Raw genomic sequence first — 144,179 nt, 5'->3', positions numbered from 1 at the left:
TCCGTTAGACCGCGGGTCCGTTAGACCGCGGGTCCTATAGACCCCGGGTCCGATAGTCCGCGGGTCCGATAGACCGCGGGTCCGATAGTCCGCAGTGTGTGTAAAATTATGATCAGATATATCAAATGTCATCGAGAGGTCCAAAGGTCAAATGATACGAGGCCATGGGGTTCTATCAGGTGCGGATCCATGGTTGGCGGAGGGGGAACTGCCTCACCCCCCCCCCCCCCACCCCAGCTCAAAAAAAAGAGGGGGAAGAGGGGAAAAGAGAGAGAATAAAAAAAGAGAGAGGAAGATGGGAAAAGAAGAGAATAGAAGAGAGAGTAAGAAGGAGAAAGTAAGAGAAGAAGAGAAGAAAAAGGGGAAAGGAAAGACAAAGGAAAAAAGGGAGAAGAAAAGGGGAAAGAAGAGGAAAAAAAGAGGAGGGAAAAAGAAGAGAAGAAAAGAAAGGAGAAAGGAAAAGGAGGAAAAGGAAGAAAAAAAAAAGGAAGGAAGAGAAGAATTTTTAAATAGAGGAAGATGGGAAGAAAGATAAGAAAAGAGAGAGAGAGAGAGAGAGGAGGAGGGGAAAGAAAGAGAAGAAAGAGGGAGAGGGAGGGAGGAAGGGGAGGGAGAGAAGAAAAAAATTAAAAGAGAAAAAAGGGGGAAAGGAAAGAAAAAGAAAAGAATAACGAAAAGGGGGAAAAGAAGAAGAAAAAAAGAGGAAGGAAGAGAATAATATTTAAAGAGAGAGGAAGATGGGAAGAAAGATAAGAAAAGAGAGAGAGAGAGGAAGAGAGAAGAAAAAAAGAGAGAGTAAGGGAGGAAGAGAGGAAAAACGAGAAAAGAGAGAGGAAAAGAGGGAAAGAAAAGACAGAAAAAGAGAAGAAAAGGGGGAAAGAAAAGATGGGGGAAAAGAGAAGAAAAAGGGGGAAAGAAGAGGGGGAACGAAAGAGAGAAAGAAAGAGAAAGGAAGGAAGGGGAATGAGGATAAGAGAAAGAAAAAAGAAAGAAAGGGAGATGCGAAACGGAAGAGGGAGATGTTGACCTGGGGAGCGTTTCATCAACATTTTTGTCCGACAAATTGTCAGATCTGATATCTTTCCTTAATTTTTATTTTGAGAGTCACTGTTTCTATGGTAACTGTCGGATAAAAGGGGACTTGTCAGATAAAACGTCCGACAAGTCCTTTAATGAAACGCTCCCCTGGACGTCGATTTGATGGCGCCAAAATGACGTTCGAACTATGGGGCGCCGAATTGATGTTCGATCTAGCGGGGCACCGAATTGATGTTCGAACTAGGGGAGCGCTAATTTGAATTTTGACCATAATGCGACAAATACATGTTTCAGAGAGGGGGAGGGAGGGCAAAGTTATATTTCACATGGGGGCGCCAAGTTTATGTTCAACCGAGGGCGCCAAATTGACCTTGAACTTAGAGGGCTTCATGCAAATTAATTTTCGACCGGGGGCGCAACATTGCTCGTATTGCCTGTTTATAGTAAAATATATGTCCTGCCCAAAAAACTTAAATTAATGCGGCTGAATTAAAATATCCCGTTTTTACGATCACAGAAAAAACAATGTTTTCGAGTTTTAAGTCTGTTTAGCGAGATAGATACCCTGTTCAGGGTCACAAAAAAAAGTTATTATCAAATTCAGCTCGCGCTACGCGCTCGCAATAATTGATTAATGAGGTATGCATCCTCTGCTTCAAGAATAGGAATTATACCTTAGTCCTTCCTAAGTCAGTATATACAAAATTGAGCTCGCGCTTCGCGCTGGCATCAATAAATTGTTTAGTCATATACGCATCCCGACCTTACAGTTTTTTTATGCGAACGAGCAGCACAAGCTGAAAATATTTGATATTCTAACCTGACAACTGAAAATGTATTTTTCATTTCATCATTATAAAAGTTTTCAGCTAGCGCTTCGCGGTCGCATTCATTTCTTAATAGATATGCATCGTGTTCATCATAACAACTACTAACATAGGCGGATCGAGGCCGCCCGAGGGCAACCTCCCCCCTATTGACAGAGCAAATAAATTGTGAAAAACGGGGAAAGAAAAAAAAAGGGGGAAAGAAAGGAGAAAAAAGAAGACGAAACATAAAAGGAGGAAGACGAGTGAATAAAATAAGGTCAGGAGAAGACTTGGAAAACAATTTGTTTTTAATATTCAATGTCACTATATTAAAGTTTCGCTCGCGCATCGCGCTCGCATTGCCTGTTCGATGAGATACATATCTTGCTCAATAGGCTGATATGTAGTTTAAAATATCAAGTTTGGATATTAATGTACAAAACATAATTCAGCTCGGACATCGATCTTTCATTATTTTGTTTTATTTACCAATTTATGTTTTTAAGTGCTCTGGAAAATGTCCGTTTTATGGTTTGAATCAACATTTGCAACATTTTGTGCGCTCGCACTATTTGCCAAGTAGGTCTACCTATTGTCTTTTTATATTTCATATAAGATTCTCTAAATATACCTTTTCAGGTGTCTCGATTGTAAAAAAAATAATAAAGGCCTATGAGCTAGCGCTGTGCGCTCGCATTTTGATTGGTGAGTTATGTATACCTATATATTAATTCTATTAAAAAAATCCGGATCGCAATTTGCGCTCGCATTATTTGCTAAAAATATATCAACCAATTAATCCTATTCATGATTACAAAAATACTTAAAATATCCAGTTTTCAGGCCTCATGAACTGTCAACAAATTTCACACACTCATTAGGCCTAACAGATTAATGAATATGAAATAAAATTTGTATGAATTCATAATTGTCCCTTTTTCAGAAATAAATATCAATAAGTTTTAGGAAAAGAAATAGAAGATAGTCATCCTTCATGATGACAAAATGTCCTTAGGCCTAAAATGTCTCGATCCTGGGTCAAATAAATAATAAAATATCAGCTCGCGCTTCGCGCTCGCATTAGTTATATAGTGCTATCGAATTTCCCTATATACACAGTGCTGTAAACAATGCTTAAATTGACCCTTTTAATATCGGAATTTCAAATATTATTTTCAGCTCGGGCTCTGCGCTTGCATTATTGATTTTTATGATGAAAAATGAAATGTATTCAGATTGCCAGGATTCTGTCTAACTCTAAAACACGCGCGCGCATGTTTTTGAGATACAAAGCTTGATCTTATTCAAAACGTGCTAAAATTATCCAGTTTGGAATCAGAATATCAAAAATTTTCTGCTCGCGCTTTGCGCTCGCATTATTATTGCAGGAAGATACCAAAAATTATCCATCCTTTTTCATGATTGACAAACATGAATCGAATGTCCCATTGGGGGATTTGAAATTTAATCTTTTTAGGTTGGAATATAAAAAATGTTCAGCTCGCGCTTCGCGCTTGCATTATTTAATCGTTGAAATATGTATCGTCTTAATGGCTAACTGCAAAACATCCTTAACAGGACCCTATTTGACCAGGCCAGAACGAATATTTAACATTTCTGCTCGCGCTTCGCGCTCGTGGTAATTATCTAGTTACATACGCGTCCTGTTCAGGTTCACAAACATTGCCCAAAATGTTCAATTTTCAGGACAAAATACATGAAATTTCATTTTTAGATTACATAGGGCTTAAGAGATTATTACACATTTATGTTGCTTATAAAGTAAAGCTAGGAAATGACTGTTAGGAAAAGGGCGTTTTGCCCCCCCCCCCCAAAAAAAAAAAAATAAAAAATAAAAGACAGAATCAAAACTGAGAAAAAATAGAGAGAAAAGGAAAGGAATTAGGATAAATTATAATATTATTTTCCAAATATTATGTCAAAATCTACCACAACCTTGTATTTTTGTGATAAAAATTTCAGCATATTTGATTGCTCGCTTCGCTCACTGGCAACTTCTTATTAATTTTATGCGATACACCATATCGAGCCCCCTCGAAATTGTTGGCTCATTACGGCACTGGGACAACCCCTTCAAATAAAGAAAAAAAATCAATTTTGATAATATGATTTGAAAATATGGGTGAAAAAATGGCCCCTCAACCTATTGGCGGAAGCTGGGTCCGCCCCTGACTTAGGCTTTCAGGATATAATACATGAAAAATCTATTTAAAAAAAAAAAAAAAAAAGATCGCGCTTCGCGTTCTCATTATTTATTTAGGCCTTGTGAGATACCTCAATTTGTTTTTAAGAATGAAATCTCAGATTTTCTTTGACGTCTACCCCTCCCCACGAAATCCTGGATCCGCGCCTGAGTTCTATAACAATAACCCAATTAGGGCAATCAACCCCTGACAACTACTTCAAGGAAAATATTATCCTTATATTTTTACCGCCGGGGACTGATACCCCCCCCCCGGAAATTTACCCTCCAGACAATTACCCCGGATAATTACCCCTAGTACGGATCCTTGAAAGTGCCATCAACGTGACGACATGGCGTGGTACTTTATCTTGCCATGTCTTAATCAATCATTGGCGGCGGAAGGCAAAACAATTTAGGGGGGTCCACCTGAAATTTTGGGATGGACACAGATAACAAATTTGACAAGCAAATCAACCAAAATTTATAAGAAGGACCACCAACATTTTTTGACAAGAAAAAAAAGGTTATCAACCAAAATTAGGGGGGGGGCAAAAAGATTTTAGGGGGGTCCACCTCAATGTAGGGGGGGGGAGGGGACGTAGAAAACAAATTGACAAGCAAAAAAAGGTTCTCAACTAAAAATCTAGGGGGGATCGTCCCTCACCTCAAATTTAGGGGGGAAAGGTCCCCCCCCCCCACCGCTTCCGCCGCCTAAGTAATTAATACGCTTATTATTTCGACATAGCGGTATATTCTATCTTGTCAAGTCGATATGTCCACATGGCGAGATATGAAGTGTACAAGTCCCGGCGAGAATCCCGATATATCGCTATGTTGACATGTAACTTATTTAAGTCGACTTGGCAAGGTAAAATATCTCGCCATGTTGACATATAACTTTTTATAAGTGGCAGAATAACGTATCGCGCCATGCGGACATAATAAGCTTATTTAGTCGACATGGCAAGATAAAGTATCTAGCCATGTCGTCTAGTCGATGGCATTTTAGAGGCTCCGTATGGCGTCTATAGAGGGTAAATTTCCGGGGGGGGGGTGGGTAGCAGTCCCTGACGATAAAAATATGGGGATAATATTTTCCTTGAAGTAGATTGTCCTTAGGGTCATCGTTATTGAACCCCATGGACTCGTATCATTGGCCTTTTGACCTCTTAATTGGATCTCACTATATCCTGATCATAATTTTACACACACCGCGCACTATCGGACCCGCGGTCTATCGGACCCGCGGACTATCGGACCCGCGGTCTATTGGACCCGCAGTCTATCGAACCGCGGTCTATCGGACCCGCGGACTATCGGACCCACGGTCTATCGGACCCGCGGTCTATCAGACCCGCGGACTATCGGACCCGCGGTCTATCGGACCCGCGGTCTATCGGGCTTTAACCCGTGTTCTGTGCCTATATATAGACAAACAATGGCTCAGGATGACGACAGACTACCATTGTGGCACTCTCAAGCTTCCGTACATTTTAATACCGAAAAAGTCGAGAAGACGAGATTTGGAATCTCGCCTTCTCACCTTCTCATACCCGAGAAGTCGAGAAGACGACATTTGAAATCTCGCTTTCTCATCTTCTCATACCCGAGAAGTCGAGAATACGAGATTTAGAATCTCGCTTTCTCACCTTCTCATACCCTAGAAGTCGAGAAGACGACATTTGGAATCTCGCCTTCTCACCTTCTCATACCCGAGAAGTCGAGAAGACGACATTTGAAATCTCGCTTTCACATCTTCTCATACCCGAGAAGTCGAGAATACGAGATTTAGAATCTCGCTTTCTCACCTTCTCATACCCTAGAAGTCGAGAAGACGAGATTCGGAATCTCGCTTTCTCATCTTCACATACCCGAGAAGTGGAGAAGACGAGATTTAGAATCTCGCTTTCTCACCTTCTCATACCCTAGAAGTCGAGAAGACGAGATTCGGAATCTCGCTTTCTCATTTTCACATACCCGAGAAGTCGAGAAGACGAGATTTAGAATCTCGCTTTCTCACCTTCTCATACCCTAGAAGTCGAGAAGACGAGATTCGGAATCTCGCTTTCTCACCTTCACATACCCGAGAAGACGGGAAGACGAGATTTGGAATCTCGCTTTCTCACCTTCACATACCCGAGAAGTCGAGAAGACAAGATTCGGAATCTCACTTTCTCACCTTCACATACACGAGAAGACGGGAAGACGAGATTTGGAATCTCGCTTTCTCATCTTCACATACCCGAGAAGTCGAGAAGACGAGATTTGGAATCTCGCTTTCTCATCTTCTCGTATCCGAGAAGTCGAGAAGACGAGATTTGGAATTTCACCGTCTCGCTTTATCGGACCCAAAAAGTCGAGAAGACGAGGAATTATCTCGTCATCTCGGTGGCACTTTTAAGCTTCCGTAAATATTAGCACCAGGAGTGATGAGCACATAGACCCTATGCACATTATTTTTCATCAAATTATCAAAATAATATTATTTACATTCCCCTTCTTTCATTTCCCACAATGTCTGTCACAATGTCTCTCTTTCTTCCTTCCTCAATTCTCTTCTTTTTCCTCCGTTATCTCTGCCCCCCCCCCCCATAGTTACGCAACTACAGCTCTCTCTTGAATCTTCGATAAAAATTATAACTAAGGAGAGAAATTGGTCGATAATTCCATGGAGGTAAAAAAGAAGGAGTGTCAACGAAATGCAAATTAATTCATGTACCTTTCGATTTCTAAAGAAGTACAAAAGAATACACAGGTGCAATGTAGCCTTTGTTGGCGACCTGTGATGCCGCCAGTTTCATGGGAAAACTAGAAAGTGAGTTTTGTTGAAAATAGATAATTGCGAATATTTCCAATTTTATTTGATCACAAAATGTGGATATTAAATTAACACATGAAGAAATATATATCAAAACATTAATATATCCAGAAATTGGGCAAAATATGGTATAACAGTAAGACAGTTCAAAAATGTGAAAATCCTCAAAATTTGACAAGTTTTAAATCAACATTTTACAATTGTCCACACACTTCCACATTAAAATTTAAAGTGGCTTGAAAGGGTAAACGGTAATTCTCGATGTTTTGTCCATTGTCAGTATATTCTGAGCACTTATACTTTAATATCATTTTATGAAACTTATTTCGTCTATTCATCTCACTAATTAACTCGCCGTTCATCCAAGGACAGACTTTAGACCGAACTCGTTTTGTTCTTCCTTGGAGTATGTTTGTTTACTGCTAACATGAATTGAACTGAATTTACTATTAGAGCATCACTGGCATTCGCCAATATTTTGTTCAAAACAAAAATACTAGGTAATGCAAAACAAATATACAATCTGAGGAATATAAGCAGATAAACAAAACATAACAGTATTTCGTCAAAAACTTAAGTCTACTTACATGGCATGAATAATAGAAAATCATGCAGGGAGGGTGTGTAAGTGAGAGAGAGACATATAAATTTATACGTCATACTATATTAGCCAAGCCTCTTCTACATCGGTTGTATCAAAGATAAATTCAAAAGGTACGTATTTTATAATAATATAGTTATATAGGTATATTGACCCAGGGAAGCCATTTCAGTTCTGAAAACTGTTCTCCCAGCGGGCCCTGCTATTATTATTACCCTGGCTTTAGCTGGGCTGCTCAAGCATTCAAGGAATTTCTTCCTACCGGGTACCCATTCACCTCACCTGGGTTGAGTGCAGCACAATGTGGATACATTTCTTGCTGAAGGAAATTACGCCATGGCTGGGATTTTGTAAAGTGAAAATAAAATTGTCACGAGAAAAATGCAATTTTCATGACAGTCTGTTATTGTCTGGAATTGATGTAAAATATTGAAACTTACGCACTTTTCACTAATATGAGTTTTAACAACTCCGAATAATGATTGTCTATTAGGTTTTGATAAATAAATATGAATAAACAGTTTTGTTTCGTTTCCTGGTAAAGGACAGCAATAGGTGGCGCCCTTAAGGTGTGAAAGGAACCAGGGTCCAGTGTCTTGAAAGCTCTTGAGAAAGGACTATCATTCTGGACTGGTTTTTCAGTGAGAGGCACCCCCCCCCCCACTCGGATTGGAAAGGATACGGATGTTTGGCCAGAAAATCAGATGCCATACTCTTAAGAACTGAAGTTCTGCATTTTTTTTTTTTTTGGGGGGGGGGGTGGGTGGAATTTACAATGAAATGTGGTCATCGAGAACTGACGAATAAAATAAAGGGCTTAGTTAGGATATGAAGGAGCGAGGGAGAACGGGTTGGTCAATGAGTGAAAAGGGGTCTTAAGAGCCACGTACCGGTTCTACCATTATACGTGAGCAGCCCACCCCCCCCCCCTCCGAAACATGAGGCCCATGTTCGTGTTACCATGTTGACATGAAATCCATTATAGATATAGATCATTACATGAAATATGTTTAAATTGCTTATTCCTGTTTTTCAAGTGATTCTCTAATATACACAATCACTTGGACTACATTGTGCTTTAAAATAACTATTGTATAAGAACTTCAAAAATTAGGTAGAAAGGAATGACAACAACATGGATCAATCCGATCATCTTAACTTCATTTCTGTAGCTCTCATGTATTTTGTGTCAGGCCAATCCCAAACAATCCCTTGCAAATCATTTTGGAGTCCGTGTACCCCATTCAAGTTGGCTGTATAACAGTTGTTATACCACCACGCCCCATGGTACCGAGAAGCACAATTATTCGTTGATCCACCACTGTCATAAGTTAAGAAGGCTTGTCCGTTGGCTGCATCTAGCCCTTCTCCTGCAGTACCGGTATATGATGAAAACACGATTCTGTAGCTTTATTGAAGATAGTAAATACATACATTAAATTGAATTTAGTCTAAGACTATATAGAACCTTAAAACAGTCATGTAAATTCAAGATTGCGATTGAAGAGAAAATATAATGAAAATATGTCTGACGTAGTAGCTGAAGTATCAGCACTTTCATTTTTACTTCTGATTTTCGTAGGGCCCCTAAGTTAAAAAATGCTCCGTGTGTAAATATTATTTTGTAATCCATAATTTTTTTGTCACGTCATTATATTTTATCTATTTTTTCTTCAAATTTATTCATTAATATCTTTATTCATTTACTTTAAAATGAATTTAAACAAGCATTACATTGAAAATGTAATCAACATCAGAATAAAGGGTTACTCCGGGTTGAAAATTATTATATCTAAGTATATTTGCCTATAGTAAAATTCAGCAATATTGTGAAACAGTTATATGAACGTTGCATGAATATTCAGTAGGTGGGCTGATGATGTCATATCCCCACTTTCCCTTTTTATGTTATTACATGAAATCATATTTATTTCATATTTTCATACATGTGTGTATTATATATTCTTATCACGATAAAATAAGTTGCAGCCATGACTATCTCATGCATTATATCAATTGTCTATCCATTTTAATTTTTGTTCTTAAAGAAAAAATGAATAAACATAATTTCATGCCATAAAATACAAAAGAAGAAGTGGGGATATGACATTATCGGTCTATACTCATTGAATATTCATGAAGACGTGTATAGAACTGTTTCACCGAAATAATGCAAATCCATATAATGTCATATCTTTGTTATTCCTTGTCCATTTTCAATGGCTTTATCGATAGATTTACCCCCAAATTCTAATTTCATGCACAAATTAACATAGTTAAATTGATAATATAGATAGTGAAAGTTGGCTAAGATGCAACCGTCATTTTCCACCATCGCGCAGATATCGCGATTACGAGCGGGGGGGGGGGGGTATAATGACCCGGGAGTGACAAGACTCAAATTACCCGGGGACGATTAGGGTTAATAATTACCGTTGCCGTTGGTTCGGTAGTTAGTAGAAATGTTACAAGACACACAACCTCTCTTTTGATCATCAAAATAACTGGGTTATTAGACATTCTTAACATGTTAAAGAAAGGTATTGTAATGTAGAATTATAAGCAATATAAACAAAAATAAAAATTTGATGAATGATAAACGTTTCATTTTGAGAAAGCTGTCAAAATTACGCATGTGAATACACGAAGTATATTTTTTAAGTTTTCTATTGTCAATGCATGATTAAGAATAAGTAGTATGTGAAAAGTTCTTAAAAGCAAATCAGTTGATTTTAAGTCCTTATCAGTCGGTTACTTTCACATTGCCCATTTCCTTCATTATGGCGCAAGCCATTTCTCGTCACCCTGATAAAACATGTCGTTTTGCGCTCAAGCATGCACAAAATATATCGTGGTGTCATCTGATAGAGAAGATTTTAGATAAATTACAAAATGAAACTGCAGCTTTTCCAAAATGTAACGTTTTCCATACGCTCTCTCTATATATATTTTGGCTGCTATTACTCAAGCATTTATTTTGCTTATATAGTTTGCCACTGCATTTGTTTTTCACTACTTTGTCTTATCCTTAAATTGTATTCATGTCTGAATTTTGTTATCACACTGCTATAAATTTGTCACATTTCAATGTACTTTAATGTCATACTACGATTATGTTTATGTATTGTAAATTTATTTTGACTTTACAATAAATGCAGAAAATTCTGCAAAAAAAAAAATATAGCGAAGGAAAATTGTAAGAACCTTACTTGGTGTTGGTACTCCCAATGCTAAAACTGCCATAATGAGCGTAGAATGGATTGTTATCGTAATCAACCATATCGATTCTGAGTTCGACTCCATCTTTAGCAAGTAAGTAGAGTTGGTCTAATCCCAACCAGTATTCGCCCTCGACGTCACCAAATCCACGAACATACTCGTTATAATTGCGGTAAAAATCCACAGATCCGTCATAACGTTTCTGTATGCATTTTATTATTGTGAAGGATGTGATATATGAAAATAAATCAATGAAAATATTGTCGAATAATGAGCGTGATAAAACAAAAGAGAGGGTTGAGTTTGGGTACATTGGAATATTACAGAAAATTTGTAAGCGGGCGAAGCGAGCAAGCCTACAAAATTCTACTCAGGCCTATTATAAATCATGAAGAGGTCAGATATGGTGGATAGAGCGAAAGTTCCTTATAAAGAAAGAAAAAAGAAAAAGAAAAGAAAAGGGAAAAAATGCGATAAAATAAAACAAAAAAAATTGATAGATTTTGTCATATCCAGAAAATATTATAATATTTCACACCGAGAATCTGGCGGAACGTACCTGGAAGATTGTCCACCCTCCGTTGTCGGTGGTCATATCGCAGTAGACATCGGTCAGTCCCACACCGCTAGGAGAGATGGCATAGACACCACTTGTTTGATGCCCCATTGAATAGAGCATCTTACACGAATTCACACCTGAAGTTCCTTTTGTTGTGGTTTCAGGTAAAGCCTCCGTAGAAGGAATTGTTGTAGGGTGTGACAAAGTTGTCGCTGCATCGTCCGTTGTATGTTCTGATGGAGTAGTTGAAGAGCCTGTCATTGGGGTCATTGCTTGTTCTGACGAAGCTTCAGTTGATCCACTGGAAGAAAGTTCTGGTGAAGTTGTCGAACTTCCTCCACCAGGAGTTTCTTGGGGCGGTGATGCATCCATGGGAGTATCTATACGATATTGACATAAAAAAACAATTACCGATGGTGATTGTGTTGGGACAGAACTTCGTGTAGGAGAAACATGGAAGATCATAGATGAATGGAAGAGAGCAAAAACATTAGCAAAACCGGTCTGGTCTAGAAGAAACATTGATAGCAGTACCATTCTCGATGAGACATTAAAGGAACAATGAAAAACATGATCCATGGTTCAAGAAAAGGAAGAAGACTGCAAAAGAGTTAGGAGGAATGCATGATCCGACATAAAGGACAAACGAGGAAAATCATTATGGAAGTGTTATCAGACCATATAACTTTAACCATGGAGCTTTTACAGATTATTATGGGCACGGAACCGAGAAGGGGGGCTGGGGGCTTGTTTTACCATTGGTCGTAGGTTTTGATGGAGTAGTTGAAGAGCCTGTCATTGGGGTCATTGCTTGTTCTGACGAAGCTTCAGTTGATCCACTGGATGAAATTTCTGGCGAAGTTGTCGAACTTCCTCCATCGAGAGTTTCTAGTGGTGGTGATGCATCCGTAGGAGTCTCTACGATATTGACATAATAATACAAAGACGATATAATAATGCCAATTAAAAAACTATTTACGGATGGTGATTGTGTTGGGACAGAACTTCGTGTAGTAGAAACATGGACACATGATCATGATGATGGAAGAGAGCAAAAACATTAACGAATCCGGTCTGGCCGGCCTATAGAAGATAGTGTAAAGGCACATTGTATAGAAATACTATTCTCGATAAGATATTTACGAAACACTGCAAAAGACGGTCCATGGTTCAAGAAGAGGAAGCAGACTGCATAGGATGCAGTCAATACGAATCGCAAAAGATATAGTAGGAAAGCACGATCCGAAATAAAAGACAAACAAGGGGAAACAGTTAATAATGAAGTCTTTAATTAACCAGACCCTTCCACACTTACAGTTTAACAGGGCTCACTGAACCGGGGGGGGGGGGGGGGGGGGGCTGGGGGCTTTTCCAAAACCGTGTACAAAAACACAAAAATGACCATGATTGCGATTTTGCGCTTGTAATTCAGCCCCCCCCCCCCTTTCAAAAACCGTTCCGCTGCCAATGAATAACATGTATAGACGTTTGCATATTCGGTGCAATAAAGCAATTTGCTCGGTTACAGTATCTCTTTAGCATATTATAAGAACAGGAACATGCGCCAAATGGCTTGAGGGAACCGGTTCTAATTATACCCATCTAAAGGAAGGTGAAATGAGCAACTGTAATCTAAATAGCCTAGCAAATACTTTTATTTCCATCCTTTTCACCACAGGTAATTATTTAAATACTTTACCGCCCCTTACAATGATAATTGTGCGAAATCTTATGATATAAGAAGACAAAGCCCCATATGCGGCGGAAGCGGGGGGGGGGGGACGGGGGGACGTGTCCCCCCTAAATTTGAGGTGGGGGGACGATCCCCCCCTAAATTTTTCGTTGATGACCTTTTTTTTTTGCTTGTCAAAAAATTTTGTCGGTCCCCCCTAAAATTTTGGTTGATATATAACTTTTTTTTGCTTGTCAAAAATTTTTGGTGGTCCCCCTAAATTGTTTGGTTTCCGCCGCCAATGTGCCTATCATGTCCAAAATATCTGTAGAAGATTGTTTTTATGCACTCACCATTTCTTTTCGGCAAAACACAGACAACATGGCGCCAAGATGGGAGTTTTACCAGAACTGGTTCAGGATCGTTTAATTTTGATGCTAATCTTGGAATGAGTTGAATCGATCTCCCTCCAGATAGATTGATGTTCTTACATGATAAAGGGTGTGGGTCGCAAAGCTCTTTGAATTCAGCAACTGTGTTGTGAAAAAAATCGACAAGACGGTAATTTTGATCGTTTATCCGTTTCCCCGAATATTTCTTTTAAATATGTAAAGTATTGAAGTATGAACTTAACTTTGTAGGAAAATTGTGAGGTGGATAAGGATCACACATTATTATCACATTGAGTTTTAACATAGGACCGGACATCCTTAGGACATGCATATGAAAATGATGACTGGGCGGGATTGGGTGTGAGGCAGTCTGCTGTACCCTTCTGGCTGGGTCTGTTGCAGAGAGGGAGAGGAGGGGGAGGGGCGGGTTGGTGCTTGTGTTGATGGTTTTGAGAGTGTTCGTATTTGAGGGTCAGTGTGTGAGAGAGACATTCCCAGGCCTGGCCCATCAACCATCTTTTGTATTGAATTTTCCATGCACCGATAGACGTCATTGCTTTCTCCTGTCCCTGGGAGCCCAACAAGCTTTGAAGATTTTGAAGCAATTCATTCTCGAGGTTCTTGCTTCATAGGTTTATTCATTTTAAATAAACTGTTGTCTATTTACTCTGCTTTTTTATTATTGTTATGATCATTTTTTTTTCCTTTTTTCAAATAATTTCAATCGCGTGTATATGTTTTAATTTTCATTGATCCATTTTATACCCAAACATTGGCGATTTGTTTATATACTGTGTATTATATGTTATGCATTGACTTTCTTTTACAAAATGATGACTATCTTCCTATTCCCCTTGCTAAGCGCGAGATGAAACAAAATTAATGCCTAATGAGGGTGCGAAATCTGATGATATTATGGCCTGAAAACCGGACATTTCAAGCACTTCTGTAATTATAAATAGGATGCATCAGTTAATATATCGTAACCATTAATGCGAGCGCAAATCGCGAGCCAAATTTTTTTATAAACTGTCATGAAAAGGGGATTTAAGTTTTTTTTAATAGTATAATCAATATTGAGACATACATAACTCGCCAATAAAAATGCGAGCGTGCAGCGCTAGCTGATACGTTTTGACAATCAGACCTGAAAAGGGATATTTTGAAAATTTTTGGAATACACGAAAATAATAGGTACCTGAAAAATAAAAATTTTACGAACGCGCAGCGCGAGCAGAAAATGTTAATATTCAGACCATAAAACTGACATTTTTAAAGAGCACTTTATAAAAATTAATTTATAAATCATACGAAATAATAAAAGTTCGATTTCCGAGGTGAAATATGTTTTGTATATTGACTTCCAAACTTGATATTTAAACTCCATATTGAACAAGATAATGCGAGCTCGAAGCGCAAGCAAAAAATTTATGTAGTGGCATGAAAGATTCTTTTTATTTTCCAAGTCTTCCCCTCATCTTATTTTATTCACTCGTCTTCCTCCACTGCTTTTTTCTCCTCTCTTTTCCCTCCTTTTCCCTCCTTTATTCATTTTTCAGCTTTTTTGTCTTTCTTTCCTTTTTCCCCCTTTTTTGCTCCGCCAACCCGTGACGAGCCACAACCCATGCAAAGGACGTATCCCTGCCCCCCTGACGAGCTTGAAAGACCTTTTTTGCCCCCCTGTGGAAAATCCTAGGTACGCCACTGGGGGGGGGGGGGGCCGAGACAGGGACCTGGGAACGATTTTTTCAGTGGGGGTGCTGAAATCTCTCCTCAGAGGTGGGGGGGGGGGCAGACACAATTGAGTTTAACATAATTACACACACACACATACCACACACACACACACACATATATATATATATATATATATATATATATATATAAATATACATATATATGACAGTCACTTCTATGCTTTCTTTTTATAAAAGAACATTAATATATAATTAGATAATTCGAGCGCGAAGCGCGAGCTATTTTTTGTGGAAATTGCATGTATTTTGTCCTGAAAATTGAACATTTTGAGCAATGTTTGTGGTCCAAGATGCGTATGTAACAAATAATAATTGTGAGCGCGAGCAGATATATTTTTATATAGGCTCTGGCCTGATCGAAAGGGACGTGTTATAAGGACTGTTTTGCAGTTACTCATGAAGACGATACATATATCAACAATCAAATAATGCGAGCGCGAAGTGCGAGCTGAAAAATTTGACATTCCGACCTAAATACTTTTTAAGCACGTTTTTTAATTATGAGCAGGATAGGTATATTTACAATTGATGCGAGCGCGAAGCGCGAGCGGAAACAAAATTGAGATTTCAGACAAAAAAAACGAGAGATTCTAAGTTCTTTTCTAATCATGATGAGTATAGGTATAAAACTATACAATTGATGCAAGCGCGAAGCGCGAGCGGAAATAAAAATGAGATTTCAAACCTAAAAACGAGACATCTTATGCACTTTTCTAATCATGAACAGGATAGGTATATAACTATACAATTGATGCGAGCGCAAAGCGCGAGCGGAAACAAAATTGAGGTTTCAGACCTGAAAACGGGACATTCATTCATGTTTTGTAAATCAAGAAAATGATGGGTAATTGGATATATTCTTAAATTAATAATGTGAGCGCGAAGCGCGAGCAGAAAATTTTTGATATTCTGATCTGAAACTCCATACTGAATGTAAAATGGTTTGAACAGATAAAGAAAACTCAGACGAACATAAGAATAAAGATTTGATCAAAATCAGACAAGGAATCAGTTATTGCATTTTAAAGATTAGCATTATTCCCCACTTGTTCTTTTGTATTTTATTATATAAAATTAGGTTTATTCAATATTTTCCTTTCAAGAACCAAAACAGTTGAATTGACAACTGATTTAGTCCATTAGATATTCTTTGCTGCAACTTATTTCATTATAAGGGAGACATATCATTCATTCTGGTATGAAAAAAATGAAACAATTTTGATTCCACAAGGAACAGCTAGGATAATGGGGATGTGACAGCATCAGCGCACCTATTAAATATTCATGACGACATGCATATCACCATTTTCATAAAATATTGCTAAATTTTAGAATTAAATAACTTAACTAATCGTTATCAGATTTTGATAAAATTTATTTATTTTGATAAAATGTATTTGATATAAATATTTTCAGCCCGGAGTACCCCCCCCCCCCCCATCAAGCTGGTGAAGCTGCGTATCTGAATAAAACATGCGTGCGCGTGTTTAGAGTTAGACCTATATAGTATCTGGGCATTCTAAATACATTTTTTAATGATAAAAATCAATAATGCGAGTGCGAAGCGCGAGCAGAAAACATTTGATATTCCGATCTGAAAGAGGGTGAATTTAAACACTATTTCAAGTAATGTGTCAGAAAATTCTGAAGTGGGGGGGGGGGGTTCTACAAAAGGTCGTTCATTTTCATTACATTTCTGTCATTTATCATACCTACCACTAGATTTCCAGGAGGTGCGCTGCCTATATATATGGAAAATAACACACGCAGCACCCCCAAATTTTGGGGTTGCTTCACCCCGAACACCCCCGCTTCCCAGCCCGTAGGGCCATGGGGCAGGGCGAAAAAGACTTTTAATTTTTACTTTTAATTTTTGTATACAATACACGGGCGGTCGGGCGCGCGCTCACTTGATTCGACATAAAACCTGGAAGTTTCAACCACCCCAGTGTGTATCACGTATTGCGCGCGACTACATGTACGTCTGTATCGGAGTGGCTGTCCCGCTGGAGCTTGATTGAGTCGCGTTATATAGGAGGGAGGTTATTGGAATATGTGAAAGACTATATAAATGATTTGCGATTGTCTGATGTGATAATTATGTACATTATAACATATTTAAAAAAATACAGGGGGAACCTAATTTCGTGGGGGTGCTGCCTATGGAAAATAATACACGCAGCACCCCCAGGATAATTTCTGGGGGTGCTTCAGCACCCCCAGCACCCCCGCTTCTCAGGTCCCTGGGCCGAGAGGCCCGGGCCCCCCTTGATCCGCCTATGATATAAGTCACCGGGGGGGGGGGGCACTTTCATTGACGAGTGGATATCATGCGCGACCATGGGGTCTCGAAAAACACCCTAATACCATGGTCACATTTGTTCTACGGCGGCCGTACGGCGAGTCGAAAACAGCCGTTTTAACATTTTTTGTCCAACTACATTTAGGTTGTTTGAATCAAAATTAATAAAACGGCTGTTTTCGACTCGCCGTAAGGCCGCCGTAGAGCAAATGTGACCAAGGTATAAACAAGTATTTGCCATGTTCTGAAAATGCACCCCTTATCAAGTATTTGCGTGTGAAACCCTATACCCTTAACAAGAATTGGAAACAAAACGATCCTCTTGGCAAGTATTCCCTGAATTGAACCCCTAAACAAATACAGCGATATGTTAATTGTTATGTCACGGACGTCGGTCGTCGGTTTTACCTTTACCTACATCGTTGGGTTTAGTACGGCCCCACCTCCCACACCTAGCGCAAACAGAGGCGCCGATCCAGGGGGGGGGGGGGGGGGCGATCGCCCCACCAATGAAAATATTGGGGAGGGGCAAACATATCGTTTTGCCCCCCCCCCCCAATAATTCCGCATGTGCAAAAATAAAATACAAAGATTGTAATGTTACACAGAAATCAGCAAGCGAGATTGACATACACAACTCGTTCTTTATTTAAAATCGTGCTCAAAATGTCCGCTTTTTAGATTGTAATATAAAAAATTTCAGCTCGCGCTTCGCGCTCGCATCATTTCTGTAGCAAAAACCCATACTTTTCATGATAAAATAGGTGAATAGAATGTCCCGTTTTCAGTTCTAAACCTAAAAAAAACTCCCGCTTCGATTTGCAATAATCTTTTGTTGGATATATATCTTGTTCTTTATTAAAAAACGACCATTAAACTGTCATTTTTTTCAGATCGAAATATCAAACTTTTCAGCTCGCGCTTCGCGCTCGTACCTATTGTTCTTTTAGATACCTATCTTAATCATTGGTACCAAAAATGCTTAGAATATCAAGCTTTCAGGTCAGAATATAAAGAAATTTCAGCTCGCTCTCGGCACTCGCATTATCTGTGTAGTGAGATATGTATCCTCCTCATGAGTTACTACAAACAGTCCAAAACAGGTACCTTTTCCTGTTTTCAGGTCAGGATACTAAAAAATTTTGGCTCGCGCTTCGCGCTCGCATTAATTTGCTGGTGAGATATGTGTCTTTTTCTCATGAGTCATATATATATATATATATATATATGCCTATGTGTGTGTGTGTGGGTGAGTTTGTTTTGTGTGATCGAGCGCCTTTTTAACGTTGATTCATGATTTTGCGCCCCCCCCCCCCATCTGAAAAAATGGATCGACGCCCCTGCGCGCAAATCGTACTCTAAACACACGTAGTGTTGACTGTTGGGGCAAAAATTATATCCTTTATAAAACATTTTAGTCTTAATTTTGTTATACCCCCGCAAATTTGACCCGAAACACGTAGCTTTCCTAGCGAAATAGATACCCTATCATAGTTTTAGTGTTTTTTACACCCTTATTATGTTACGTACGTAACGTATCCTATCTTGAAAAAGACATCCTTTTTACGTGTTTTTTTTTTGGTCGCGCATGGTATCCACTCTTCACATAGATTATACCGCGATTTATAAATCGCAAAAATATTATAAGAAGAAAGTGTATGAATAAAATCAGGGTCACTTTATGTTTTTATTGATATTGTTATTCTGATTATTATTTTAGTTATTTTTCTATATTGTTTTTCTTTGTTGTCTACAGTAATTATGTGATCTGTTTTGTTTGTAATCATGTCAATACAAGTAATAACAAAATAGGGTCAAAATATCAAATTCAAACTTACCACCATGAACGAAACTCGCTGGAATGAGGAACAGGAAAATAGGCAGACTCTGTGATGAGCATACGACAGACTAAAAGAAGCAGAAAGAGTTATCAAACAAGAATTCCATGACGATTATGATGGACGTAACTGAATACAAAATCATTTCTCTGTATTTTCCGTAAAATAAATCAAACATTAATAAAAATAAGGACTTGTTTTCAAGACTGTTTATATATATATATATAACACGATTATCACTGCTATGAATGATGGAAAATTTTGCCTTGGTGCATTCCTTGACTTAAGTAAAGCCTTTGACACCATTGATCACAGTATACTCTTAATTAAACTTGAATATTATGGCATTCGTGGGATGGCTTTAAACTGGTTTAAAAGCTATCTAGAAAACCAGTCACAATTTGTAGTTATCAACGGTGTCAGCTCAGAATATAGAAATATTAAATTTGGAGTACCGCAAGGATCGGTTCTTGGTCCGCTGCTTTTCCTAATTTATATTAATGATATTGTTAATTCTTCCAAATTGCTTACATATTCTTTATATGCTGATGACACCTGTTTATTACTTTCTCACAGGGGCCGCGGAACCGGGGGGGCTGGGGAGCTTCAGCCCCCCTGTTGCACCCACAAATGTAATAACGCCCACAAATGTAATAACGCCCACAAATGTAATAACACTTTACCCACAAATGTAATAAATTTGAAGGGATTTTTGGCGATTCCGTTCTAAACTAAAATCCTATAGTAATGCGTTCATATAGCACAAAAGTGCAAAGTCTTTTTTTCCAGACCCGATTAATTCAAAAATTATAATATAATTTAAAGTCTTTTTTCCAGACCCGGTTGTTTCAAAAATTATACTATAAGTCCAAAGTCTTTTTTTTCCAGACACGGTTATTTAAAAAAATATAAAATAAATCCAAATTAGGATACGATAATGATATTCCAGTGAAATGAAAATGAGAATCGAGCTTAGTCTTTTCTCCAGACCCAGTTCATTAAAACTGATGGAATTAATGTCTTTGTTGTTGTTTGAACTTACACAGTGCGTATTGTGAATATATGCGCTAAGAGTAAATTGAGAATCAAGCGTAGTCTTTCTCCACACCCGGTTACTTAAAACTAAAAACTAAATCCTTATAATAATGCGCTCATATCCATTCCATTCCTTGTTTTTATATGGCAATAAGTCACGATTGACTATTTTGGCCACCCACTGTATGTAAAGTAGGGTAACAATTTTATTTAATATTATTATTTTTTTATTACTTTTTTTTATTATTTCTTGTATATTCATTCCTTTTTTTTTCTATGAAAAAAAAAAACATTTAAATACATATGAAACAAAAAACTGAGGAATAAGATATCAGCAAACAATAGGGGGATTACTTCCCGAAAACGATAAGGTTGTTGATCGACGATCTATGAGATATTATATAAAAGAAAGTCATTCTAACAAGAGGGGATATCGTTTTAACAAGTTTTTCGGTACTTTGAATTCTAGAATTTCTTAGTGTACCAAGCACCATTTGTGATATAGCACAAAAGTGCAAAGTCTTTTTTCCAAACCTGGATAATTAAACATTTATGACATAAGTCTAAATTAAGTATTTTTTTCAAGACCCGGTTGTTTCAAAAATTAAAATATAAGTCCAAAGTCTTTTTCCAGACCCGGTTGTTTCAAACATTACAACATAAGTCCAAAGTCTTTTTTCCAGACCCAGTTATTTCAAAAATTATAATATAAGTCCAAACTATTAAAGATACCATAATAATATTCCAGTGGAATAAAAATGAAAATCGAGCATAGTCTTTTCTCCAAACCCTGTTATTCGAAAATTATGAATAACAATACAACAACAACAAAAACAGTATAAAGACCCAATAATCTTATTAATGCTGGATAACATGGACATATAGCATAGTCTTTCAGCCAGACCCAGTTAATTTTTTTTTAAATAACGCTAACAGTAATAATAAGAAAACTCCAAATCTAAGACCAAACAATCCTTCAACCTAAAAACCTGTTTTAAAAAGAGGTTTAGAGGATTGTCTTTATTCTAGACCTAATCATTAAATCAATTTACAAAAAAAAAATCTTCTAACGTAAGACTATAATCATATTCGAATAACACGAGTTTTAAAACGTACTCTTTTCTCCAGACCCGGTTATTAAAAAAATGAATTAAAAAACTTCAACAGTTCAAATCTAAGACCAATCTTCAAAAGTTACACCCTTACTGGGTGTAAAAATATGTATTTTCCCCGCACCCTGTTTTTTTTTTATAATACTAAGACCCCTACAAAACATTGTAATAATGCATGGGTAACGCAAACATCCTTTCTCCAGACTTGGTTATTATTTGAAGAAAAAAAAGATAGTTTTTACAAATATTCTAAAACGAATACCCAATAATCTAATTACTGTGGAATAACATGAAGATCGATTGTAGACTTTCCTCCAGACACAGTTATTTCAAGAATAAAAAAGCAATAAAACCCAACCCCAACAACGAATCTAAGAACCAACAATCCTCCAAATTAAGACCATGTAGAAAAGCACATGTTTAGAGCGTTGTCTTTATTCCAGACCCAGTCATTTAAAAAATAATTCAAACAGTCTTAAGAACACAAGACTTTGTCATATTCTTATTCCTGTGGAATAACACGAGTAGTATGCTTAGTCTTTCGTCTAGACCCGGTTATTAAAAAAATAAAGAAATATTGAAAAAAAAATCTAAGACCAAATTTCAAAATTGAGCCCAGTTAAAATGCTTAGGTTTAGAGTGTTGTCTTTACCCCTAACCCAGTTCTCTGAAAAATACAAATTAAGCGAAACTTTAATCTTAAAACTTAACCCCAGCATCTTCTAAACTATCAAAACCCTGTGATAATGCATACCACGAAAACGACAAATTAATCATAGGCGTAAATGTTCATATCTGAATGATATGCACCTTAAAACCCAAGATAACAATAACAACAACAACAACGTTATTCTACATCAATGATATTGTGGAGTGTTTGTTGATATTGTTTGTTTGTTTTTATTGTTTCTTATAATTTCCTATTTTGAAATAACTGAGTCTGGAGCAAAGACTACACCATAGGTCTTTGTTTTGTTGTTTTAGTTTGGACTTATATTATAATTTTTGAATTAACCGGGTCTGGAAAAAAGACTTTTGTGCTATACGAACACATTACTATAGGGTTTTAGTTTTTAGTTACCGGGTCTGGAGAAAAGACTATGCTTGATTCTCAATTTACTCTTAGCGCATATATTCACAATATGCGCCGTATAAGTGAAAACAACAACAAAGACACTAATTCCACCAGTTTTAATTAACTGGGTCTGGAAAAAGACTAAGCTCGATTCTCATTTTTATTCCACTGGAATATCATTATCATATCTTAGTTTGGACTTATATTATAATTTTTTAAACAACCAGGTCTGGAACAAAGACTTTGAACTTATATTATAATTTTTTAAAGAACCGGGTCTGGAAAAAGACTTTGGACTTATACTATAATTTTTTTAACAACTTGGTCTGGAAAAAAGACTTTGAACTTATATTATAATTATTGAAACAACTGGGTCTGGAAGAAAAGACTTTGGATTATATTATACTTTCTTTATTAACCGGGTCTGGAAAAAAAGACCTTGCACATTTGTTCTATATGAACGTATTACTATAGGATTTCAGTTTAGAACGGATTCGCCAAAATTCCCTTCAAATTTATTACATTTGTGGGTAAAGTCATTATTACATTTGTGGGCGATCAAAATTATTACATTTGTGGGTAAAGTGTTATTACATTTGTGGGCGTTATTACATTTGTGGGTAAAGTGTTATTACATTTGTGGGCGTTATTACATTTGTGGGCGATTATTACATTTGTGGGTGTAACACCCCCCCCCCCCACTTTTTTCCAAACCCGTGTACAAAAACGTAAAAATGACCATATGATTGTGATTTTTAGCATGGTCAGCCCCCCACTTTTGGCTCAGCCCCCCACTTTGAAAACCGTTCCGCGGCCCCTGCCTCATAAGAACTTGCAAAGTCTTATTCGGGAGGTAAATACTGAAATTTGTCATGTTTTGCCTGGTTTTGTTGTAATAAGCTGTTACTGAATACAAGTAAAACGAAATGTGTTTTATTTAGAACAAAGGGAAAGAGGGTCATTGATAATATAGATCCAATAATAGTTGGTGGTCGACAAATTGAATTCAGCTCAAGTGTGCAATTTCTTGGTGTCACAGTTGATGAATACTTGTCATGAAATCATCACCTTAATAATGTATGTTCTAAAGTATCTCGTAATGTTGGTGTGATGTCAAAAGTAAGATATTTCTTACCTAGTCAACGAACATTGTTTTTTTTATATAATGCTCTAATTGTGCCACATTTAATGTATTGCAATATTGCTTGGGGGAATACATTTAGGACTCATGTACGTAAACTACAAGTTCTTCAAAAGAAAGCTATAAGATATGTAACAAATTCAAATTATCTGGCTCCAAGTTTCCCGCTTTTTTTGCAGTTGAATATGTTACCATTTAATGAAATGGTCTTGCTGAATTGTGTTATTTTCATGTATAAATACCAATCCCTGCATTGTTCTTTTTTACAAGAAACTTTTGTGGTTAATTCTAAGATTCATAATTATAACACACGTCAGAGACATCATATTCACCAACCCTTTGCTAGAATTTATGCTACATTGAAATCCTTCTGGTATAAGAAGTAGCAGTACCCTGTCTCGGTTTAAGAAATTATGTCATAAATACCTACTTGATAAATTTAAGATTAGGTGTTAGTTGCACCTGGGGTGACATGTTCGGAGTGTGAATGTCTGCGTGTGTCTGTGTGAGTGTGTGTATGCTTGCGTGTGGGTAATGTTCCTGTTGTGATCTTTAAATACCTTTTTTTCTTCTTCTTCTCATAGTTATTCCATGTTTGAGTAAAATACCATATGCAGGGGCCCCTGATTACAAGCTGTGCTTCTTTGGGGTCCCAAACCTGTCATTTGTTTCAGTTCTTTATAATGTAACCATTTATTTTGTTTGTACTTTGTTCTCCTTTGACTGGTTTGAATAAATTCAATTCAATTCAATATATTTATAAGGTATAGCTTGCTTCCAAAACAACATGACAGAGAGAGAGAGAGGGGGGGGGGAGAGAGGGAAAGAGAGAGAGAGGGGGAAGGAGTCAGGGAGAGGGAGGGGGAGAGAGAGAGGGGGAGAGAGAGATAAGGGGGGGGTGATAAATACAGGAGTGCAACATGTACATATCAGACAACCATTTTAGTTCATTTTTTCATTGACCAAGAAAGGAAATGGAAAATTGGCCTAAAAAGTAACAGTAAACATCATGAAACCGTAATTATGTCCATGATAAAATGACATATATGAAATCTGCGATAATGATAATAATAAAAATAATAAAAAATATGAGCTTACCATGATTACTGATGTTTTTTTCATGCACCGAGTCCTGAGAGCAGCAGAAGGAAATATTCAAATAGTCATTCGTAAAGTGTGAAAGAGGTATAGTTCCTCTCTCGGGATGAAGAATGTGTTCATCTGAATGTGCCGTTGTTACAGTAATGATATCAATATTTTATACCGAGGCCTCCCATCCGCTGCATGGGAGAATAACGCCATCGAGCCAAGGACGTTTGTATGAAGGACATAATTAGCTATCACAAAGAAGTTCATGAATATTATATTTATTCTGCAATTTCTGGCCTTTGCTATTGATGCTTATCAAATTGGTATACATTGTCGTGATGGTTTAAAATATAATTGTGAATTTTATTTAAAGGTTCGCTTAATTATGGCAACTTTTGCTCAAGTTTACCGAGGATTAGAGTCATTATTATGTGCAAACATCTGGCAAACAGATTTAAGCGAAAAAAAATTGCCGTAGAATTTGATGAATGGGATAGGCCCTTTACACAACTCTGACATAGTAATTAGTTTGATTAGTTTCAGTTTACATTTAGAGGTTGTTTAGAGAAAAGACATGCAATTTGCAAAATGGGTCACTTAATAGGCCCAACAAGGATTTGCCTTTTGAGGTAATGTGTCCGTCTCTATGATCATTTTAAAGGTTGATACCTGATAAACCGGGTATTGTTAGGTAGGCCTATTAAAAAATAATGGATGAAATTTGAAATCATACAAAAATTATAATACTAGTAATAATAATAAAATCGACTCTCAGCACTACGTCACTGAGTCATGTCTACGATTTCTTTGCCTTTTATCATGTAGGATATATATGCTTTTATAAAGACTTGCTAGTAATCCCCTCACTGTCACCATTTTACGCCACGATTCAAACGGCGCTCTTAATCGTGGAGTAATCGTATATAGTCCAGGACAGAAGAGGCATAACCTTGTTTTTTCATATATACAATATTTTTTTATTGTTTATTGTCAATTCGAGGGTGCAGATTACGATTCTGAATGATGCCACTCGTGTAACCTTGAGCATTTTCCGCACTGAATTGACAAAATCCAATATGGCCGCCAAAATATGCAAATTATACCCATGAAAATCATAAAATTGCCCGCACATTGGTTATAAAATGTATGTATTTGTGTTGCAGGAGTGAAATACTCTCTGAAAAAACAATTTTCATACAAAATATTTATTTCTTGATATTCAAAATGGCCGCCACAGACCCAATTTTCTATGGGGCCTATCTTGGACTATCAGGGGCCCGTACAGCGCAACAGAGAGGTTAGCGATTAAACGCTAATTTTAAAGAAAAACTCTGATTGGTTCCTCGTCAGTCTAATTAGCAACATGCCCATATGCAACGATGATCTTGATCTAGGCCATTTCATTTGGCGATTAATCGCTAACTTTTGTGTTACGGGGCCCTGATCGTATCAGATCAGTCGTGGCAATCACATTGATCGTAGAAAATGTTTGAATAGTTCAAAAATTTTCTGCGATCTAGCTGTTACGAAAGCCAATCGTGACTTTTGTATCGCACGACAGTGGGAACGAGATTTCCAACTCATTGTCAAACGCACATTATAACAAATAGAATTGGACCAAACCTCGTCTGACGTACGGCATCTCCTTTTCATTTTACAGAAAGTAGAAGCAATTTCACATTACATGTGCAATATAAAAATAATCCATAAAAATTGCAATGTGTTATGAAAAAAATAATGAATTAAATGTAGTATAAATTAGTAATATATAAATAAAGTAGTATAAAAGTATAAATTAGGCAATCTAAAATTAAAAAATAATTGCTATTTTTCCGACGTGAAAATGAAAAAAAGTGGCACGTTGCATTTCTTTAGTAGATTTTATTTTTTTAATAAAAAACAAACAAACAAGCGGCAAACAAGTGCACACCTAGTTACCAATAATGCATTTTCATTTATTTGACAGCAGGATAAAAGAGCATTGTAGATTGCATGCCTTGCTCACGGGCATAGGTGACGCGACCGGGGGATCGAACCCCGGACTTTCCATGTATAGCCAGCGCCTATCGACCACTCGGCTAGCTACGGCACCGCCGTTAAGTTGGATAAAAAAAAGTCATCTGTCTCCATCTACGGCAGCTTTCAGGTAATTAAAGGGTCGATGAAAAGATGGCGACTTTGTCGCTCCCTTCCGCTGTTCCTGAGCAAAATGGGGGAATTAAATCACATAACGGTAAGTTTACAGCATTTTAAAAAAAAAGTTGGGAGCGTTATCTTAGAGTGCCATTTTGAAGTATTTGGTTTTTTATTTTATTTTATTTTCATCAAGTAATTATAATCTCTACCGCCGCTTAGTTCTGTCCAATTTCATCGCGAAATTAAAAATAATTTGCTCGGCATTTATTTATTTGGGTGTCTTGACTGCCCGTACCTAGCCCGTACCCGGTACCTCTGGCGAAGTTCGTGCAGGCTCAACTCCACTTCACTACCGCTACACTACGCTCCACCCACTCACACTATTGCGAGTTAGTATATTCTATACGAACCTCGCACAACCACACTCACACGTATTGCGAGGTTAGTATTACTATTAGTATCCTAACCTCGCACCACGAACCGCGTTTGGCAGTGGATTTCTAACTAGTGCCACTAGGCCTAGTATGGTCAGTTCCCCCATCATGCCCATGTCTGCGCGGTCTCCCAAGTCTGCGCACCCGCGTATCTGCGCGATTCTAGTAAAAGAAGATACGCAACGAGCACGAACTTTACACATGCTTTACATAGACAGGTATTCATAAAAAATCTGACTCAAAATGGTGGAAAAATAATGAATTCAGGGCATTTCATGTGACGGCCTCAAAATGCAGCCTTTGTCATCAAAATCCCCGAATAGTGTGCAAAGTGAATGAGTGCGCAGACATGGGGTACCATTTTTTTTTCAATCTGAAAATGACTGCCCAAAGGTTTTTCAAGAAAACCTTATATTTTCTTTCATTTTTTAATGAGAAATTTGGTACACTTACTCTTAATAATATAAGGAACACTATTAACCAAAAGATTTTGTGAAATAAGAAAAAATTCATGATAAATCTTAACTCAAACTGTTAGGTGCGCAGACTTGGGGCCCACCATCATACTAGTGCCTTACTTAGTGGGTCGCGCGTGCTGGGCCTGGGAATGGGATCTCACTTGGGTCCACAACACACGACTTCTAATTTCTATGGCTTGATTTTTCTGTGCGTGGCGGCATGTAATGAACCCTTGGGTGGCACAACCATACTCCATAGACCTTATCGCAAATAGCGTCTGTCGCGAGAGGGCGTCTGTCATCGCAGAGGATCACGGGATGCGAAAGGGGGCAAACGCGGAATCGGCTTTCGGGAAGCCAGCCCATACAACGCCATATGTTTTGTGTAGGCCTATACTATAGTATAGACTATAGACTAAGTGTCACTCAAAATCCAGGCTTTTTTAAATTAAAGTCTGATTTCTTCGTATTTAAATTATTTTGGATACTTGAATGTGGATTTATAGAACAATTGTATCATGATCGCCCAGTGAAAGTATGAACTCAATACTCACCATATTTTTGAAGTTTTCTGCGGGCTAAACTTGGCCTTGGGAAGATTTTGTGGGAAAAGTGAGACGGTGATTGCAGGTCGATGCCGATCGACTTTAGAAAATAGCACGTCGGCGATCCGAATTAGATAGCATATTTTTCCATTAAAGAATATTCATGAGAATCATAATGTAGACCATATATCTCCATATAAATTCAGCTAGTTTTTTGTTATTTTGGGGGAAATATACCGGTAGTCCTTTTTTGTAACTCGGGCTGTTTAGTTTGATCATACAAGTTCTATATAGGGGATGCATGAGACAAATCCAAAGCCAAAAATAAGCTAGTGTATATATATATATATATATACATACATAATATTAAGGACATATGAAATAATAGGCCTATGACATGCAGAATATCCCTGTATTTAAAACATTTTATGATCCCGTATCTTAGGCCCTATCCCTCCAACCTCTCTGTAATCTTATTTTGTCTGAGACTTAGCAGATGGATATTTAATTCATATAAATGGTATATATTCCATTCTTTTGATAAAAAAATCTTATTTCAACATTTACATCTTCAATTAATTTCATCGCATTCAGTCACTTCTCTTACAGATCACCTTCCTCATTAATTTCTTTTTTTAGCTTATTTTTTTCTCAATATACTTTCATCTATTCTCATTTTTTTCTATTTCATTCATTATTTTGTCTATGCATGCCACTAATAAAACTTCAGAATGTCCGACCTAGTGCTGCAAGTCAGGCGCCATGTTCGGGTTCGGTTCGGTTCGGCAAGGTTCGGCAGAAATTTGCCGAACATTGGTTCGGTTCGGGGTTCGGTAATGATAGACTGATAAAGCTATAGGTGTCCGGACTCATAATAAAAACTTCCGCCTATATGCGGTAATGCACTGCTGCGCGCATAACAATGGTCAGCACAGATTAAACATGCCTCCAGTAATTTTACAATAACTTTTTACAGAGAGTCATAATTGAGAAAATAATTGAAACACAAGCACAGCACTCATTTTCCTGACCTTACTAACACAATTACCCCCCAAATTAGCATGAGTTTCATTTCCATTTCATTTAATGAATTTTACTATAAAAATGCGGTTTGGATCGGTCGCGGCGACGCAGACATTCGTCTACACGCATTTTCAATGGCATCGCGCATCTCAAGAAAATGGTCAAGATTATCTGGGTAAAATCACACTTTCAGGTGATTTTACACCATGATCCAAATAAATTTAGAATATAAAAATGTTTTAATCGAAAAGAGTAAAATTTTCTCAACATATACCGACCAGGGGCGTTTAAATCACAGTGATAAATTCCATGGTACAAAAGAAAGCAATCGTTAGACCCTCCATTCACATCAACTATGAAAAGTACAATAACAGCCCCATGTGTACGTATATGGATTCAGTCACGTAGAATACGAATCTGCAGTTAGTTTTTCGCTAACCCCCTGGGATCAACTTACAAAATGCATTTCAAATTACCCTTCCCGTCATAAAAAAGAGCATCGAAAATAGAGGCGTGACTAATGAATGGACGCGCATAGCAACAAGCACTCCCGCGCTACGTGATCACGTGTGAGAGCCGGCGCGAGATACGAAAAAGGTCGCGGGTGTTGTGCGTGCTGCTATAGTAATTTTGTGTACAAATGAACGTGGGAATTCTCACTCACGAATATGTGTTTATAAACAGTGATTCATCGGTACTTGTATTTCGTGTTGTGATTTTACATACCCTGTGAGAAAAATGAGAAAAATGTGTTCGAGTGGTAAAGGTGGAAATGTCGTTAATGAAGTCGTTAACACTGTAACCAGTGTAGGGGAACAGAGGGGGAGTTACAGATGTCAATGTGTGGGGAATTGAATCAAGACAAAATGGGATGGGAATATTTAACAAATGGTGTTGCTTTCGAGTTGTATAGGTGGTCCCGAAAACAAGGTATGAGTATAAGCATTTTTCGCGGCTTCTTGCCGAATTGTTTGATGTAGGAAATGTTGTTGGTGACAAAGCTTTGAATAAGCGTATAAGAAATCTAGAAAAAAAAAAGAAAAGCAGCGGACCGGCACTGAACAGAAGAATGAAATTCCCGAGATCATAATGTTTTTGTTGTTACAAACACAATGACCGGCACAAAGAAAAATGAGGCCGCGGTGGAGAAAAGGGGCCCCATCCAAAAAAAATAATGAGAATGCATCAAAAAAAAGAAAAATAAAGAAAATACATGTCGATGCCGCCTTGCAAAGAAAAAAAATAAAATGAAATGAAATAAAAGGAAAAGAAAAGAATAAAAGAAAGAAAAGATAAGCAAAGAATAAAAATGAAAGAGGAAGTAACAGAGGTGAAAAAAAGAAGATAATATAGGCTTAGATGTTACTCTATGTGTATGTGTTATCTCTAATCTGTTATAAAAGAGTGCATTAATTAATTACATTAATTACCCCTAAAGCTCGCTAAATGAATAAATAAATAATACACAAAAAAATAAATAATAATAAATAAACGCGTATCGCTGTCAATTAAGGCGTTTCTGTGCGCTGAAAATGTATGAACATGTGTAACGTTAGCAGTACAATGCAGCTACGAAAAAAGGAATTGAAATATGAATAGTTTCTCATAAGAATGAAATGGTATTTGACATGAAACAATATTTAATGTTATCAAAAGAATAAGAAAAGAATATGATTAAAAAACCATCGTTGTGAAATACCAAGGAAGCCCAAGGAAGTACCTGCACAAGACAAAATATTGAAGAGTCGGCCGGCGATGTTCCATTGGTCTGCATCCGCTGATGCCGGAGCAACCGACTCAGCTATGAACAAAAAATTACATTTTATTCAAAAATACAAAATGATGGCCATATTAAATAAAGTTTTGGTTAATGTCAATATTACTTCACTTGTAAAAAAAAGAGCATTTCTAAACAATGCAGATCGCATGCACCGTTGTAAATTCAACCCCCCCCCCCTCGACACCAACTTGCACCCTTACAGTCACGGTCACAAAATAGCTAAAAATCATCACGTCTTCGTGTATCTCACCTGATGTACAATCTAAGTATCTGCATGTTCAAATAAGCTTTTGAGAGGTATGGAACCCCCCCCCCCCCGTGAAAAACCGTCCACTCAAATTGTTACCCTACCAGAGATTATCCAAAGTGACGAGGGGCAAACAAGCCACAAGCTTTTCGTCTCTAATATTCCAAGTAAATCCAATTACCGTTCAGTAAATCCAACAAAAGAGCCGTCTCTAAATATTTTGCTCATTTTGACCGAGATCATTCAACTACGGACCCTACTTCGACTGAGCATACGTTGGAATGTCAGTTACCATGGTGACCGGCGGTCAAGATAGTATGCAGGTGACCATTGTTTACATTTAGTCTGGAATGAGAGTAGAGGTCAGAATGGGGGCATGCATGAATGAGTGACATGATACGAGGATGGCTTCATGTAAAATGAGCGTTTTCCCAGGGCGGTATAGCGGATCTGGGGGGGGGGGGGGGGGGGGGGGGGTGGTGGTGGCCAGCTCAGGGCTAACCTAAATGATAATAATAATAATAATAATAATAACGGAGTATAGGACCGGGGGTGTAGGATCAAACTTCAACACCCCTTTCACTCTTTAGGGGTCTTTAAGACAGTTGCGCGAACAGAAAGGGGGGGGGGAGGTAGGACGCAATTACTCGTCGCAGCTCGTTGTGTCAAACCAACTTGTCACCCCCCTTAGCAAAGAGGTAGATCTGCCACTGCAGGGGTCCAGATCACTGGCGGATCCAGGGGGGGGGTACAGCCGGGGCGTCCCCCTCTTTTGAGAGGTACAATTAAAATTTGAAATGGAAAATTAAATGCCGTTAAAACAGTAATGTCCCTCCCCCTCCCCCCCCTTAAAAGTGAGGACAAACTTTTATTGTCGACGAAATACCCTTCGTTTTCCGTGAAAACTTTTTTTTTCATCGGGGAAAATGTGCCCCCCCCCCTCCCATTGGAAAATGTTGGATCCGTCTCTTGTCCAGATGGCCTGATTTATAGTGAGTCTTTAATATTTGTTTATATCGTGGGAAAAAGTGGATTATTGTAGAGCACGAACCCCGTTACCATATTCGGATAATGAAATGGATCCCAGTTATAGCTCCAGTAGATCTTATACAAATCAAAACCAGGGAGATTGAATTATCATTGAATAAAAAGTTACAACTCGCAATGCACGCCAATCAATTAAATCATGAAGTTAAGTTGGAATCAACACCAACCAATGGAGATTGAAATTTTACAAGATATAAAGAAAAGGGGTCAATTTACCAGGAATTAGCAGAATGGGGGGGGGGGGGAAGACTTTTTTGACTAGCAAAATACAACAATAAAAAATGGTAACCATTCTCGGAAACACTTGGCAACTCAAGAATTTTCTGACAATCATGCACAAAGTGATTGAATGGTTGCGGGCAGGACTGGGGTGGGAATATGCCCCCCCCCCCTCCACCTTGCTCCCCAACCAGCGCCTCATTACAAACATTTAATAGTTTTTAAGAATCAACTGGAATCATACGAAAAAGGGAGATTCAGGCATTAACTTAAAATGGCAAACCATTAAAATACTTACGATCGGACATATTCTCACTCTTTGACGCCCCCCCCCCCCATCTCGCCTTTAGGGGAATACATTAGAGTGAATCAAGTTGATCTGTAATTGATACACTCGATAAAATGCATTGTACATCACATGCAAATCACATACACGTGCCACATTCTCTCAGCCCAGACACCACGCTCAGACATAAACATCAACAATGGAAATTTCCATGACTGGTCAAGAGCCACGTGTTGCATGTTATTCAGACTCACATGTACATTGACTCCACGAAAATGCACACACTCGTGATGCACACAAAATCCAGACACATTTCATTATAATTTTTCTGTCTGTCTCTCTCATCTTCTCTCAAATCCCGTGGGCTCTGCACGTAAGTATTGTCTCCTTCGCTCTCTCTCTCTCCCTTTCTCTCCAAGGAGCGTTGCTCCTGACTCTCTCATATCTCCGACGTGACATGCATTTGACCTAAACGCACCCGTACGGGTGCGTTAAGCGAACTTTTGATGTATATTCATGAGCTGTGGCGCGTGATAAACATGGCGCGCTGACGTCATAAGCAACATTCGCGGAGACTCCTCCTCCGGAGATTCCTGAAAAAGACATGATCGCGTACCGTGGATGACCACATTTTGAGAGGCTTTTGGGCTCTAATCGGCGGAAAAAATGTAAATTTTCGTTCGCTTATAATTTTGCTGTGAAATGGATTTACCACATCAAATTTAGCAGTTGGTAAGAGTGAAATTTTCTCTTTCAATTGAATACAGTCATAACACGTAATTCAAACCCGATCCGAAGATATAAATCAGGTCCGGACACCCTAATAGGCTATAGTTCATTCAGATATACGTAGCGTACCGGTAGACAATTTGTACTTGATTGACTGCATGTGCTCGCGTGTACCTCTGTCACATCAAACCATTTTATCTCTATCTTGTGCTCAACGAATCAACTGTTATCTCGAATTTGATTATCTGATGACAGATTTATTGGGTAACTCAGTTCTAAAATGGCGACTCTTCCTAGTCGTCCATACCTGGACCACACTTTGGATACTTGCCAAATTAACTACGCTCGCACTCGTACCAGCTAGGCCAGCGCATGCAGTCCCCTTGTAGCGGGACTCTGAGCTCATGAATATTTATATATACAGTCCGGCCAAACGTGATTGGCAATTGCATCACATACGAGGCGGCCAGCGCCAGTGCACTGAACTGTAGGCATAGTAGGGCCAGGGGCGTGTCGAAGAAAACGTGCTTATGTAATGCGCCTTTCGCTAATTGGCTCAATGGGTGAACTAAACCACCAATCACATGTCGCTGATTGTCGCATCGGTACATACAGCCACGTGCTTTGTCTGCTCGCGAAACTCAGCTCACTGATTGAAGAGCAATTCCCGAGATTTCTATGATTTCATTGGTCAGATTTCATTCGACCATGAACATACAGACCAAGTGGGATGCAAAGTTTTACGACTGTAATGGGACAGGGGGAGTAGAGTGATCATCGAATTGTTTATGGTTAATTTGAGAAGTTGATAAGAAAGGAAAAAAAAGTAAAGATTGGGGGTCATTTTCCCCAAGAGATGAATGTTTCCGCATGGCTTTATCTTCATTCAACTTGTCAACGAGGGGAATGGGATCTTGCTATATGCTATACCGTAATCATTCATGAGTGTTTGATTTTTATTTTCATCTGATTGTTAATAATAAAAAAGATAACTTCACCTCATCTCATTTCTATATTATTTGTTTTGCGTCTCTCCTTTTCATCTCTAACAGTCACTCACTTTATTTCCCACTTTCACTGGATCTCTCGTTTTCAAAACTCTTTACTTCTCTCTAAAATCATGAAAACTAGACAGTAGCGAGCCGACACCTCAATAATAATGTCAATCACCTCAATCAGATCTTTATTCTCCGCCGCAACAATACACAAGTTACGATCTTAATCACATCGTATCGTAATTCGTAATATTAATGGTACTTCATCTTTCACTTTGAGTTTATTGAGCTCGTTCATTCAAAATACTTTGAAGATTTTCAAACAAGAATCTTGTTCGCCACCTAAAAACAACAATATTTTAGATAATTATATTTAACCAATGAATACTCATACAGTTTTTGTTTTCTTTACCATGCTTCGGCGATTCGGCCACAGAGCGAGAGATGATGAAAGCCAGTAAAATGATTATAGCGCAAGCTCGCGCAACATCATTCATCGGATCTCCTTTCTTAATCAGGGCCGTAAAAACCACAATGTCAACATGAAAATGAAAACAAAATCTAGTAACCGCAAAATAAGCGCATACTTCCAACATACAATTGCAAAGAAGATTAAATAGTGAATGCGCAAATATAATGATTAGAAAGGGTGTAAACTTATAAATAAATAAATAAATAAATTATAAACTGAAAGCAGTTTTTTTTTTTTTTTTGCCGAACTTCCGAACTAAGTCTTAGTGTTCGGTTCGGTTCTGTTCGGTTCGGAAGTGCCATGTTCGGCGAACTACCGTTCGGTTCGGCGGTTCGGCTACCACGATCCTGAATAATATGCAATAATATTATGTAGCCTATCTGTGGAGAGAAAAAGAAAACACAGCTCGGTTTATAGGCCTACTCTGAATAAAATCATGATTGAGATAATTATTTATAAAACATGTATTCTTGACTGATTGATCGATTGATATTACAAAAATATATAACTAGAATAAAGTAATCAAATCTACTGCAGAGTTTGTTTTATTGATCATCATTTTATTATTGCTTGGAATTCCGGGACCAGTTTCCTCCACTGCCTCGCCGACGTACCCCTGGGCCGAGAGTGCATGCCCGCGGTCCGTGCATACAAGCACGATTTGCACAGCAGCTGCACAGCTCAAAATACGCACAGACAGTGCGCGAAAATGAAAGAAAATTGCACTTGTCTTCATAAAATATGTGGTAATTCTTGCAGCTATAGACAGCACATCTATCTCTGCCACCCATGATTAAGAAGAAAAGTGATGTTAGACTCTGGAACAAATATGACGAGGCGTTTCCTGGAAGTTAGCAAAATGTTGGCTGCAGGCGTCGATCGTATTTTGATACACTATGGAAATCTTACGCTTTATTGTCGGCTGCTTGCGCTCGCATGGTCGCATCCGGACAACAGCGGCGCTATTGCTCCCTTTGCGATCCCATGATCCTTTGCGTGAATCTATTTGCGATAAGGTCTATCGTGTTTTTGTAGTGGATTTTAGAGTTGTCGTTAACATCGCTTCATAACGTGAATGATGTTAGCCGAAACCCGTTCCGCTACTCACCAGGGTAACCCAGGGAGCTCCGGCCCGCGCAGCGGGCCGGAGCCCAGGGGCTTACCGTGTATTTGACCATACTCATGGGACTAGCGTGATTTATGGTCTAAATATTTCTCCAAATGAATTGTGAAAACAGAAATTATGCACTTACCACGATTATATGGATGAAGGTCTAACGAGTGGCAGTTTCCTGACATCGAGGCACAGACTGGAACTTCAAAAAAACGAAAAAAGTTCTCTCCTTTTACCCCCGTCTTGATCGGCCATTTTTGTTATGAATCGTACAGAGATGACAAATTTCAGTGATCTTGGAGACAGCTGTAAGACCTTGCCAATTTTTGGTTTTTGAAAGGTCCTTCAAAGGTCTCCCCTCTGGAATGGGGGCCTTACATAAGTTTGGGCTCAAAACCCTAAAGAAAACAAGTATTTTGGAGCAACATTATTGTTGCCCAATTCCTTGGTTGTGTAGAGCAATGGCATCCTGTCCCTGGCTCCGTGGAGATTAAGCACGTCAGTGATATGACATTAATCTCCAGGAACCTCCTGGCTATGTTAGACCGCGACTTCCTCAGTTAGGTGATGGTTCGTGTAGGCTCCGCTAGATCTACACTTGTACTGCTACCCTCCGCTACACCTTCCCGAACCATCGGGCGATAAATATTCACTCTCAAAAACCAGTGACAAACTGTGTCACTTTATCTTTTGTAATGTAAGAAAAAAAAGACATTAGATCTAAAGCGTATTGACTACACTCGGTAGGATGGGGGGGGGGGTAGCCAGGAGGCTCCTAGAGAGTAAAAATAATTTACTAATGTATGCTTACTCTCCACGGAGCCAGGGATTGCGTCCCATTCATGTGCGTGTACCGTGAAAAAATCTGAAACTTTCGCCCCTGAGATTTCTACTTTCCTTCTAAAATATCTAGCCCTAAATCATGTAAATGGGATACAACTTCATTTCCGACATTTCTACGATATGGATTTCATTTTTAAACAAGAATAATTCTTGTTGAATTAAAAAATCTAGAAAAATATTATGAAAAGATGGGGGAAACTTGCTTGATGTTTACGCCGTCATCTTGTTTCTTATTGTTCTTCGCCAACGTGGTGTCTGCCTACAGCTACAATTTGGTGTCTTTCTAGGAGATTGGAAAATCGGTAATCATCCCGATCCCTACAATAAACCCATGTCAATCTCTGGATCAATTAAAACCAATTTAAAAACCAGTATTTGCTTGTGTCAATACTGATGTTTCTTCTTGTAATTCTTTTGAACTGTTTGCTTTTTTTGCAGAAAATGGTAGTGACCATGATACTGTACTGCCAAATCTTATGCAGAAGCTACAGATGACGACTAAGCAGATCAAAGCATGGTCACATACAAGTCAAAAACTCAGACTCGCAATGGTAAGTAGATTGATTTTCTTAACTAGAAATTGCAGGAAGCAATGAATTTCTTCAAGAGGTCTTTGAATGTTGGGATTGATGATTAGGCATCACTTATTTGGAATATTGTCTTAAGTAATGTCCACCTTTCACTGCCCATGAACTGCCATGGAATAGACACATTCCCTTGTTATGGCCATATCCTCTTCTGTTTATTTGACAAACTTAAGTAGAATAATATAACTGTTGTAGATTACACTGTGCTTGTATAGATCTAGACAGATTTAGTTTATTCTTAAAGGGGAATCCAGTCTTGTTCATAAAATGTTGTGTTAGAGAGGAGAAAAATAAATAAAACAGAACTATGTAGATTCAAATTGGCAACTGAGTAAGTGACTTATGACAAGGGGCAAGGACAACTTTCCCATAGGCCATGTACTTAATTATCAGGGATTTTTTGTTTTCTCCTAAGTACATGTACCCATTCCCCTGGGGCAGTAATCCAAATATAACCCTGGTAGTATATTGTTTTATGTCCTCATAAAAGAAATATATAATTTGTATTGAAACTTTTGGAAAAAAAAACATGAAATTTTATGTATTGGAGTACATGGAAGAGTAGTCCTTGCCTTACATCACTATGACATCACATACCGTATGGGCACTAGTATTCAACCCGGCATAATTCAAAGATTTTGAGAAATTCCCCCAGATATTTAGAAATAGGGTATTTATCTTAATTTCATACTATTGTTATTTCCAGGTTAATCTGTTGTCGGTATTTTCTTAATCAATCTGTCGACTGTATGCGAGGAGGATCGAATTATGCGGCGATGACCTTTTGCACTGAATTGCACTAGTATTCAACCTAGTGATGACAGATAGCGAATCTCAAAATGGTTTAGATTGCTCAACTAGATCTAGATCTATGTAAGTCTCTGGCTTTAACTAATTCCCTGTTTGGTCTCATCTGAAATGGTCTAGTCCATAGTCGGATCGGATGAGGGCAGATTGAGAGACAGAGCCATCTTTCATCGCTAGGTTGAATACTAATGCCAAAAACCATTGCCGTATAATTCGATCGCCCGTGCACAGAGTCGACGGGTTGAAGAAAAAAATAATGCAAAAAGAATACCGTAACCAGCATTTGCTCTTAGAAATAAGACAGGTCTGAAATTGAGGTAAATTCTATATTTCTATATGTTTGAGGAAACTCTCCAAACGGGTTGAATACTAGTGCCCTTACGGTACATGTATGCAGTTAATTTGAAGTCTCCATGGGTATAGTGATTACCAATATTTACAACTTTTAAAAATGTATAACTTTCTTATTCCAAATTTTACATATCAACTTGTCTGATTTTTCTTTTTTCTCTAAAACAGTTTTTATTTTGGTTGCATTCCGCTTTAACCTTATTACATGAAGCCGGGGGGGGGGGGGGGTGCTGATTCAGCCCCCCCTTCAATTTTTTTTGCGATACTCCATCGCGCTGAATTTTTTACCGCATAGCTTGCTGACTTTTTACTTTCAAGTCTCGTGCAAATTTTGAGACCAATTTTGTGATCTCCGGGTATTCGATCCAAAATTACGCAACATTTCATAAGTGCATGTCAGACCCGAAATCGTTCAAATACGTGAATTTGTGTATAAATCAAGTGCAAATTGTGTTTTTAGCCAAAGTTCATAAATGTATCACTATTTCTGCTTTTGCTGGTTTAAGTCAAATAATTTTATATTGTTTCTGGTCAGAATAAAATTGCTGACAATCTCCATTGAAAAAGCAATGAAAACGAAAGTAACAAAAACTAAGAAATACAGAAGAAAATGAAAAAAATGAAAAAAATAAACAATAAAATATATGCAAAAATTTGTGATGTTGATTTTTTTCAAGTACATTTTGATGAGAATCCTGCAAAGAGTGTGTGAATAAATGATGAGCAGTTTAGAGGCCTTATATGTATTTAGGTAATAAGAGCAAATTTTTAATATTTTTCAAAAATTAGTGTTGTTGACCGTTGTGGCCCAGTGGATTAGTCTCCTGACTTTGAAACAGAGGGTTGTGGGTTCAAATCCCAGCCATGGCATGTAGTTTACTTCAGCAAGAAATTCATCCACTTTATGCTGCTCTCAACCCAGGTGAGGTGAATGGGTACCTGGCAGGAATTTATTCCTTGAAATGCCGAGCGCTGGAAGCAGGGTAATAATATCCAAGTCCTTTGGAAGTGCGTAGAGACGTTATTCATAATGTGTTATGCGCTATACAAGAACTGACTTTTATTATTGTTATTATTAGCATAATTAAATTAGTAATGTGATTTTTCGAAGAATTTTTGTAGATTATGATATGGGTAATGCACATGTCAATTTTCATTGCGATTGCACATTCGACAGCGAAGATCATGGTGGGGCTGAATCAGACCCCCCCCCCCCCCCCCCCCGTTCGCCCAGTCTATTTAGGGTTAAGTGCCAGTGTGGTAAGAACCACCTCTTGATTGTCCAGATATGACGCAATCTGTATATCACTTATCGTTTCCTGTTCGTGAAGTATACATTCCACTGCTTAATAGTACCACCAATATGTGTGCTTATAAAGTTGTATACATGTACTGTGATGTTAAAGGAAAATGAAACCCTTGAAACAGGATAGCTTGTGCAAAAACAGAAAAATCAAAGAAATGGGTACACAAAAGTTTGAGAAAAATTGAATGAATAATGAGCATTTGAAGTTTAGATCATTATTGTAATGTAGATCCTCCTATTGGCAATGCAACAAAGATGTGTGATGTCACATGTGAACAATTTTCCCATTACTTTTCTATTTATTTCACTTAAAATGCCTCTTTTATCACATCTATCAGTAGATCATGTACATGTATTCTTTTTATAGGAGGGCATGTAATACATATTTTCAAAGAATACATTATGGATAAAGAGTTTGTATCACCCTAAGAAAGAGCAAAAATATACATTTTCGGGGTATTTTATAGTCCATCAATTGGAAAGTTGTTCACATGTGACATCACAAATATTTGTCGCATTGGAGGATCTCCTTAGCATTAGTGATCGCAATATTCAAATGCTCATATCTTATTATTTGTCCGATTTTTCTCAAACTTGCTTTGATCTTCTTTGATTTGTCTGTTTCCACAAAAGCCAACTTGTTCCAAAGGTTTCATTCCCCTTTAAATAAGTCATTCATGTGATGTACATCTCTTTTTTTGTTTGTTTCCTTCTTTTTAGTCCAAGTACACAGAGCCGGACCCAGTGGACCCAAATCGTCTTCAAAAGTGCTTAGAAAAGCTGAAAATGGCAATTGAAGGTTTGTGTAAAATTCTAGTACATTTATCATGGAAAACAGATAATCTTTAGCCCTTAGTATGGACAAGAACAAAATCAAATGTCTTTTCTTCATTTGCTTTTAATAGAAGATGAAATTGTGTACTTGATCCTTTCATTCTATGTACATGTATTGTATCATGGATAAAGTGACATGATTTATCCCTTTCTGACACTACCTTTTTCATGTTCACAGTTGATCGTGTCATACATATATTCATAATAATTATATTCTGGTTTTGTATAGCACACTTCATGTTGTCAACTTATGCCTGTATGTGCTTCCAAAGAACTTTGGATATTATTGCCCTCAATGTCAATAAATGTTCACTATGACATCAACCTGATTTTGATTGTATAATTTTAATAAGCAGAAACTAGCTTTCAGTGTTATTTATCATTTATTGTATTTTCTCTCTTCAGTTTCATCCGTACCAGCAATGACTGAAAGGCTTGATGCTATTGCAAGACAAGTTGGGTAAGTCAAGCACGAGGATTCTCTTGCTGTCTGTAATACACAGCTTAACAATCAATCATAAGACTGATTTTCATGGTTGATTACATCAATGATCATTCATGTCATGTGCAATCAATTATAAAAAATCTATTACATGTATATGTACTTTCAGTTGGTAAGCTTTGTTTTAATTAAAGCAAAGATTTGTCCATTTGGAGCACATCCTTAGGATATTTGACATGTAAAACAGGGAGAATGTACATGAAGGGGCCCAGATGCAGAAAGAGTTGCGATCGAACACTACTCAAAACCTTTAAATTCAACTTGATTTAAAAAAAACGCATATTGGGGATTTGATTTCGTGATTTGAGTTTAAAGGGGAAGTTCACCCTAACAAAAAGTTTATTGTAAAAACAGAAACAAAATGAAAGAAAATATTGCTGAAGGTTTGAGAAAAATCCATTCAAGAATTAAAAAGTTATTGGAATATGAATTATTTGATTTGTGACATCATATGCGAGCAGCATTTCTATGTAGGGAATGGTAAAAAATTTATTAAATGTCATTTTCTCAGAAAATTGAAAATGATTTTAACTGTACCTTTATGTATATCAATAGACAAATCATTTCACACCCGAACATGAAAGGAAAACAAAAATAAGTCATCAGGAACCATTAAGAAAATGAAATTCAATGCATTGTACATGTATTTTATATGACATTTGAGGCAGCTGCTCATTTATGATGTCACAGATCCAAAATCTTAGAATTCTAATAACTTTCTTACATGTAATCTTTAACTGATTTTCCTCAAACCTTCATAAAGATTTTTTATCATTTTTTCTGCTATTTTTACAACAAACTTTTCTTCTTGGTGAAACTTCTCCTTTAAATGTAAAATGTTGGGGGCCTGTTTCAAAATGAGCTCTATTCTAATACAACTGCAAGATCAAACTTTAGTCCCAAATGCAGTCTTCTGATTGGTTGAAAGTCAAGTTGCATTTGGGTTTTTTGAGTTGTATTCAATTGCACCCCAGTTTGCAATAAGTTCCAGAAGAAAAGTAAAAACAAACATAGCTGCCCACCATTTTATTGGGTAGGATGGTCACACCTGCGATGTGTTGATGCAGACCTGCATACCAGTACGTTTTAGCCGTATTTAGTACGTTTTTGCAACCAAAATATGGCAGTTCGTTTTTTTTCTTTAAAAAATACGTTTTTTGTAAAAAAAAAAAAAAAAAAAAAAAAAAAACAGGATGAGATATACACAAGTTTCAATGTTTTTTTTTTTCATCTGCAAGAGCAGTGCGCATTTTAGCTTGCATGCAGCTTGAGCCCCGTGATGGGCAAGTGCACCAAGCATTTTATTATGAAATACACTTTTTTGGGGGAAAATACAAAATATTTATCTCACACGGTAAAAATACTGATTTTTTTTGTCAAAATACTGATTTTGGGGGATAAGAATACTGAAAATGCAAAATACAACTTGGCAGCTCTGTTGATGGGCTTTGTTTTTTTTAGGGAAAAGGGGTTGTATATATTTAGACAGAAGATCAACTGACATATCTAATTCATTTATTGAACGAAGTATGTAGTTATCCCTTTTAATTTGAGATGAAGTGTCTTGTTGCTAAATGTTATTGAATTATTTTGTCCAAAGAAGCATGAGGAAGGGTATGTTGTTGGCTGCATAAAAGTTCCATCACTGTACAGAATATTTTGTGTAGGCCTTTCTGGTATGCCACAAAGGGCTGATGGTGTATATGTAACCCCTAAAGATTTCTTACCCTAAAGTACATGTATATGGTTTGAATTTAAGCAGTGTGCCATTTCAGAGTTGGAAGAAGGATCAGAAACTTGTATATTTTAGAAAAAAAATTACTGAAAAAGGATAAATGGCAACAAATAAAGAAATTGTTAGTCATGTTTGAACAACAATGTTTAACATATTCTGGCAAATATAACAATGTAAATACATGTACATTTATCAACAGGTTGAAATCCAACTGGAGCATTGACATTGGGTACCTCAGTTCAGACTGCTTCTATGTGGAAGTGAAGCTAGCACCTCATGGTGGTGTTAAAGATGTGATTGTTGTGCATGGCATGAGTGGTAATACACAGGTAAGAGTTATGTGCTCAGTGTTAACTTGGTAGTTGTAAGCATGTACAGTAGTTCTGTGGTGTTAACGTTGTGTAAGGTTAAGAGTTGTATTTAATTATCTGTTCCTTTGTCTTGTCATGTACATAGGTGTATTTTTAATTGGTTTATTTCCAATTCGTCTAATGCCAGTTCGTCCAATTTTTGATGTACTATACATGTAAAAATGCTGTTAAAACAGAAGTTTGCCCCCCCCCCCTTTGAAAGTGAAGACCTTTTTTTTTTTTTGCTTGTCAAATTTTTCCTCAGAAAATGTGCCCCCCCCCTTTTGGAAAATCCTGGATCCGCCCCTGAATTTAACACACACCTTCCCCTGTACATAGCTTTTTCAAATCTGGACTAAGAATTGTTTGACCAGTCTGAAACTGTGATATTAAAGAAAAAGAGTGTTAAGACACTTAATACATTAAAGATAGTATAGAAAGACATTGGAAATCTTACGTGGTAGGATGGCATCCATATCCATGATATATTTGTTAACTTGGTACTTCAAACTTATTATCTTACACATAAAGAGGAATGCTTCATTGTGGTGTTGATATAAAGTACACAAGTCATGCATTTATAATCACACAAATGATTTGAGCAGAATGCCATGATTTTAGTCGTTATTATTATTATTTTCATCATCATCATCGTCATCATTGTCATCATCACCATCATCATTATCATCATCATCATCTTCTTCTTCTTCTTCTTCTTCTTCTTCTTCTTCTTCTTCTTCTTCTTCTTCTTCTTCTTCTTCTTCTTCTTCTTCTTCTTCTTCTTCTTCTTCTTCTTCTTCTTCTTCTTCTTCTTCTTCTTCTTCTTCTTCTTCTTCTTCTTCTTCTTCTTCTTCTTCTTCTTCTTCTTCTTCTTCTTCTTCTTCTTCTTCTTCTTCTTCTTCTTCTTCTTCTTCTTCTTCTTCTTCTTCTTCTTCTTCTTCTTCTTCTTCTTCTTCTTCATCATCATCATCATCATCATCATCATCATCATCATCATCATCATCATCATCATCATCATCATCTTCATCTTCATCATCATCATCATCTTCATCATCATCTTCATCATCATCATCAACATGTCCTCATGATTGTAATGATTAGTAGTAACATTGATATTGTTATTTTGTTTTTATTATTTCTAACACTGCCATTGTTTTATTTGTTGACAGAGTTGTGAGGAGATGTGTGAGGTGTTAAGGAAGAATGATTTTAAAGAATTCACAGAGCATCTAAAAGGATTGTGTCAAATGTACCAGCTTGGAGGAGACAGGTGAGCTTCGTTCCAGAAATCAATCTCTGAGAGTCAAGAAAGAATGGAATATTCTTCATTTTTTTGGTATTTTCCAACTAAATCAAAGTACTTATTTAATAAGGAAATATGGAGAGTACATGGGGAAATTTTGGCAGCTTTCAGGGAAGATACTTTTCCCCTCCCCCTAACAGGTGAATGAGGTAATTTTTGTAATCAGACGGTTGTAAAATCAAACATTGATCCATTTGATCATGGTAATGACTTGTTTTGAAGGGGAAATTGTTACCATTCAAATTACAAATCTTCCAATGAATTAATATAATATGCTGATATTGTCTACTGATACAGAAGCATCATCAACTATTAATTCTCTGGTGATATCATAAAAAAGGAAAAAAATGAATCGTATTCTTTGTTTAATAATGTATATGCCTCAATACTCGCACAATTTTAATTCTATTGAATAATATTTCACCATTATTTCATTAGAAATTATGGTGGCAGGTGTGTTGTGCTTTTTGGTATGGACTTTTGTTTGACTGAAATTCACCATGTTTCTTTCTTAACAGTAAAATGAAAACGGCATCATTCAACTGTCTTCATGCGTTAGAGATGGATCTTAATACGCTCTTTAAAATCAGTGGTGTCAAGTTTGGTGCATCCCAACAAGGGTAAGATTGTCTCTGCACATGATTAACTTTGGCATTTAAAGATGAATATTTTTACCAATATTGGATCCTGATTTTTTTTCTCCATTCCATGATTGAGAAATGGTTTTATTATTGTATTCTAAAGAAACACGGCACATTTTGACATCTTTTTTGGAAACCAAACTTTATATGGTTTAATTGTAAATTTTGTCTGTGTCATATTGTAGGCACCTTGTTGAAAGTCAGAGCTGTATCTTTCCTGCAGGAATCCTGCAAGCAGCTTTTCATTGCAAGTCATCACAGTCACCATATTGACAACATAATGGGGACTGCAGCAAAGCTACAATGAAAAGATGCATAGCATTTTTATTGCAGGAATCCTGCTAAAAGACGCAGCAGGCAGCACAGACTTTTCACAAGTTGCCTTAGATTGAATCTTTGACAATATTTGTTTTACGATAATCCTCTTATACACTACTAAAAAAAAGTTAAGGACCACTTTTTAAAACGTACATAAAGATTTTATACAAGGTGTTTTATTTCTGGAAATACCTCAGTACAACTGTCCTAAATGTCCTTAAACACGCTGTAATCAATTTCACGCATGGGTGGTTTCAGTTGTTGCACAATGTCTCTCGCATCACTGCACATCCTGAAAAGTGGGCCCCGAGGGGTATCAGCTACCGACATGAAGTGGTAAAAACGAATGTCTGAGTGTCTTTCAGGCAGTTCAGTAACGAGTGTGACCACCTCCTGCAGCAATAACGGCTTCACAGCGCTGTCTCATGGAGCTGATGAGGCGATTGATGTCTCTGACGTCCAGTGCATCCCATGCAGCCTCCAGAGCCACACCCAGCTGCTGCAGTCCAAGTGGATGGGCTTCGAGCTGCTCGAGACTCCTCCCCATCATGTCCCAGACGTGCTCTATCGGGTTTAAGTCCGGGGACCTCGCTGGCCACTCCATACGCTCAATCCCCTGGCCCTCAAGGAACTCGGTCACCACCCTAGCTCGGTGGGCACGGGCATTGTCATCCATGAAAATGATGTTTTGTCCCACATTTTCTGCAAATGGCACCACTATAGGTTCAAGGACCTCATCCCTGTACCTCACTCCTGTCTTGAATCTCCTCAAACACCCTGTAACAATTTCACACATGGGTGGTTTCAGTTGTTGCATGATGTCTCTCGCATTATTGCATATCCTGAAAAGTGGGCCCATTGTGAAGTGGTACAAATGTGGATTCAAATGCATTTTCTGTCTTTAGTCTCTACAATCAACAAATTGCTGACAACAGCAATGCCAAGATACAGCTGTCCAGGATGCCATCAAACACAATGAAATCAATTTCACACATGCAGTTCTTTCATGTCTCTTGCATCATTGCAATGTGCCCGTACAAAAGTGGCTTCCAAAGCATTTTCTGTCTTTAGTCTCTACAATCAACAACTTGCTGACAATAGCAATGCCAAGATACAGCTGTCCAGAATGCCATCAAACACAATGACATCAATTTCACACATGCAGTTCTTTCATGATGTCTCTGGCATCATTGCAGTGGGCCATAAGACAAGTGTCTTCCAAAGCATTTTCCGTCTTTAGTCTGTACAATCAACAACTTGCCTACAACAGCAATGCCAAGACACCACCTAAGTGAAACAGATGTAGCCAGAGCCCTAGGGATGCTGGAAGCTGGCCTCAGTCAGCGAAGAGTAGCCAGAATGATGGGCGTGTCACACAGTGTCATTAGCAGAGCAAATCAAAGACACCGAGAGACGGGGCTATACTCCGAGAGACGGGGCTATACTCCGAGAGACCCCGCAGTGGCCGACCAGTTTCGACAACCCCTAGAGATGATCGCTACTTGACGAATCTCAGCCTCCGCAACCGCTTTCACAGTGCACGCCGCCTCAACAATGACTTCGCTGCAGCAACTGGAGTGATTGTTTCCACTCAAACAATCCGTAACCGACTTCACAGAGCCAATATGCATGCCAGACGGCCAGCTCAGTGTGTCCCACTCACCCCTGCTCACAGAAGAATTTGTCTCAACTGGGCCCGGGAGCATGTCAGATGGACCAGACAGCAATGGCGTAGAGTTCTGTTCACAGATGAGAGCAGATTTTCCCTTGACCACAATGATGGACGTTCGAGAGTCTGGAGGCGACCAGGAGAGAGATTTGCAGACCCCTGTATTGCAGAACATGACCGTTATGGGGGAGGCAGCGTCATGGTGTGGGGAGGCATCACCTACGCCAACCGTACTCGTCTCTACGTGGTCCCAGGGGGAGCAATGACAGGAGTGAGGTACAGGGATGAGGTCCTTGAACCTATAGTGGTGCCATTTGCAGAAAATGTGGGACAAAACATCATTTTCATGGATGACAATGCCCGTGCCCACCGAGCTAGGGTGGTGACCGAGTTCCTTGAGGGCCAGGGGATTGAGCGTATGGAGTGGCCAGCGAGGTTCCCGGACTTAAACCCGATAGAGCACGTCTGGGACATGATGGGGAGGAGTCTCGAGCAGCTCGAAGCCCATCCACTTGGACTGCAGCAGCTGGGTGTGGCTCTGGAGGCTGCATGGGATGCACTGGACGTCAGAGACATCAATCGCCTCATCAGCTCCATGAGACAGCGCTGTGAAGCCGTTATTGCTGCAGGAGGTGGTCACACTCGTTACTGAACTGCCTGAAAGACACTCAGACATTCGTTTTTACCACTTCATGTCGGTAGCTGATACCCCTCGGGGCCCACTTTTCAGGATGTGCAGTGATGCGAGAGACATTGTGCAACAACTGAAACCACCCATGCGTGAAATTGATTACAGCGTGTTTAAGGACATTTAGGACAGTTGTACTGAGGTATTTCCAGAAATAAAACACCTTGTATAAAATCTTTATGTACGTTTTAAAAAGTGGTCCTTAACTTTTTTTGAGTAGTGTATTTATCTGACAGTAATTTCAGACTTTGAAGATTAATGATAATCATTATATTTACCCAAACTTAATACAGGTTTAAAAACATTTTTTATTCTTTATTATGTCATAAATTCTACCAACCTATTTTTTTGTTGTTGCTTGATATGTAATTATTTTTAAATCTATGCTATCATTTGTATCTAATGTTATTTGTATTCATATTCACAGTGGAAGTCCTCTTCTTCATATCACTAAGGGCTTTGTAGGATATCTGACACCAAGAGTAGGAGGTAAGCTTTCTGCCATTTAATTTCAATAGTGTTTTTGTTAATGATGATGGCCTAAATTGTGTTTCTCCATCTCTGAAAATGTACTTACTTGTGAACACATGGGATTGTCATTGTTGAATTTATAGATTTTATTTATTACCGAATCTTTCGATATTAATATTTTATTCATGATAAAAAAATATGACAATTCTTATTTGCATATTGCAGGTGTTGTGCAAATTATTATTTTTTATCTGTAATTATGCTACATTTTAAAAATGTCATAACTTTCTTGATTTACATCAAATTTTGGTGACTTTTTAAGTACGTGGTCTGTCACTATCTGTTCAAATCATCTTGTTGGAGTGGACTTGGTTGTTTGAGACAAAGTCTACTCTCAACATCAAGTTCATCTGAATAGATTTAATATATATTACATGTGTTATAGAATTCGTAATCCACATCCCCTCAGAACTCAAAACATTTCTTTATTGAATTGTCATTGTGTTTAATGCTTAGGTCATCTGATGCGCCTTACATACTTTGTGTCCCCATATGATTTGCTGGATGTGGAAAAAAAGCAGACGAAAGAACTCTCTCTGACAGGTTAGTTAAGAAAAATAGCAGCCATAATATATATGATCATGTGCAGTTTACTCTTGGATTCGCACTCAGAAAGGCCAGACACTGACTTGACTCGAATTGGCCTGTATGGAGTCAAACACATCACTGCTAAAAATACACCCAAACATTCTAGATATTTTGTGTTTGCAAACACCTGACACATTGAAAACTATTATTCATTGATGCATTTTTTCCTGCAAAGGATAATAGAGAGTATTCCTGAATTGTGCATTAAAAATGGTGCATGGTTTTGAAACATTTACTTTGTTTATTTATACATTTAATAATAATAATAATACACAGTTCTTGTATAGCGCATATCACAATTATGAATAATGTCTCTATGCGCCTCCAAAGGACATGGATATTATTACCCCAGCTGTAGCTTGGCAGCCATAATTACTAAGATTACAGCGCACACGTATTTCAAGGAATAAATTCCTGCCAGGTACCCATTCACCTCACCTGGGTTGAGTGCAGCACAATGTGGATAAATTTCTTGCCGAAGGAAATTATGCCATGGCTGGGATTCGAACCCACGACCCTCTGTTTCAAAGTCCGGAGACTAATCCACTGGGCCACAACGCTCCACATTTATGTGTTTTTAAGATGGTAAATTTTACCTTATTTTGATTTTAAAATTGGTTTGTCAAAAGTCATTTTACAAATTACATATTTCATATCACTATGTTGGTGCAGGTTGATGGGAATGAATATTGCTCTAAATCCTTCAGAAAAAAAAAGAGCAATATTTCATCGGTGTATACGAATAGGAAATCCAAGGGTTTTATTCTTGCTATTGAATATAACACGAATATTTCATATCGTGTAAACGTTATTAAATCTATGTTAATACATTTTTCAAGAATCATATTATTGCCTATGTGAAGCAATTTTTTCAAGAAGACTCTGCAAACATTAGGTTGTCTGTGTCAATTTACTATTATTATTATTTTTATTATTATTATTATTATTGTTGTTATTATTATTTTCTATCAAGTCAAACAGATTTCTGTGCTCCCAAGAGATTAAACTTTGGCAGAGTTCCTACTTATTATTCATATTGGATCTGACAATGTTTCAATTTCAGAACCTTTGCCCAAAGACCTTGGGTTATCTGTGACAGTTGGTATAGAAAGTGCTTCTCAGAGGAAGATTCAGACAGCTCCTACCATGATGGTTACAGACAACAAGATCACCAAGTAAGAATACAGTTTTACATATATAAATGGTTCTATCGAGACCCTGTATGGGAACTAGTGCATCACTCGTGCGTCATTTCTTTAAGTTTAACTTGGGACCTGCACAGTTGCCCTACAACTGAATCATTGCATCTCCACTCAATTTAAAACAACTTCAAATGGTGTTTGTATTTCTCAATTTGTTTTAATGATTCAAGTGATTGAATGAAATAATCGAACAGTGGAGAATGATTCGATGAATGAATGAATAAAAGAAAGCATTAAATGATTAATAAATGAATAAATGTATGAATAATTAAATGAGTTGCTGAGTGAATTGATCAATTATTCAATATAAATTGATTTTCCTTCTTTATTTGCAGTGTTATGCCTTTGAGCAATCAAAATAGCATCAATATCCCTGCTACATTTGTGCTGAAGCTCAGTGAACCTATGCCCATGTCTCTCATCCTACTCAAACAGCTCCAGAATATATCGGGTAAGAATAGTTGACAAAATAGCTTTTGAAATTGAGACCGAATCGTTCTAGTTTGACTAAGGGAAAGCATCCATATTGTATTGGCAGCGTGCACCCGGCGAGCACACCCCCGCTGCGGTAATTAGTGAACAGGATGTATCTCCCCGCTAGACGCAGCTAGCGGCGGCGCGCTGCTCAGATTAAAGCAGATTAACAAGAATCTAATCCTAGATTTTATCCTTGCAGCTTCTCGCCGCTTCTCGCAGCTTGCACGCGGCCAACTTGCAAGCGAATACTCGTACTCAAATGATGTGCTTTTTTATATTTCCGTTGGTGAAATGTGCGCGACCGATGCGGCGATTTTTCTTGTCCGCCCGACACGAAATGGAGGTATTAAACTATGAAATATTGAGCTAAAAAGACTCTTAGATTTTTAGCAAAATACTTCTTGTACGTTTCGAGGTGGAAAGATTCATATTGATATGAGTTTTATATTATTTCCCTTGCGTAATAATTATCTATTTCTTCCAAAAAAGTACAATCATCACTTGTTTTTAATACGACCCGACATGAAATAGGGCATAGAATCTTCTAGCAATGTAAAATTATCGCTTGCGTGTTTGTTTGGGTCCGTTTTGGCACGAAATGAAAGTATTAAAGAATGAAATATTGAGCTAACAAGTGTCTTAAAAACTTTAAAAAATATTTCTGGTACGTTTCAATGTGGAAAGATTCGTATTCATGTAATTAAACTTGCGAATTAATTACGTATTTCTTCGAACAATGTACGATAATCGCTTGTTCTTGAATTCGACCAGACATTTAATAAAACAAAATACATGGAATGTTAATTGATAACACGGGTCGTAGATTATTCTAAATATACTTTTAAATAGTTTTAAGGCGGGAAGAATCTAATTACCTTTCGTAATAATTTATGGTATTTTCCAACATTGTACGATTATCGCCTGTGTGTTTGTTTCCGCTCGGGCACGAAGTGAAGGTATAAAAGAATGAAATGTTGAGCTAAAAGTGTCTTAAATGGTTTAGAAATAATTCTGGTCCGTTTTTAGGTGGAAAGATTCGTATTCATATAATTAAACTTGCGAAATAATTACGTATTTCTTTGAACGATGTACGATAATCGCTTGCTCTTGAATTCGACCAGACATTTAATAAAACAAAATATATTGGAATATTGACAGATAACACGGGTCCTAGATTATTTAACGCGGAAATAAAATAACTATTCTATTCTTCGAACAATGTACGATGATAGCTTGTTCTTGAATCCGACCCGACATGAAATGAAGCAAAATATTTGGAATGTTTTTAGATAAAACGGGTAGCAGATTTCTAAATAGTTATGAGGCGGAAAGCATCTGACTGCCTTTTGCAATAATCTACGGTATTTTCCAACAATGAACGATTATAGCTTGTTTGTTTATTTCTGCTCCGACACGAAATGAAGGTGTAAATGTGCGAAATATTGAGCCATAAACTGTCTTATAAACGATCTAAGAAATACTTCTAGTACGTTTCAAGGTGGAAGGATTCATATATATCTAATTAACCCTGCTTAAAAATTAACTATTTCTTCCACCAATGTACGATAATCGCTTGTTCCTGTTTTAGAATGATATAATTCACCTTGCCATTAATTTGATGGTTCAAATTACAAAATTTGTGATTTTATGCCATAATATTTCATGCAAAAGTATTCAAGTAATTTCATTTCATTTTTACATAATCATTGAATTTGGTCGCAGCAGGTGAGTATAATAGTGCTTCTTCGCAATTCATTATGACTGTTTTCATACACGTACATGTATACACAATTAATCAATTTAATGAAAAACGCTCAAGCGCAATGAAAAGAGCAGGATCTTTCGCAGAATATTTATGTCCGCTACGCCCATGACCCTTCAATGATAATTAATCAATATAATCTAAGTCGGATACTTTCTTTGAAAAGAACTCGCCGCGCATTATATGGTGAAAGCAAAATGACGCTTTGATCTTTAATGACTTAAACAGCACCTTTGTTAGGTATTTCTTAATCATGCAGTTAATCTTAAAAGGGGATAAGAAGGAACATCCTGTGGAGTCTCTACTTTTTTGCCCTTGGTCGGCGAATTCATGTAAAGGGGGGGGGGTCGAAACTTATTAGACCTATAAAATCCCGGGCACGTTGAAATCAACAAAGTATATATAGCTCTATGGTATTATTATGTACAATTATATTTTTTAGGGCGGTAATGTCAATAGGCATCCAAACAGAATACCTTGTTAGAAGGCGAGATTACTTTGATTCTAACTTACCTTTTGTATCGGCGTGGGGATACAAAATCTATGCAAATTGTTAACATAATTAAAAGAAAGATAAACTTAAAAATAGGGGGGGGGGTATAAAACCAAGTCCATACTCATGTGGGCACTTATGAGTGTAACTCCTAGATTTACCCGGGGCCACAATGCCTTGCCGCCTTTTCAGCTACTTTAAGAGATATGCCTCATTATATTGCTATATAACTAAGATCAAATTTCATTTGGCCTTTGTAAATGGCGCAAGAACGAGAACACGACACGAAGTGCGCTTGAATTTTCTATAAGGCAGATCCTTGACAATTTTGATAGTTTTGACAAGTGAGAACGTTCGTAAATAATCAAATGAAATAAAGCTTCCATTTGTTGGGGGAGAGGGTGGGGGTGAGCAGGGAGGTACATGTATGGCAATTTTGTGTCCTCTACGCTTAACTGACTTTTGGAAGGACGTGTCCCCCCCCCCACCACATGTTTGATGTCCAACTACCCAAAACATATAATGTCGGCTGAATTGGTCGCTATTTTTAAAATCCCGTTCTTTAAATCTTCATGTTCTATTTTTTACATTTGTTTTTTTTTAACATCCTTTAATTCATTCTATTTGCTTTTCTCCGTTTTCACACTTTCTTTTGCTCTCGCGATTTTTGAAATTACATTGAAAAATTATAATTACCCGAAACACTTGAAATATAATGTTCGTCTGTTTATTGCGTGCTCATTGTTCATAGTTTCATGTTGGGGTTTATTGGAATAACGTCAACCTGGTCAGGCTTCCTGCTTTCACTCCTGTTCAAAGAAATCTTGTAATAGTTATTTTTGCCAAGAAATGCACAAAGATCGTCCAGACAAAAAAAAACCGAGATGCCAACTGTTTTCAATGAAGCTCGGGCTCAATGAATTCGATCATGAGGACTAATCACTCCTTTGTGAAATGACGAAGTGCCAGTTGCTCGAACTTGTCACAATAGCTCTAATTTCTATAGGGAATTAAATATATTGTTTCTTCGCATTTTATCGTTGAAAGGATAAAAGCATTGCAGCTCTAACTTTGTTGACAAATTAGATACAGGAGAAAAGTGACGCTTTTTGGACAAAATTGTTAGAGATGTAAAATAATCATCAACAATTGCGTATGCATCAATTAACTAGAAATGGCACGAACATGGCAATGATTCTGCATGGAGTGGAAATAGAACATATCGTCCCTTTTTCAGTCCACGTTCATTTACCGCCTTGTGATGTGCATCTAGAGCAATATAAAATTCTGAACGCAAATTGTATGAATATATGCGGATCATTATTTTATGTACATTACTATATTTTTAAATCCCCTTGCCCGGCATCCGGGGTAGGAGGATGGGCGGCAGCAGTGTAATTTTGATTAGGGGGAGGAGTAACTTTTTTATACTTAATTTCATATCGGAACAAGAACAAGCAATGGTTGCATCTTGTTAAAAGATGTAGATATTATAGCGTAGGGAGAATTAGATTCTTTCCGTTCCAAAACTCTTCAGAAGTATATTTTTGATAATTTAAGATCTTTATGAACTCGATATTTGTCAACTTCATACCGCCATTTTATGTCGGGTCGGATCTCTTTCCGATTCGAAACCTTTTAGAAGTATCATCTAGATCGAAACTCTGTATAGGTATATCTACGATTTTCTTGAAGTCGACCATCATTTTATAACGGGACGGATCAAGAACAACAATCGTATATTGTTGGAAGATATAGATATTCATAATCCTACAAAAATCAATTATTTCCACATCGAAAGTCTTCAAATATATTTTTATTGACAGAGGATATCTTTTAACTCGATATTCCATACTGAAATACTTTCATCTCATGCTGGATTGGATCAAGAATAAGAAATTTTGCGACTTTTATTCCATTAAAAAATGCCTTTTCGACTTTGTCGGGAAAATTAGTAATTTAATTTTTTCCGGACAAAACATAGGTTCGTCCATCTAGGGAAATATCAGTTATTTAAATCGTTTACACTCAAATTAAATTTCAAATCATGCACGATCGATCGTGCATTAATTTGAGATGTTTGTAACTCCATTTCATTTGTCTTTCCGATATTGTCGGGGAAAGTGTCATTTATGTTCTCAAAGAACATGAATTCAGTCCTAAAGATATATGAAATTTATCTTGAATTGTTTGCACCTCAAAACAACATCAATCGGAAATGATGGCGAAAATCAAAGAACGACAGAGATATTCCATGCATCCAACAATCTAATGGAATTGGTTCGCGAAATACGCAGTAGCACCCATTCATCATGTTCATAACAAAATATAGAGGGTGAAGAGTTTCCTCATTTGAATAACCACATGCGCACAAAAAAGGATCGTCACATCTATCAGTTCCCATTATTTGTATAAAGGCCCTAGCCTATTTATTCACAAAATGTTGCTAAACTTAAAAAATAGACCTAAAATGATACTGGGTCATCAAATATTGCAGTATGGAAGTTACAATGAGTATCATACAGTTTCCCTTTTTTTCATAAGTAAGATGTTTTGTATGGGGATGTCATCTGTGGATCCCAAGCGTTTTCTTTTTCTTCATTCAATGTTTCTTAATAAGAAAAAAATGGACTACTAAACCGCATATCCGGTTTGTTATTATTGTTCCTGCTCGAAATGATACAGAGCGATCAAAAGACGGCGTTTGTCTAGCTTTGAAAGTTAATGATAATGGGCGATAATTTGCATTTGACCCTTAACGCCCCCGCAATCCCTCCCCCCCACTCTGCGTGTGGTCTTTAGCGTCACTAGGGAATTGTTAGCGCACAATAGGAAACTGGTGGATGAAAGGCTGATCGGATTTAATCCCGTGCCTAGAAATACAGTATTGAATATTCTTGATACTGAGAAGCACTGATTTTTATGCCGAGACTTAAACCTCGGTCACGTTTGATCTACGGCAGCCGTAAAGCGAATAAAAAACAGCCGTTTATTCATTTTTTAAAATACAAACCATGTATTTGCAGCTGGTTCAAAAATGTTAAAACGGCTGTTTTCGACTCGCCGTACAGCCGCTGTAGAGCAAATGTGACCGAGGTATAAATAGTAGTGCTGATTAGTGGCGTATACCTAGATTTTTCAAAGGGGGTGCAAATTCGTCCGCCCCAAAATTTTGACAAACAAAAAAGGTCTTGAACCACAAGTAAATGACATTTCGCGCCAGAAAAAAAAGACAAGCAAAAAAAGGTCTTCACATTAGGAGAGGGGTCACTTATGGCCCGTCAGGTATCACTTTTGACTCGTCAGGGGGGGGGGGGGGCAGGGATACGTCACTTGCATGTGCTGTGACTCGTCAGGGGGGGGAGTCTGCCCCCCCCCCTTATTTGGTACGCTAATGGTGCTGATCGTTGACTTTGGCCGGTTTATTAGGTCCGGTAAAAGGTAAGGGTTTGAATAAAAAGAATTAAACGTCTCAGATTAATTGAAAATCGTTCGGGACAGAAATTATTTCAAAATTGTTTTGATTTGGAAATTATATTGAAATAATTTAATTACCTTCTAGAATAAACTCTCTCCTAAAAACCCTCCTAACCCTATAGTACAATTCACGTCTCTTTTCAATTAAGTCAGAAATCTAAATTCTAAATACATTGGATAATGGTCTCAACGTCTCAGATCAGCTCATGAACGATCGGAACGTATTTTAAAATTATTTGAGGTGGAAATTATATAGAATTTATTTCAGATACCATAAACTATTTATCCTGAAATAAATATTATTCGCTTATCTTTCCAATAAAGTCAGAAAGGGAAATACGTTGAAATAAAAGTACTCGACATCTTAGATTATAATGCACGATCGTTCGAGACGTATTTTCGAAATTGTTTTGAAGTGGAAATAAATTATATAAATATGATTAAAACCTCCCAATGTAAACTCTTATTCTCCTGAAAGAAATACAATTCGCGTATTTTTCCAATAAAGTCCCACAGAAGCAGATTGCGTTCCCAATAATTTTCAAGAATCAAGAGTGCCTACAATATCAAAAATTCGGCAAAAGTTACAACAACAAAAAACAAATATACCCAAACAAATTATATGATGTCAGAAACAAAATCAAAATGTCAAAAACATAAAAACAAAAATAACATAAAAGGAAGGCAGCATGATGTCAAACAAAATAAAAAGAAGTAGACATTTTGTTGATTTGCGATTTAGCGTGTTGAATGATTTGGCGTCATTATCATTCTCCAAAACTTAGTCTGCCGTTGCTATCATAGTTCGCCCTAATTTAGTTACATTCGGGCATCATATTCATATTGTCTCATTTTATCTGGCCTCTAAAAAATATTAATATCTTCCCATGGCAAAGATGAATAGGCCTACCACTCTATTTATACGCTCTTGGTGGACATTATCCGGCGAGTTGGATGATATAGGCCTATTCATACCAAGATGTCTCAAACTATGGCCTCAATAGAGGTAAAAACTATGCATGGGCACCATTCGTGCAACTGCTCGATCATTAATATTCTTTTAAAACGAACGGTTGGTCTTGCGCTTCTTGATTTTCATGCTCAAGAATTAATATTTTTGTTGTCAGTGCTAAGAAGCAATGTTGACGTTCGGATAAAACGGGATAAAATAGGCGTGTAATGCATTATCCATCAGTATCCGGCCCCAAAATCATACGTTAAAAAAGTCATTAATTCAACTTATTTTTCATGTGTGAATCTTCTGTGTCAATCTCAATTCACAAGCTGCAACATTTTCGAAATCGGCAGTATTTCTATCGATAGTGTTAATTTTCAGTTCAGTTCGTTGACAACGGAAACTATCAAGAACCATCGCGACTTTAATATCGAGATCGAGAATTGTTGTCATAATCACATCGTGCGCACGTGGTTGTTGATCTGTACTCGGTCGCCATGCGACACGATGCGGCCGAGCATATACTAGCTAGCTGTAGTCGTTTCCAATATAGAGCGTGCTTGCATGCATGCTTTGCTAGGAACATAAAAGAGGAACGCCTTTCATTATCATGCTTATAAAAATAATAAATCGAAGTAAAACAGCACGACAAGTGGAACTAGCTAGTACAGGCACCACGACGTATATGTTAACTCTTCCAGAGCGAGCCGCGGAATTATTGAAGGCTAGTCGTGGCTGGCGCGGGGTACGTGAGATTGCCTTTGCGAATTTTGATAGAAATGGGGAGCAGCGGCAGCGCTTGAGATATCTACAGCGCAGCTAGCGGCAGCGAGCTGCCGCTAGATACAGCGAGCTGGGGATTAAATCTCTAATCCAATGGATTATAAAGTATGGCAGCGAGCGGCAGCAGGCACAGGGGGAGCTGCGAGAGCGGATGTGAGTTCTATTGTGCTTTAATTATCGCAGCTAGCTGCCGCTGGCCGACGCTATTATCCCGTCTTAGAGTGTGCAGGCGTACGCTCGCCGGGTGCACGCTGCCAATACAATATGGATGCATTCCCTAAACATGTATCTTAATACCTGTTTAGCAATTTTCAATTTTACAGTGTTTGGTCATTTACTTTGCATGGCTGTTTTTTTTTCAAGCCATTAAATAGTACATAATGTTTAAGTAAGGCAAATATAAATCTATCAAAGAAAAAGTGTATTCTAGTGATATTAAAAGACACCTGCAGGAAAAACAGTGATCTCATGAATGATATACATATGTTACATTTTCTTTCTCTCGATTTTTGGTGGTTATATTATGTGGCTGTTAAGCGTGAATACTCTTAATAAGGTAAACAAGAGTGCAAATTGTTTTTGTTCCTCTCTGAGATGATAGTAATACAATTAAATAAAGTGACAGCTCTTTAGGCCTTTTCTTAAGGACTGGTAATAAGGATTAAGATCTTGTCAAATAGCCATAGCACATCAACTTGGTTTGATTGTCGGTGGATAGCAAGGTCAAATTTCTACAAGAAGAGCTCTTAGATATAAAATTCATATTGCTGAAATGTATGAAATCATCCCTAATATAACATTCATCTCTCCTGAGTTATAGTCTTTAAAAGTCTTATAGTCTTTAAAAGATTATGCTGTAGGCCTGATGATAGTTCCGTCATTTTGGGCATAAGAATGTCTCCATTCTCTTTTGGTGTGACAGGTGTTTCTACACAGTATGCTGATCCCACTGCTGCTACACCTCTCAATACACTCATCTGTAGATTCACCCTGGACCCTGTCACATTCCTTCAAAATCAGACGAAAGATGGCCGTCAAAATAAAACAAAAAACTACATTGTGGTAAGCCATCTTTTTTGCTGTTTTTTTTTAGTAACTAATTGCAGATTTTATTGGAACATGGTTGGACTTTCGTTCTATATTTAAATACCGCAAATAGTGCATGACATGGGAGCTATTTGCCCAGATGGTGCTATTTTTGTCTCAAACGATTTTGCAAGACTGGAAAGTAGATGCGAGCAACCAAATGCCCGAGAGGTGGATTCTTCACCCCTTCACCATGGGCTTTTTCGGGTGCAAGTATTGGCTTCTCCGAACAAAATTTAAGTTAGAACAAATCTTATTGTTAGGTCTTCACAAGAAAAGCTTTTATGTTGTGCTTAAGAGTAGAGAAGAGTACTCCAAAACTTCCTGGTGTAACTTCACCCAAGATTGAGTGGTATTTAAATTGCATATACCAATTACAGCCGTAGTAATCACTTTTATAGAGTGCCTTTTGCCCACTAAGTACAGATTAGTTTAATCTGTAATAAAGAAAAGTATATAGAAACAAGTTTACTATGAAATTTGGTTACATATTTGACATGAGTGAGATTTGAATTTTGTGTAGTCTTTGTGCACCTTTTGATTTAAAAAAAATGAACATTGAAGGAAGTAGATGAATCATCGCAAATGATATTTGTTTGAATAAAATGCTTGTTTAATCTGGTCTTGTTTCCTGATTAAATAGTAAGGAAACCACCTTTTATGTCTAGCATTAGTTCTGGGTCTTGAGCTAAAGATGGTTTTGGAGAATTGTAAGAAATTCCAAGTGTTTACATCCATTTTATCCATTCAACTTTGTCTTACAGTTTATTATCAATTAACAGTTGTTTGAATAAAATGCTTGTTTAAGCTGATCTTATTCCCTGATGAAATAGTAAGGAAACCACCTTTTATGTCTAGCATTAGTTCTGGGTCTTGAGCTAAAGATTGTTTTGGAGAATTGAAAGAAATTCCAAGTGTTTACATCCATGTTATCCATTCTACTTTGTCTTACAGTTAATTATCAATTAACCTGAGATTGAAATCTTTGTATATCTTGATTTGTACAGGAACTTCCTGATCAGCATCACTCATATATCATCAATGATGGCACCAACCCTAATGATCTGAGAGACATGCAAGGCGCCTTGCTCTCTAAGATCACCTTCACAGCACCTAACACGGTAGTGAAGATCATCTCACTTCTCAGACAACAGGCTGTCTATAATACTCTCATTGCCAGCTGTGTCAGGGACAAAGAAGGCGAAGGTGAGTATCTCCTTCACAATTGTTTGGCTCTGTCTTACAAAGGGCTGTGAGATATACAAATGTGATTCAAATTGTATTTCATCTAAATCTGGGTAGTTAATTGCTTTATGTGTTTGATTTGAATCAATTGCAATTTGTAAGACAGAGCCCTGTGCTCTGTAACTGATTTTTTTAAAACACATTTTACAATTCATGAATGATCTTGATTGGATGTTCAAAGGTTTGCTATTGGTCGCTGCTTTTTATGGTAAGGAGTCTGAAATATAATTGTAAACAATGTGTGAATGACCACTTGCCCGTTCCCCTTCTTCATGAATGATTAAGAATTGCTATCACCTCAAGCTCATTCAATTGACAGCAATCATGACAATTGTGTAGAAAACCCATGCTTAGGCACATACAAAAAAATTAAGCCTTGTTTAGCTAAGGCTCTAATCGGGGTTTCAACTCTTAATGGCTGTAGATCGTCCAAGGATTCAAGGACAATACAAAGAAGACCGAGAAAAACTGAAATTCTGCATGTGGTGAGGCCAAAGACATGATATTGTTAGCTAACTAATGCACCGTATTGGTCAAATAATTGGAGATTTCTGCATTTGTAGCTCAGAAAATTGAGGGCAATCAGTGATAATTGTTTAGTTAAACTTGTTTATTGCCCTTTTCTTGTTCCTAAGATCCAGCTGAATGTGTGCTATTTGAAGTAACTCCCTACACCAACCAGAAGCTCACAGTCACCTTTGAACACCCAGCCAGGGAAGGAGTTGCATGTGGTGAGCACATTTCTCTTATCTCTGTATGTTGAAGAGCTTGATCTGATTACTGGATTTCATGGTCATGAGGTCATATTTCAAATCCCAGACTGAACTAGAATTTAGACTAAGTTATTCATTGCACAATCGCTATCCCTTTTATTTGAAATTCATGTCATATTTATCATACTTTCTAGTATTTTAGAGGAAAGCATACTAAAGAGGAAGAGCCATTGAAAAGGGGATCTATACTCTTGTTTCCGCTGATCATCCCCATAATGTAACAGATTTGCAATTAAAATGCAGACCACAAAAATATAAGCTGATACTTACAGCTGATAATCAGCTGTTTTATATTCATTAGCACAATTCATGCTAATCCCCCCATATGTGTTCCCTTTTTTTTTGTTTGGGGGGGGGGGGGAGTTTGGGAAACTATTCCACTTAACATGTAATTGACGAGAAGATGACTTTGCAACAATCTGTAGGCATTGCACAATACCTGCATTTGAGTGTTACACATAAGATTTAGCATGACTATTTCTGCGAATCAGATGAGCAAAATGTTTATTTGCTTTTGATTGTTAGCATTTCCATTTTTATATATTAGAATAATGTTGAATATTTACAGTTTAAATATTAGATTCATAATAATAAAGTTTAAGCAATTTCTTAGGGTATCTTTGTTTATTGTACATTTACAGTGGAGTTAGACCTGACTGACCAATCAGCAGTCAAAGCCAAGCTTCATAGTGGTCCTGGTGAGGAAGCTTTCTGTTCTGATGATTATGCAACCAAGGTGCTTCAGAAGTGTCTCTCCATTCCTATCACCATGAGAGCCATCATGAAAAAAGCAGAGCAGTGGCTGGAGACGCATGAATCCAAGAAATCGGTAAGTATCATGAACAAGTAAAACTAGTACGAATGTTTTCCAGACCTTCTTGCTTATTCATGATTAATAATAACTTCTTTTTTTATCTTAGTAATACTAATTGTTACAATTCTTTTTTTATCATTGCATGAAAACATTAGTAGAGAATGTAATGTAAGGAATTCATGTCATGATTACTTGTAGACCACTAAGTTAAAGTCGCTTGTATGAGCAGTTTGAATTGCCAAATGAGGTTGGTGTCCTCCTTTAGAACTGGATTGGATATATGCTACAAATGGTATTTGTCTTGTCTATTTTATACAGCTGAGCCTACCACCAGCTCCATCTTCTGGTCCATCAGGAGGTTCCGTTTTTGATCCTATGAGTGGTATTCATCGTCATAGTGGCCTTGGAGGTGGTGGTGGCCATGGAACTACTTTCTTTCCAAGTCATCGCCCACACCAATCATCTTATTCACACCAACTCCAATCACATAGTATCCTGAGTGATCTTACCACCACCATGTCAGCCATCTTGCCTCATGGAGAGGGGTTCGATATCCATGGAGATAAACCCACCAAGGTGGCACAGAATCCCATGTTGGCAAGTCTCCTACAGCATGCGGCTCTTGCAGTCAGCACATCCTCTCTATCCATTCCACCTCCGTCCCCATCACCTATGTCGTCACCACCTCTGGCATCCGGACCAAAGCCTCACAAGAACCCAATGCTGATGAATCTTCTGCAGGAACAGAATACTCTTACTCCTGTAGCAGCCATTGCTCAACCTGTTGGCTCGATGGGAAGGATGATACGCAGGGGAAAACGTGGAAGATCAGTCAGTGTGGACAAGTCACCAAAGCGACAGCAGAGTGAAGAGGAACATGATTTTGATGATATCCATGCTCATCGCCCACCAGGACTTCATCACAGACTCTCAGAGCCTCACAAATTGGGAAGCCATGCAATGGACCCACCCAAAGCAGTGCACACAGGGGAGCTCTCAGCCCTTCTATCAGAGATTGAGGCCCCTATCATACCGGTTGCTAAACCCAAGCGAGGTCGACCTTGTCGATTAGACAGTACCAGCTCTCAATCTAGTGTCGGTCCTCGTCAGAGCCCCAAGACTCCAAGCACTCCATCAGTTCCAACAACTCCCACTTTTGCTCCCCCCAGGACAATGTCCCACAGTACTTTGAGTACACCAGAACATCCATCTATGGATGAGCTACCTGCTGGGGTGAAGAGTGATCCATTGCACTCCAGAACAAGTATGGACTCTGACATATTCTCACAAAATTCAAAGAACATGTTTCATGAAGACTTGTTGCCAGATCCTCCCCGGTCAAACATTTCTCCTGAAATGAATAGACAATCCAGCTTTAGATCACAATATGGTTCTCTTGACATTAATGAAGATGCTGCAGGGTTTGACAATGATGATGATTTTGGTGGCTTACCAAGTGTTAGTTCAGCTATAGCCCGTATGGGTATTCCGACAGGCTCAGACTTTGATGACCCACAGCGAACTTCTACAGACTTGCCTCATCCAGTTTCTCTTTCAACCTTGACACCAGGGCCACTCTCTACAGCCATCCAAGCTGGGCTTGAAACAAGGACAGACATGAAAATGGGTGCAGGAGCACTTGATCTGACTGTAGCTAACCTTGCAAAGAGCATGAGTATCCCAGCTATACACACAGCTCAAAGAGGGCGACCTGGGCCTAATATGCAAAGTGTTACCAACCTGTCACAGTCATTGCCAGCAACTCGTCCAAGGGTTCCAGTGTCCAAAGGCAAACCCAAGAACTTCATTGAGTCCAGTCTTGCATTTCAGTCTGAAAAGCCAAAACAATCTAAGAAACGTGGACGCAAGGGGTTGAAGGATACTGGAGGATTTTCTGATTCAGATGCTCCAAAGACCAAGAAGCTTAGGAGACCAGGAAGACTCAGGAAAGAAAGAAGGCTGCCAGAATACAGTAGTGAGTCCTCCCCAGAACCATGTCAAGATGTTGCACAGTATTCCAGCATAACCATGGCTGTCAATGAAGAGGAACCACTTAAAATGACATTCAAAACCATTCGTCACAAGCCTGACAGAGACCAAAAAGTGAAGGCAAAAGACCCAGGTCCTGCTCCCAAAATCAAGATCAGAGCTATGACAAGTGGAGATTCCGCTACTCCATCTCCAAATCCTGTTGCAAGGGAAACCAAAGAAGAGAAACCTCCTGTGAAGTCAGAACATAGGGTTGAACAACCCGAGAAAGTAGAGACCATCGTCAAATCTGCCAAGACGGAGCCACCTGTAATTAAAACTGAAATCCCCAAAGAACCAAAGCTTGTGAAAGAGGAGAGTTTGCCAAAACCTCAGAAGGACGTTCCAACATCTCACAGACATGAAGAGCACACCAACAAAGTAATGTCTCAAGAGCTATCTAAAGGCAGCCATGACATAACTGTTGTCAAATCTGAGCACTCATCTGTAAAACAAACGGGAATCACTAAATTATCTCCCATGACACATGTGCCAAAGTTAAAGAATGAGCACATGAAGAAAATTCGACCGACTGAAGGTGGCCAGAAACCAAGTCCTGTTCCAAAGTCACCTATAGCTGATTTCTTTCCAAAGTTGGCAAATATGCCTCGCATTCCAAAAATCAGTAAGCAAACATCAGAGGGTAAACAGTTGCCAAACACCAAGACCCTCACTACTCCAAAGACTGCTGGCAGTCCTTCACCTTCAAATAAAACTTTAATGTCATCTTCTCCAAAGAAGTCTGCGTGGGGTAAAGGAGATCCATCAAAAGTGGGATCTACCAAAAAGTTGGTATCAACACAGCGTTTTGGCACAGTTAACCCATCAGGAAGGAAATCAGATGGTACAATGAGACAAGGGAAACCATTTTCAAGTGGCAACAGATCCCCAGTGACAGTAGGCCAGGGTATTCGAAAAACAGGACCAAATATTCTCTCAAAATCATTGTCAACACCAATACAAAGCCTTAATTCCTGCAAGGCAAGTGTGGGAGCTGTTCAAGCTACCAGCAAAATGGTATCAAGTCCAACAACTGGAGTTACAAAGACAATGAGCTCACAAGTTAAGCCATCTGGTACAGTGAGCCCTGTACCAAAAACTTCAGCTGGGATAACATCAAAACTACCAACAAATCCTATATCCTTATCAGCATCAAGTAAATTATCAAGCAGTCAAGCCACCACTGTCACTTCTTCTATTAAGACTTCATCGCTTGCAACAAGTTCAAGTACTACAACACCTTCAAGCAGCACAAGTTCAAGTTCAAATACAAAAGTCATTTCAAGTTCTCCTGTTTCTACAGTTGTATCCTCCAGCTCATCAACAGTCCACTTGGTATCTACAGCAACCACAAGTTCTACATCCTCTAGCATAACAACAACTACTTCTTCAGTTCCAACTTCTGCACCAATTACCACATCCAGCCCAATTACTTCTTGTGCTACTGCAACTACTTTACCCGTTTCCAAGTCAGTCACACCCCCACCAATGGACCTGGCTCCTTTGTCGAAGTCATCACCTGCTGTGACAGGGACTAAGACAAGTTCAACTCTTTCAAATAGACCACCGCCTCTTGTGATTCCTACAAATGTTAAGGTGCCAGCACCGTCAGTAACATCGCCTCCGACGCCATCATCTGTTGGCACACCCAATAGTGCAGGACCAAACTCTGCTAAGCTGGCAACTCCAAAGTCTGGTATGCGTGGAAACAGAAAATTCTCACTCATGGGCATCATTGATAAGATAAAGGAGAAAAATGAAAAGGTTGAAAAGACAGATAAAGTTGAGAAGGTTGAAAAGACTGAAAAAGTTGAAAGAAAAGGGCTCTTCAGTGCGATTGGATCTGGTACATCAGGAAATAGTGATGAGAACACCATGGATGCACCAGAGAAGGAAACTAAAGACTCTGATCAGACTGAAGAGACTGGAACCAATAAATCTCAAGCATCTAAAGAAGACAATTCTGTTGCTAGTTCCAAAGCTGATTATCCTACAAGTAAGGAGACCAAAACTGTTACAATCCCTCTGACGAAATTGGACAGTTCCAAAACAACAATTCCGAAAGTATCATCTGCTGGCAATCAGTTACCTTCCCGTCAACCGTCACCATCAATGAGCAGTAAACCAAGTGCATTGACTCCCAATCCAGCTACAGCCAGCCAAGGATCCAGTTCAGTCAAGGGTAGATCATCTCCGAAGCCTCTGTCTCAGTCTCGCCCTCCTAAAGTAAGCACCCCACCCTTGACTGGCTCTCAGAAAAGATCAAACAGTCCAACAGGGAAAAATATATCCCTGAAACAAAGCAAACCGTCGCCATTAAGCAGCAGTAGTTCAACTCCGACATCCATGAGTAGCCCTGTTAAACCAAGGCCTGGGGCATCCCCTGTTCAACGAACCAGACCAATCATTCTCAGCCACTCCTTGTCAACTTACCAGTCACCAGAGAAGGGACAACAAAAAGTTACCAAGGTGCAACTTGCCATGCACTCAGATCTTGTGTCACATTCTACTGTTTCTGGGCAAGGATCTTCTGCATCAAGTATCAGTAAAGGGCAAGCTGGTTCATCCCAGGTTCGCGTCCCTTCTCCGTCAGTCAAACATCAGACTGTGTCATCTAACAAACCAACTCAAGACTCAACCAGGAAACCATCATCTGTAACACCAAAGACAACAGATACAACAAAGCCTGATAGCAAGCCAGTCGCTCCTATACCGAAGCCATTGAAAGCAGATCAAAGTTTGTTGATGAAGACTAAACCAAACAATGGGAAAGAAACAAGCTCACAATCTCAGCAGAGCAGTCAGCGCCCAGATTTTAAAGGAATTTCTGACAGTGGTAGCTCCAAGATGCCATCTGCCGTTTCTAAGAAACCAGAATCCAAACCAACAGAACCAAGGGCAAGAAAGGACTCCCATGGGCCAAGTAAAGACAAAGATGGTGACTATTCAAAGTCTCCGAAAGCGGCTGTCGCGAGAACTGTATCCAAAGACTCGAAGCCTACATTCAGTAGTGGAAGCCAGGATGGAAAAACATCAATTAGATCTGAACAAAAGCTCTCTGAGCCAGTCCAAAAGCCGAAAGTCACTCCTCCACTGATCAAATCTGTTTCACAGTGTGATAAAGAGAAATTGAAAGCAGATGAACCAAGAAAGTCTGATTCCAAGAACATTGTACCAGAGGTTAAGGGAATAGACAAACAAGAAGTTTCTGAAGAGGTGACTAAAGTATCTACAGCAAAACCTCAAGGAATTGACTTCAAGGTGCCAAGTCCCGCTATGGTACCAAGTCCAAAGTCCTCTGTAGTGAGTCCCAGACCTTTGATGAAACCTGCCAGCTCTCCCAAACCAGTAATTGCTTACTCACCCAAAGCACCAAGCCCGCTTCCATCTGCCAGCGGTGTCCCCAGCCCAGGAAGTGCTTTAAGTCCGAAGGCCACAACTAAGCGATCAGCAACACCAATAGGTAGTCAGCCCCCACCTCCAAAGAAAGTGTGTGCACTTCCAACACCCTACAGCCCAGTTGAGAGCGATGATGAATTTGGCATGATCATTGACATGCCTCAGTCTCCCAGAAGCAGTTTGCAGCAGAAACCTCAACGCTCCCCTAGGCCGGATAGCAGGAACAGCAATACCCAGACAGAGGGTGGATCTACATCGCCCAGAAGTGCTGTAGCACACTCTCCTCTAGGACAGCTTGCCCAATCACCTTTGGGAATAGGAAGATCTCCTGCCTCAGTGAAGAGTATTGGTTCAGATAGTATCAGCAGAAGTCCTTGTAGGATAGATGATGATTTGATGGATGAAGCACTCACCAGTTGTATTCAGACAGATGATGTTTAGAATCTTATCAGTTCCTCGCATTTGGCAAGTGAGATAGTTTATCACAATGTTTGTAAAGTTACGTATGACTTTATGAAAGAATAAAATATGAAGTGCCAAATAATTCACAAGTATTTAGAATAAAATCAATTTTAGAGCATTTTCATAAAATATCAAACTTTTTGTAAAACTGACCCTTGTTTTTCTCAATTTTTACTCCATGTTGCAATTGCTCCAGCAAAGATAATTTGAGAGCATTACACCTTCTCATCTGAACTTTGAAACAGAGAGGTAGACATTTTATAGCATTGCTTTATAGCACAAATATATTTCTGAATTTATTTCGGCACACATTTGGATTGCAATATTTCTATCATTTGAATTCAAGATTGTATGTGAGTTTACAAACAGTGTGACGTCTGTCACAAGTCTACAAGCATTGTGCCGCATAGATGATTTGATGGTTGTATTGTTTATCTCATATTCAATCAGGAAGATTACAGCAAATTAACTATAAAGGTAAATTGATTATGAATCTCAAATCACATTCAATTTTGTTTTTCCTATGAAACCTGCCTTCAATGTTGGAAACTGATTAAGCATATATTGAAGGTCTTGTAACGATCATTGATTAGCATTTATTGCTTAACCTGACATACCTGGGGGGTGTTTCATCAAAGTTGACTAAATGGTCAGTGCTGAATATTTCAGTGAAATCCTTGGTTTTTATTGGCTAAGGAGCACTGGCCTCTGACTGTCTCTATGGTAACTGTCGGAGAAAGACCACTTGTCAGTGCTGACAACTTTCTTGAAACGGACCCCAGTAATATTCAACAAACAATCAAAAGTGTCTTTTTCTTCCTGGGTTTTTACTTTGTTATCATATAATTCTATTATTTCTGTAAACAGATAAGCATGGGATGTGTAGAAATTTCTTCCAATATGCAGTGTATATTAGTGTTTGGTCTATCTGTAAGACTGATTTTTTTTTTTAGGATTCACTTGAAAGCAGGATATTTTCACAATATTCATCCATTTTGTCCATCAGATCCTCAATTTTTCTCAACTTTAATTCCACTTCATTAATTACCCAAGTCATGATGATTTGAGATCATTTCACTTCTTCATCATTAAAGAATAAAGTGGAGATGAATCATTCCAGGAAGGTCTTGCATACAAGTGGTTGGATGTGCATACAGAATTACCCAATAGAATAATCTTTTATTCTGACTCTTGATTAAGGGAATTTTTTTTTTTTGAATTACTTTAATGACTATAGGCAGATAGAAGAACAGAAATGCAAATAATATTTTTTTTTCCAATATATTTTTTATTATTCCCCCAAAATTTGCATTTTACAAACGTCTATCGCAAAGAAGTAAAAGATACTGTTTACCACCCAAAATACATTTTTTTAAACCCTGACATGACTGAATTCTTCTTATGAGGTTGGCATCCTCATTGACAAATAAGTGGATTTGTTAAGTAATCCATTTAATTTCATCTGAGAAGCAGATCAGGGTCCCTTTTCTTAAAGACTTGTTACAGTAACAAGTGCAACATTTCTGTGACACATTTTGAATCGACCAATCAAATTGCAGGATTTCAGTAGATTGAAACTGTTATTGCAATTAGGTATTATAACAAGCTTTATGAAACGGGACCCAGATGTTTGTCAGTGGTATTTCCATTTAATCAGAATCCTGAAATACCAGCTGAGCTAGATTTTCTTAATCATGAGGCACCTCACAGGTGTTAACAAAAGTTGTATAGTGCATTACCTATCAGGAGCTCTTCACATGAATTTGCCTATTACACATTGAATCTTGATATGTTGAATCTGTGGATGTGATATCAAAGCACCAGCTTGTACGGTCTGTTACATGTACCTTTTATTAGGAAAATAATTATGATAAAGCCTTCAGGAAAATCATTCATTCGTGAACATTCACTGTACCTAAAAAAAGTTTTATCATAATTCAATATTAAGGCCACCGCACACCTTATGACTGTTCGCGATCCGATTTTGGAAAAAATCGCATTTTGCAAATTTTCTGAAAATGTGAATGGAACATATCATTTTATTTGAGGTTAAATTAATTGAAAGAATACTAATATAACCATTTTGAAAGATTGCAAGCCTTTATTTTGGAGTAAAGGCAAAATAAGTTTCAAATCGTAGCCAATCGTACGACCGCTATGACGTCATTACGACTAGATATTAAATTTGCTTTTATTCTAATAAGGATGAGAGCATAGTCACAGATTTGAACATAGGAATTCGTACGATGATTTAGAACATTACACAGTAAGATAATCCAAGTCTCAATATTAGCATCAAATTCTATCACATTTTATTCTGAAATCGGGTCGCAGACCAATCGTAAGGTGTGCGGTCGCCTTTAAACATTGCAAAGTTCTTCATCGTACATGTAACTAACAAAATATAAAAGCAACTCATTTTGTCATAATAATCAACAAAAAATTCAGACTTGACATATTTTTGAATGCTGATTGGCAAAATATTTTGGTTAAAATGTTAAAGGTAAAAGAACGTATTTGCAGCAAACAATTATTTCATGAGAAAGTCTTTTAAATCAAGGTTAATTGTCACCATATTATCATATATCTAGATCTGGTACATTAATGTAAACTTATATTTGTGAAATCATGAAATCTTAGCTCAAAACTAATAATTCTGATAATCTCTAACACAGAAAACCATATGTGGGATAGTGTATTAATACTGCTTGGAAAAATACCCGACATGGAATTCTGTGCTTATTTTGCTCATTTCTCAGCAATGATGCATTTTCTTCCAGAGACATTTGGCACATATTGTTATTTATACATCCAAACACTTGGGTGATAATTTAATTGGATTTCGTTCAAACCCATTTTCATATTGTTACCACAACTGTTATTTTCTTTAAGTCTCCCTAACTATGTATTTTTTGTGCTTTATTTCACAAAACATATCTATGCCAAGCAAGGAATGTGTGCAATGGGAGAGCAATCGAAGACACACATTATCTCTTAGTGGGCTATTTCTTTCTAGAATTCTGTAATCTGATTGGTTGATTTGTTAGTGAGACAAACCAGTATTTACCTAGTTTACTTGGTCACAAAAATCGAACAGGTAGCTGTATAACCTGTTTGATGTTTAGCTATTGTAATGTTGATGTTTTCATTGTTACATGCATGCCCAGTGCTGATTTCAACTATGTAATATAAGACCACATTACATGCGTATTCAAGTATCGCGATGCCCACTACTATTTGCGCATCAATTGAATTTTAATGGCAAAGTGTGCTTTCTTTGTACTGTGCCATGAATCATTCATTTCAAGATATGCTCACAAAGTGCAGTTTTGAAGAACTTATTGACTTGATTTCCCCTTATTCTACAATAATATAAGGCCTAGGGTACACTTAAAGAGATAAAATCATTACATCCTGCTTGTTCTTAAGAAATACGGATCTCCAGCCTTATGAAATATGGAACAAGAAAGTAGATATTTCCCATATTCCATGAACTAGCAGTCAATAATGGCATTTCCATATGATCAAGTTGGAGTCAAAACCATATTTTACAGTATGGGGGGAGGCTGATGTTTCATGTAAAAATAATACAATGCAAAATCAGCGAGTTGGTGACCTAATTGAATTGTGCATGTGACTGTTATATATATGTGAAATGAAGCCAAAGTTAATTTTAACTCCATTGCAATACAATTTTTCAGCACTGGGGACAATTGTTTCATCCTCCTCTGTTGGGGTGGACATGGCCTATAATTTGGTATTGCATTATTATAATATGCTGTCTGTGTCCTGTAGGTGCAGATATGATGAAATCACAGAAAATTGCTTGTTTGGAATTTATTTTCTGTAATATGTAGGAGCAACACATCTGGTTACAATTTGAGCTTTTTGGACATAAATTGTTTAGCCTTTTTTTTTTTTATTAAATGTCAGTTTACATATACATTATGTATTTATTTTGAAAATGTGTAAATATTAGGTGCATGATTAAACATGTAGAAATCTTAGCAGATAAAGTAAATTTGAAAAGGGTTATTTGAATTACATGTAATATACTTGTACATGTGCTGAATGTGATGTGTTGAGCCTTTGGGTGAAGGCTGAATTTGATCTTCTTGCACTGTTGTACCCAAGTGAAGAAATGGTAAATTTACATGTAAAAAATAACTGTATGCATCGTTATTTTTTTTCTATAAATTGAATTTATATTGTATTTGTGAGGAGTTTTTGATCATGAACTGTAAACATTTGTTTCTGCACTGGGCTTTTTGTTATTTACAAGTACATGTATAATGATATGCATGCTAATATTATACATGTACAAAAATATACAGCAAAAATAAAGTGTGGACAAGAGAATATTTCGATAATTGTATTGCATCTTTTATTCCATAGTGTTTTTCAATAATTTACAATAAACAACACTACCCATCCCCAAATATGGTTAACAAAACAAAAAGGAACTTGTATTCATGGATAAGTCCACCCTAATTTAAAGTTGGTTTTTAGTTACAGCAAGATTATAACAGTACATGTACTTTGAATTGTATAGCCATGCTCTCACATAAAAAGACGTAATAATTTCTTTCTACAGAATGAGGTTCATGCATACCAAATTCATGTACCTGTTTGCATTTAAGTGAAAATGTTATATTTTTATCCAGTTTTAGCCATTTGCCGGTTTGCAAGACCAAAGACTGACTATCATAAAAAGAAGAATCAATCCGTTTACATCATTAACAGTACAATTAATTTTAGACTACGTTTGTGATGTTACAATGACACCACATGACTGCCATGGATACACCAATCTAAATGAATGTTGAAGTCAATTCGTCTAGCAATGACTGTAACATAAAAACCATCTAATATAACACTAAATATATTGCCCTCTGTGTGAAAAAAATACACCTGAAGTTCAAATGAATCATCGATATAGAAATTTATGTGTGTGTTTACACGATTCCATAAGTTGTTGATAAAAAAACTTTTCCTTAATCTAAGTTGGCAATAATCTTTATCAGTGCAGTGTATATCAAGGCTTGAAACCTTGAAATCTCTATAATATCTCATTGAAAAGCAATATTATACTCATAATTTTGATATACATAAATATAATTTAATGGCAAGGTCATATCATAGCAAAGGAAAGGTACATGTAGAAAGAAAGCAATACAAAATACAGATAGTGACAATTATAGAGGAAGGGGAGCAGAATGAAAAAAATCAACTCGAGTCAAATTCACCAATTGGCGCATTCTTTATAACTTTGATGTCACTAGGTTATGAAGAGTAAATGCAACGGCACAGGAAAGAACCAGTGCAAAGACTCCTGTGAATATGCATTTCTCTTATTAATCTAGCTGTATGTCTTCTGCTTTCACAAAGGTTTCTGTTACAAAAAAACTTGAACAGGGCCTGTATTCTGAAGTCAGGTTGGTGTTTCATAAAGCTGTTCGTAAGTTAAGAATGATTTTAAGAACGACTGGTGAACCTTTCTTACGTGCTAAATAATCACCAATGAACTATGGTGAATATCATTTACCACAAGAAAGGATCACTAGTCGTTCTTAAAGTCACCCTTATGAACAGCTTTATGAAACGGCCACCAGGTTTAACTTGCACCATGGTCTAACTCTGCTAACATTGTGGGAAGCCAAATAATGTCATCATTTTGTTTACATTGTATTTTTCTTGTTTCCAGTACCCTTTCACTATACTATAATGATGAAGAAAACAAATTTTGTTACTTTTCCCAGACAGTTATGAATTATCTGAGTAAAAGATGAGCTGATAAATTGAACCTGTACCATTAGAGATTTGTTTCACAATTAGCTATCCATAGTTAAACCACAACTTTAAACCAGAGTTTTAATTAAACCCGACATCAGAATACGGGCCTTAGGGTTGACATCTCTGGAATTAACAAAGCAAAATGATAGAAGTCTAGCATCATTTGGTAAACTGTGATGACACCCAGGCGAGGGCCCACTTCAGATTTGTCAGCATGAACTTCAAGGCTTTGGTCCACTGTTCTTCAGAGTTGAATTGGATTCTGGGAAGTAAGTAAAACGGAAATAAAGGAGCAATGAGAGGTAGGTTGGAATTCTGCCATTCGTGTACATATCAAACATACTTGTTCTTTGAAGAGGTTGAAAATGTGGCATTAGCAAATGTCAGAGGATGTAGTTGAGGCCGCCTTGGTCCTAGTACGAGTCACATGTACAAAGTCTATGGGAGGTTTTCTCCATCAGAGTTGTGACTTGGAAGTAGCAAGCAGCCTTGACTACATACCTGCAAATGTCACTACACCATAGTGAATACATAGGTGCTGCATATGCACTTGTATTTACAGTAATCACAATGATGCATGATTGTAATTTTTTCTTGGGGGGGCCTCACTTTGTCATAAAAGTTGTACTTGTCAACTAAAACAGTCAACAAGGATGACAGAATTCGTCAACATTTGCCCCATCAAAAATTTGACTATCCATCCCTGCTACCATCTCAATAAAAAAATATGACTAAGGAAGTTACACCTAACCAATTGGCCTTAATGAGTAATACATATTGATTAGCTCTATAATGACTGCTTGAAAGTCAATGGCGAACCATGTGCAAAAGGTTAAAATTAATTGCAACTATCAATCACATCTCTATGTTATATTTATGGAGCCAGGCTCAGTTCTTACTTGATAGAATATGTCTGTCCAGTATTGGTGTCTTCTAATTTGCCGTTAGCCATCTTGTAGGGCAAACAGAAGCTAGAATCTCCTCTCTCTACTTCCTCCTCTAGCTGTTGTAAACAATCCAGGAATGCAACCATTGATTGGTCAAATCTGAAACAAACGATCAAGATAAAAAATAGATAATATTAATCATATCACAGTTGCTGAGACAGAAATATACAGTTTTAAAGAGATGAAAATATAATATTATATTAGACTCAAAATGGTTTTACTCTCATTATTCCCATGGTTCAGCTCTACATTGGTAACATTTGTTTAACTACCTGATGTGAGTGACGTAATACTAGGGGGTGGGGGAAGGGCAAAAATCATGCAAAGATGTGTACATTATAGAAGAAAAGCAGTGCAGGGGCCTATCACATTTCAATGCAACTATCAAAAATAAAATGAATGAAAAAAATAAAGAAAAACAAAAGACGCGTACAAAAAAAAAAAAAATAATGAGCCCATTACAAAGAGAACATGAAGTGCTGTCGGAGTAAAGGTGAGATCAAGTAAGGTGCCGGCACAGTAGAGAAGAGGTGGGTTAGTGTACTTACTTTGTATCCCAGAAGAATCTGAATCCTCCTGAGCCATGTAGAGGGAGCTGTTTAGATTTATCTGTCAGAGATTCCAGGTGTGAATGATTGCCATAGGGAACAAGACGATATCTGAAATAAAAGATGATACACAGAGTTAGACTGGTCAGAAGCAATATTCATGGTAGCAAAGAAAACAGAGAAATATACATGAGGGTATGATAGTGTTGTGTGGTCGTTGGATCGATGTTGCACTTTTGCTTTCAACCAGACTTAAATGAGACAAATCAATGCAAGATGTAGAGTTCACATAAATTTATCAAAGATGATAACTTTATGATGATGATGATGACAAATACATGAGGAAGTCTGATGGTGACTATACGCTGAAGATGAATATAATATAAACTCTGCAGTATAAAATATAAACTCTTCTGTAGCTTTCTAAACCATTCTCTAATCTAAACTCCAATCTCTATTCTGTAAAAATAATCTGTAATCTCTATTCTGCAATCTGATTTGGTTCAGAAATGAACCCCTGTTATATTGGTCTGGTCCAGACTCTTTACAACCAAACAGGTCTGGTGTTGGTCAACCTTGGACGCTTGACCAAAACAATCTGTACGTCATAACTTGACTCTGAATTGGGGGAGATGACCTTTTAGGGAGAACATGAAATGTAGTGAATAAGAAACCCATAACATGTATGTGTGTCAGAAGTTTAGCTGGAAGAAGAATGGGTAATACTTTCTTAAGAGAGTTGGAATTGGTAAACATATAGTTTCCTGTTATACTACTATGTATTGATACATGTATATTATTGAATATGTGAGATATGTCTTATCATCACATAACAATAGTGCTGCTCCTTTGAACAAAACCAAATTCAATGAAAAAAAAAAACTGAATTATTATTCTTTTTAGGTCCTCATACTATGAGAACTCGATAAATAGGTAATTACAATAAAATCTTGCAAAAGTCAATTAGACTCAATTTTTTTTTTCATTTTCAAATATGATTTGAAAATAAACAGGGTAGATCTTGTTCCTGTCTCGGTGATTCTTGACCTTTTCAAAAAAATGTGCATTTGATTTTAATATACAAGTTGGTCATTCTGCCGAATACCTGGCTCATCCCAATATTCCAATAATATTGAAGAAGGATTCAGATGTCTCTTCCACTATCTAGACAGGGTGCCAAATTTATCACACATGACTAATGTTATTTGCTTCCTCAAGATGCACTATCATTTATGGCAATCACCGTGCAGTACTAACTTTCTTTAGAGTTATTTCTTTTTACAAAAACATTTATTGACACCTAAGAAGTCAAAATCAGAATTTAATAAAAATGAATGCATATTACACCAATCAATGGTCTACAACTGTACACATACATGTACAGAAGAACCTCATTCTGTTTCATTTACCATCTTGTTCTCTGTCACCCCACTCTGTTCCTACAAGATTTCTCCAAACAGCAAGTCACTAAATTATCTTTTAGATCATCAAATCATGTAATAGAAAAATTGTTACGTAATTCCTTACAAATTATATATTGTGTAAATATCATACTATAATTCAAAATGTCTGTTACTTCTAATGTGTAATTATCCTTGGATTCATTATATGATTTGTATACATTCCTGCCCAAACACAGACTGCAATAACAAATATTTTGCTCTAGTGGATATCAGAGCTCCATGTGACTATTTAATGACATACCTCTGGAATGTGAAGTTCATCTTTCTTGCAAGTGAATGAAGTAGGAGGACCGTTTGACCCCAAGCTGCATTGATCTCACTCCATTCAACAGGAACACTTGGAAGGCGACCTAACCGGAATCCATTGATTGTACCAAAGTGACCATTGTGCCTGAAATCAGGTCATTATCAGAATGATAGCAAGTTAGGGTCTACAGACTAGGGTACACAATAGATAGAAATATGTATCTTATGGAATACTAACCAAGACGAGTGCAGTGGGGGTGAAAGGCAATTTCACACTCAAGCAAGTTTCAAAATAGAATTAGAGGTCTAAATATTTGTTTTTAATAAAGAAGAAAGACCACTTGATCCCATGCTGTCTTGATCTAGCTCCGTTCAAAAAGTACATGAGAGAGGCGACCTTTAGAACTTGAATCCAAAACTTCCAAACTTACGCATTATGTGCTTTTATAAACCTGTATATCATATTCATTATTTTAATTCTGCATCATGATCAATAGTACCTGACAAAACTTGTATGAGGTTAGAATTTTCCTTTTTCTGTTTGTCTATTCAATTTTCAATAATTCAACATTCATTATGATCCAATACAAATATGTATTTGAAACAACTGCCTATAAAGCCATTCTGTATCATAATATTGGCAGGCAAATGGACTGAAATTTTCCAATTCTTTAAACTGTCAGAGTAGCAATTCTTGTTCCCTAAGTATACTTACCATATATGGAATGTTGAGTTGAAGACATTTGTTTTATTGAGTCTCTCTAGTTGTGTTTGTGTATATCTCAGTTGATTATCTACACTTCTTTGCTCTTCCTGGAACTCCAGTAGTTGACGCTTATACTCATTATAATCCTGCCAGTACCTATCAAGGTATTCAAAACAGAATTTAAAGATGAACTTTAGCTTTGGTTGTTCAACATAAAAATGATTTATAGCAACAATAATAATAACTAATGAAAATGATAAATAGTAACAATAATAACAATATTGATAATGATATTAGTAATAGAAATACCACTACTTCGACGATGACTACTACTACTGCTACTACTACTGCTACTACTACTACTACTACAACCACTACTACTACTGCTACATGTACTACTACTACTACTACTACTACTACTACTGCTGCTACTACTACTACTAATAACAGACATTTAGCACAATCTTTGGAGCAATATTCAATATCTTGATGTAAGGTACAAACCTTTCTTCTTCTAGCTTCAATTCTTGTTGTTCATTCTGTTGTTTCTTCATCTCCTCTTGGATATCTCTTCTCTCTTGTTCAATGCCTTCAAGTTGTTTTATCATCTCCTTTTCTTCTTCTTCAAGCTGATTGCAGTCACATATGAAACAAAACAAATAAATTGATATCAAATAAAGAGAGAGTGTTTACCAATTGGCTGAACCAATGATAGAACAATGACACATGTTACATACCAGCTTTATGTTGACAGTCCCTTTTCGTTATTCAACTTTTTCCTTCCTATTTTCATATGAAATTTTCCCTCTTCGGTTTGTATTTACTTTTGGTATTGTCATACTGTTGTCATAATCTTTTATTTTTCAATTATTTTCAGGTTATCATCTCTTTTTATAAGTTTTATTTTGTCTGATTGAGAAAACGAACTTGAAGACCCAGAGCTGCAAGCTTTCATATGTGAGACAATAAACATATTCATTTAACAAATGCGAATGGCCACAAAACCTGTTTAAACATGGTTAAGATCTTCCACACCAAGTGATGGCACAGGCATTTACTAGATGTTGAATGGATTAGTGTTATTTTTCAAACAAATAAAGAAGTGCGCTGCAGGAAAAATCAAACTCTAACAGACCTCTACAACCCAGAACCTACTGGAGGTTCCAACCGTCTGATGATGGGGTTGGACATTCTGGGATGCAGCAGCTGTTCGAGCAATCAATGTTGTTTGTTTCAAATGCATGTGTCAGGCGACAAAAATGCACAATTTTTATTCTGGGGAAATTTTTATTAAAAAAACTACCTTTTGTATTAGTCGTAATGGTAATTGACAGAAGGGGGGGGGGGTGGATAATATGCAACTTACTGAGGCTTATTTGGAATTTTCATCATGAGCTAAAATCCCCTCAGCTCCCACATACATATCTTTTTGCTGCTATACATACTCTTCGGGTTGAACAGGAAGTGCATTTGTTCCAACTTCAAACTGAAAAGACATCTGTAATAATCACCAGTGGCAAGGACAATTGCACATAAAAATGTCAATGATACAATACAATATATTAAGACTCATATCAATACCAGTTAAATGCTCACCTTTAGGAGTTCTTTTTCTAGATCTTCATTGCTCTCCCCATGGCCTTCTGCTTCAGTAAGTTTCTCCAATGATTCCCTGTAATGCTTGCATTCATCCTCCGTGATCTTCAACTGCTGATCTAGCTGATCCAACAAAGAATCTGTACACTCCTTTAATTCAAAACGAGGGTGGGGGAAGTTAGTAACCGGCTATTTCAGGAAAAACTTTACTAAAATGATTGAACAAAGTATATGTTAAATATTAAATATAGAAAAAACACCTTTTGGAGTTTCTGTTATTTATGGGCACCGGCAGGGGTGAACCTAGCCAGATTAGACACAATACTTTGGACAGGCCAACCAATCTGCAACAAATAATATGGTCCATGAAACAGTATTGTATCTACATGTAACCGTTCTGGATCAGCCACTGGTTATGGAAATGCAGCCAAATTTGAATTACAAGCTTACCTAGCAAAATTTGAATTTTTGTCTTTAAATAAACAGCATTGATTTGTCCTTTTGAGTATACAACTGTTTTTTTTCAGTTCTGTAAGTGATTTTTTTTTACTTATCAATGCGATTCAAAGATTAATTTGAAGATCAAATTTGAAGCACAACTTTATATTGGAAGTTCCTTGCAATGCTGCTCAGTTTTCGTTTCCTTATGTGAGCTACTCTACATTGAGGTTTCATTCAAAACATATACCTTAAAAATATATCAATGTAGGATTTGCAAATTATACAAATCAGGGCATACCTCACACAATGGATGATCAATATCTGACTGCCCTGACATCACATCAAATAACTGACTTGCTACCTGCATAAGTACAGAAAAACAGCAAATATCAAATATATCATTGATAAATACAAAAAGAAAGAAAAGGGAAATTACTCAATATTTTTCATCATGATGATCATGCTAAGTACATGGTGAAGATTAGTAGATTGGATTTACATCAAGTACAAATTATTGTTTATCTGCATAGCAGTTTAATAATGAAACAAGAATTGTAAATGAATGGAAGGAAACAAAATTCATAATTATTCAGACAGCATGGCAAAGAAACATTTTGTGTACAAAGCCCATGAGAGATTAGGCAACTAAAGGAACAATAATTTCAAAATTTAGCACAAAACAATGTTCATCCAAAGTTACACAAACAAACTGATGGCAGAATATGCACATGACATCATAATGAAAACATCATAAAAGAACACTAATGACATAATTCGACTTGAAGCATTTACTGAGTGGTTATCAATGTCAGTAAGTGTGATTTATTTCATCAAATCTGAATGCTAAAATAATATATTTTCTGAGCTTTGATGCATCATGTTTCAGGAGAAAGGGATGGAGATTAAAGCAAGCCTTGACATACCTTGACTCTGTGGCTAAGACTTTCCATTCTACTGCTGGCTGTTTCCCCAAGGAGTGTGAAATCTTGACCACTGTCATGTGATGATAACCTAATCAATACATCATTAAGATTTGTAAACAAATGTAAACAAATAATTTCCTCCTATTAAAGTCTCTTGTTTATTTACCATCATTAAGATGTTAGTTAATGACTGGTTTCTGTTTCATGTAGATCATCAGAAATTAGAATTATTCATATATTAGCTGTTATGTAAATAAAATTGAAGACTGTTGTATAGCTTCATACTTCTGATGATATCATCTAGTTACCTATAAAGACAAATGGTGATTAGAAATACAAGTACCTTCCCAATTAAATATTATTTTATGTTAACTTCCCCGACTCTCACTAATCTGCTGGAAGCCTGACATGGATGTGTTTGTACCAAAATCTCAGTTTTTATCACTGCAAAAGGCAACATCAGTGCTGGTTGGATGTAATTAACAATGAAGTGAATACTGGATGAAGTCTACAGTGGTGGAAGGCTGGAACCATAGAGGACCATCATAGCGACAAACACATCCAGTCAGTCGGCAAGCCCCTGTGTTAATGAGCAAATGAGCAAGATTTATCCAAGTCCTCTCAGTCTCATGGCTGAATTCATGTCCCTGCAAAATCTCGTGATTTGTGAGACTTTCTTTCTCAAAGAATTTAACCACTTTCTCCTTGAGTAATATTGATTATTTTTGTACCATGGGCAAGAGTAAATGTTACTCTTTTATATTGGTCATTTCTTTTGAATGAAATATTTTGATAAATAAGTGAATTTTTTACCTGAAAAGATGCATCAAACAGAATTTTCTTCGTCTGTTTTCACTTGCAAATTGTGCAACATTTTGTGTTTTAGGCACCAACATTATTTATATCATCAGAAAGCTCAAACTCTATACTTTCTTACAATGTCACTCTTGATATGTGGCATCTTTTAGATGGGTCAGCAGCCAGCTTTTTCCATCAAGATGCAAGACGAGATTTCTGAAATTTCTGAGTAACATAAAATCCAGAGTTCTGATTGGCTGAATAATGTTTTCAACACAACAGGCGCGGGTAATTTGAAGAGATTACCACATGGTGAGTGTGACCTTGCAGACGCCCAGTGAGGGGAACATTGGAATTTGCGTGGGTGTGTGGTCTCTATGACCAATCAGAGTGCAGTATTCTTGTTTTTGAGCTGCTAAATGTACTTGGCCTATGAAAAGCTGGCTGCTGACCCATCCAAAATACATCTTCTTATAAAAATTATATCATATTAAAGCTTAGATATTCAGCTTTATCATGATCTAAAAATCATTTGTGCTCAAACAGAAATTAAGTGTGAAAACAACAACTTTTGTTGCATGAAAAAATTATTTTGTTTCATGTTTTAGATCAAAAGTTTTCCCTATATTACAACATCCTTTTAAAAATCCAAACACATGACCTGAAAGAATGATTCTTCTTTACAAAGATACCAAAAATATGAAATTTGGTCAATATTTAGAGCAGCAATGGCCGAATAAAAAGAGGTGTTTTGGTTCGCACCAATCTCATTAACTATGCAAAAACCCTCTAGTCATGAATATCACTTGGATAAAAGAAGCTACTTTTTCAGGGCTTGCCGACTGACTGCATCCTGCCAATTTCAAATTGAAAGTGGCAATCGTATTCATGATATAACTTTCAAGATTTAAAGCTTAGTTACTTGCACTGAGAGATGACCTACCTTGGTGATACCACCTTTCGAGATACCCCATCATCTTTGTTGATTTCAAATGGTTCACTGCTATCTGTACTCTGGAGAAGGGGCGTGGCCTTCCCGGAACTCCCTGTACCAGCAATAAGAGGAGCTGTCGTATAAGAAACAAAAATACTAGTTTAAATGGAATTCAACCTTGGTAATGGAGTGACTGATGTGGAAGGAGAAGGAAAACTGAAGGGTGAAAGAAAACAAATTGAGCAAGGAATAAGTAGTGATGACTATTTAAAAGAATATATAAATCTAAAATTGACATTTTGTTTAGCACAGTATGGCAAAAGGTAAGGAGTTCTTTGGTACTTGTCATGGATACTTTATAATTATCATGATTTTTTAAGGTTTCATCCATATACAAATTCCCTCTGGGTGATAGTATCTTAATAATTATGTGATTATAAAAGAATAAATGGTCTTTCTGAGAAAAATCTTTTTAAACCCTTTATATTATGAGTTTGGCTTTACCCTATCATAGCAAAATTACTACATGCATGTCTCCAATTTGAACTCCCCTAGGTATAGAGATTAAAATTTTGAATAGCTTGTAATGTTTTATATAATGTATCTTTCTATTGTTTGGCTGATTCAGTTCATAAGGTAACTATCAAAAGTCTGTGCTGCATCTTTTGGCAAGAATTCTGCTATAAAGACATGATGCCTTATTTCATAGTGGCTTTCCTGCATTCCCCAGTATTTTGTCTTAAGTGAATATGAGGATTGGTAAAGAAATAGTCGCGGTGCACTTCTGTGATTGGTCTTTTTTTTTCCTCTTAAATTTTGAGTCCTTTTTAAAAGTCAAGTCCACCCCAGAAAATGTGGATTTGAATAAATAGAGAAAAATCAAACTAGCATAATGCTGAAAATTTCATCAAAATCGGATGTAAGATAAGAAAGTTATGACATTTCAAAGTTTCGCTTATTTTTCACAAAACAGTGATATGCAACTCTCAGTGACATGCAAATGAGACAGTCGATGATGTCCCTCACTATTTCTTTTGTTTTTTATTGTTTGAATTATAGAATTTTTCATTTTTTTATAGATTTGAAAATAAGGACCAACTTGACTGAACCATATAGTTTTAAACAATGCTAATTCCACATGTTCAGGGAGGAATTATTAGTTGATTCACTTGACAAAGAGGAGAAAATTGAAATACTCAATATTTCATGTGATAAAATACAAAAGAAATAGTGAGTGGATGACGTCATCAATCTCCTCATTTGCATACTGACAAGGATGTGCATATATAACTGTTTTATGAAATTAAGCGAAACTTTGAAATGTCCTAACTTTCTTATTTTACATCCCATTTTGATGAAATTTTCAGTGTTATGCTTGTTGGATTTTTCTCTTTTAATTCAAAGCAACTTTTTGTTGAGGTGGACTTGTCCTTTAATACACAATGTTAAAAACAGTTATATGCATAATGAAAATAAGTAATAGAATCAACAAGCCATTCTACTCTTTGATATAAAAGGGTGAGGTGAGGAGGAAAATGATATTGAGGATATGAAATGGAAAGAATAATAGGTGCAGTAGTCAACAAACACATCTTGGAGTAGAAACCAAACTCACCTGTGAGATCAGTGAGTGTTTGACTATCCACTGAGCTGAATGACTGGTCTAGCTTTAAAGGTTGGCAACATTTCTGACACACAAAACTGACCTGGGTGGATGCTATTCCAGATCGCTGAGAATCACTGCTATGGCTACTACTTGTCATCTTGGATTATACCAGTAAGTAGAAATCTTCAGATCCTGTCATCAATAACATACAATCAAATTTGTCTAATCATGGACCTATTAGACATGGACATTCAACACTATCATTTCTTTGATCGAACAAGATCTGCCGCCTACTACGTAGTCATTTTTTGTTCTCTTTTTAGTTATGTACTTTTTTTGAGGGAAATTAGTTATTGCTATTGCAGTTTAGATATCACAAATTATTTCTAAGGTGAAAATTCTGGGCCAAATCTTGGTTTCGGGAACCACTCATCAATTTGTACGCATGCACTTGTGTACAAAGCGAAAGAGGGTGGAAATTATGAACCATGCACGTGACTGAATAAAGCGCTGCTCTACGAAGTGAATGGTGGTTCACAATTTCACAATGACAAATTTTAATTAAATATTTCTGTGGATTTTGTACAATGGTGCTTGAAAGTCTGACTACTCTGGGTCCAAATGCCCCCTATTCCGGCCAGGACGAATGCTTGATTTTTTTTTACACTGTCAGTTTCCATCATTTACTAGTTACATCATGTATTCAAGTTGAAAATTTGAATTCTTTTATTAATGATATTTTCTAAATTTAAAGAGAGTTTGTGGTTTTCCATTTCTGACTAACTTTACTTTCCACCAATAGAGGGCCCATACAAGAGCACTCTGGTGAATAAACAAATGATCCCCAAGCCAAGGCCGGAACAATTTCATAACAAATTATCATATATCTAACGTTAGACCTAACTTTAGATCTAAATCAATCAGGAATCGATCCGAGGAGATTTTCTTACAAAAACAATATTTTAAAGACCTTTTTAAATTTAAAAAGTGTGTTGGATGTTGCATAGGGGTCTAACGTTAGGGGAACTAGATCTAAGTTAGATCTACTATAGACTTACCACAGACAGCGTGGATGCACTGTGCAAGCTGGGCTAAAAAAAAAACATTGACCTAGACTCTAACGTTAGACCCCTAACGTTACATCTACAAAAAGTTAGAATATTCTGTCTGAATCTGAAAAAAAAGGGAAAAAAAGGAGCTAGGCCAGGGCAGGGCCTAATCTAGACCAAAAGCTTCGGTATGAAATGACTTCCTTATGACTGTCCCTCCACTAATTAAAAAAAAAATTATTCTCCAAAACCCCTTTCTTTGGTTCTCTTTTTCTTTTTTTCTTACTTCCGGTTGGAACTTGGATTCGAACCTCTCGCTGAAGACAAATCATCTCCAGTCTGTCGCCTTACTCACTGAGCTAGCAGGAATTGTTGAAAGCCATGGGTTTCATAACGGTTATCATTACGACTGGATTCTAGTCTAACGTTAATAACTACTCTCAAAGACAAAAACTGCAAGAGTATTGGGTATTTATTTTTCTGACTAAATAAACCGATGCCATTGGGAATTACAAACACTCGAGAATTTGACGGAATAAAGCCATATTTAGGTATGATGTATCCAACTTTTCCTAGACCTAGTCTTAGATATAGACTCTAAGTCTGTCAGAATCTCAGAATAATTTAAATAAAAAAAAATTAAAGACTTCATCATATTTTTTTTCAATTTTACTTTACTTTAGATCTAACCCAGGGAGCTCCTTCTCCTTCTACCCCCGTCTCGATCGGCCATTTTTGTTATGAATCATAACAAAATGGCCGATTGAGACTGGGGTAGGAGAGAACTTTTCGTTTTTTTGAAGTTCCAGTCTGTGCCTCGATGTCAGGAAACTGCCACTCGTTAGACCTTCATCCATATATAATCGCGGTAAGTGCATAATTTCTTTTTTCACAATTCATTTGGAGAAATATTTAGACCATAAATCACGCTAGTCCCGTGAGTATGGCCAAATACACGGTAAGCCCCTGGGGCTGGGCTCCGGCCCGCTGCGCGGGCCGGAGCTCCCTAGCCTAGGACTAGGTTACTTTAGATCTAACTTACTGGTACCTCGAGCGAAGTTCGTGCAGGCTCTACTCCACTTCACTACCGCTACACTACGCTTCACCTACCCGAACTTCGAGACCATGAACTCGATCGGATATTCCGAGTGACAAAAGGTGGGATTTTATGGGGAGAAAATACAAAATTCATGCAACATCAGGATCTTTAAAAACAAGTGCAATTAATATTCTTACTTTACACAAAGTTTCACTTCTTTTCCATGCTTCTATCAGTCTCAAAATTGATGATTTAGAGCCAACATGAAGTTCCTCACACGTATAAATATTAATGCGCTGCCGACTTCAAAACATCGCATGCGGGAGGTACCGGGTCTGGTCCGAGCTCGGACCCTCGCACGCATGCGATGTTCTGAAATCGGCAGCGAATTATTACGTGTGAGGAACTTCATGTTGGCTCTAAATCATCAATTTTGAGACTGATAGAAGCATGGAAAAGAGGTGAAACTTTGACTTTTGTGTAAAGTAAGAATATTAGTTGTACTTGTTTTTAAAGATCGTGATGATGTTGCATGAATTTTGTATTTTCTCCCCATAAAATCCCACCTTTTGTCACTCGGAATATCCGATCGAGTTCATAGTCTCGAAGTTCGGGTAGGTGGAGCGTAGTGTAACGGTAGTCATGGTAGTGAAGTGGAGTGGAGCCTGCACGAACTTCGCTCGAGGTAACTTACTGGTGGAGGGGACTCCCGGACATATGGAAGTTTTGCCTTCGCCTCGGGTAATAATATTGGTTGTTCCACTGTACAAGGAGAATTTTTTTTTTAAGTGTTTGAAAACTCCTCAAAACAGACAGCGCGGCGAGCTGCCAAATGTAGCGTTATTTAGGTCGTTATCCAGAATTGTCCGACACAAAATTAAACGTATGGGGCTATACTCTCACTACTCAGTCTCAGTCTCACTATTACTAGTATTAAGTCTATGTCTGACACATTCAGTCAGTGACAAAGTAGTCCTCACTGCGTTATAATCCCATCATATACATCAGGGGGTTATCCCACGAGCTTACCTCATCCTAAAAGAAATATTCTCTCATTCTACTTCTAAAAAAATACTCACAAATCAGGAAAGATATTCAGATAGATGACAGCTCTAGCTCTCACAACAAAGACTCTATATTGAAAGATGTCTATATAATCGCATTATTTTCTGGCTCTCGCGCTCGTCGATACTGGATCTATTATGGAGCATCATAGAGATGTATACTAGTAACTTAGTATACATCTCTATGTGGAGCATACACTATACTTTGTGAAGTGAATCATCTTAAACATTTCGTTGTTTGTTAGGGACTTTGGACTATTCTATTATTTAAAGTGGGGTATTATTTGACTAGCTTTTTAGTGATTAAATTAGAGACAAGGAAGGGATGATAATTGCTCACTAAATATTGAACTAAACACATTTTTTGAATAATTTTAATTTTTATCGATGTATTAACTGACTGAAGGATTCTTTTCCATAATAAAAACAAAAAGACTGTCTGAATCTAAACCTGACATAAAATGGATTGCGCCTTCTCTCAATTTGTAAACAATCGAGCGAAGATTCAGGCGAACCAGCCGCTACCTGCTCGCCCGCCGCTACCTGCTCGCCCGGGGCCAGAGGCAAAGGCCAGAGGGCCAGCTCTCGCGCGCTCGCGATCGACCGAGGCTAGGCCGGCTAGGCCTAGGCAACTAGCTGGCACGCGCACTGCTCTGTTGCATGTTGACTGCCGGGGTTGACTGTTGTCTAGTTCTGTTGAGTGTTGTTTATCATGATCATGGTTGCTTTCGACAAAGTTACGTTAGATGACTGAGGTGAGATTATATTATTATAAATCGGCTTTCTCGTTCAAGACCGACAAGATTCTAGGGACTACCTTACATGCTCCGCCCGATGTCAATGATATAGCCGTATAGGTTTATATATTTTTTTTCAATTCTCCACATGCACGTGCACAGTCCACTTCACTACCGCTACACTACTCGGGCATGTCGGGTAGGTGGGGGGAGCGTAGTGTAGCGGTAGTGAAGTGGAGTGGAGCCTGCACGAACATCACTTGAGGTAACAGACAGGACATGAGACATGACAGACAGTGTCGCTGACACAGTTACACGACTGAGTAACGTTAGTGAGTGAGTATTGCCACTAACTATTCATTTAGGGGGGGGGGGGCATGTCTGCGCACCTAAAAAAAAATTAAGATTGAACCTGAATTTCCTTTTTATTCCACAGAAAATTTCTGTTAGTGTTATATTAATGATAATAATGACAATGTTCCTCATCATAGTCATACTCATACTCATAGTTATATTCTTAATCTTATGTCATGAGAAATGTTCCAAAAATTTCATAAAAATTTGGGAGAAAACGATTTTCTTGGAAAAATTCTCAGCCGACAGCAAACTAACCCCGCAATACATGTGACTCGATGAGCCGGCAGCCAGTGTTGTACTTAGTCGAGGCTCAAACCTCCAAGTATTCAAACATTTTAACACAGAGGAGCACACATGGTAATATCAATATTCCCAAGAAGTATTTAAAAATTCATATTTATTTAGATATGATTTTTCTAAAGTTCTTTATCCGGAGGTGTGTTAATATTTTGTTGATATTGACATTGCTGGAATGCCATCATTTCAACAAAAAGATGATCAAAGTCCAGTAACACGGGTATAAAATAAAGGTCAGTCTTCAACGATCGTAGCTTTACTTTGACAAATCTTGGAGGTCTATCCATTGATCTATTGTCAGATATATCAATGGTGACAATACCCAAGGCCAAGGCTTCAATACCCGAGGCCAAGGCATGGAAACCCAAGGCCAAGGCCAAGGCCTGAAAACCTCAAGGCCAAGGCATTTTAATATTTCAATTATGGAACAATGAAAGTAGACAACAATGCTTAGGCGGCAGACATGACACACCGGATAAAATGTATAAAAGGTTTGAGCGAGCGAACTGAGCCGTGAGTAGCCAGGCGGCTTCTAGAGAGTAAAAATCATTTACTAACATAAGGTTACTCTCATAGTATACGAAGCCAGGCCTTCTATCTTATAGACCCACACAGAGCCAGCCAAAACCTGAAACTTTCACCTCCGAGATTTCTACTTTCCTTCTAAAAGATCTAGCTCTAAATCATGTACATGGGATAAAACTTCATTTCCGACATTTCTACGCTCTCGTTGTTATTTTTAAAACAAGAATTCATCAAAAAAATGAAAAAATATTGTGAAAAGACGGAAGAGACTTGCCCGATGTTTACGCCGCCATCTTGTTTCTTATTGTACTTCCCCAACGTTACGGACGCGGAAGCTGACTTAGGGATCCAAATGGCAAATGTCGTCTGTCGTCCGTCCGTCACAAACCTTATGACACCTAACTCCGCAACCGTAAGTCAATTTTCAACCAAACTTGGATGGTAGATGGACTTGGGGGACCTACATGTTATGCTGCAGTCGGAGGTCACATGGTAAGGTCAAAGGTCATTTTCAGGTCAACGTTAAAGTTTACATGCAAGACTCTTATGACACATAACTCTGCAACTGTATCACTTTTCAACCAAACTTGAATGGTAGATGGACTAAGGGGACCTGCATGTTATGCTGCAGTCAGAGGTCACATGGTAAGGTCAAAGGTCATTTTCAGGTCAACGTCAAAGTTTCCGTGCAAGACTCTCTTATGACACATAACTCTGCAACCCTAGATCACTTTTCAACCAAACTTGGATGGTAGATGTACTTAGTACTTAGGGGACCTAAGGGGACCTAGGGGACCCATTGCAACCAAAAAAGAATTCATGGCTGTAAGGGAAGTTGAACTTGAGACAGACTGTGAGATTCTGTGGTGTAGAATTGATCTGGCTGGAGCAAAGACTCTGCATGTTGCAGCATTTTACAGACCACATGAAAGAGATGCAGACAGCCTTACTGAACTTGAGAGGTCACTAAACAGACTTCCTCCGACTCACTCGGTGATTGTTGCTGGAGACTTCAATCTGCCTGGTTGGAACTGGGAGGATCATGTGATTGGCAACTGTAGGAATCCAGCCCTACATCAGAAGTTCGGCACAATCATCGAGGATCGCGGCCTCACGCAAATCGTCAGAGAGCCAACCAGAGGACGAAATGTGCTGGACCTCATTCTCACGAACAACCCTACGTTAGTCCTTGATAGCCAAGTGGTGCCTGGAGTGTCTGATCATGACTGTCCTCTCATCATCGTCGACTTGAAAGCAACAAGACGCAATTCAAAGCAGAGAAAAGTCCTGCTCTACGGAAAGGCAGACTGGAAGGAGTTCGAAAAAGTCATGATATCTGCATGGGAGGAGATTGATAGCAAAATCAACACTTCAACACTGAATGATTTGTGGATGACCTTCAAGAACGCAATCAAGGAGGGAGTAGAAAACTTCATTCCCCACAAAATGACACACCCTAAAGGCAGCCTACCCTGGGTCACCAACCATGTCAGACGACTCATCAAAAAGAAAGACAGAGTATGGAAGAAATTCAGGCACCACAGAAATAACAACCAGGGTCCCATCCCACACAACATGGAGGTAGAGCTGCAGAACACCAAGCGTACACTCCAAGCTGAACTCAGGAAAGCATACTGGAATTACCTTGAGTCAATCTTCACTGTGGATGAAGAGGATGAGGAATCAGCCGAGTTTAATTCTATGAAACGCTTCTGGCGTTTTATCAAGCACAACCAGACGGACAACACTGGGATAGCTGAGCTGAAATCTGAGGGACGGAGAGTGACGGACTCCACTGCCAAAGCTGATATTATCAATCAGCAATTCCAGAAGGTTTTCACCAATGAAATGCCAGTCCCGCCACATCTCTTGCCTGATGCATCGCCATACCCAGACATGCCAGAGATCATCATAACAACCAATGGTGTGGAGAAACTTCTGAAGAGCCTCAAGATTCACAAGGCACCAGGACCTGATGGCATATCACCTCAAGTTCTAAAGAAGCTTTCCAATGTCATCGCCCCAATTCTGACCACTATCTTCAGGATCTCTTACAACACTGGTCAGATACCACACGATTGGCGAGAGGCCAATGTAGTGCCTATCTACAAGAAAGGCGACAGAACAGACCCATCAAACTACAGACCCATCTCACTCACATGTATCTGTTGTAAGCTGCTTGAACATATTATAGCCAGCAACATAATGAAACATAGCAGTGCAAACAACATCCTTCATCCTCTGCAACACGGCTTCCAACAAAACAAGTCCTGCGAGCTACAACTGCTGGGATTTATCTCTGACCTTCACAAGAACCTTGATCAAAGCCTCCAGACTGATGTCCTTGTCATGGATTTTAGCAAGGCATTCGACAAGGTCGGGCATCAAAGACTGCTCCATAAGCTGGAATACTATGGCATCCGAGATAAGAACAATGGATGGATTTCAAGCTTCCTACATCATAGGAAACAACAAGTAGTCCTTGACGGGTACCATTCATCAACCATTGATGTGATATCAGGCGTCCCCCAGGGCTCAGTCCTCGGACCCTGCCTGTTCATCCACTATATCAATGATCTGCCTGATAGACTCTCATCCCCAGTAAGACTCTTCGCTGATGACGCAATCACTTATCTTGCTATCAAGAACCAGCAAGATACACAACAGCTCCAAGATGACCTTGACAAAATCAGTGAATGGGCATCAAATTGGATGATGGAACTAAACACCCAGAAATGTGAGGTCATCAGAGTCACGAGGAAGAGGAATGCGGCCAATCAAATCTACACCTTGAACAACCCGGTACTGAGAGTAACTGCTGCCTCCAAGTATCTAGGTGTCACAATAACATCGGATCTGAAATGGAACCAGCATGTTAATAATATCTGCCGCAAAGCAAATTCCACCCTTGCCTTCCTACGCAGAAACCTCCGCATCAACCTGCCTGAACTTAAAGCCACTGCCTACAAAGTACTAGTACGGCCCCTCGTTGAATACTGTTCTTCGATATGGGATCCATCAACCAATCGTCTTATCCACCAGATTGAGATGATCCAAAGGCGGGCAGCTAGATTCGTGCTTAACAGATACCACAACACCTCTAGCGTTACATCTATGCTCGAAGAACTGGAATGGCCCACACTGCAGAAACGTAGGGAGGATTCTAGACTGGTCCTTATGTACAAGCTGCATCACAATCTTGTCAGCTTCCCAGTGGAAGAATACATCACACCACTCACTGGATCAACAAGAACTCGATCACAGCAACAAGGGAACGGCTACCAGCTACCACACTGCAGGACAGAGCACCATCGTCAATCCTTCTTTCCAAGGACGATCAAGGCATGGAATACTCTCCCTCCCAACAAAATCAATGCCTCTTCTCCAAAAGCCTTCCGCCTGAGACTGGCGGAAGGCCAGAGCTAAATCAGATGGGACTTTTTACTTGCACCTGTATATATTTTGCACTGCACACCTAAACCTGGCCATACACACATGCCAAATAAACCATCTGCAAGAATCTTCAATCCTGAAGGAGGCAGATTTAACCTGAAGAAGAAGAAGAAGACCTGCATGCTATTGTGTTGGGAGGTCACATATGGTATGGTCAAAGTTCATTTTGAGGTCAACATTTAAGTTTATGTCCAAGACTCTTATGACAAGTGTTATTCCATCCCAGTCATTTCACAATGAAGTTTTGATACAATTCTGTTGCGTGCCCTCGCAAATCATGATATTTCTGGTTATTTTCAGAAGTGGGCGAGACACAAAATCGCTTTGCCTTGTTTATTTTATTTCCCTTCTTTTTAACTGCAAAGTCTGCATGTTCCATCCATGACACTTGCCATTATTATGCTTGTTCGTATCGTGACGCTCAAAGTTCTGTATATGCGCTGTAGATTGTCGACGGCTAGCTCTAATCAAGGTAAACCTTGTGCACTTAGTTGAGAACTAGCCGTTGATGATCACCCACAATACACCACACCTCAACATTCGATCAAAGGAGCGGATGAGATTGAAATTCGGCAAATCAGGCTCCTATTTCCGTCAGAAAAAATATTGATTGTTAATGCAAATCTATGTTTTATGATGTTTTAAGCATTTTCTGTTATTTTAGAGATAAATAAGGTAAAAGTTTGATTTTTTCGCCTTGTGTTTGCAATCTTGTTTTATGTATTGCTCTTTGAAATTGAATTGCGGAAGTCTTACGGTAAGAAATTGTTTTCGTACGCAGTAATATGCGCGTCCGGAATCGTGATAGTGTCCAGTAATACAATGCGTGACTATACTTTTAAGTCAAATGTCTGTCTAACATTGCTTTGACTTTTTGAGGAGATTTGATCAGAGTTTCAAAGCAGTGAAAAGGACAGGCAACTCAGAAATTCATGGTGGGTAACTGGGTATATACAACATCTAGGCCCTAGTCTAGTGTCAGTAGTGACATCTTTTTTGTTGTTGTTGATTTATTACCAGGTCAAAGAAATACACTTAAGTCTAAATAGGCTAGACTATACTCTTCAGAATGGATCGTGAACCTGGTCATCTCCCATTTGCTGTGAAGGAGAAAGTCTCCTCTCTTGTATGGATCAAGGTGGTTGCTGCTGGAAATGCTGGTGTGGGTAAAACATGTATCATCAAGCATTTCTGTGAAGATAAGGTAAGTTTTAGTTTTGTAGAAGTAGGACTTAAAGGTAGCTAAACCAAATTGTAAGGCAATAGACCCGTCAAGGGTTATTTTTTTAAGTAAAAATGCGACTATCAATAGATCTACATATTCAAATACAAAATGAGGATGGAACTTTGTTCATTTTATTTTGAGTAGATACAGGAGCATTCCTAGCCCTAGGTAAATTAATAATAATAATAATATAGGATTTGTATAGTGCACGTATCCACCTTGCTAGGTGCTCAACGCACTCAGGACTATATTACCCCGGCTAAGCTAGTCTACCGTTTCCGGTGCGCACAGCTTTTTTGAGGAATTACTTCCTGCCGGTACCCATTTAATAATAGCAGGGCCCGCTGGGATAACAGTTTTCGGAACTGAAGTGGCTACCCTGGGTAAATATACCGTTATTATCATTACCTCACCTGGGTTGGGTGCAGCACAATGTGGGTAAATTTTTTGCTGAAGGAAAACATGCCATGTGTTGGAATCGAACCCACATCCTTCAGATTGAAAGACAGAGTCTTAACCACTAGACCACGACACCCCCGGGGAGGAGTTGGGACTGGGGAGGTACCCCCCCAAATTTTTTTTTTTAAATGGTGTCATAGTACTTTTAATAAAGTAAATTGGGCTGTTTATAGTTACATAATCAAGCAATCTCATTCAATTCAGTTCAATTCTATATTCTTCAAAATGATTTTTTTATGATTATACAAATACTTTATTATTTGAACTGGAAACGAAAAATTGTACAAAAAATTTAATTTTGAAATTTAGAAGACCCTGAATTTAACTTTTTTTAAGGTGTATTCCACACATTTTCTTCAGTGTCTTATTTTTCTCTCTGTTTTAGGAATAATACATAAAACGTAATATTAAATTGTTATACACATTTTAGGACTTGGGTTTTCAGTTTTATTCCTTTTCAGTCTCTCAAGCCTTGTTTTATTGGTTTCTATTGTACAATGTCCATCTATTTTTATGGATATCATACAATGTAGTTATCAATCTGAAAATAAAGAAATGATTCTGGTTTTATAATTTAACTTGTACCAATTCTTATTTTGTTTTTAAGTCATCAGCAAATCATTAGAAAAGTAGACAATTAAGTTGACTATTATATCTGGACACTGGCATTCCACTTTGTATAAATTATACAAATTCATGTAGCAATATATCTTTTTTTAAGTTCGTTTAAATTTTAAACATCTCCTTTATGTTTCTTTGAACAGTTTTCTCATGGTTACCAGCCAACAGTTGGAGTTGACTATGGCTTTAAAATACAGAATATATCTAATGTTGATTGTAAGTATTTTTTTCTTTTTCAACACAGTATTACTGAATTGATGAGGCTTATTTGAAGTCTGAGGGTGTCTTCTAAAAAGACTAGCCATACATGGTGATACATTTATAACACTATAACTTTTTTGCTTGCCACAGGAGTAAACTAATAAAATTTGAAATTTTGAATAGTACATCATGTAGGCCTACATGTAGATAAAGTTAATGATAGCAGATCGAAGAAAGGTCAATACACTTACTATGCAATCTGTTTAGTGTTAATGTTAATTTGTAATTTGCTGTAAGTTTGTTAGTGTTTTGCAGTGAGATTTGAGGGAGATTTTTCTCAGCATTTGAGTGGCATCATATACAAAAAACTTTCAAATGGACAGATCCCTTAAAAAACTTAGCAATTATTAGATGCCATATAGTTCATCTTCAAGTTATATGTTTTTCTTTGTTTACAGTAAGAGTTCATCTTTGGGATATATCTGGCCATCCTGATTACCAAGAAGTACGGAATGAATTATTCAGTGATACGCAGGCGTGTTTCTTGGTGTTTGATGTGACAAACAGACATTCCTTTGACAACCTAGAATTCTGGTTGAAGGAATTGAACCGCTACTGCACATCTCCAAGTCATGTTGTTGTAGTAGCTAACAAGGTATGATAGATAAAATATCTTTTTTCTTTTCGAGATGTACATTTATGTTGTTTGAAGTGAAATATATTTCTAAAATATTGAAATAAATATTGGAGCTAACAATGAACTCTTGCAAATAAAGTATGAAGGCTAATAGATAAAGTAGATTAATTTTTTATCAATGTGGAGTACCCCTTTAATTGAGAATAAACCCATTGGCCCAAATTCACAAAGGTGGTTTTTAAAACCATCATTTGAACCCATGGTTTATGCAGATTTCCTGTATAAATTATGCTTACTTATCGCGTATATTAAAAATGTCCAATGCTGATGCACGCTTTTGTCACAGTGCACAAAATTGATGCCTGTTGCCTTTGTTTTGTTATCCACATTATTTTATTCATGAGTCCAATGTTTTGAATTAATGAGTCCACTCTTCAAACAGAGGACTCCTGAATAGAATAGCATATTTAACCATGGCAACAGGGGTCAATTTGGTGCACTGTGACAAAATCGCGCATCAGCATTTGACATTTTTTAATATACGTGGTAAATAAGCGTAATTTATACAGGAAATCTGCATAAACCATGGGTTCAACCGATGGTTTTTAAAACCATCTTTGTGAAATCGAACCATTAATTTAAAACAGTGGACTCGTGAATTAAATAGCGTACTTAACCATGGCAACAGGGGTCAATTTGGTGCACTGTGACAAAATCGCGCATCAGCATTTGACATTTTTTAATATACGTGGTAAATAAGCGTAATTTATACAGGAAATCTGCATAAACCATGGGTTCAACCGATGGTTTTTAAAACCACCTTTGTGAAATCGAACCATTAATTTAAAACAGTGGACTCGTGAATTAAATAGCGTACTTAACCATGGCAACAGGCGTCAGTTTGGTTCACTGTGACAAAAAATCGTGCATCAGCATTGAACTTTTCTTAATACATGCGGTAAATAAGCGTAATTTATACAGGAAATTTACATAAACCATGGGTTAAACCGATGATTTTAAAAACCACCTTTGTGTATTTGAACCATTAATTAAAAACAGTGGACTGGTGAATATTTAGCGTACTTAACCATGGCAACAGGCGTCAATTTGGCACACTGATAAAAGCGTGCATTAGCATCGGACCTTTTTTTATATACGCAGTAAATAAGCGTAATTTATAATTATATAAGAAATTTGCATAAACCATGGGTTCAACTGATGGTTTTAAAAACCACCTTTGTTTTAATAGTTTGGGCCAATGGGTGGTATTCTGATAGCCATGGTTTAGTCAAAGCCCCTTTCACAATTGGTGGATTGACTGCTTACAACTGTTGCGATTGTGTGCTACATATATTGTGACCAAATGATCACAAATGATCGCAAGAGCGATTTGTGAAAGCCCCTTTAACCTGTGTTAAAGGAGAATGAAACCCTTGAAACCAGCTGAATCCATATCAAAGAGAAAAATCAAAGAAACATTGTTGAAAGTTTGAGGAAGATTGAATGAATAATAAGAAAGTTATGAGCATTTGAATATTGAGATCACTAATGCCATGTAGATCCTCCCATTGGCAATGCGACCAAGATCTGTGATGTCACACACGTACAACTCCCTCATTACTTTAGTACTTATTTCACTTATATTCTCACTTTTATAGAGTCTATCACAATGTGAGGTGTTCTCTTTATGAGAGGACAAGTACAGAGGTTTCACAACATTATATCATTGATGAATCGTTTGTCATATGATTAGAATGAGCAAAAAGAGATGTTTTGGGGTATATTTTCAGTGTCCAAAAGGGGAGAGTTGTTCATCTGTGACATCATAGATCTTGGTCGCATTGCCAATAGGAGGATCTCCATAGCATTAGTGATCTCGACATTCAAATGCTCATAACTCTTCTATTGCTAGTCCTATTTTACTCAAACTTTTGTTGATCTTATTCTTTGATTTTTCTGCTTTCACAAAAGCTAACTTGCTCCAAGAGTTTCATTCTCCTTTAAGTTAGACCACATTTATATTGAGTGCCAGTTGTCAACTCATTCACTAATTATAATTATAATTATAATTATAAATATATCCTGCAAAAAGTTGATTGATACAGATGCAAAGAATAAGAACATAGAAAAATATGAATTTAATGAATTAATTGATATTTGATACATTATAATATAATTGCCATGAATATGGAAAAACTATTTTAAAGCCCAGCATTCCATAGAATTGTGGTTAAACATAGTTTGTTTTTACTATCATACTCATTTTCCATTGTCTGAGTGTTAGGGTATAGTGTGTTAACTGAGAGGAACTGTATACATTTTGTATTGTATTTATAAAAACTTTTTAGATGCAGTATGCCTTTTTGAGTTTATTTTCTATTTGTTTGTTTAGATTGATATTAAAGCAAAGCGTGTTGTCCAGTCAGATGAAGCGATGCGATGGGCAACTGGTAAGAAAGTCAAGTAAGTATCAACATAATCCTCATTATTAACCCTAACTTACCGGGGGGGGGGGGCCTTTTCAGTCCCCTTTAAAAAAAATTTGTGATATATCCACTGTGTGAATTTTTTTGACCGCAACGCTTGCCAACTTTTCCTTTTTACTTTTTACCTCCGCAGCCGAGATATTAAGGGGGCCTGAAAGGGCCCTTCTAGAACTTCAAGCTCACAAAATAGCCCAGGTAATTTAGGGTTAAGCCAAGGGATGCCACTTTTCAGGCAAAAGTAGCAATTTCTATACTTTCAATATATTTGTGGCCATAGGCAACACCCTCTTGATATTTCCTACTCTGGAAATGAAGAGGTATGACATTCTTCCATAGTTGAATTTCAGGTTGAATTTGAATTTTCATTATTGTGAGAATGCTAGAATTAAATATTTTATTGTCAGATAGAATTCATAAGCATGAATTGCGCTGTGGTCAATCTTTTTGTTGAAATGCCAAGTGGGAAAAACGTTGCAAGAATCCAATTGCATTGGGTGGATTCAGGTGTTTCAGCAGTACTGACTCAGGCCTATTATAAACCTAAGCAGAATGATGTTCATGACTCAAAATCATTAGGTGAGATTTGCTGCCCATGGTGTTGTAGAGGGTAAAAACTGTTGAGAGAGTACATTTTCTTGTGTTTTTCTTTCACAGATACTATGAGACTTCAGCTTTCAGTGGAGAGGGAATCACCCGAATGTTTACCGATATTCTTCAAGAAGTGATGACAAAATCTAGCCTTGGGACAAGGTGACACAGTCATATGGTATCAGATTTCTTATTACAACTACTTCATATTTGAAACATAATTATGCAATAATTTTGATACCTTGATAATTCTTTATAGTTATTTTATAATTGTTTGTTAGAAATAAGGTTTTCATGAGTGGAACATGCCAATTGGTTCTTTTGAAGTCACCCCAAAGAAGTGTATGTTGAAGTAATGGAGGATTATGTTGATCATAACATAGAATTTAATGGCTATGTGATCAACAATACAACGTTGATATTGTGATGGCTGAATTTGAATATATTTTTGTTACATAAATCTAAGTCTTTCAACAAAATGTGTAATATACATGCCTTTATGGTTCTTTTGTTATAATGCATCACAGTAGACAAGTAGCATGATCGCTGAAATATTGTGATTAACAACACACTGTTGAGATTCTTCTGATAAATTAAACTTTTTTCAAAATTAATTAAACAATCATTTATAAATTTTGTAACATTGGTACCCTATTGGTGTACCTGTATATGTGACCAACTCAATTATATGGATGGGCATCGATCAACAATGGGGCCAAACTTAATTGAGATCAGGGCCCCGTAACTCAAAGATTGGCGATTAATCGCTAAATAAAATGGCCTATCAAGATCATCGTTGCATGCGCATTTTGCTCATTAGACTTGCTGGAACCAATCAGAATTGCTCTCTCAAATTAGCGATTAATCGCTAACCTTTGTGTTACGGGGCCTTGACTGTATGTTCTTTACCAGTTAACCAGGAAGTCCATCATAGTGTTGAATTCAATTTGACAAAAGCAACTGGTTGTAAGGAGTCTTCACATCCTAATGGTTGTGTGACTCTCCCCTTGAAAGTACAGGGGCATGTGTTCGAATTCCGCTGTGGCACTGTCCTTCAGCAATATGCCAGTCTACTGTTTGCCACGCTCCATCCAGGTTTTAAATGGGTACCCAGTAGGATCCAAAAATCATTATAGTTTGCTTAACAATATGAGCTCCTTAGGGAGTGGAGAAGGTAGTGTACATGACTGGGCAATATAAACACAGTTTGAAGGATGTGCATAAGAATTGATATACACAGTTGGTCTGTTGGGTTTGGTCGCTTGCTCCATTGCAAATCTTGCGGATCTAACTACTTCCTCGGTTTACGCCCTATGCTGAAGTGAGGACACATCTTATTAAATGTGTAAGGCCTCGCTTTGCCATGGTAACAGAATACATGGTGGTAAATAGCAAAAATCTGGTTGAGCAAACTATTTCCTTAGTTTCCACCCAATCATAAGACAGGGCACACACATAGTAAATGAGAAAGCCACATTTCTTAAACGGGTCCGTTAATGCATTTCCAATCATAATAAAGATATATTATGTACAGGTATGTTCATCACTTGAGGCTGTCTTGATAGGAAATGGGTGTTACCTTCACTGATATTTCTAGTTAATATTATTGATAATAAAAGCAAGGGATTATTAATTTTGAAAAAAAAAAATCATTTTTGAATAAGAATGAAAACAGAAAATTTTAGATGCACTCACACAGAATATGTCTACTCTGTGACATATCATGCAACATCTCCCATGGTTATGCAGATAATGCAGTACATGTACATGTATATCAGAATAATATGATTGGTAATTTTCTACATTTCCTTTACAAACTAATAGTATTTTGTCATAGATTTTCAAAGAAAATAGTTTAAAGAGGAGTAAACATAGGGAATGCAAGCATTTAAAAGAAAAGAAACATTTTCTTGAACATAACACTATGTACGACTTTTAACCTCATTATTTTTTAGCTAATTGTGTGATGAAGGTTTCATAAGACATCTATGCATTTTGATTTGTAACAAGTGATTAGAATTTGTTGTATCAAACATATTTCCATTATATCTACCACACAGGTTCATATATATGATCACTAAATTGTACAATTAACAATTTGTGTCTTAGCATAAGTTTTCTTTGAGATAAGAATTGCTGTTAATATAATGAACAGTGCAATGTATTCTAATTAATTTTACCCATATATATCATCAGTTGAAAGTTGAGACTTACCTTTACATATTATTTAGGGAATAATAATTCTTGAATAACGGTGAATGTCAAATGTTAAGGCGCCTTGAATATTCTTCCAAAACGATACATGTGTGTTAGAAATGTAGCTTTTATTTGAACATTCTCTCTGGTGCAAGCAGCAGATGTTATAAATGTAGTTTTAAATATTTCAGGCAGGATACATACCCGTCTCCCTCAATGGACCTACATGTAGCTGATGACCGCATACATTCGTAATTCCAACGCTTCGTAATTCTGAAGGTTTGTAATTCCAAAGGTCCGTAATTTGGAAGGTTCGTTAGTCCCGAAAACGAAATAAGGTTCATAATTCCGAAGGTTCATTAGTCCGAAAACGAAATGAGGTTCGTAATTCCAAAGGTTTGTTGGTCCAAAAACGAAATAAGGTTCGTAATTCTGAAGGTTCGTTAGTCCGAAAACGAAATGAGGTTCGTAATTCCGAAGGTTCGTTAGTCCGAAAACGAAATACGTTTTGAAATTCCGAAGGTTAGTTATTCCGAAAACAAAATGAGGTTCGTAATTCCGAAGGTTCGTTAGTCCGAAAATGTAAAAAAAACAAAAAAGGGGTCTTTATCACCCCTATTCTTGTCCAAACAATCAACCCCCACCCTGCGCAGAGCGATTTTTATCAGTTTATGAGTAGTAAAATGAGTAAACATTTAATCAAGAATGTTTCGTTTAGTATGCATTTTGAACTTTGACAAAACAATTTCAAAAAGCATCAACATGCCCCTATCGATATTTGATATGATAACTTATATCTGCTCTTATACTGGTTTTCGTTAATAGTATTTTTCTTGTTGAATGCATTTATATTTTATTTGTTTGATGTTCTGTAGTCTGTGTTTTAAGTTGTACTTATCGTAAACATGTTCAGTTTGGTCCTTGTGCCTTTGTATCATGTACATTTATTTATTCTTAAACTTGCACCCCCCAATAATCCCGTAGGAACGAAATACTATTTTTCCAAAATGGGAAATTCCCTTGTTTTTTCCAAAATGAAATGTGCCCTTTTCGAAATGAAATACCCTTTTTAAAGTATACATTTTAGATTAGAAAATCACAAGTTTTTTGGTAATTGTTATCATTTATTGTTTCCAGTTATAAGAGGCTTAGAATGTCCAGTTTTCAGACTGGAATATCTTTTTAGCTCGCGCTTCGCACTCGCATTATTCGATGTATCCTATTCATGAGTCACTAAACGCAGTCCTTTACAGGTTCCTTTTCTGGTCAGTATATTTCAGCTCGCACTTCGCGCTCGTGTTAATTCTTCAGTTAGTTGCACATCTTTTTAATGATTGCAAAAACTGCTCAGAATGTTCTATTTTCATTTCTTTTGAAATTTCAAAAAGTTTGAGCTTGCGATTCACGCTAGCAACCCCTTCCAATGATGCTCTATTGACAGTTGACCAAAAAACAAGTTTTACATCAGCTTTGAAATTTTTTCCATAACGCTCGCTTGCTACACTCTCTTGCGAAAAATAAAACCTAAATATATATCTTACCATAATCAGAAATCACTTCAAAAGGGCTTTGCTCTACTTAATTACTCTATTTTGCTCGCCGCCCTTCTTTTTGCCTCCCCATCCTCATAACAATTGACCAGCAATGGTGTTTTTCCTCCCCCCCTTCACCACGCTTACCCTTCCGGTTTTCGCGGCTTCGCCACAGATTATTTCATTTTTCAGATTAACGAACGTTCGGAATAAAGAACCTTATTTTGTTTTCGGATTATCGAACCTTCAGAAAAATGAACCTTATTTCGTTTCGGATTAACGAACCTTCGGAACAACGAACCTTATTTCGTTTTCGGATTAACGATCCTTCGGAACAACGAATCTTATTTCGTTTTCGGACTAACGAACCTTGGGAACAACAAACCTTATTTCTTTTTCGGACTGACGAACCTTCGGAATAACGAATCGTTGGAATAATGCCACAAATGTTTGGATTTACAAACCCTTTTTCGTTTTCGGATTAACAAACATTGAGGTACCGGTAAAGGCAATTAACGTGTTTCGGAATTACGAACCTTCGGAATAACGAACCTTCGGAATAACGAATCTTTGGAATCACGAAGTGTAACCGCTGATGACTGATATTTCCAATATCAGAATTTCAAAGTGATATCCACCCTAATATCAACATGGTTTTGATTTTTTATAAGAACATTCACATGAGAGAAACATATCTATGAAGGTTCAGCAAAAGTTCATCAAAAGTATATTAATAGATTAATACATAATTATAAATTTTCAGTTCTAACTTTGTGACATAATTTGCAAGGCTGCAAGGTTCTCTCCTTGCTGTGAATCTATTTTTAATTTCTTTTCACGATCAATGAATAGATATTTGAATGCTAAAACATTTAGACTTCTGATTTGGGAAAAAAGGAATTTTTAATTTTAATGCACATTGCACAACATATATTGAAAAGAAGCTAGCCAGTGGATAAGCGTAAAGATTTTTAAATCATTAGCTTTTGATGACTGCCAAATTTTCATTGGCATGCTGTTCTATTGTTTTGCTTTCATTAGATATTAACGAGATCTATGTCAATATCAACATCCCATTTGATATAATTGTAAATACTCTTCACTGTTCACTTTGTCTCATCTGTTTTATTTCTTTTGAATCTGTATTCTGTTTTTTTAATATTATTGTTTGATACTTGAATGTGATATATGCCTCTTGATAACCCCCTTTTTGTCTTGCCTGCATAGCAGAGCGAGATTATAGGCGCCGCAGCGACGGCGTCTTCAACTATGAAATCTTAACCAAGGTTAAGTTTTTGAAATGTCATCATAACTTAGAAAGTATATGGACCTAGTTCATGAAACTTGGACATAAAGGGTGATAATGTATCACTGAAAATCCTGCCTTAGTTTCAGGTCACATGACCAAGGTCAAGGTCACTTAGGGTCAACGAACTTTGACCATGTTGGGGGTATTTGTGGAATTGTCATAACTTTGAAATTTTATGGATCTAGTTCTTGAAACTTAGACGTAAGAGCAATTAAGTATCCCTGAACATCCTGTGCGAGTTTCAGGTCACATGACCATGGGCGGAAATCCCAGGGGGGACGCGTCCCCCCTACCCAAAATAGTAGGGGGACATAATATCAAATGTCCCCCCCACTATTTTTGGTATCTTATGATGGAGCAAAATACATTACATCACAATCGCAATAATACATGTATTTTGGACTAAATGACCTTACTTTTTTGGTGAAAACCTTTTTTTTTTTTTGCTTGTCAATTTTTGTTATTAAAATTACCTTACATTTTGGGGGGAAACTTTTTTTTTTTTTTTTTTGCTTGTAAAATTTTCCAGGCCCTTGTCCCCCCTACCTTTAGGGACAGATTTCCGCCCATGGGCAAGGTCAAAGGTCATTTAGAAGCGCCGTGGTGTAGCGGTTCTGACTCTCGCCTTGTAATCAGAGGGTTGTGTGTTCGAATCCCACCATGGCCTAGCGCCCTTTGGCAAGGCGTCAATCCACATTGCCACTCTCACCCAGGTGCTAATTGGGTACCGTTAGGAAACAACCATCATTGTGGTTGGTTTAGCAAATGTGTGGCTAACAGACTGCTTGAAATGCTATGAATCCAGTGACCGGGTAATAATAATTGTGAAGCGCTTTGAACAGTCATAGATTGATAAAGCGCTATATAAATGCCAATTATTAATAGGGTAAAAAAACTTTGATAATGTTAGGGGTGTTTGTGGAATTGTGATCATAACTTTAAAAGTTAATAGATTTAGTTCGTAAAACTTGGACATAAGAGTAACCATGTATCTCTGAATATCTTGTGCATGTTTCAGGTCACATGACCAAAATCAAAGGTCATTTAGGGTCAATGAACTTTGGCCATGTTGGGGGTATTTGTTGGATTGGCATCATAACTTAAAAAGTTTATGGATCTACACATGACTTTCTTGAAACATAGATGTAAGGGTAATCAAGTATGAATGATTGTTTTGCACATATATTAGGTCACATGATCATGGTCAAAGTTCATGTTGGATCAATGGACATAGTATTTTATTATCATATGACTGTTTTCTTTTGTGAATAATTATTTAATAGCTGTTTTCAAAGTCAGCACTGCTGTTATATCAAATTGCATAATGCAGGCGAGACTGCCAGGGGCATTCCACTTGTTTAGAAAGAGAGACTGAAAGCATTAAGAGTGCTCTTAAATTATCCATACAAATTTTCAGACATAGGCATATGTGTCTTTTCATTACACAAAAAAAAAATATGTAACATTGAACATGACACAACATTTTTTCAGTTCTCAAACGTGTGTAAAATTTTTATAGCTTTGACAAATACATTTCTTTGAAAGAGACAGAGAGATCGTTGTAACTCATAAAAACATAACTTATAAAAGCCTGAATTACATTATACAGTGCGTATAAAAAAAAATTACACTTAGAAAAAATCCTGTAAAATTATATATTTGTAATATCCTGAAGATTTTTCCACATTTTAACATTGGTACAGATCCATTGAAGCAAATGACGATATAACTGTAAAAAAATATTTCCGCTTGAGTGAGCACCACTTTTGAAAAGTTAGTGAAAAATGATTTGCGCAGAACTTTGAAATAGTTATGCGAATAACAGTAGACCTTAATCATGAAGAACACGTGGAATTTAGCTAGTAAAATTGATTTGATGATATTTTGTACCTGTTTTTAGTTGATTCCTTGCCCAAAACACTTCGAAGAGTGCATTGCGCCCCACCCCACTCCCCCCACACACCAAGGCCATCGTGACGATATATGCTTTACACTGAGCTGTGATTTACATGAAATAGATTAGGCTTCATTTTCATTTTGTTAATCATTGTCAAGCTTGGGAAAAGAGTGGAGAAACAAGTATTAAATGAAAAATGAAATGTAAACCCACTTTAAATGATACAAACTTAGTGAAAAAATGCTGGAGATGTCTGATATAAACTTTTGTTCAGATTCAGTTATGTCATCAGATCCAGCTGGCACAAAAAAGGTAAAGGTTGTGCTTACTAAGTGTTGAAATTTCAATTTGGGGGGCAAAATTGTTACAAAATGCTTGAATGTATCCGTTTTATTTCAATTGACTAAAAGTGCAAGGGAAATGGATGAGAATTGTTTTGCAGGGTAAGTTTGATTTCGCCCTTTCCCCTTTACACATCGTAAAAACAAGCATTTCTGCGCAAACAGATTTCTGCGAGCTTTACAAAAATGGACAGTGCTCACTCAAGTGTAACATTCTGTCAAAACTTTTACTTTCATTAGATAGATGAGACCCAAACCCAAGATTATATGTGAAAAAATTACCCACATGTATATTTTTTAATTCCCAGGGCTTTTTCAAAGTGTAAACTTTTTTTGATACGCACTGTATATATATATATCACTGGCGGATCCTCCGAAAAATTTGCCTCCTTTTATATATGTAAATATATATATATATATATATATATATGTGTGTTTACATATGTGCATATATATATATTAGAGAGAGAGAGGAAGTGTAAGCATTAAATGTAAGTAGGTTGATGATATCTATATCCTTGTCAATGTGATATGATTCAAATACATAACTACAAAACAGGATAAATAAAATAAAAAGTTAACAGGGTAGATATTCATTTGAAAATGGGTCTATAATTTACACAACTATTTTTCTAAGAATATAAAGATACATTTGATGACAGCTTTAAAATTCTGTCATAAATGTCATGAGCTTTGATGGAGAATATGCAAATGAGAGAAGTCTTCTTAAGATGAACTTTGAGGTTTTTAAAAGGGAGGGAGATCCCTTTGAATGGCACCTAATCCGTTTTTTTGTAATGAGAACAAAAAACTTATAGATTATTGTTAATGCTAGAGAAAGAGAGATCGAGAGAGAGAGAGGAAGGGAGATACAGAGAGACGATGAGGAATAGTGACATAGGCCCGTATTCTGAAGTCGGGTTTAACTTAAACTCAGGTTTAAAGTTGTGGTTTAAGTATGGACAGCCAATTGTTACATAAATCACTAACAGTAGGGATATTATATTTCAGCTCATTTGGCTCTCAAATCATTCATAATTGTCTAGGAAGTATATAAAGATTATTGTCTTCACCATCGATGAATCAGGAAAGAGCACAGCAAACATAAGAAACGTACAACTTAATAAAAAAAATTGATACTTTTGGCTGTCCATACTTAAACCACAACTTTAAACCTGAGTTTAACTTAAACCTGACTTCAGAATACGGGCCATAGTGTCTATATCAACGTGAGAAAAAGACAATTTAAATTTAGCTTCCTGGAGTGGAGAACCAAATGGAGTTAAAAATGAAGAGACTGAAGGTGATAATTGCATGAGGAAAGGGGAAAGAAGAACACCATACAGAGCCAGAGAGGAAAATTGAGTGACGGTTGAAAAAAGAAGTAGATTAATCTTAGGGAGGAGACTCGGAATGTAATCAAATGTAAACAGCCCAAAAAAAAACACCCCAAAAAAAAAAAAAAAAAAAAAAAAAAGATTGAGACACCTCAATGCGGACTCGAACCTGACGACAAGAAAGAAAAAAAGGATTGGGTCTCACTGTGTTGAACGGGCTGCAAGCCGCCGACTATTCACAGGCGCTATCCCACTACTGCTCCACACGGGGACTTTTGCCTGCTGCGTTTCCGCCCTGGGCCAGTACGTCCCTCCTTAGGCGACCTGGTTGCCCGATCCTCCGACCAAGTAACCATATCGATGCCGAGCTTAGCGCGGACGCCCGATCGCCATAGAACGACGACATACAGAACTCCCGCTCTCAAACGATCCACCAACCCCGACCTCCATGTAGCTGGATTACAGGCGCACGCCACAACGCCCGGTCGAAATCATAGAGCGAAACTAAGGACATAACTCTCGTGACTTCTTTTTATTGTCCTATTGAGGGCGCAAATTGCATGCTTCTTTTTTTGTATTAGGTAGTTTTTATTGACAACTTCAATTCATATACAAAATAAAATAGACATAACAAATGAAAGCTTGATGTCTTTACAAATTGCTGAATACCTTGATAACTCATAAATTTAACACTATTTTTTCCTTGAGTGTTACAATAAAACGCAATATCAGACATCTTCCAATACATAAGTATAAATAACATTGATGATGATAACATGCATTAAGAATGCACTTCTACAATAAATTCTACACATTCAATTTTTTTCTGAGTGTCAAATGAAAGATTTTCAAAATACACAAAAATAAATTATTAATAAAACCTAAGCGAATTGAAACCATCAGCATTTTTTTCCTTCCCCACTGATATCGATATGTGTTCTATGCCATGGGGACGAGTGCTTCATTCTCGAATATTACATGAATTTCGATGTACTACATCAGACCATAAAACCCACCCCATGATACGTTGATGTATGTCCAAGTGTTATAAACACACGATGACCCGCAATAAATGATTTATGACACCCCCCCCCCCCCCGAAAAAATGAAATGATATGACCTTTTACATATGTTATCGAATCACTTAATGCTACTTACGGTTCTAAAGCGTATTGGCGCCCTCTACAAAACGACGTTATAAGCTCTTTTGTTATGAGCACTGAAAACTGCTGCCGTCATAATACGATACATAAAGATTTTGTTTGCAAAAGGCTTTAGATGATTAGATCCGCTTTAGACCATTCCGAGAAAATTATTTTTTTATTCTCCCATAACGCAATATCCTTGCTAAAGTATTATTGTCATGATACCCTACCAGATGAACATAAAATTGGGTATAAAAGAAATATATTCATTTTTTTTAAATATTCTTTTGTCCGAAAATCAATTGTAGGTCATGTAGTTAAATATCAGTTATGATAATGTGTTTAAATTTTCAAGCATGTTTTTCTAACCGCTGTCGGCGTCTTACATAAAATTTTATATAAATAGGAGTTGGCTGTACATGGGTCAAAATGCCCCTTTTTTGCCGTTTTGATATGGTAACAGTTTTTTTTTTCATTCCTTGTAATGTATTTCAACATGAAATGACAATATTCTTTGTCTCGATCGGTTCCGAGAAAAAAGTGTTTTCATTTCATGTTGAGATAAGGTAAAAGTAAAACCAAATATCACCCATTTATCATAGCCCACTCCTAATATAAATAACTTTTCCTTAATATGATTTTGATTCGACTAGAAGAAATGATATTTCATTAAATAATAAACATGGATATTGAATGGATCAATTATCACATTTTGAGTTTTAGAATGTTCAAATCACATAGGGCTAAAATCAAATATGTTAAAGGACAAGTCCACCCAAACAAAAAGTTGATTTGAATAAAAAGAGAAAAATCCAACAAGCATAACGCTGAAAATTTCATCAAAATCGGATGTAAAATAAGAAAGTTATGAAATTTTAAAGTTTCGCTTAATTTCACAAAACAGTTATATGCACATCCTGGTGGGTATGCAAATGAGGAGACTGATGACGTCATTAACTCACTGTTTCTTTTGTATTTTATTATATGAAATATTCTAATTTTCTCCTCATTGTCAAGTGAAACATTGATTCATTCCTCCCTGAACATGTGGAATTAGCATTGTTTAATACTTTATGGTTCAGTCAAGTACACTGCAAAAAATGCTGGTGTTAATTTAACACCAGCCCGGAATCTATACATGTCCACACCAGAGAAGTATTAAAACAACACCACTTTGGAATCAAACCGATGCTTTTTTAATACTAATTGGTGTTGTATAAACACATATCTGGTGTTAGACCAAACCCAACTGGTGTTGTTTAACACTTCTCCGGTGTGGACATATATATTTTCCGGGCTGATGTTAAATTAACACCGGCGTTTTTGCAGTGTAGGTCCTTATTGTCAAATCTGTAAAAAATGAAATATTGTATAATTCAAACAATAAAAAACAAAAGAAATAGTGAGTGAGGGACATCATCGACTGCCTCATTTGCATGTCACTGAGTTGCGCATATCACTGTTTTGTGAAAAATAAGCGAAACTTTAAAATGTCATAACTTTCTTATTTTACATCCGACTTTGATGAAATTTTTTGCGTTATGCCAATTAGATTTTTCTCTATTTATTCAAATCTACTTTTTTCTGGGGTGGACTTGACCTTTAAGAAATTGGATAAACATGTACATTTATGTGTTTTAGTGTAGTAATTGCGATGTGTATTTATAAATGTAAACAGAAGTGCCACAATATTTTGGATAATAATTATTGTATTGATTTGTCTATTGCATCATTGCAGTTGCAATTAAGGTTTCTTTTTATATGCAGCGCCTATTGATAAAATATCAACTTTTGACAACATCTCGTTAATCCGCGGAAGTTTGTTAGTCCGCAAATGAAGTTAAATAGATAGTCCGAAATTGAAAAAAGATAAGATAATACGACAATGAAAAAAAAAATACTTTTTTGGGGGGGCAATACAATATAGAAGTAAAACAACAACAAAAAAGAAATACAAGTATATCATGCAAAATTCAGTAAATATAGTTTCACTTGAGAATGCTATGTAGATATTTTGAAGAAAATGTGTTGCTTTTAGAAAAATGTAATCATGATATTCGAATTCTGTGGAAATCTCATGCTCCTGAGAGCATTCTAAGCAGTCTTGGTAATATACAATTATCTGAAGCATTGACAATACAATACAATACAATATAAGTATTTATATAGCACTCTTCACAATGATTGTATCACAGCGCTTTACAAAATGAGCAAAATCAAAATTGTGAAAGAAAGCAAAAATACTTACATACATAAATAGCAAGTTAATTAATTATTAAAAAGAAATGTCTTTAATGACCGCAGAAATGCTCCCAGACGATTCACGGATGCAGCGGGGACCTGGTTCCAAAGGCGTGGCGCGGCAGCAGCGAACGATCGGTCCCCTGAGGAGGTAGCAGTTCTTGACCTTGCCAACAGAGTGGTATCATTACCTGATCGTAGTCCACGCCTTTCATTCTGGTACAGAGAAATTAGGTCATTAAGATAGGATGGAGCATTTGTAGGCAATGATTTTGACAGGAAGCCAGTGTAATTGATATAGAAGCGGAGAGGCATGATCACGCTTCTTGGCAAGGAATACCAATTTGGCTGCACGATTCTGAGCTCGTTGAAGTCGCTGGATGTTAGCCGAAGATGTACCACATAGCAGGGAGTTTGCATAGTCAATTCTTGATGTGATCAAAGCTCTCAGCATGCTCGCAGGCAGCCTGGCTTAGGAAAGGCCTTATACGAGCTATATTTGAGAGATGAAAATGCAGCGAACTTGAAAGGGATGAAACGTGGCGATTCATCTTCAGGGAGGAGTCAATCACAACACCCAGGCTTCTGACTGAAGATGAAGGTTGCACTACAGTTTCACCAATGACGAGACCAACATCGGACACAAGATGGAGATAGCTGGGGTTGGCAACAACCAGGAACTCTGTTTTTTCACAGTTCAGTTTCAACATGTTGCTCTGCATCCACCGCTGCAGGCCTCTAACGCACACTGATAATGTGGTGAGAGCCAGCTCGACTGCACGTCTGTCCTTTTGGTCTGCGGAGATATACAGCTGCACGTCGTCTGCATAGATATGATAATGTATACCTTCATGTTGTTCGATGATGTCTGACATGGGCTGAGTATACAAACTAAAAAGCTGCGGACCGACCACCGACCCCTGCGGAACACCGAAATTCAAAGGAACTGGTTTTGAGAGCTTGTTCGCAACCTTCAGCCTGAAACTCCGTTCCTTCAGGTTAGAGTCGTACCAGGTCTTCACATTCCCAAAGATGCCGAATTGACTAGTGAGAAGATTCAGGAGAATGTCATGATCGACGGAGTCAAATGCTGCAGAGAGGTCTAGGAAGACAACAAATGTAACAAGTTTGTTGTCTATTGCTCGAAGAATGTCATTTTGAACAATTGAGAGAGCAGTCTCTGTGCTATGGTCACGTCGGTAGGCTGACCGATTCTTAACATGCAGATCATTTGTATCCAGATAGTCCAAGATTTGGGACAAAGCAGCCCTCTCAATGATTTTGGAAAGAAATGGTACATTGGAGACAGGTCTGTAGTTTTTCAAGTTATCACGATCGAGGTTAGATTTCTTGATAAGTGGAGTAACCAATGCTTCCCTCAGTGCTACATGAAAGAGACCGCTGTTCAAAAATGTGTTGATGATTGACACAATATATAGAAGTAGTGTGTTAATGTTCTCCTTCAAGAGCCATGTCGGCAATGGATCTAGCGAACACGAATTATTAGTTGCGGAACGAATGAACTTGTACACTCTCTCCGCAGTGACATCATCAAAATCTTTTAGCTGATACGCTGCTCCATCTTCATGTTACACATTGGCACTAACTTGAGATTCCGCATTCCCTGCATGAAGATCTGATCTAATTCTCTATACTTTCTGAGTGAAGAAGGTGGCAAATCTGTCAGGTAACGATGTAGCTGAGGTATCTGCAGGAAGAATGGTCGGCGATCTGTTCAGCAGCGTATTGAAAACACGGAACACATTCTTGATATCCGCGCTACATGCGCTACATAGCTGGTCTGTGTAGAACTGTGACTTCTGTCTATGTATGATGTTGCAGACGTCATGAACTGCAGATAAGTACAGCTGGCGGCTCTCGGGTGTTCGCAGCTTTCTCCAACGTCTTTCAATTTTTCGCCGTGTTCGTCTCGCTTGATGGACCTCATCTGTATACCAAGGAGGATGGGGGCGAAAACGATGGACATGCTTGCTGGCAGGACAGTGTTGGTTGAGGACATCCAGAATAGTTTTCTTGTAGAACTCCACCTGGGTATTAACATCACTTTCAAAAGGGAAATCACGAAATGCCTCCCTTAAAGTGAACTGATGTGAAAGGAATCCTTGTCCAGGTCACGAAAGTTACGTCTCATTGATGTTGATGCACACCGCTGCTGTTTAGCTACGTCGATGACACAACTTAGAACGTAGTGATCGGAGTACAGTTTATTCAGCACTTCACATTTGGACACAAGAGAGTCATCCATCCTGGTGGGTGTTTCATAAAGTTGTTCGTAAGTTAAGAGCGACTTTAAGAACGACTGGTGATCCTTTCTTACGCGCTAAATAATCACCAACATTATAATGGTGAGCATCATTTACCACAAGAAAGAATCACCAGTCGTTCTTAAAGTCGCTCTTAACTTACGAACAGCTTTATGAAACGGCCCCCTGGAAATTACCAGATCAAGGACGTGGCCATGTTTGTGTGTTGGTGTGGTGATGTGCTGCTGCAGACCAGCTTGTGCAATGATCTCCAGAAAACTGATACATCTGGCTTAGAAGGAGTGTCCACCTGCATGTTAAAATCGCCAAGAATGAGGAGCTTCCATGTGTGTGTAGTCAGCTCACAAACCAGTTCCTCAAACTCCCATTCTTTGCTGAGGGAGGAGGTCTGTAGATGACAACATAGCATACAGAACTTGAGGGATCAAGAACAGCAGCAAGTTCAAAAGTGTCATGAGAGGACGAAATGTTGACAGAGGACAATTTCAATCCAGTCTTGTAAATTACTGCAAGCCCACCATGGGCATCATTTCCACCTCTTGCCACGTTCAAGAATGCATAACCAGCAGGTGTGCACTCTCCGATGACAACTGGATCATCACTGTGTAACCAGGTCTCGGTTAGGAACATAATGTCAACATTACTATCCAGAATATGATCATACAAGAGGGAAGCCTTATTCATCACAGAACTGCAATTCCATAATTGAACATTCAGTTTACTATCATGGTCTTGTTTTTTAGGTACTTTCACTAGATTGTTGAGGTTCCTGTTTGTGTCATTTTGTACGTCATATCGGCCTGGCCGATTGTCAACGTAGACTCTTGGAGATAGGCAAACTTTAATCTCTCTTTGTTTCCGCGTTTACCACGATGACTCCTGTGTCTCTTTTGCCCTGTCGAAAGATTGGACTTCAGGAGAGGAGAGGAGAGGTCGGTGAATGTAAGAGAAGGTCGACTTCTCTGCGGTGTGGGTTTAGATGCAGAATAAATTCTCTATCATAGACAAGCCGTGTACCTACACCATGTTGTGTAGCTAAGTCATACATGTTAGACATCAAGTCCAATTAAAAAAAAATATAGCCAACACAAAGAGAACAATGCAGATGACAAGGGTAATCTCCATTGTTATAACAGAGTATAATAGGGCATTCTAAGAGAAGGGTCCAATGTTGGCATGGCCGGCCGAACATGAAAGAGTTTGCTTGTACATTGATTGTACAATGTAAATCCAGTATGGCTGCTGTGAGACTCAGATTTAGCTGACCCCCGAAAATGGTATCCTTACTACACTCACACCAGGCACCAAGAATGTCCAGAAATTGTCCAGGAGGTTCCTAATCTAATATGCTACCAAAATCAATGGTTATGAAGTGAATAAAAAAATTTCAGATTTGAGTGGTTGTCAACTTCTGTGGTATAACAAATTCATTCGTTCAAAAACTAAACAGTATTTTAATTATCCAGTGTGGCATGAGAGAAATGTCTTAATAATGTCAGACTTGTTTAATCCTCTTTTAGGTCACAAACTCTTTGAAGAGCCTGTGTTAGATTTTGGAACCCCCAAACAGACAGAAGGAAATAAATCTTTTTGATTAAGTGCATCCCTGAAGAATGCTTGGTGAATTTTGGCCCTGATATTATCCGTGTTCATTAAACAATTGTACATAAATTGTTGAGTTATAAAAAAAGTCCCCAGAAATTCATACAATTTATTTAAGGGATCACACACACCTGACAAAAGAAACTCTTATTGGGATCCGTTTACCAATACCAGGGACTATCAATTGGGAAAAGGTACATTATACAATTTTTTTTGTACCATTGATACTAAATTAAGATCATTCTATTTTAAGATTTTTCATAAAGCCATAGCATTAAATGATTTCTTATATAAGATTAAATTTAAGGATTCACCAAATGTCATGATTGTGTTTTTTGTGATAAAAGTAAGGAAACAATAGTCCACCTGTTTTTGTGTATGTGAAAGTTCAAATAAATGGTTCTAATTTTAAAAAATGTTCGGACTCTCAACTGATAAGTTCATTTCATCCTTTTTTTTTTCTTTTTTTTTTACTTTTGAAGTTTATTCATACATGTAAATTTAAGAATAATCCTCCAAGTTTTGCTTTCTTAAAACATTTGTTAAAAAAAAAACAAGACTTGGAATATTTCCTCGTTATACTTGTTCGTTTAAAAACCTCCATAATCATAGCTTGTATATCTTGTTTTGTCTACTTTATTTACCAAATCACCTATCTCTGTTTAGATAACACTGGTAAGAAGTCATCACTTTGCAACATTCCTTTTAGGGGAGGGGAAGGATAAGTGGGTAGGGATTATCCTATCATTATTGTTGTTGTTTTGTCTTTTTTGTAACCAACTTGTGTTTATGTGATTTGCAATCACCTAATAATCATTTGTAAATTTTGTGATTTACTTCAAATTGTTATAATGAAAACAGAATTATAAAAAAGAAAATGTGTTGCCATTTCAGTGAGAATATAAATTTTCTAAATTTCTGGGAGTGCACCACCTCTCCCTTCGCTGCATATGGCCGTTGATGAGACTCCAATTGGCTGGCTGTAGGAATGTGAAGCGATATTTAGTCATTTTTTAAACAACACAGTATTCTATTAGCTTTCTATCCACCCCAGAGCCGTAACGAGGTCAACCTTTCGAGGGGGATAAATGTTAGATAATTGCGCACTATTTGGAAATGATGCGATCGAGCCAGGCGAGCGAACCCGAATTAAAATAATTTTTAGTAAATGACGAATTGATAGTTCTGGCGTGCCTAAAAGTAAAATTGGTCAGAAAAAGAGAATTTGATGAAAAATAAACATGTTGGAAAATGCTACACATTCGATTATTAAAGTGGCACTGAGTTAACTTTATCCTTAATAAATTTTTTTCCCTTATAGTGACCATCCCACCAAACCTCCACCAGTACACCAACTTACGGTCCCCTTTTCCACGCCCCATCTTTTCGCAGCACCGTGGTGAAGCGGTTCTGACTCTCGCCTCGTAATCAGAGGGTCGTGTGTTCGAATCCCACCATGGCCTAGCGTCCTTTGGCAAGGCGTCAATCCACAATTTGCCACTCTCCACCCAGATGTCAAATGGGTACCCGGTAGGATGCGAAAGCATATGTAGTATGCCTAGCAATTGAGTCTTGGAATTCTTGTTGGAATGCTCCCCAGGGAGTGGAGACGGTGCATACATTGTATGCGGGTATGCAAGGACCCGATGACCGGGATAATAATATATATGGGGAGCGTTTCATCAACATTTTTGTCCGACATGTTGTCAGATTTGACAACTTTCCTTGATTTTGATTGGCTGATAAGCAATGTTACTATGGTAACTGTCGGATAAAATAGGACTTGTCGGATAAAACGTCTGACAAGTCCTTTCATGAAACGCTCCCGTGTAAAGCACTTAGAAACGTCGTTCCAATATGTTAAGCGCTATATAAATGCGGATTATTATTATCATTTTCGTTTTTGAATCTGGCCTTAATTTATAGATTAGATCATGCCTTGGTGTGGCGTCTGTCGTCCGTCAAGAATTTTAAATTTCTTTTTAAATGGTTTAAATTCAGTTGGCATCATATAATAACACTATGTGAGATATTTCAATCTTACTTAGATTTCAAATCAATCATTATTTATACAGATATATGCTTATGCACTTTTTTTGAAATCATAGAATGGTCCTCATTCTCGTTTATTTTTTCAACCGGATTTAACTTTTCTTGTCCCTTTAAAGCGAATAAAACGTTGAGTGGAATATCCGCTATATAAGAACTGAATATGAATATTATTATTTATTGCACAGTATGTTCTATATAGAATTTTGCGATATTGTCGTGAAAATTATTGAAGATATGTTCATGAAAAATTTACTTGAAAATTGTACAAAATAGGCATCTCGCTTCTCCTTCATTTCTCGACCAATTTATGCACATGCCAATGCCTCATTGTACTATGTAATTTAACCTGATTTGCAACATTATAGATATACTTTATTTATTAATGACAGTGTCTCGTGATTTTTTTCATTTGGACTAACCAACCTTTGGAATAAAGAACCCTTATGTCAGGACTAACGGATCTACGAAAATAGCGAATCTTATTTCATTGTCAGATTAACGAACCTTTGGAAAATATAAACACTTTTTTCTTTTCGGACCAACGAACCTTCGGAATAAAGCCACAAGTTTTTGTCTTGCATGCATAGCGGAGCAAGACTATATTTGCGTCGTTTTTTCCGACGGTGGCAGAGTCGTCAACATTGAAATCCTAACCAAAGTTGAGTTTTGGAAATTTCATCTTAGCTAAAAAAAATTATAATCATGGACCTAGTTCATGAAACTTGGACATAAGGTTAATAAATTACCACTGATCGTCTTACACGAGTTTCAGGTCACATAGGTCAAAGGTCATGTACATGTAGGTCAATGATCTTATCAACATTGAAATCTTAAATGTTATCATAACTTTGAAAATAAATGGATCTATTGCATGAAACTTGTAATAAGGGTAATCAAGTATCACTGATTTTTTTTTTGCACGAGTTTCAGGTCACATGATCGAGGTCAAAGGTCTTTTTACATCAATGAAGTTAATGTTTTATTATCATGTAAATGATGTTTTTTGTGAATAATATTTAATCTTAGTTTTTTTTTAAGTGAGCTCTGCTGCCATATGAATCGCGTTAAACAGGCGAGACGGGCTGCCAGTGGCGTTACACTTGTTATTTTCAGACTCACATGAGCGAACATCTTGGTTGATTCATTATCTGTATTTAGGAGTAACGAGCATTCGGAATTATAAACCTGTATGTGGAATCATTAAATATTGGAATAGCGAGCCTTCACCCAACATCCCCCAATAATTGTGTAACCAAATTTAATTGTCTCTTTTTTTCTGAAAAATCAATCACATGTAATTCAATCAACTTGTATATACAGTATAAATGATTTAGTATAATATTTGTTTGCTATAATTCCGTAAAAATTTTCTTGCAACTCATTCTTAGGCTATCCCAATATTTTTTGTACAAGTTTATAGGCACTTGAAATGTACAAGTATTCCTATGTCAAACACACACGCACGCATTCCTCGTCTGTAACATCAAATACAGGAGCGCACACACACGCCTACCCACATGTAAACACTCTCTTACACCCACCCACGCATACACACACACACTTGATCTCTTGATCTCTAAATGAAACTGTTAGTGTAATCGGCGAGTTATGTTTGTATATAACATAAAAGTCATTTTTTAAACAATGATCTTGAACGGGACATTTTAGGCCTTCTGCCAATTATCGATGTCTTGTTACAGTATTTTGTACCTCGAAATTGAGAACGTCCATGCAGCAGTATTCATCACGATTATGTCGTTGATTTAAGCAGTCTGATTCCTGATAATTTTCACCATTGCGATTATGATAATTAGATAACTTGATTTTCCTATGATTATTAATGAAGTAAGTAAACAGACGATCCAACAGACAATAAACACTACAGAAAGAAATGGTTGTGGATACTAAGAGATAATGACAGGAGGTTGGGTGTTTAGAATATGAGATTAGTTTATAGTACATGACTCTGTACTTGATAATTCATAGACTAGAATTATCTGTTGTAGGCCTAGTAGGGGTTTATTAGTATATTGGTTTCCAGTATGAGAAATAATTGCCAGGATTATATAATAATATGCATCTGTATAGCGCCGTAATGTTGATATAAAAACTGCGTACCATTACCGAGGACTTGGCTAGGCTACTCTGATCGGACGCTCGAACGTTCAAGAAAATTCTTCATACCGGGTACCCATGATTTACTATACTTGGGTGGAGAGTGGCAAATGAAGATAAACGCCTTGACGCGAGTGCTGCGTTGGAATTCGAATTCCTGACCTTTTGGTTCAAAGTCTGGAGACCTATCAACTGAGCCACAACACCTCTACAATTAGTTTCAAGTTTTAATTAGGCTAGTTTAAATTTCAAAATAGACAAATTAGTGGGCAAGAGGTGATTTTTGTTTTTGTAATTATTCACTCATTTCCCAATAATTCTATTTTTCAAACCAATCCATTCTATCTCTTTCTCTTTCTTTCTCTCTGTAAGCTTCACCTTTCCTGTTAATTTAATCTTAGTCTTAAGATTTATCAAGTCCATTACACTACCGTAATATCTGAATGTCAATCGATTGATCGATCAATCAATCAATCAATCCATCCGTCCATCCATCAATCCATCCGTCCATCCATCAATCAATCAATCAATCAATCATTCATTCAATCAATCAACCAATCAATATCGATCATCAATCAGATAAACGAACATGGCAAGATCAAAATAAAATAAAGTAAGACTGAGCAAAAAGTTATCGTGTCAGTGGACGTTTTATTTTAGCAGTAATATCATATAAAACTCCGAAGAACATATACACTCATATAGCATAGCCTAAAAGTACTTGTATTTATTTCAATGACATAACAACAAGCGTGCGAGCCTCTGATCGAGACTACGCTGAACATAAGATAGATTAAACTCTTTGTTACTGAAGGAAAAAAAAACGAAACCATGTCGAGAATGATCTCCTTCATTCCAACTTATGTATAGCATGTATCGCTTGACTTATGCAAGGTAAATTATGACATATAAATATACGATATCGTTATTTCAGATCGTATAGATGCTTTAAATTTTGATTTCACATAATAGAAAAAAAATATCATAATCCTTTCAGTGTCCAAAAATATTGTTCAGCCAGTTAATGCGATTTTTAATGTTTTGATTTAGGATTTCAATTCGACTTTTGGGGCTTGAGCATTACAGATAATACCACTTTTCGTTCAAAATGAACATAATTAAGTACATTTACTATCGGCACATGTATACGTAGAAAAATAATAGCTTTATTTCTGATAGTTTTCTTTCTCTCACACTCTCTCTCCGATATACGAATTTGTATAAACGTGCTCAAATTTGCACACAATCTGATTCCATATAAAACGAGGACGACATTGCACTAAATGTTGAGATGCGATACGAATAATCAACACCATATATAAATTGTATATAAAGATTAAAGCATCTACCACAATTAACAACATCCATTACACGATTTGCGGCAGAAACATTTAAAGTGTGTTCAAAATAAAATTCTAACTTATAATCTACTTGGATTGTTGTCCAAAGTAAAAAATAAAATCACAAAGTAATATAAAAGCAAATCTTGCACTAGAAGGGAAATTTACGTCAATGATTCATCGTGCAGTATACTCGGGAAATAAACTTGTGTTAATATCTCACATCAAATAATAACACTCGAACTTAAAATGCAAAATTGCTATAGTTAGAGATTCACATATCTGAATTCTACTACATTCACGTTATAAAAATATACAACGGTGTCTATTTTTTTTCAAGTATCCAGATAACAGATTTTGGCAGTATATGATTCATGACAGATCTTTAGCAACGTAATTGCATGTTATCATGTTATAACAGTTATAAGGTCGAATAAGTGTTACACAAGAACGCATAGTATGCTATCAAAGTGTGCTCACATTCATAATGCATTTGAAAAGACACAACGGCTAAAATTTAATAGATTTTTCTAAACTGACTCTGAATGATCGAAATTCGTACTCCCATAATTGATCACATGACCTGTCTCACTTTTGAAGCGAAGAATAAGGAGCTCACGATAAATGCTATTCAAATTATCAAAACACTCATAGGCCTACACAGATTTATATTCATCTAAATAAGTCATCAATTATGATTACTTTTTTAACATCCACAGAACATGTCCACGTTAGCAATAATGTAAAAAGACTGCAACATCTCCTGTTTTATATTTTTCATCTTCATAGCAAAATGGTATAAAATGACTAGTCTACAGAACCAGTAAGAATTCAGTGTCAAAGAGGCAGTGGACCTGCCAATAAACATGTCTACTCGTGCGACATCATTATCCTCCTCTATCCTTCCTCCACAATCGGTAAACAAAAATGTTCTCGTAAACAAAATGTAACAAAGTTTATATGTATAATGAATATTCATGTATCTCCTTTCGTATACACAATAATTAGCACATTTCAGTGATCATAGCATAGACATTGTGTACTGCAATACATTATCTGAACTATAAAATTATCTACAATCTCACGCTTTCGAGTGGAGTTCCACAACACCTCGTAATATTTACAAGAATATTTTCGCTATATAATCATCAGAGGTTTGCAGCTTTGTACAGTGATATTTGTGAGACTCTTCTTTTTGCACATCTAAAATTCTTTCAAAATCATAGCCTTTGGTGTAAGTATAGTTTCTATATATAAAAAAGTGCTATTCTACATGTTCTCAGGTCCCTAAGAACGCCATGAAGGTAGTGCAGAAAGAAATCTATTACCATGATTACGGATACTACACCTAGATCATGTAGATTATTCTATGATACCTAACGATACATGATTAATAGTGTGCCATTTTCTTGAAAACAGTACATACAGCTGCAAATTGGCAACACTACCAAATTTTCTGTATCATCCAATTAAAAAAGCAATTTATCAGCTGCTATCTAGCAATATTTAACTACTTTATATTTTATTTTCAGCTTGAATTAACATTAGAAATCTTGCCTCATGATTTTCATATTTAACTAAAACTCATTTCACGAAGAATCATTGTCGATTCAATGCAGCAACAAGGAGGGAAGAAAAGAAAATATGGAAAGAAAGAGAGAAAGAGAGAGAGGGGAGGGGGAATGGATGACTTCTCTAGCCGCTAAAAAAATCCTGTATGTTTTCTCTCCAAAATTATATAATTCGGTATGAGCTTGTGAAAGACTGGTAAACGTAACAATTTGCATGGTATACTTTCCTGTTCAAATCTACACCACTTTCGTTTTACGATAATTGCGATATCTAAGGGCATCTTTTTCCCTTGTAAAATAATCATCGATTATACTTTCAGTCTATTCATTATTTCACGATCCTTCATGACACCCGAGCTGATCATGCCGTCATGATTTTCCAGGATATAATATTTAAACTTTACCCAATAATGTGTAACATCACATTAGTCGAGAATGATTTCCATCGTAACAATGTGATTTAACAAGGCATTTCATTGTACTCTACGAGGTGAAATACCTCCTTATTAAATACTCGTCCTGTGAATATTGGTATACACATCACATATCAAATAAAAGTCTTGAAAATTTGGAGTCCGATTTCAAAATATTCCCAATTGATCGTGGCTTTTCAGGTTAGCATCATTTTCATAATTTATATAAAATAAAATAGGTGTGATAAGATTGATAACAAGCAATAAATTAAAGCATTCTGCGTTAATTATGTGGATACATTGAATTTAGGCTTATTTCCTTCAAATTTGATAAAAGCTTGTTATAAAATTGATTTAAGCATATTTTGCGACAAATTCGTGTAAAATCGTATGAAAGTATAAGATGGTTATGATTACATAAATATATGAGAAAGTCATTGCTTTCTTGATAGTACAAATTTGTTCACAATTCATAATTATTACAAGCTAAAAAAAGGTAGAAATGTAACATAAATACAAGCAAAAAGTAAAGTGGTGATTGCAACATTCATAAAGAGTAATTAGACCTTCCGGAGGAAAAAAAACAGTATACAATGACAAGAAACAAGAAGGAAAAGACATGGAAATGTGACTCAAATTTGATAAAATAAAAACATAATAGCTAATACCAGTTTCGTTAAACGAAGGTGCACAGTATCTATAAATTATTTAGAATTATCTATGACAATAATAAACGTAAAGCCTAATCATTTGTACTGTGAGAATAGTAAAACATGTCAAACAACTAATGTGAATAACTTTTGAGTAGAAATGTCGAATATCTCTTGAACCCAGAGTTAATAAGGCAAGTTAGGCTCATAAGTTTTTTCGATGGTGCCAGGAACAGGGGCGGCTCCTTCTACTTTGAGTGCGCATAACCTCTGGCGTCCTTTCTTGCTCAAAACCCGAAGTTCAGGGAGCTGCATCAGCATCCGAGAAAGGAAATTGGCTCGCGTCTGCGCACTCGTGTTGTAAGTCACGTGATCGTTGAGACAGCCGATGATTCTGTTTTGAAGCTGACTCACTTTCTCAGGTTCCTTTAATCCGTGTCTCTCTGTAGGTATTCATGAAATAGAGAATAATAAAGTGAGAAAGAGATGTAAATATTGAAATTACAGCCTTAAGCTTTCTGCTTAATTCACAATGAACTGTTTCCCTTCTGATAAAAGACGGTGATTACCATTTTCCTCATAAAGAAGTCAATTCGAGTACTTAGCAATAAGATATGATAATTATGTTACAAAAAATGGATAATAATACTACATCAGGAAAGTTGAAAGTAAACTGGCAGACAAGACTATATGACTACATGCAAAAACACCCGGGTTAGTTCTGAACACGTGAACCCATTATTTAAACACTGCAAGTATTTTGGAAGCACCTGTCAGGGTTGTACCAAGAGCAGTATAACACCCAGTCAAGTCGGCAGGTTTCGCAGCACTCTTTTTTCAACAAGAGTTTTATCAACAGGCTGGAAAGAATATAATCTTATTGTCAAGTTTTATATTGATTTTGATAGTTAACGTAAATCTATTTGCAAATGAATGTGGCGTTATGATAAATATACAGCGCAATCATGGTAATGTTCATCACTTACCGGTAATAAGAACAAGAGATGACAGACATGCGAACGAAGAGATGTCGATTTCAAGAGATGAGAGTACTTTCGAGAAGGTCCGTATATCATCTAACCATTCTCCAAAGCCTCGTTCACATTGCTGATTGTGGAGGACGTTTCCATTGCAAAACACTACATATGGATCGTCCGGGTTCACTCTGTGAGAAATATTGTACAAAAACAAATATATATTACTATCGGCATAGAAACGGGGACTGAAGTATTTATAAAATCGTTAGTTTCAGTGCATCTCGCACATCTGATGACTGTATCGAGTTTGATTTCACTAGGCTTCAGTCAAACGCAAATGTTCCACACAATGGAGTGACTCGCTTTCATTCCCTGATATTACGAATATATAAACATTACACAATCATTACTTCAGACTGTACCAGACTACCACACGAATGACAAAATGGGGGGGGGGGGTGCTTCATTGAAGCGTGTGTTCTCTATCAAGAGCCTAAAATTATTCTAATAAATTGTGTTCATTATCATCTATGCTTATTGAACTTTGTAAAGCGTTGTGACTGAGGGAATATGTTATGTAGATGAATAAACAACTTGTATAAAGTACAGAATGATTTCAGAAGAATATGTCATACATCAAATAAATAGTTAAAGAATACCATTCCCCCCGGATTTTTGCATTTAAACAGGTTATATAGTCACTGGCTATCATAATGAGCTTGAGTTTCTCACACATGGAGGTATTTATGATAAGTAATTAGAACCGAATAATGTTACCTGTATGCCATCTTGAGAACGAAGAGCTCAAGGCAAGAAGATTGGAAAAGCAAATCTTGATCTTCCCGGCAGAGATCGCTAAATCCAGGGATACGCTCCGCCCAGGACCGGATGACGTCAATAGAAGAACAAAAGTTGTCATAGAAGATTTGCAGCTGCTCGTTCTCTGGTGGTGGTGAAATGACGTCACCAGGCAGCCGAAACTGTGAAGTCAATCCAACCGCAAGTCATATAGATTATAGAAGAAATGAGATGAAGATGGAGATGGGCCGAGAGAGAGAAAAAACGGGGAGAATGATGTGGTTAATATAGTGTCATGTCCCAAGTGATTACACGCAAACCATTGATCTGAAAGGCCGACCCATATATGCTAGTAAAACCCTTTTCCCCCATCTATTATTAATCTTTTATATGACTGCCTATTTCCCCGTGAGCCCCACTAGCGAAATTGATTGCATTGTGACGTCATATGAGGCTATCCTGGTTTGCTGAGGGAAATCGGGGCAGCTATGTTTATTTTCGTTCTCCCTTCTCTTTTTCAGAACGTGTTAGACGTCATAATGGCTAAATGACGTCATCCAGAGGTATCACATCCATCACTTTATCAAGCCGTGTCGAGCATGCCTGACGGGAGCATTTTGTAGAGAACCATCGTTTCAAACCTGGCCCATCTCTGCTCGGTATGTAATTTCCTTTCCCTTCCTGTCCTACTTTCTATTCGATGTGACGTCATACTAGAATCATTGTTCAATATCACCAGGACTGGGTGGATACGTTCACCTCGTTTCCAGCCATCAATTTCATCAATCTTTCGCTTCCGCTGTAGACCATATTCATAGCTATATTAAAAGTTCCTCTTGCCGCATGCGATCAGTACTATGCATCATAACTTTTCTTCATCAAATCTTCTAGCATGAATTATATATATTTTTTTGGAAGTCAGTGATTTTGATTAAACTTCACCGCTAAGTTATAGCCAATGATAGCCTTGTCCCCTTGCTTTAGTGGTTAATAAAGGGTAAAGGTCATGTTTAGTTACCTGGCTGTAATCCCGATTTGCTTTAGCTGGTGAAGCATCAACGTGTGCTCGTACCAGGGCTGTGATAAGACTAACAGGAGGGGATGGGGGAGGGAGATCCTGAGAGTTCCGCTGTTTGGTTGGCAGTCTACCTCGTCGCCCTCGAAGGTTATCGGTTCGAACAACTAAAATAAAGCCAGAAAGAGAGGCAAAGTGATCATTTTCTGTATCATGTAATAAAGCTCATGCAATCATTCTGTGCATTATTTTGTGTGGTAACACGTAGTCCTCTGTTGATCATTCATTATGTAATTTCTAAAGTGTAACGATGCCCTGATACGAATAGATCACTGATAAGTACTGTAAGCCTTACCTTCTTTGACCATCCCGACGGCTAAACACTTTTGGAAGCGACAGTATTGGCATCGATTCCTCCGTCGTTTGTCCACCGTACAGTTTTTGTTGGCCAGACATACGTATTTAGCATTCTTTTGTACTGTCCTCTGTAAAGCAATAAAAACATATAATCGTTATCCTTTCTACACCTTTCATTTGCATCGATAAATGTATGAAAAAACATCGTCCTTTAAGGCTTATCAATCATTTCTAAATCTGAAGTGGAGGAAACTTTAAGACCTTTGGAAAGTAAGTCAAAATCTTTATTTTTTCGTCACATCACTCACTGTGACAACCTGAATCTACGGGGATTAACCGAGACATTGCGGTGGAGTTTGTAACTCGCTTTTGTAGTGGAGTTTGTAGCTTTGTTGTCAGGGAAACGCTGTGTCATCCGCATCAAGCTCTAAGATTGCGGCTTCCTGTTCTCACCCTTCTCGCCCCCTTCCCGGCGGCACAACTGTCGGTTTAGACGCAGCAGTCACTGCCAATTTGACAACTTGCCAGGGAAGGCACAAGTTAAAACTCCGGAACCTTTCAATTTTGTTACTGGCATTCTATGACGTCAATACCATGATGCAGACTCTTGAAAAAGTCTTCCTTATCTACAGGACGATGATCCAGAGGGAATACCTAGACTTGTTATTTCCTCAAAGTTGCTCAAAATGTATGCTTCCAAGTGAGGAGAACAGGAGTGACGTTACCATACGTTTCTTTTGTTTACGGAATTCTTTCATATCACATAATTTCCTGGGGAAACTGGTTATGAAGATTCCTGCCCAGGCATCTACAGTTCGGTCTTTTTTAGCTTCATGTATTTTTCAAGATGAATGATACCGTGAATACTTCTATTTTTTCTCATTGTTTAATTTTATGTATTAATTTGATTCTAACTCAATTTTAGTAAACTGTACAGCGTATCTTACCTTAAAGAAACCCTTGCATCCTTCGCACGTTCTGACGCCATAATGTTGGCAAGCTGCACTGTCACCACACACAGCACACATGCCTTCCTGAGAGGGCGTCCTAGGCGGTGTTATCATGGGTCCTTCTGGTGATAGTGACATGATAGGACTGGTTCTCCTTGCCCCGACCATAATGTTATGTTGAGAACCAAGCGGTGGGTTAGGTGGCATTGGGTAGTGATGAGGTTTGCTTTCCAAGATGGATGTTTCCGTACATGTCGGTATGGGACCCTCTTGTGAAGTACCCCATACAAAATGAGGAGGAACGCTCGCATCAACATGAATAGACGAAACGTCATGCGTAAAACTTGTGTCATAATAATCGTTTTGATGACCCACTGGAGAATACGTGCTGTGTGATGTTGTTGGGGGAGTGACTCCTGTTAAAGTTGGGCTGTATGCATGTTGGTAAGCTATGTGTTCAGACATAGAAGGGATCGCAGGAAGTGGATACTCCCTGTCGTAAGTTTCAGGTTGGGTTGCACTTGGGAGAAACTCCGTCATTGAACTGAACGGGGGAAACTCTGGCGAATGTTCTTCGTAGTTCGGCCTCAATCCTGGGGGACCAAAACAGTCCTGAAAGTTCGGCAATCTGCTACTGGTGGAAGTGCAAACCGGAGGACTGCTATAGTTCGATGAAAAGGTTTCTGGCGTTTGAACAATACAAGGCGGTGAGGATGCGTCTTGCTTCGGGGTGTAAGAGGGCATACTGGCGGGCATAGGGGTAACGGGAGATTGCCTCTGGGGGGACTGATGAGGAGTATGTTGCTGGTGATTATGAGGTGTCACTCGATGCTGGGATTGTTGTTGGGATTGAGGTTGAGGTTGCTGAAGAGGTGGTGATGCCTCTGACTGTGGATGTTGCACTGGTCGATGCGGTTGGGTTGCTTGTTGATTTGGAGGTGAATGATGATGTGGATGAGGATGCTGCTGCTGTTGTGAGATGAGAGTCCCGTCTGTACTGAGTGGTGGGCTGACTGGGCTACCTTCTGGTTGATTGGGACTGGTGAAATTCTGAAACAGTTTTGTTTCCAGTATATTATACTGGGATGACCCCGCGTTCGGATCGACGTAGCCTTTAATAAAAAGAAGAAAGAATAAATGATTAAAATAAAGTTTTGTTTTCCATGTTACTTTCGAGATACATTTTTGAATATTTCCGAAGAATTCATTGAAAGCTTCGATAAATGTACATGTTCGAGTTATCGATAAGGCATTTTCTCTGACATGTCGCCCAGGCCAAGTGATTACACGTAGAAATAAGTATCATGAAATATTATTATTCTAAGGAGTCATAAGTGATTTCTTATCCTATTTTCGCTTCAAATTTTAAGTACAAAATTTAACTGCTTTAAAATTAAATAAAAAGAGTTGAATATAGCAAACAATTGATACTAATAAATGAATTACATGTAAACGAACAAATGAAAACAGGCACTTGCAATGAATACCATGATAACTTTCATGCATTCTAGTGTTTTTCTTTTGTACATGTATTTCATGCAGTGATGACACGATGATATTAAGGCAACATGAAAAAATGGTTGATCACAGCATTCCATAACAGAACTATGCATATACATGAAAAGGTGTGAAAATTGTCTGACGATTCGGTTAATTATTTTTGCGGTTTTTTTGCGATAATTTTCATTGTCAATTTAACGGTAATATCGACTGAGGAGGTATTTTCATTTGAGAAAAACGCCAAAATAAAAAAAAGTTGATAGAAGAGAGAGAGAAAGAGAGAGGATGAGAGAGAGAGAGAAGGGGGTGAATTGTTATTTCACATAAGTTAAGAGACAAACAAGAATTTGAGCACTCTAGTTGCACTGTTCATGAAAAGAAAACTAAATGAAATTAACGGATCAGTGTCTCGACAACATTGTATTTACAGACAATGATCAAGACGATGGGTGTTGAACACTTAGGATGATTAATATTGAGGTAAGCACCTGAATAGGCTTCGAAGTCATCAAAAGGATAGGTTGGGTAGCCATTGACATGAGGGTACCCGGTCCCAAAGGAAGTGGGTGCGCCTACCAGCATCATGGTCAATCTCGGGTATTGGTAGCGCCCCTTGAAGTCTCTTTGCGACGCCGTTTAAAGGGCTGCCGTACTTGGATGCAACACAGAAGATTCCCGCTTTAAGCACGGCTTCCGTTTTTTAATTGGTTAAATCTGATGTGACGTCACCAAATCTCAGCAAACCCAAGAGAAGCACCCGGCATTCACTGTGATATCGTCTGCTCCCAAAGGCCTGTATTGTGTTGTATGCACAGATTTGAAGGCACATTATAACCACTGTGTCCAACCGTTACATGTTCATATTGAAACACAAATGCACATTATCATTGGGATATTGCAGTAGATTGCAGTAGTATCATTACAGGCGTGCCTGTGTTTTCCCTTTTTTCACTTCCACATTCTAAAACCCCCAATTATTGTCAAGTGTGATATGCTTCATATATGCTGATGTATATCAAAAGGTGGGGACACATTAAATATCCACCATCAATAATTGGTGGGAGGGTTGTTGACGGACATTATCCTATCGCTTCCTATCGCCTACCCAAGTACCAGACCAGTAAAACTATTATTTTAAGAACTTCCTGAATTGTTTCCAAAATGAAACTTAATTTCAACAACCTTTTTCAATATTTTGAATAACAACATTTGACTCATAGGTCTGGTTTAAGGAAATTAGAAAGTGCCCACACTTGGGTTAATCATTTCCAGTTTCTTGGAAACGTCCAACAAATAGATTCACAATGGGGAAATATATTTAAAATGTCACATGAATTAAAAGATAATTTTATTCTAAATTGTTAATTAGCTCAAGAAATAGAGACATTGCTATGTTTCCCGCTAAACAGAAATCGATCATCATTCATTTACTTTGTTGGCATTGTTTTTATTCTTATTTGGAAAACATTCAATGACAATGTGGACTTTCCGTGAAAGAATATGTATTTGGACTTCAGTATCAATAATCAGAGGTAGAATTCCATTCCATGAAAGAGATGTTAACGATCAAATTGTAGACTTGTGACAATGTATGCAAGGATTTGCTGTCCGACATACTTCGAATAAAGATAGAAACAGAGAGAGAGAAAAAAAAAGAGAGAGAGAACGATTGCGGCCAACATGTTTTGAGACATCTTAATAAAAATGCAGATAATTGCAGTCAACGAAGTCGTAACTCCGTTCGCTTCATCGAGGCGACGTAAATAGAATATATCAAAAGGAAAATCTGATTTACCATGCAATGACGTGGGTGTATTCTTACGATCACTGGTATATACTAAAACCATTCACTCATTTTGGCCTACATGGATGAATTAGTGAATACTCGAGGGGATATATGATAACTGACGTAAGCTTCTAAATATACTGTACTTATGACTTTTTATTATATTAATAACGCAAACAAAGCGTGTTTCATCTCATGACTGTGTACAAAAAAGGGTAAAATGGGGTCTTTTTGGTAGCAAATTTGTCCCTCGAAAGAAAGTTTAAACATTGAAATGTTGCCATCCAGCTTTAAAAAAATAAAACGTAGTATGTCTGTGAAATCGTTGGTTGGATTCTTCTTACCAAATAAGTTGCAATTGTGTACCTAGATTTCGGGTTATAATGTTACGGGTTACGATTTGACTCACCCCCCCCCCCCTGCTCCATTCATTCATTTAGCTGTACAATACAGAGGCAAACACACTCTTTTCTCTCTTTATGGTGATGATGTGTGTACATTTATCCAACTTCATGCAAACTTATATACTTGAAAGAGTTTATCTTTAAGTTTTGATGGATCGGTAGAGGTAAACGTAACGGTAGAGATGTTTAATTTTGATATCCACTTCAGATTCTTTGGTATGAAGGCGGCAAATCATATTCACAATAAGCGCCTTTTATTTGAGCTCTGGAGATTTACCCCCACATATATTGGGGAGATATAGGAAAGAGAGTAAAACGATTAAACACTTGAAAATTCGCCCCTGAAGTGGCTACCAAAATTGATGTATGCTGAGTACATATACACAGGATGCTTACGCAAATCGCGCTACCCTCTCATCCACTGAATTTGCTATTGGATTTCTGGAAGCTAAGGCGGGGCAAAGTGTTTGCATGCTTCACAATAAACATCCATCCATAATTGTCTGTAATAGGTTGCGATAGAAAACAGAAATATGGCCACGTTGGTGGGAACGAAATAAAAACACAAAAAACAAGTGGACAATTCTTAATCTACCCCAGATGATAGCAAAAGAAATATTACATACTTGAAGTGAAGCCATGTCTACTACCCGATATATTGAGAATTTTGATGATGAAAATTGAGCGGCCGTTCCATCTTATTTCGTCTTATATCCGTATATTATGAATACCCCGGAGTCTGTCCGCTCGCCTTGATATGAAGATGTATAAAGCTTGCATTGAATGCATTGGTGATAGTACATTGCCATACCCAACCCCTACATTGAAGACTATTGAGGTGGACAGGTACCTCCCACTGCGCGCATAATGTACAGAGATTGCTAGATGCCTTACCATTACATGGCGCCGCGGTACTTACGTACTAATATTGTTGTAGGATTTACCGATACTCCTAGCATAGTAAAACGTATAAGAAAGGGATGTATGTATCTGTTTTATAATGGAATCTGATTATATATTGAATATGGAATATTTTTTTTTAAAGTGCAAACATACTATGATCTATGTCAGTTTCGTGAGGTTAATAATTGCAAAGGAAAACCAACTAGGTCAATATCATCAATATAGAGATGGATGATCCTTTTTCTGAATATTATAGTACTGTGTAAATTATACACTGCAAAAATACCGGTGTTGATTTAACACCACCCCAGTATCTATATCGGTCCACACCAGAGAAGCGTTTGAAACAACACCAGTTAAGCATCAAATCGATATTGGTTTAACACTAATTGGTGTTGCTTAAATGCCAAATTGGTGTTAGCCTAACGCCAAACCGGTGTTTTTTCAACACCTCTGGTGTGGACCGATATAGATACCATGCTGGTGTTTTTGCAGCGTAGGTGGTGTCAGCATCATAACAATGTGTACTATGCCATTATTGTTTCTCATAAAAAAAAGCCAGAAGATATTATTTCACATAAATACACAATGTGAAATAATATACTGTATACATTTTTTTCTGTAGTCTTAGCGAATATGAGGCCTAATGCAAAATGAAGTTGGTTCGATATTCACCTACTCCATATATTTAGTTTTAATTAAGTGTAATAAAGAGAACTGCATATGAGAAGCCAGTAATCGCAACAACCATGCACAGGCCTGCCGTTGGCCATGGCGTGTCGGCTTCAATTAGATGCGGAAAATATTCCAAGTATGTGCAGCCAGCTTATATGAGGCCCGGTGGTTAATGATATTAGCCTATACTGCTACCCGTCACTTCTATGTAAATATGATATGTATACGTTATTAGTCAGTGTATGTGCATATGAACTAACACACACACACACACACACACACACACACACACACATATATATATATATATATATATATATATATACCGTCATACCTAAAATCAGGAGCCATTTTGACAATTCGGCAATATTGAGATTTTTATATAAGCTCTAAAATAAACTTTAAAAACCCGAAACAGGTTGGCTGAGATGAAGAAATATCAACTATTCTGTTACAAACACGATAAACTATTAAGTATATACCACGAAGGCTTCGTGTTTTTAGGGAAAACAATAATAAAATGTATTTATATAGCACACATCAAAACGCTATAGTTAAGTCTCTATGCACTTTGGATAAAGATATACATGGAAATGAATGAAGATATTCCTCTATAAACAGAAGTAATCATTAGTTAATGAATTTTCTTCATTGTAAAATCGACTTCATTTACTTGACTTTATTTATTAGTGTAATAAGAAAAATATTGTGAATATAGAAGTAGACTTTCTCATGAATATGCAGTCGCAGACGCTCTCACGCACAAAGGCATGCACACCCGCAGTCTCACGCACAGGCACTTTCACCCACATACTCTCTGATAACAACCAACGAATTGAAACTTTGAAGTGAAAAATAATTGCATATTTTTATCGAGTGAAAAACACTAGTCAAAAGTGATAATTCCAACTGAGGTTTGCAAAGAATGTAAAAGAATGTATTTTTTCATTAACCAACATTGATAAAAAAGATGATAAACACTCGAGTTCTGAAAGAAAAAGTTTCCCAAAGTATGTTAGCGCACAAGGAAAATTCCGATTTATGGGGAAAGTATAAATGAAATACTGAGATATATTCGTAATCAGCAGCAACCGCCTATAAAACAAACTATTACAAATATGATAGAAGACATACAAATACGTTCACAATGTCCGATCAGAACATAAGATAACACCTCCAAGTGAACCGTTATTCCTCTCTATTATGATCCTATTGTACAAGGTCATATTCTCTAAAATCTTATTTTATGACACACAAGGTAAAACGATGAAACGAATAAGGATTTGATAAGAATCTATCCATTCTTACCTGAGTCAGGAAGTACAAAAATATTCTCAAGATCTTATTTCACCACACTGTGATGGGTAAAACAATCTTGTAGCAGACGACAAATTGTGTTCCAGTATAAAAAGTAGTAAAATACTTGGAAGATGTCAAACAAAGTGGAAAACTTTCACAGTTGACTAAACTGCAAAAAAGTGATGATGATTGCTTGTTTATGTTTGCTGTAAACCCAAACACCGGGCCCTCCTCCTCGTTCTCAGTCTCATTGACGAGTACGAAGACTGAAGAAACGATGCTGGTTGGTGGCACAAGCAAGCAAGAGTGAAACGCACTGCTTCTCTGCGACAAAAGTATAAACCCCTACTCGGGCGAGCCTCATATCGAATTGAGAAGCTATGACATCAGCAAAGCGCTGGTGTACGCTTCGTTAGAAGCGGACCTGGGACTGCACCATCATACAGGTTTGTGCGTGTAAGCCGCTCGCCTTGACGTCACAAGGGTTCGAGGGTTACCCTCGTATGACGTCAGAATCGACGTTGTCGTACAGTTCTCCGCAAATAGCGGCGCTATAAATAAACTCAGCCCCTTTACTGAGGTAGATGGAGGGAGCGTTGGGAGATGTATACACTTCGTATATGGATATATAGGAGTGTGTGCCTTACAGTGTGCTAGTGTGCGATGCAGATGGCGTTCGCTTCTCTTGATCATTTCTAAGGACAAGTTTTTATTCTAACGAATTGAAAATAAAAATGTTGATGCCGCTATGAAAAATCATTCTTTTTGATCATCAAATAATACATTTTATAATCTTTCATCCCTGAACATCTTTTCACGGAAAACAACATCTTGTATTTGCAAATTCGTTAAAGACCTCAGTAAAACAGAAGAGTATGTTATCAGTCGGTGTTATAATAAAAAAATGAAAGAAAGATATCCTAAAAGCGTAGTGTTCTTGAAAAATTCAGTTTTTTTATTCATAATTTATGTTTGTTTTGATTTTTGGGGGGCAAATAATCCAATCTTAAAGGAATATCAAATTTTCGTTAATAAAACAACTTCAAATATTTGGGATGTACAAATAGAAAATACTGATTTGTCTCTATGTTCACTCTCTAAGAAGTGATTTTTAAGAGTGAGTTTGCGATAAAAAGGAGTAATGTTATCTCAAAATGAGTGAAAATAGTCATGTTAACTCTGGAATCACCCCCGTAATAAGATTCACTTATTTGATATTAATAACAACGCACTTTCCAATACATAACAACAAATAAACTTTGAAGCCTGCAATGTTTTTATGAAATTATTGTATGTATTCGATTGACAGCCAAGATAATTCTGAAGCCATACATTTTAGTTATTGTGTCACCTAGGAATCGTATGGTTTCTATTCTTTCCCTCTTCATAATGTAATGCCTTGTTTTTGTAAGACAATGCACGATTTTCATCTTGCTAATATCATTAATAGTAAACTTTAAATTCAAACTACATCCAGGATTTTACAAATGTTAATATTCTAAAATACAATCATAAAAGGGGGTAAAATGTCTGAAGAGGGAACACAGTTTTGAAATAGTAGATGATCACCCTTGTGTTAGGAACTCCTTATTTCTCCGAGTGTAACCATTTTCGTTCTGAATACAGTATTTTAAAAATATTCATCTCTGGTAATCGCAAAGCATATAGTCACCCTTCGATCATTTCAAATGACGAGATAACATTATAGCTCTATGATATATATCTTTCGTATCTTTTGTTCGTTTACTTTTTCACTATCTTATCTAATGCATCTAATATCTCGTTCACAGTAAACGCTATATTTTAATCCGTAAGGGTGATATTGGACATTAAAAAAAAGGAATGTAATACCGTTGTTAAATAAGAGTCAAATATTACACGAATTATGGCGCCTTTTGAAAACAATCACTGAAGAAAGTGATTATGAAATGGATATCCAATGCATTATATATATCCAGAGCAAGCTTTTACACGAGCCTTATTGTCGTCATCCATCTTTTTGATCTTTCATCATGTTTATAAGTTTCATTTTTAATTATCAATTGTCAGTGCAATTTGTTTCATTTGATGTTTGTTTTAAAACAGATATAGCTATTAATGTGAATTGAAAATATATCTTCTCAGGAAAGAATGTATTATCATAAGAATTTATTTTTCATGTACGGAAAACTCTCGTAAATTCATCTAGCCCATAACTTAATCTCATTCGGTGGTATTGACTGGGATAGTTTAACGATTTGGAGGTAATTCCTTTTAAAAGCAATGTAAAGGGTATTACCCGACATATCTCCGAAAATGCATGTGTTGATTGAATTCGACAAATATCTTAAAACACAATAATTTTGTTTATGTTCATGTTTTATTTTGAGTAATTCAGCTCATATGCCAATAGCTTCGTTTGGAGTTTAATATTCATGACGGCTATGATTACTAAGCTAGTTATGGAAATGAAGCAAAACGAAAAGTTGGTATCTTAAGCGATTATTGTATATATTTTCATCACTTGAATAGGTCAATAAGAATAACGAATGCTTTGCCAGTTTTTCTAATGTCTTGCATGGTCTCATCGTTATATAAAAGTTGTCATATATTTTGAGTATATTAAAAGAAATCCTAGAAATCCAAAAGGGGATCGATTTAATTGAAGACCGAGCGAAAGAAATGATAGCAAATGATTTCTAACGAAGAGACCAATATTGTTTTATTACAAGTTTGATATATTATATTTATTTCTATAATTATTATGAAGTGTTTCGAAACATATACGCCCATGCAGATAAGTCGTTCTTATCAAGAAATTTAAGTTATTCACTGAGAAAGGTACATACAAAAACAATGAAACCATGAACTTTTAACTAGCTGTTCTGTCTTTAATTTAAATGTCTGATCTTATATGGTATCAGATTATTGAAAGATGCTGAAAATGGGAAAAAAGTATTTTCAAGGTAAGAAACTTTATGGATTCAAAATGTTTATATATTCAATAATTCCATTTTTAGAGACCACTATAGCATTCGCCTTAATACAATTTGCCAACACTTTGGCTATTCCCAGGCACCAAAATCAATTTGTAAATCTATCAAACCCGTAAGAATACAAGGAATTCAGGGATTCTAGCAATATAGCCATGAATAATATCATAAACATGTCGAAATATTAAAGGATGAAATAAGAAAAACAAGTATGATATCACAACATGAATGAAATGAAGAATTAAAAAAAGTCTAATGAAAGACAAAAAGTAACATTACCATTCAACATGTCCAACGGCACCCATTCGAACGAAAGGCGAGTCTAGGAGGCGGGCATGGAACAAAATATTGAAGATATCACCAACTGCTTGGAGTTGTAACAAAAAGTGAAAAATGTTTTCGCGGTTGGGCCTTTATATATAATTCAGAGAGCAGTCAATGCATAACGGTATACATTGTGGATAGGAATCTATCAATGCGACTTTCAAATGTTGTATGGTTTCCCTGACAAGTATGAGTTGATAACGACATGGGGGCGTTGGTGTGGTAGAGATTAACGGATGTCTATAGGACGATACACCGTGACGTGATATATTTCCTCATGTTTGTGTAAAGTAGTTGGGGGATCGTAAAACTTTATGAATCGCCCGACTTCAGAATGCGAAATAGTGAATATCATATAACAGGAACATTATGATTTCTCTGTAAAATATACTAATGAATGGATATCTGAAATCATTTATGCCTTTCTATGCGAAATGAAAGGCATAAAACGGCCTTTATATTTCCCCATGCATATAAAGTAGTTGGGGGTATCGTAAGATTTTACGAGGCATAAATCGCCGGATATCTGGATGCGAAATAGTAAATATCATATAACAGGAACAGTATGATTTCTCTGTAAAATGTACTAATGAATGGATTATATGAAAATGAAATCAGTCATGCCTTTGCGAAACGAAAGGTATGATACGGCCTAGTTTGAACAGAATCTGTTTACTTTCCCTATTTTTCTAGCCAGGCCAACACATAATCACATATAACACGTTAACATTTTTGAATATGTGCACTTAGGGCAAGACAAAATTACATGAAGAGAAGACCTAGCATATAGCTCTGCGTGGTTTCTTCATTCAATATTTTTAACAATAATTATGCCAAGGGTGAGAGGGTTGAGCTGATTTTCCAGCTATCTACATGGACATACAATGAAATCTTTTTGCATTGTCATGATAAAACTTGATTTTGATATCAAAATATTTGATTGTTGAATTTTCTACTTCAACTAATATTCCACTTCCCTTTCCAAGATCAAACAGGACAAATAGGCGATAGCCTATACCTATGTTGGAGAGTATATTCATGACATAGATTTCAAATTGTTACATTTCCCCCTCCCTAAATCTATGTTTTTCTGACATAAACTGCATTATCTGAAGAACCATCGCATATTTCATTTGTGTTTTATTCATAATCAAACACCTATCCAATCTTATTCTATTACTTTCCACGAAAGTTGTCATTAATTCTGTTAACTGAAGGCTTGTTTGATTGTGTTGACTAAATTGATTCCTCTTTAATCATAGAAAATGATGTCATCCACAGTACACCTTCATATACTTCTTTTTTGTTGTTGTTATAACCGAACTTTTCAAGCACACGTGAATGGATTTCTGCAAGAAACACATATATTTCATTTTAACCCGTTTAAAACTCTACAGAACTGAAATGTGAAGAAAAATTGTTTGAAATAAATTCAAATAAAACTTGAAAGAACTCATTTTATGACACTATGTTTAAAAAGACACTATATTTTAAAGAACGAGATGTGAATGGCATTTGAGTAATTTGATTTTCAGTTGCGCCGAATACTGGGTATACAATAATTACACTAGAATGTACATCTTAATCATTTCCAAGAAATCATAAATAACATAGAATTATTGCAATATAGCATATGTTCAATGGGGTGTAATTTGCTTAATCCTTTCAAATTTGTTTTATTGAATGTATACTTCTTAACTCATTTTCAATGACATTTTGTTTTTGTTCTTTTCAATTATTACAGTATGTTATTTCTATTTGATGTATTTTGATGCATCAATTGGTGTTACAGCAAACAATTTGTTAATAACTGAAACAAATAGAACTTCATTCCTTACGCTTGTATTGACCTTCCATGGTATTATATCAACGTTAGTCATGCTGCATTGCTCCCATGAAAAATCTTGTAGCCAGGTATTTAGACAAAATCTACCTGGACAAGACTCACAATTTGCTCGCCAGAAGGATATTCATATCTCTCATAATGACCGACTTTTACTTGAAGGTATAGGCAAATCCTTCTCTTAATATTGATGAATAATGGAGTTCAGGACGAGGGAGATTAATTATGTCACACACCAGTTGGAAGACCATCTTGGCTGTGTTGCACATACAGTAGGTAATGATCGAAGCAGCTACATTGAGACAGCTGGTAAATACCTTCAACATATTGCCAGGCACCCTCGTTTTAGACATACCTATACCGTCGGTTTGCACTTGTGGGAAAGTGTGTAGTACATGTATCCTTAAAGCTCTAGAATCGAGTCATATCATGACAAATTATCCAAGGTGACTCGATGAAGCTATTTATCCTGGGTAATAATGCTCAACAGATCCGCTTGTCATCGATGGATATAAGCAAACACATTGGCAGAGGTACGAATGCTCAAACCTTGGGTAACAAATCATCAGAATTATTCCCTTTATCATTTCCTGTATCAGTATTACAAAGGAGGAATATCATCTTCTTGTAAAATACCTGTTATCTGGATTTCCGGGTTTGTCATCTGGTTGAATATGCAGGAGATGAAAATACATTCCTTGAGAATTATATTCTTATAGGCCTGTAGAATGCTTGTTTTTCCGCTTTTAAGTTTTAAACATCCACCATTATTTGCAATGCTAGCTACATTGTGTTCTGAAGAAGAAGAAGAAGAGGTATATCCGTCAAAAAATGCTCCAAATCCATAATGATAAAGAGAAATACCCCAGAAAAGGAATGATCAATGATATTCCTTTGCGAAGAAGAGAAATCCATCACTTCTCTCTCAAACCATGTTTTTTTAAAAATTAACTTTCCTGTATTCGTGAGTTAATTCTTGTCATTAGGTCATCAAACATCTTGAGGCAAATCGCCCTTGGCTCGTTTTATATAAATTAATCACATCGTATTGTATGGAATGATCTCTCTGAGAATAATTTCCATTGCTAAGCTAAGCTACTAGATGAGACTTTTTTTATACACACACGAGCGCTAAGTTAAACCTCCCTTAAAAAGATAGCCGCCTACACACTGAAGGAATCCCGATCCAATCTATCCTCGATACAACTTCCATATATTGGCCTCGGCGCTGATAAGCATCATGTACATCAACATACAAACAACCCTCTCCCACCCTCCCCGCACACATAGACACACACACACACCTCATGCCAAGCACACTATATTCTTAGTATGCATGATTGCATGCAGGAACACTGTTTGACCGGGGCAGTTGAATGCATTGCAGAGGATAAGTGAGTCCACGACTGTGAACGTACTTTCACTTTTTACTACAGTAGACGTACTTTTATTAAGTATGCGGTCTTCTTTGATCCGGGAGCATGCATGGACTGCCTAAGATTGACACAAAGTGGACATATATTAAAAAAATCGAAAAATCTAATCTTGGAATATCGTTGTCTGAGAGTAAACAAATGGACATCATCCCCACTGTAATCCTTCTTTGGATCAGAGTACTTTATAACATGAAGACGATGGAGGGGGGAAAACAAAGTACCATAATTTAAGGACAAAGCAATCGATTAACTTCTTGCTTTTATGTAGATGAATTCTGCGAATTTGAAAAGAACATCATGCAAGATTAAATATAATTTGATTTCTCAATATATCGCGGAGTCAATCTAAATAGCCTACTAAACTAAGACACAAAACAGGCAAAAAGCAAATAACCTGTAGCAAGTTTACAAAATAATAGCTTTACGTGCTGCAAAACATCTTACAGGTTGCAAACAGTTCACTTAAGGTATTTTAAAATACACGGGATGATTCACGACAACCCGAGACAAAAGGGCACTTGAAAAAAAAAGTCACATGCCTATAACAAAATATTTGATCGCAGCAATCACGGCATCTGTGCATTAATTAACCAAGCCAATTTGACTGAATGCCTCACCCGAACGCCTGGTTCCGTTTCGGTCCACTGTTGCCCACTCTTCTTCAGACTCCTTGTTTAAGAATGTTCCAAACTTCAGTTGTAACGGTGGAAGTAACACGTGCATGGAGCTCGCCATATACGGGCGGAACCTGGCCCACTTCCAAGATCCGATATTTTGAGGACAAATCAGCAGCCAACTACAGGACAGTGCTCGGCTAGGATAATCCAGCTTGCCTCGCCTGAGAGAGGGAGAGAAAGTGCGAGAGGGGGTTTCGAATCTCCTCCCGTACTGAGCCGCACGGCGAAGCTACGAAGGAACCCTCTGAACCACACAACACAGACTGATACAATGGTATCGCAGTGCTAACGGTATGGGGCTCACTTGTAACTTGCCTTGAGAGCGGGCTCGCGAACAACGACGCTTCTCCCAAGCTCATCGGCTTGCAACTCCGGACCTATATCAATACATCGCTGTGTATATGTATAGAAGGCAATTCATCGCTGTGGTTGACGAGAAAAAAATACGAAGACCCCCCGAAAGGCGCCCCGATCGACGTCATCGTGAGCGAGAATTGTCGTCATGCATTCCTTAATATCGCCGCCAGCCAATCAGCGCGCACCGATCTAATTGCTTCTCCCGTGCACGACGACCAGACGGGATTGGAGCTAAACGACGAAGTGTGACGTCACATTGCCTGCTTTCGACCATGCAGCAATGTGAGTAATTATTCAACGTCGCACTGGCTAAATGCGGCCTGGATTGCATTAGCATGTTATTAGTGGCTAAATCTGGTGTCTGTTCGTCCCAATCTGAACTAATCATGAAAGAAACATCTCTCTTCATCTACCCCTCCAAAAATAACACGGTGTGCAAGAATAGCTAATAGGTGATACACACATACCTAGCACCTGTTAGAAGAAATAATGACCGGTCAGATAGAACAAACCAAATTATAGCTACTAATGAAAAACTGCTAAAAACAAGAGAAAATACAAATCCCTATCCCCGCTTATTCAATATCTACGTTAGATTTCAAGGATAGCATAAATGATCAAACAACTACTATGTCCATGTACCATACACACGAACGGCAGAAATGGGCATTCATTTCCCTCGTATGTGTGAATACACACCAGTACCTATAAATGTGTAGATAGAGTGCAATGCGGCTGGGGTGTATGTATCTGCAGTGCAGAAAGTATTATAATTATGTACCGAGAATATACACTGTCAGCGGAGAAACTATTACAAAAATAATGGAAATCTTTGCGATTTGTCCTCAACAAAAGTACAGAGTGGAAAATGTGATTTAGAATGGATTCGATACACTAATATCATATTTTCTTACTACAGAATGATTGGATTGATAATTGTTATATTACCAAATAAAAAAAAAACATGTTGGCGAAGGAAAATAAAGGGAAAAGACAATGACCAAAACAAATAATAAAATGTGTTCTAAGTGAAATAAGCCTTGATTTTTTGACATATGCGATATTATTCAGTAAATGTTAAGTCACATTTATATCGAATTGATTTCTTACATTGTTTTTATGTGGCTAATAATCAATTCGTCTTTTCAGCTAAAAGGGATAAATAAATGAGTGATATCATCTTATGAGGACATGTTCACCCAACAGTATGTTGATTTGAATAAAAAAGACCGTATACACGCATAGAACTGAAAATATAATAATAAACTTATGCTATTCCAATTTAAGCATATTTTCGTTAGTATGGTCGGTATGCAAATCAGGAGGTTAATGACGCAATTACATTTTTTTTTTCATTACATGAAATGTGTTTAAAATTCTATATTTTCAATCGATTTGATGATAAATAGGATCCTCATTGCTTTATGGAATTGTGATAATGACGATTTTAAATGTTCCATGGGTAAATCAAACCAATCCTGACATTATTGGAGGAGAAACTTGAATATTTCATATTTTATAATTAAAATACAACACAGATAGTGTGTTTGTCATTTGTTCTCTTATTTGCATATCGCTCAAGATGTTGATTGTGAGTTTCTCTCTCTTTATTACATACATAAATATAAGCGAATTTTAAAATATCATAACTTTCTTATTTTGCATCTGATTAGCAAAAATTTCCATTGTTATAATGGTTTGATTTTTGTACTTATTCAAAAAAAAAAACTTGAGTCGAGGTGGACTTGGCATATTAGAAATAATTATGCAGTATTCCATGAATAGTTATTTAAACTTCTTGTGAATCAAAGCCATATAATATTTGTTAATGATTCTTTAAAATCTAAAAGTTTTAAGCTCTAAACCAAGTACCAAAATGTATGAATTCATGGATGGTTTCGCCGTTAACATGATTAATCAAATACCAACAAAAATATAATTATTTCAAGAGCATTTACAAAAGACATTAATTGATACGTACTTGGTTTATCGATTTCTAAGTGAAAAAATCCTCGTATATACTTAATTCTGTCTTTCTGACTGCCACTAGTCTGAACATATTTTTTCTACTGTGCTTTTATTGATGATACTAAATTTTATTTGTAATATGGTGTTATTTTCGAAGTCTTGGTTAATTTCGTATATTGTCAATGATGAGTTGATTCTGTTATATTTTAAATTCATTACCCGCAAGAGGTTTTGAACCTTCAACTTCTTTCTCAATTTTAGATTTGCTTTCAACTACAAAGATTTCGCTTGGGGTCAGCGGTTATTAATGTCATTTTGTATGAGGTTTAGGAACAATTTATGGGAATGTTTGAGGATACATATTATTATCGCAACTTTGAATCAATAGTGACAACTCATGCCCATTTTAAAGGCTTTTTTAAGGAATCGGAGTGTGACGTTTCGAATAATGTGTGTAGTGCTATTGTTTTCAGATCAAAATATTTTATATTATCAAAAGTTTTAACAATCTCATGTCTTGGCAATTACTTCTTCGGCAATAATCCTCAGGAAGATTACCCGCATAGTTAAAACAATAGTTAATGTGTAATAGCATTTCAAAAAGTTTTGGCCGATTTGAAGACAGATCAGAAATCTGAGACGGAGCTATAGTATATATTTTTTTAATTTAACACGCGCTTTAAAATTTGCGCGTAAAAACAGAGTTAACATCATATGATGTCTTCCTCGTATTAGAACTTGCTTCAATTGAGAAAATATCTGCCTTCATATTTGCAGTTTTCATTCTATGTAACTACTGTTATTACTATAATTATAGTTATCATTAAATACTAATTAATATTATAGTTTAAAAATTACTATCCATATTGTTTTTGTTCTTATTATCATCATCATTAGTTTTATTATCATCATTATCATTACGATCATTAAGCTTAATTGTTTTCCCCATATAAGTCCTAACTGAAACGATTCTCAAGTTGGTCATTATACAGAGATGTGAATATGATTTACACTCT

The 144,179-nt window shown here is 37.1% G+C and overlaps 5 protein-coding genes across 6 annotated transcripts; 2 read left to right on the top strand and 3 right to left on the bottom strand.

Moving 5' to 3' along the window:
- Positions 1-6,894: 6,894 nt before the first annotated feature.
- Positions 6,895-31,537, bottom strand: LOC129264169 (angiopoietin-related protein 7-like). The gene is made up of 8 exons (XM_064097440.1): positions 31,391-31,537; positions 24,673-24,706; positions 19,212-19,281; positions 13,276-13,455; positions 12,007-12,168; positions 11,251-11,630; positions 10,682-10,893; positions 6,895-8,880 (listed from the first exon to the last, which is right to left on the bottom strand). The coding sequence occupies exons 2-8, from the start codon at positions 24,694-24,696 to the stop codon at positions 8,622-8,624; spliced, it is 1,287 nt and encodes a 428-aa protein (XP_063953510.1). The 5' UTR covers positions 24,697-24,706; positions 31,391-31,537; the 3' UTR covers positions 6,895-8,621.
- A 1,948-nt stretch (positions 31,538-33,485) lies between these two features.
- LOC129258613 (mediator of RNA polymerase II transcription subunit 1-like) lies at positions 33,486-72,516 on the top strand. Its single transcript, XM_064097429.1, has 16 exons — positions 33,486-33,570; positions 37,430-37,542; positions 40,763-40,841; positions 41,282-41,336; positions 43,313-43,442; positions 44,633-44,733; positions 45,285-45,386; positions 48,510-48,571; positions 49,070-49,156; positions 50,265-50,376; positions 50,739-50,854; positions 59,273-59,412; positions 60,444-60,642; positions 61,317-61,412; positions 62,096-62,283; positions 62,587-72,516. The coding sequence occupies exons 2-16, from the start codon at positions 37,468-37,470 to the stop codon at positions 68,134-68,136; spliced, it is 7,092 nt and encodes a 2,363-aa protein (XP_063953499.1). The 5' UTR covers positions 33,486-33,570; positions 37,430-37,467; the 3' UTR covers positions 68,137-72,516.
- A 2-nt stretch (positions 72,517-72,518) lies between these two features.
- On the bottom strand, positions 72,519-87,526 carry LOC129258606 (beclin-1-like). The gene is made up of 13 exons (XM_064097435.1): positions 87,489-87,526; positions 87,326-87,443; positions 84,168-84,350; positions 82,562-82,685; positions 80,821-80,908; positions 80,196-80,258; positions 79,457-79,606; positions 78,365-78,489; positions 77,870-78,016; positions 77,150-77,299; positions 75,446-75,556; positions 74,850-74,996; positions 72,519-74,212 (listed from the first exon to the last, which is right to left on the bottom strand). Exons 3-13 carry the CDS (start codon positions 84,313-84,315, stop codon positions 74,110-74,112), a joined length of 1,356 nt encoding a protein of 451 aa, XP_063953505.1. The 5' UTR covers positions 84,316-84,350; positions 87,326-87,443; positions 87,489-87,526; the 3' UTR covers positions 72,519-74,109.
- A 271-nt stretch (positions 87,527-87,797) lies between these two features.
- On the top strand, positions 87,798-103,731 carry LOC129258561 (dnaJ homolog subfamily C member 27-like). Of its 2 annotated transcripts, none has more exons than XM_064097409.1 (6): positions 87,798-88,065; positions 93,700-93,883; positions 95,128-95,200; positions 95,644-95,840; positions 98,215-98,285; positions 98,963-103,731. In XM_064097409.1, the coding sequence occupies exons 2-6, from the start codon at positions 93,749-93,751 to the stop codon at positions 99,060-99,062; spliced, it is 576 nt and encodes a 191-aa protein (XP_063953479.1). In that variant the 5' UTR covers positions 87,798-88,065; positions 93,700-93,748; the 3' UTR covers positions 99,063-103,731. The 2 variants fall into 2 exon arrangements, with proteins under 2 accessions (XP_063953479.1, XP_063953489.1); XM_064097419.1 differs by lacking the exon at positions 87,798-88,065 and adding an exon at positions 88,231-88,383.
- Positions 103,732-119,579: 15,848 nt separating this feature from the next.
- LOC129258550 (nuclear receptor subfamily 4 group A member 2-like) lies at positions 119,580-133,923 on the bottom strand. Its single transcript, XM_064097401.1, has 8 exons — positions 133,596-133,923; positions 129,008-129,312; positions 127,017-128,131; positions 126,068-126,197; positions 125,716-125,879; positions 124,677-124,879; positions 123,909-124,087; positions 119,580-123,365 (listed from the first exon to the last, which is right to left on the bottom strand). Exons 2-8 carry the CDS (start codon positions 129,102-129,104, stop codon positions 123,109-123,111), a joined length of 2,145 nt encoding a protein of 714 aa, XP_063953471.1. The 5' UTR covers positions 129,105-129,312; positions 133,596-133,923; the 3' UTR covers positions 119,580-123,108.
- Between the last annotated feature and the right edge of the window lie 10,256 nt (positions 133,924-144,179).

Source organism: Lytechinus pictus, chromosome 1 (assembly GCF_037042905.1).
Source record: "Lytechinus pictus isolate F3 Inbred chromosome 1, Lp3.0, whole genome shotgun sequence".
In the NCBI taxonomy this organism is placed as follows: Eukaryota; Metazoa; Echinodermata; class Echinoidea; order Temnopleuroida; family Toxopneustidae; genus Lytechinus; species Lytechinus pictus.
The sequence above is the reverse complement of the archived record's forward strand: the minus strand, read 5'-3'. Positions and strand labels throughout refer to the sequence as shown.

What these genes read in the sequence shown, in the direction of transcription:
- LOC129258550 (XM_064097401.1), bottom strand. Translation starts at nt 129,104, where the DNA reads ATGATGCTGGTAGGCGCACCCACTTCCTTTGGGACCGGGTACCCTCAT. An exon ending in TGACTTCGAAGCCTATTCAG is followed by an intron (nt 128,132 to 129,007) that starts GTGCTTACCTCA and finishes TTTTTATTAAAG; the next exon opens with GCTACGTCGATCCGAACGCG. An exon ending in CGTCGGGATGGTCAAAGAAG is followed by an intron (nt 125,880 to 126,067) that starts GTAAGGCTTACA and finishes GCTTTATTTTAG; the next exon opens with TTGTTCGAACCGATAACCTT.
- LOC129258561 (XM_064097409.1), top strand. Translation starts at nt 93,749, where the DNA reads ATGGATCGTGAACCTGGTCATCTCCCATTTGCTGTGAAGGAGAAAGTC. An exon ending in AGCATTTCTGTGAAGATAAG is followed by an intron (nt 93,884 to 95,127) that starts GTAAGTTTTAGT and finishes TTCTTTGAACAG; the next exon opens with TTTTCTCATGGTTACCAGCC. An exon ending in TTGTTGTAGTAGCTAACAAG is followed by an intron (nt 95,841 to 98,214) that starts GTATGATAGATA and finishes TTGTTTGTTTAG; the next exon opens with ATTGATATTAAAGCAAAGCG.
- LOC129264169 (XM_064097440.1), bottom strand. Translation starts at nt 24,696, where the DNA reads ATGAAAAAAACATCAGTAATCATG. An exon ending in AGCGAGTTTCGTTCATGGTG is followed by an intron (nt 13,456 to 19,211) that starts GTAAGTTTGAAT and finishes TTCACAACACAG; the next exon opens with TTGCTGAATTCAAAGAGCTT. An exon ending in GAGGGTGGACAATCTTCCAG is followed by an intron (nt 10,894 to 11,250) that starts GTACGTTCCGCC and finishes AAATGCATACAG; the next exon opens with AAACGTTATGACGGATCTGT.
- LOC129258613 (XM_064097429.1), top strand. Translation starts at nt 37,468, where the DNA reads ATGCAGAAGCTACAGATGACGACTAAGCAGATCAAAGCATGGTCACAT. An exon ending in AAACAAAAAACTACATTGTG is followed by an intron (nt 59,413 to 60,443) that starts GTAAGCCATCTT and finishes TGATTTGTACAG; the next exon opens with GAACTTCCTGATCAGCATCA. An exon ending in CAGGGACAAAGAAGGCGAAG is followed by an intron (nt 60,643 to 61,316) that starts GTGAGTATCTCC and finishes CTTGTTCCTAAG; the next exon opens with ATCCAGCTGAATGTGTGCTA.
- LOC129258606 (XM_064097435.1), bottom strand. Translation starts at nt 84,315, where the DNA reads ATGACAAGTAGTAGCCATAGCAGTGATTCTCAGCGATCTGGAATAGCA. An exon ending in TTGATCATCCATTGTGTGAG is followed by an intron (nt 79,607 to 80,195) that starts GTATGCCCTGAT and finishes TTTGAATTAAAG; the next exon opens with GAGTGTACAGATTCTTTGTT. An exon ending in GGACAGACATATTCTATCAA is followed by an intron (nt 74,213 to 74,849) that starts GTAAGAACTGAG and finishes CTTACTTCCCAG; the next exon opens with AATCCAATTCAACTCTGAAG.